The sequence below is a fragment of the Ranitomeya variabilis genome, chromosome 3 (genome assembly GCF_051348905.1).
Source record: "Ranitomeya variabilis isolate aRanVar5 chromosome 3, aRanVar5.hap1, whole genome shotgun sequence".
NCBI lineage: Eukaryota > Metazoa > Chordata > Amphibia > Anura > Dendrobatidae > Ranitomeya > Ranitomeya variabilis.
The window spans coordinates 69,315,080-69,436,975 of NC_135234.1; the positions used below are offsets into that span (position 1 = coordinate 69,315,080).

General features: G+C 45.1%; 1 protein-coding gene across 2 annotated transcripts; it reads left to right on the forward strand.

Annotated features, from left to right (window-relative positions):
* Nucleotides 1–40,024: 40,024 nt before the first annotated feature.
* Nucleotides 40,025–109,202, forward strand: ARL6 (ARF like GTPase 6). Of its 2 annotated transcripts, none has more exons than XM_077294110.1 (8): nucleotides 40,025–40,439; nucleotides 44,006–44,144; nucleotides 54,539–54,600; nucleotides 58,777–58,845; nucleotides 65,552–65,646; nucleotides 86,297–86,426; nucleotides 91,405–91,460; nucleotides 109,069–109,202. In XM_077294110.1, the coding sequence occupies exons 2-8, from the start codon at nucleotides 44,022–44,024 to the stop codon at nucleotides 109,092–109,094; spliced, it is 561 nt and encodes a 186-aa protein (XP_077150225.1). In that variant the 5' UTR covers nucleotides 40,025–40,439; nucleotides 44,006–44,021; the 3' UTR covers nucleotides 109,095–109,202. The 2 variants fall into 2 exon arrangements, with proteins under 2 accessions (XP_077150225.1, XP_077150224.1); XM_077294109.1 differs by lacking the exon at nucleotides 40,025–40,439 and adding an exon at nucleotides 40,593–40,756.
* The last annotated feature ends 12,694 nt before the right edge of the window (nucleotides 109,203–121,896 follow it).

Sequence of the window (121,896 nt, forward strand, 5' to 3'; positions counted from 1 at the left end):
AAAAAGAACATAGAAAACCACCTTGTGTTGCTCAATAGTAGTCATCTGGGTGGTGCTACAGTGTGGACTAATCATAGTAGCTCTCTATTAGCACACCAAGCACTCTTAAGGTACCTTCACACGAAACGACGCTGCAGCGATAGCGACAACGATGCTGATCGCTGCAGCGTCGCTGTTTGATCGCTGGAGAGCTGTCACACAGACAGCTCTCCAGCGACCAACGATGCCGAGGTCCCCGGGTAACCAGGGTAAACATCGGGTTGCTAAGCGCAGGGCCGCGCTTAGTAACCTGATGTTTACCCTGGTTACCAGCGTAAAATGTAAAAAAAACAAACAGTACATACTTACATTCGCGTCCCCCGGCGTCCGCTTCCTGCACTGACTGAGTGCCCTGCGCTTAGTAACCCGATGTTTACCCTGGTTACCAGCGTAAAATGTAAAAAAAAAAAACAGTACATACTTACATTCGCGTCCCCCGGCGTCCGCTTCCTGCACTGACTGACTGACTGAGCGCCGGCAGTAGCAGGGCACAGCGGTGACGTCACCGTTGTGCTGTGCTTTCACTTTCACTTTGCGGCGCTCAGTCAGTGTGGGAAGCAGACGGTGGGGGATGCGAAGGTGAGTATGTACTGTTTGGTTTTTTTTACATTTTACACTGGTAACCAGGGTAAACATCGGGTTACTAAGCGCGGCCCTGCGCTTAGTAACCCGATGTTTACCCTGGTTACCAGTGTAAAACATCGCTGGTATCGTTGCTTTTGCTGTCAAACACAACGATACACGGCGATCGGACGACCAAATAAAGTTCTGAACTTTATTCAGCGACCAGCGACATCACAGCAGGATCCTGATCGCTGCTGCGTGTCAAACTAAACAATATCGCTAGCCAGGATGCTGCAACGTCACGGATCGCTAGCGATATTGTTACAAAGTCGTTTCGTGTGAAGGTACCTTTAGTCTGCTTTAATTGATGTGCAGCTTGGCACAGCTGGTGCTGACATGAAAAACACAATAGGACGTCAAACAATGCAGAAGTAGGAGTGTTAATAGCAAGGGGATCAAGACTTGTTCAGTTGTAAAGTGCCCAAGCGAGGTAGTCCTGGTGAGCTGTTTGTCATGATAGGACTGGCGAGTAGACTGGGACCAGGGGCACCTTTCCTGGCCCTAAGACTAGGGGGCGCCCTATTTCACCCTGCTCCCCGGGATACCTCAAATGGCGAGGATGTCGGGGCCTCCGCCTTTGCCCTGTCTCCTAGCTGCAGCCCTGTGATAATCCCTTTCTCCCCCGCAGGGGAAGAGAGGCGCTACCTGTACCGCAGTACACCAACCCAATAGACAGGGGACCAAAGACAAGGGTAAAAGAAAACTCCACTCACACAAATATACTCGCACTAATTACAGAGGTATTCACCAGGGTGTGAAGGATGGGGAAAAAAAATAAGGCAGTTAAGGATGAGGAATTTCCAAGCGAACAAACCAAGCAACAGTCGCATAATAAACTCCTCCAGCTTCTCCCTCTCTAGATCTTTTAAGCCCTGTCTGCTATTGTTCCTTATATCTGCAGATATATATTTGGGGGCAGAGGGTATTTGAAACATTTTCAGACAGTGCGCTGCCAGTGATATGGGAACTACAGAGTCCAGGAAAATAAAAATGCCATTTTCTCCTAATAAGATATCAGTTGGGACCAGCTGGCAGGATCTGGTCAACTGAGGCAGAGGATATATAGTAAGACCACCACTACAATCCCTTAAATTCAATGTGGTCCCCTTTCCCTACTAATGTCCAGTCTTCTAATTTATAAGATATACTCCCTATCTCCTTCTGACATAGAATCACAGAATGTTAGAGTTGGAAGGGACTTTCAGGGTCATCATGTCCAACCACCTGCTCAGTGCAGGATTCATTAAACCATCTCAGACAGATGTCTGTCCCCATCTCTTTTACCCATGTTCTCTTGCAGCTTTTCTTGTGGGTTTACATTTATCTGATATATAGCATAATCAACATCTTGGAGACATCATCTGATTGATTGCACAAAAAAATTCAATAGCACATCATTTTTTTACCCCAGACATTACACTAATACCTACTGTGGTGGTCTATACGTCCACTTATTCTTCGTTCTGGCGTTATAACATATGAAACATTATAGAGGTTGGCAATAAGTCTTTAATTTTCCTGCAGCACCACCACAAGGATAATTAAGTATTACACATCGCTCATAAAAAAACAATTGGGTTTCTGTTTAATACATGACAAGACAGAGATGTTCTTTGGAAACACAAGACATGGAGATCCCGATCAGAGAACTCCCTCTATTAAAGAAGTTCTTCTTCTCATACTGCATATTTGGCCCCATAAAGTAATAAAGCTTATACTCACCTCCCGTGCTGGCGCCTTTCCCATGGTTCCCACACTCGGTCTCCCAGGGCTCTCGTGCTCCCAATCAGCACTGGTGTCACTGTCCCCAACTCCTGTCGAATTGAACATGAAGCGGTCAACCCTTTCTCATTCCTTACGTTTGGCCACCTAAAAATAAAAACACCTATACTCATCCCCGATCCTTGGGCAGTTCCAGCGGTGGTGGCCTTCGCATTCCGTGGGTTCACGTGAGATTGTTATGTCACATGAGGCTTGCCCCCAATCAGCAATGCTGTCACTCGCCCTACCTTTGGACCAATCGATCAATAAGAAGTCAGAGAGCAGCCGCAGCCCTGGCTTCCTGTTTATATTCAATACGTCCGAAGGCGAGGATATTGATTGGGAGCAGGGCTCATGTAATGTAACAACGAAGGTGCAAACAGTGCTGGAACGGTGTCGGCACCGGAGGGGAGTACAGGTGCTTTTATTTTAATGAGGAATGAGAAGTGGTTGTCCTAGTAGTGGACAACCAATTTAACCCACAATTCTCAAATAGGGTACTGTGTATGAAAATAGGATTTCTAAAGTGACAACTCCTTGATTTTTACTTATATATCACTCTATATGTCTTTTTCATGTATTTTCAAAAATTAATGATGTCGGTACAAACTCTGTCCTGCTTCTCTGTACTGAAGTTAAATATTTCTCTAAAACAAACCCAAACTGTTCTAATTAAGAATCAGATCATGGGCTCCTGTTCATTTGTAGAGAGAACTGACGAAGCATAAACGGTATATAAAGCGTTGACCATATGCTTTTGTTGTTTTGATACCCCGAAGGCAAGAACAGACCTAGTTTCCAAACAAAGGATCGCTATCATATGTCAGCTTGTATCTAAAGAAGTGAGATTTTCAAGGTGTGACTATAAATATACATCTCACAGCTGCTAGACTGCCAGAGACAGAGAACGCAAGTTGTACTGAAAGAAGAAGACAGAGAAATCTGTGTATCGCATAAAAGATCAAGAAAATCATTTGTAGAGACTTAGCAGGAGCACAACGAATTACCGATTCCGGATACTGCAGGGTCCTATGGGGGATCTTATAAAAGATCACCTAGAGGTATGAAGTATTAATCAATATATAGAGATATCTTCATATAGGACGTCATTGCTATCTTTCCAAAATTTATGAAGAAATGTCCCAGCATTCATGTATTATGCTGAAACAAAACTCTGGATAATTCCATCATTCGGCAATACAATAATGTATAGCGATTTCCAGCAGCACGCATTTCCGTCTGTCTTGAGACTTTAATGACAGCTAATCACAATGTGTCACAATCTTTAAGCATAATAATTGAGAGTGGGGTTATTTCTTCAGGAACACAATGCTGGGGACACTGTGTGGATGATGTAGGTGGATCGCCCCCTCGTAGGGCAGTGGGGTACTCGGTACCGGGTCCTTCGGTTCTCAAGGGGGATGTCATGGTGGCTGACCCGGTCTGTGGCCCTAGGGACGTCCGTTCAAAATGGGGGAAATGTTCGTGACGCCACCTGTGGTATTCGGTCAGGGTGACCGACGCTGCTTAGGGGTACGCTGGGGTGATGTTATGGCAGCTAGATGGTGTACCTTCCCACAGGTGAAGTATGTCCCCAGGGCTTTCCAGAGTGTAGACGGTGGATGTTGTGAGGCGCAGTGAAGAACGAGGACACAAGGTTGCAGTCTCTTTACCTTTACTGAAGACTTCAGCGCCCACAGTCCAAAGCACCAGATCACAGGGCAGGCAGAGTCCGGCTGGTCTGAAGGCAAATCCAGAGTCCCCTTATCCAGGTGGAAATCAGTAGCCTTCCTCTAGCGCCTGGGTGTTGTAGTACCTTCCTGCTGAGCTTCTCGGTAAGGTCTGCACTAGGGTTCAGCGACTTTGACTTTTTTAGGGTCGAGTCATGTTTCACGAAACCTGACTTTTTGAAAAGTCGAGTCGGGCGAAATCGGCCGATTACTGCGAAAAGTCGAGGATTGGCCGGAACATGAAACCCTATGCACGTCAATTGGGTATTTCTCTCTCTCTCTCTCTCTCTCCCCCTCCGTCCCAGCACAGAAACTCTCGTGTTACACATTGCAAATCCCTACTGCGCACAAGCGATAAAATGATGATAGCCGTGCACGCCCCTAACCCCTATGTCATCACTCTGCCCACACTCCTTCATTGGCTGAAAAAATGGCGCTAAACGCGTCATACGAAACGCGACTTTGGCGCCAAGATCGCGTACCGCATGGCCGACCCCACACAGGGATCAGGTCGGGTTTCATGAGACGCCGACTTTGCCAAAAGTTGGCGACTTATGAAAATGAACGATCCGTTTTGCTCAACCCTAGTCCTCACAACTGATGTTGGTGTTCTAGATGTTATGTCTCTCTCTCTGTCCCCCAGATGGATAGGAACAAACCCGTATGCCTGATGGCCTGAGGCATTTTACAGGGACTCGAGCACGCCCCGGCCCCCACAAGTTGCCACCGTGCCTCCTGGGTATAGGTCGGGCAGGTAACGTGGAATTAGCCGGTCTTTGGAGCAAGGCATGGAGACGATTGCTCCCTCGGTGTTCCGGCTACCGGATTCTGCACCTCAGGAGGCAGCCTGTGTAGGGCAGAACTCCTTCTGGTTTCCTCTCCTTTTGCTATGACTTCGTTTCTCACCCTCTACAATACAATTCACTGTTCTTGTCTCTTTCTTAGGATGCTGCCACACATGGGGCAGGCGCAGCTCCGTGTCCTTCTGTCTAGGCCTCTGACAGGATCCCTGACAGGCCACCCTGTCGGCAACTGCTAGATGTTCCTCTTTCCTCTCTGTCTGCCTGACAGGTACTGCCTGGGTGAAGCCCAGCCAACATCTGCCTAACTTCCTATCCAGACCACGAGTTTTACCTAATTGTGAAAAGTGCCCTAATAAATATTAGCATAGCTCCCCCTGGTGGACTGGAGTGTGAAGTGTGTTGTGTGGTTTGTGATACCTGGTAAAGAGATCTCCTTTATTGCCTTCGGACGTAACATCACTCCCCCTTGTGGAAGAATGACATTACTGCAACGACCAGGACCCTGGGGCGCTGCATAGGGAAGGACTCATCATCTGGTCGAAGCAAGAAGGAGGACGGTACCGCCAGAAGAAGGGAGGCACTGGACCAAGACCAGTGACACCCCTCAGACCGGACCAGACCGCCCCGCAGGTAAGTATAATAAAAGGTCTTTTTATTGTCTTGCAGGTCGGGTCGGGGGCTTATCTACAGCATTGCAGAATGCTGTTTATCAGGCCTGAAAGGTGGTGACCGTATCTCATATTGGTCAAACCTGGTGACAGATTAGCTTTAAAAAATTCTGTCAAACCTAAAAATTCTATTGTTTTATCGGAATAGGAAAAAGTGAATTTCAAATTGACATCATTCATATTTAGATATTTAATGAAATTTGGAATGGCCACCATGTCTCCTCTCCATATAATGAGAATGTCATCAACATAGCTGCCATACCACATCAACTGATCACCGAAAGGGTTAATGTCAGAGTAAATGTGACATTTTTTCCCACCAGGAAACAAATAAAATAGCTAGAGGGACAGTGATAACTTAGACCCCATTGGGGCTCCCTCTGTCTGCAAAAAAATATTATTTATTAAAAAAAAAAAAAAATTATGTGTTAATAGATAATCTACTGCCATCACAATAAAATATTTTCAATGATCATTATATGTACTGAAATTGTTTAAATTATATTCTGTTGCCTTCATTGTAAGGTGATGAGGAATACACAAGTACAAATTTATTACATCACAGCGGTAATAAAAACACATTCTTTATCCCATTGTGATTCATGGTTCTCCACACAGTTGTTGTGCCTTTTATAAAGCTAGGAGTTATTTGTACTAATAACTTAAGGTGTTCACATACCCAGGAGCTCCATCCTTCATTAAGGGATCCAATCCTTGCTATAATGGGTCACAATGGTTGAGGGAATATTTTTTTTTTTCATTTTAGGCAATCCATGAAAAATCAATGTTACTGGATGCAATGGTACAATTAATAATTTTTCTTTTTTACTAAAAATATTAAATTTGACTCTTCTATCAAATGTTCAAGAGTTTTTTTAAAAACATTTCTGTTGGATTTTCACGGAACACAGCAAAATACTTCCGGGACATAGTGCGCCGGCGCATGTGCACTAATGCTTTTCAGCTTTGCCCGCAGTTGGGCAAAGCATACTGCGCGTGCGCAAGGCAAGATTGCCTTGCGCAGGCGTGTTCTACGGAGGAAAGCGAATCAACTTCAAGCCAATATTGCGGCCAGCGTGCGGCCAGCGGGAAAGGAAGGGGTGAATAAAACACCCGAAAACACCGCCCATCGGACCGAAAAAAGGTCCGGCCAAATTCAGGTGACAGGTTCCCTTTAACCCAATTAATATGTTAGAAGCCATTAGGGTTGAAGCACTGCTGGCTTGAAGATACTTCATTAACGATTGCCGATTGGAGTTGGGACAAGGTGAGCAGATATTCGACTGCTTTTGAAAGATCTGCAACTAATCTACTACACTTAGGTAACACCTGATTTTATATTCCTGCATCAGATATTTTCTGCAATATAAGAAGCTAAAATCTCAGTAAAATTTGCAGCAAAAATCATCAATTTTGTGCATTTTTTTTGAAGGTATGAATTTCATTGTATATTTTCTGTGCTGCAGTTTTCTTGTGGACATATTCTTATTAGGTGGCAACAATTCTACAACTCTGCTCCTATTCAGGCACTGTGATAAGAAATGTAACTCGGTTCCATGAAAGACAAAATCTAAGATAGAAACAAAATGAGCATATACCTTGCTGAAAGTACTGTAAGTAAAAAGCAATAGTGCATGTAAATAACTTAGTAAAGACTGATTTTGAAAAAAATAGTGTAGGAAGATGGACCAGAATAGTGGTCCCTCTTGTGTGTCCGGGCCAGAACTGTTGGGACTGTCACCATTGTTGCCGGGGGAAGCACTTTCTGACCGGAGTAGACCTTTGCACCTGACTGTTGGGGGCAGGTGTGATATAAAAGAGACTAAACGCGCGGGAATGTGGCTTTTGGCGGGTACCCAGTGTGTGCTACAGGAGAATGTTGACTCCCTCTTCGCTGACCAACGCCAACTGAGAGGCCCGCTTTGCAGCGTTCCATCCCCCGCGCATACAGACTGTGCATTCCCAGAGACTAACTCCCCGTTGTCTTCTGACCCTTACAGCACTAACCGATCTGTGTATTTGACATCTGCTGATTCTCTTCGTAACGCTGATCTGGCATTGCACGTGGTTCGCAGCGGTGAGGCTGCGGCCTCCATTCCAGGACTTTGTACATCCTTAGCTGTGCAGTAGACCGTTCCCCATTCAGCACCTTGCTCCAGGACCACAAGACCGCGTGAAAGAAGACCAAGATACTTTGCCGCTGTACACAGACAGTGCTTCACTTTTCTCCAGGATCGGCTCAGAGACTTCTCGCGCCACCAATGGCGCCATCGTGGGATTTTCCAGCCACCATCGTCCAGGAACCAGAGACTGATAAGTTAACCTGTTATTTGACCCGTTGTAGTTACTTTATTGCCGCATACACATTGTGGGCCTGTATATTTACACCCCAATACTCCCTGCGTGGAGTATTACTGTTGAGATAAATATATATAGAAAACCCGTTAACTCTTGCTCTGCCTCCTGCTCGTCACTGCATCCAGCATTCCTGCTAGAACCTTACAATAGCCTAAACATCATCCCACCATGACAAGGTGTACCCCATTTAGGACGGTCCTAATCTCTAATATTAAAATCTCACCTAGTGTCGGCCAACCTCAATTTTCAGCTGTGAATTTTACTGTGGATTTTCTGCCCAGTGGAACATTTTGGAGGATATACCATTATAACGTGGCAGATTTCGACAACTTTGCTCCTGTCCAGGCAATGTGCAGAGAAATGCAACTCAGTTCCATGCAAGTAGCTTCAGTAATTCAGTAATTTTTCTTTTGTATGCACTATATTTTCTTTTGAAAAAGAAAAGGAAAATCCAGTCCTGTTGAGCCGGTCTCCAATTTTTTCTATTTTCCTTGATGTGAGGCCAGGGCGAGGCCGGTGTCTGAGCCCCAGGTGGATGAGCATAGAGCAACTGGGTGAGCTGGAATCAAGTTTCTATAAGTAGCTTCAGTGCCTGGGCTCCTATGGCGCTTCACATAAAAATAGAAATCGAGTGGAGTTAGAAGTAGTGAGGAGTAGTGATGAGCGAGTGTGCTTGTTACTTGAGATTTCCGAGCGTGCTTGGGTGTTCTCCGAGTATCTTGAGCGTGCTCGTAGATTATGTTTGTGTCCCCGCAGCTGCATGATTAGCGGCTGTTAGACAGCCTGAATACATGTGGGGATTCCCTACCAAACAGGCAATCTCTGCATGTGTTCAGGTTGTCTAACAGCCGCAAATCATGCAGCTGCGGGGACACAAACATAATCTACAAGCACGCTCAAGATACTCGGAGAACACCCGAGCACGCTCGGAAATTTCGAATAACAAGCACACTCGCTCATCACTAGTGAGGAGCCATTTGCGACCGATCCAGCATGAAGAGTCGACTCCTGTTATGATCTGGTGGCCTAAGAGCAGCATGAGACGTACTCTGGAGAAGATGGTACCTGTACTGACCGCAGACCCTGAACTTAACACCGCAACTAGAAGTAGCCGTGGAATGTACCTAGCGCTCCCTGGACATCTCGACACAGCCGGAGGACTAATTACCCCTAGAGATAGAAAAGGGAAAACTATCTTGCCTCAGAGAAAATTCCCAAAGGATAGGCAGCCCCCCACAAATATTGACTGTGAGAGGAGAGGGAAAAAACATACACAGACTGAAATCAGAATTTAGCAAAGGAGGCCACTTCTAGCTAAATAGAAAGGATAGGACAGAGTACTATGCGGTCAGTATTAAAACCCTAGAAAAATATCCACCACAGAAAATACAAAAACTCCACAGCTAACTAAAGATATGGAGGGTATATCTGCATCTCCAGAGATACCAGCTTGGCTAAACAAATCCTTATACAGACCAAGCTGGACAAGACAAAAAAAACATAGAAAAAAACTGAACAATAAGGCCACAGAATGGACAGCAAAAAATCAAGGCCAGAACTTATCTTTGTTGAAAAGAACTGCAAAGCAGGAGAGACCAGGCAGAGATGTGAATCCTCCAGGAACAATTGACAACTGGCACTGGCTAAAGGGTGAAGCAAGACTAAATAGCCCAGTCAGATTTGCAGAAAGTGAACACACCTGATAAATGCTGCGATTCAGAGACAGCAGCGCTACCACTTACAACCACCAGAGGGAGCCCAAGAGCAGAATTCACAACAGTACCCCCCCCTTGAGGAGGGGTCACCGAACCCTCACCAGAGCCCCCAGGCCAATCTGGACGAGCCAAATGAAAGGCACGAACCAAATCATCAGCATGAACATCGGAGGCAACAACCCAAGAATTATCCTCCTGGCCATAACCCTTCCACTTGACAAGATACTGAAGCTTCCGCCTCGAAAAACGAGAATCCAAAATCTTCTCAACCACATACTCCAACTCCCCATCAATCAACACCGGGGCAGGAGGATCAACAGAGGGAACAACGGGCACAACATATTTCCGCAACAAAGATCTATGAAAAACATTATGGATGGAAAAAGAGGCTGGAAGGGCCAAACGAAAAGACACTGGATTGATAATCTCAGAAATCCTATAAGGGCCAATAAACCGAGGCTTAAACTTAGGGGAAGAAACCTTCATAGGGACATGACGGGAAGACAACCAGACCAAATCCCCAACCCGAAGCCGGGAACCAACACACCGACGACGGTTAGCAAAACGCTGAGCCCCCTCCTGAGACAACACCAAATTGTCAACAACATGAGCCCAAATTTGCTGCAACCTGTCAACCACAGAGTCCACCCCAGGACAATCAGAAGGCTCAACCTGCCCCGAAGAAAAACGAGGATGAAAACCAGAGTTACAAAAGAAGGGTGAAACCAAGGTAGCAGAACTAGCCCGATTATTAAGGGCAAACTCGGCCAATGGCAAGAAAGCCACCCAATCATCCTGATCAGCAGACACAAAGCATCTCAAATAAGTTTCCAAAGTCTGATTAGTTCGCTCGGTTTGGCCATTTGTCTGAGGATGAAATGCGGAAGAAAAAGACAAATCAATGCCCAGCCTAGCACAAAAGGCCCGCCAAAACCTAGAAACAAACTGGGAACCTCTATCGGACACAATATTCTCCGGAATGCCATGCAAACGAACCGCATGCTGAAAAAACAACGGAACCAAATCAGAAGAGGAAGGCAACTTAGGCAAAGGTACCAAATGAACCATCTTAGAAAACCGGTCACAAACCACCCAGATAACTGACATCCTCTGGGAAACCGGAAGATCCGAAATAAAATCCATAGAAATATGCGTCCAAGGCCTCTCAGGGACCGGCAAAGGCAAAAGCAACCCACTAGCGCGGGAACAGCAAGGCTTGGCCCGCGCACAAGTCCCACAGGACTGCACAAAAGAACGCACATCCCGTGACAAAGAAGGCCACCAAAAGGACCTACCAACCAAATCTCTGGTACCAAAAATCCCCGGATGACCAGCTAACACAGAACAATGAACCTCCGAAATCACTTTACTAGTCCATCTGTCAGGAACAAACAATTTCCCCACTGGACAGCGGTCAGGTTTATCAGCCTGAAATTCCTGAAGAACCCGTCGTAAATCAGGGGAGATGGCAGAAAGAATCACTCCTTCCTTCAGAATACCGACAGGCTCAAGGACCCCAGGAGAATCAGGCAAAAAGCTCCTAGAGAGGGCATCAGCCTTAACATTCTTAGAACCCGGAAGATACGAGACCACAAAATCAAAACGGGAGAAATACAGGGACCATCGGGCATGTCTAGGATTCAGCCGTTTGGCAGACTCGAGAAAAATCAGATTCTTATGATCGGTCAAGACCACAATACGGTGCTTGGCCCCCTCAAGCCAATGTCGCCACTCCTCAAATGCCCACTTCATAGCCAACAACTCACGATTGCCGACATCATAATTGCGTTCCGCAGGCGAAAACTTTCGAGAAAAGAAGGCACACGGTTTCATCAAGGAACCATCAGAATTTCTCTGAGACAAAACGGCCCCCTGCCCCAATCTCAGAAGCGTCAACCTCAACCTGAAAAGGAAGAGAAACATCCGGCTGACGCAACACAGGGGCAGAAGTAAATCGGCTTTTAAGCTCCTGAAAGGCAGAAACAGCCGCAGAGGACCAATTCATCACATCAGCGCCTTTCTTCGTCAAATCGGTCAAGGGTTTAACCACACTGGAGAAGTTGGCAATGAAACGGCGATAAAAATTAGCAAAGCCCAAAAATTTCTGAAGACTCTTCACGGATGTGGGCTGGATCCAATCATGAATGGCCTGAACCTTAACCGGATCCATTTCTATAGATGAGGGAGAAAAAATGAAGCCCAAAAAAGAAATCTTCTGTACTCCAAAGAGGCACTTAGACCCCTTCACAAACAAGGCATTATCACGAAGGATCTGAAATACCATCCTGACTTGTTTCACATGAGACTCCCAATCATCTGAAAAAATCAAAATATCATCCAAATATACAATCATGAATTTATCAAGATAATTCCGAAATATATCATGCATGAAGGACTGAAACACAGATGGAGCATTAGAGAGTCCGAATGGCATCACAAGGTATTCAAAATGGCCTTCGGGCGTATTAAACGCAGTTTTCCATTCGTCACCCTGTTTAATACGAACAAGATTATATGCCCCTCGAAGGTCAATCTTAGTAAACCAACTAGCCCCCTTAATCCTAGCAAACAGATCAGAAAGCAAAGGCAAAGGGTATTGGAATTTGACCGTGATCTTATTCAAGAGGCGATAATCAATACAGGGTCTCAAGGAGCCATCTTTTTTGGCAACAAAAAAAAACCTGCTCCCAATGGTGAAGAAGATGGCCGAATATGCCCCTTCTCCAAGGACTCCTTAACATAGCTCCGCATGGCGGTATGTTCTGGCACAGACAGGTTGAAAAGTCGGCCCTTAGGGAACTTACAGCCTGGAATCAAGTCAATAGCACAATCACAGTCCCTATGCGGTGGAAGGGAACTGGACTTGGCCTCATCGAATACATCCTGGAAATCTGACAAAAACTCAGGAATTTCAGAAGAGGGGGAGGAGGCAATTGACATCAAAGGAACGTCACCATGAACCCCCTGACAACCCCAACTAGTCACAGACATAGATTTCCAATCTAATACCGGATTATGCACCTGTAACCATGGGAAACCCAGCACAATAGCATCATGCAAATTATGCAACACCAGAAAACGACAATCTTCCTGATGGGCTGGCGCCATGCACATGGTCAGCTGTGTCCAAAACTGAGGTTCATTTTAGCCAACGGTGTAGCATCAATGCCCCTCAAAGGAATAGGACTCTGCAAAGGCTGCAAGGGGAAATCACAACGTCTGGCAAATTCTAAGTCCATTAAAGAAGTTGTCCACTACTATAACCTTTTTTTTTTTTTTTTTCATAAATCTTGCTATTATGGGCCACTGAAAACATCTACTGTGTTTATTTTAGCAATATTACCTTTTATCATGCTGTAGCAGCACATCTTTAGTGCTGGATTCAGCTCTCATGGGGTTAATCGACAACTTCCTTTCTCCTGAGTTACTGTGCTCTAATACTACAATTTCCATGATGCATTGCACTGCTACTAAGCACGAACCTACCACACCCACTCCAAAACACACCCCAACCCCTCCCTCCTCTCCCTCCTCTAGCTTCAAAAAGATTTGTGATGTCATTTCTGTCCAACCTCCTCTTTTACATTTGTCCAACCCACACTCCATTACACACATATAGAGGGATAGATAGATAGATAGATAGATAGATAGATAGATAGATAGATAGATAGATAGATAGATAGATAGATAGATAGATAGATATGGGATAGACAGACAGACAGATAGATAGATAGATAGATAGATAGATAGATAGATAGATAGATACAGATATATCTATGTCAATTTCCATAGATATGTCCATATCCATGTTTCTAAACCCCTTCACCCCCTGGAGCTTTTTTGTTTTCGTTTATCGCTCCCCTTCTTTCCAGAGCCATAATTTTTCCGTCAATATGGCCATGTGAGGGCTTATCTTTTGCGGGACAAGTTCTACTTTTGAACGACACCATTGGTTTTACCATGTCGTGTAGCAGAAAATGTGAAAAAAATTCAAAGTGCAATGAAATGGCAAAAAAGTGCAATCCCACACTTGTTTTTTGCTTGGCTTTTTGGCTAGGTTCACTAAATGCTAAGGCTGTGTGCACCCGTTGCGGATCTGATTGCCGATCCGCAGCGTTTTTTGCCGCACTGAATTGCATCAAATCCGCAGTGTAGTGCACAACCAATGTAAGTCTATGGGAGCCGCAGACTTGTTGTGCACATGCTGCGGAAAAAGCCGCACCAAAACCACACCAAGAACTGCATCAAAACTGCACCAAAAACTGTATCAAAACCGCACCAAAACTGCAAAACTGCACCAGGTTTTGATGCAGTTTTTGGTGCAGTTTTGATGCAGTTTTTGGTGCAGTTTTGATGCTTTTTTTGGTGCGGTTTATGCGCGGTTTTAATGCCGTTTTTGGAAATAAGTAAATAAACGGAAAATGTGCATGATTTGAATGGAAACATGCATGAAAAAACGGATTCCAAGGCCGGATGCATCATTTCACTGCTCAGTTTCATACGTTTTTTTGCCGGATCCGTCGCTGTGCGTTTTTTCGCCGGACAGAAAAAACATTCCTCTGTATGTGTTTTCCATCCGGCGGAAACAGCTTTTTTGACGGATCCGGCAAAAAACGGATGAAACTCTATGAGAAAAAAACGGATCCGACGGTAAAAAATGGATCCGTTTTTTTCAAAACTCGCCAGATTGTGCCTCACGGCAAAAACCTGATGTGTGAAAGCACCCAAATATATGGATAGATACATCTATGTATCTATAGATATATCTATAGATAAATATATCTATAGATAGATATATCCATAGATATATAATAGAAAGGCCGATGTTTCTATAAGGCTACTTTCACACTTGCGTTTTCCGCAATCCGTCTTTTTGGGAAAAAAACGGATCCTGCAAATGTGGTCGCAGGATGCGTTTTTTACTCATAGACGTGTATTAGTGAAGGATCGCGACGGATGGCCACACGTCGCGTCCATCGTGCAACGGATGCGTCGTGTTTTGGCGGACCGTTGGCACGTCCGTCGCGTCTGCCATTTTCTACCGCGCATGCGCGGCCAAAACTCCGCCCCCTCCTCCCCGGACTTCAGAATGGGCAGCGGATGCGTTGAAAAACTGGATCCGCTGCCCACGATGTGCACAAATTTCACAACGTGCGTCGGTACGTCGGCCCAACGCATAGTGATGGACCCGTGCCGACGCAAGTGTGAAACAGGCCTTAATGAGCGTTTAATAAAAAACTGAAAAAAACGGCGTGGGCTCCCGCGCAATTTTCTGCGCAAGAGGGGGAAAGCCGACGGCCGGGGGCCAATATTTGTAGCCTGCTATGAATATCAGCCCGCAGCTGTCTGCGTAGCCTATACTGGCTATTAAAATAGGGGGACCCCCCCAAAAAAATGACGTGGGGTCCCCCTATATTTTATAGCCAGAAACGCTATGCAGACAGCTGCGGGCTGATATTCATAGCCTAGAGAGGGGCCATGGATATTGGTCCCCCCCCTGCTACAAATACCAGTCCGCAGCCACCCCAGAAATGGCGCATCTGTAAGATGCGCCAATTCCGGCACTGAGGCTGGTTTCACACTTGCGTTTTTGGACGCTGCGTTTTAGCGCTAAAAAACGCATGCGTTTTTTCCCTATACTTAACATTAAATACGCATGCGTTTTTTCGCATGCGTTTTGACGCGTTTTCGGCAACGCATGCGTTTTTGTACGCGCGCGTTCATTTGCAGAAATGCAACCTGTAGTAATTTTTAGCGGCTTTTTTTGCCGCAAAAAAACGCATGCGTTTATTTGCGGCAAAAAAATGCATTGCTGTCTATGTAAACGCATGCGTTTTTAAGCACAATGCATTTGTTTGCGTTAAAAACGCATGCGTTTTTATAGAAAAAAACAGAAAAAAACACTGAAACACCACCCACCACCATCAGGGTGATAAAGGGATCCAAACCCTAACCCTACCCCTAACCTCACCCCTAACCGTTTAATGAACATTTTCTGACAGTCATAGTGCCACGATATTTCAGTGCCACGTATTTCAGTGCCACATATATAAGTGCCACGTATATAAGTGCCATGTATGTAAGTGCCACGTGCCACGTATATAAGTGCCATTTATATATAAGGGAACTTTCTCATACAGCATGCCATAAAGTGAGACTAGGGACTATTTTCTCACAGGGGCGTAGGAATACATTGTGGGGAATACATTGTGGAAGGATACCTTCCTCCCCTCATTGTGTTCCTGGTGCCCCTGGTGAGTGGTTGCGTCAGCTGATGCTCCTGCTCTCCACGGGAGATCGTCGTGGGACACTCGTTTTAATTGGATTTCTGCGGATCAGGGAGTATAGTGTCTGTTTATTATTTTAATATTTTTTACAGATGACAATGGCTTCGGGGATCAAAGTGACAAGTGATGGTGAGTATGTACTCTATGTTTTATGTACTGTATGTCTATATGTATGTACTGTATGTAATGTATGTATGTATGTACTGTATGTATGTACTGTATGCGCATGCCGTCGCATGCCGCATGTCGTCGCATGGTGCATGTCGTCGCATGGCGCATGTCGTCGTATGGCGCATGTCGTCGCATGCAGCATGTTGTCGCATGGCGCATGTCGTCGCATGCAGCATGTCGTCGCATGGCGCATATCGTCACATGCAGCGTGTCGTCGCATGGCGCATGTCGTCGCATGCAGCATGTCGTCGCATGGCGCATGTCCTGTATGTGTTCTATGTATGTATGTACTGTATATGTGGTTTTTTTTTCTTTTTTTTTTTTTTACATTCAACACATTAGCCGGATGATGGGACTACTACTGTCCCATCATTGGCTAATGTGTCACTCACTGTCACTGTAGCAGGCAGAGCCCGATGGGACTTGTAGTCCCATCGGACATGCCTGCACACAGAGACAACGCCGCCGCCACCACCGCACAGCCACCTTCAGCACCGGCCGCAGCCGCCGCCACGGCACCGGCCGCCGCGGCGGGGCCGGCCGTCGACGCACCAGCGGCCGCCGCCAGGGCACCGGCCGCCGACGCACCAGCCGCCGCGGGATCGGTCACAGCCACGGGATCAGCCGCCGCCGCAGCACATCTCAGCAAGCAGATCCCAGCACCAGACACCTGCAGTGCACAGCCCCGCCCGCCCCCAGCACAGCACAGTCCCGCCCGCCCCCAGCACAGCACAGTCCCGCCCACAGCCCAGTCACTCTATGAGTGACTGCTGACTGTGCGGCTGGGACACGCCTGTTACTGACGTCACGTCAATTTCCAGAGTCTGGAAATTGACGTGACGTCAGCGGAAATTAGCGGTGGCTGCAGCCTGGGGGTCACGTGACCCGGACTCAGCCACCAGCATAGCGCCGCTCACAGGGGAAAAAGGCAACGCAAGGTATTTACACAATTCATCAGGGGCCCCGGGGGGATACATTGGGGGGATAATTGAAAGTAGTGGACAACCCCTTTAAGTTTAGAGCGGCGCCTGAATCCACAAATGCCATGACAGAAAATGACGATAATGAGCAGATCAGGGTCACAGATAACAGAAATTTAGGTTGTACAGTACTGATGGTAACAGAACTAGCGATTCTCTTGGTACGCTTAGGGCAATCAGAAATAACATGAGCAGAATCGCCGCAGTAAAAACACAACCTATTCTGACATCTGAATCCTTGTCGTTCAGCTCTAGACACCATCCTATCACACTGCATAGGCTCAGGACTCCGCTCAGAAGACAATGCCATAGTGTGCACAACTCTGCGCTCGCGCAAGCGCCAATCAATCTGAATGGCCAGAGACATAGAATCACTCAGACCAGCAGGCGTGGGGAACCCCACCATAACATCTTTAATGGATTCAGAAAGACCCTTTCTGAAGATTGCCGCCAAGGCATCCTCATTCCATTTAGTCAGTGCAGACCATTTTCTAAACTTCTGGCAATATGATTCTGCCGCTTCTTGACCCTGAGACAGGGCCAACAAGGTCTTCTCAGCATGATCCACTGAATTAGGTTCATCATACAATAACCCTAGCGCCTGAAAAAAGGTGTCTACATTAAGCAATGCCGGATTCCCAGGTTCCAGGGCAAATGCCCAATCCTGGGGGTCACCACGCAGCAGAGATATAACAATTTTAACCTGCTGGATGGGATCACCAGAGGAACGGGGTTTCAGAGCAAAAAACAGTTTACAGTTATTTTTAAAGCTCAGAAATTTGGACCTATCCCCAAAAAACAAATCAGGAGTTGGAATTCTAGGCTCTAAAACCAGAGTCTGAACGATATAATCGGAAATACCCTGTACTCTAGCAGCAAGTTGATCCACACGAGAAGCCAATCCCTGAACATCCATACCAGCGCCGAACTCCTGAGCCACCCAGAGGTAAAGAGGGAAGAAAAAAAACCACAACAGACTACAGAAAAAAAATGGCTCAGCACTTTCCTTCCCTTCTTCTGAGATGCGGTTAACTCATTGTTGGCCAGTTGTACTGTTATGATCTGGTGGCCTAAGAGCAGCATGAGACGTACTCTGGAGAAGGTGGTACCTGTACTGACCGCAGACCCTGAACTTAACACCGCAACTAGAAGTATCCGTGGAATGTACCTAGCGCTCCCTGGACATCTCGACACAGCCGGAGGACTAATTACCCCTAGAGATAGAAAAGGGAAAACTATCTTGCCTCAGAGAAAATTCCCAAAGGATAGGCAGCCCCCCACAAATATTGACTGTGATAGGAGAGGGAAAAAACATACACAGACTGAAATCAGAATTTAGCAAAGGAGGCCACTTCTAGCTAAATAGAAAGGATAGGATAGAGTACTATGCGGTCAGTATTAAAACCCTAGATAATATCCACCACAGAAAATACAAAAACTCCACAGCTAACTAAAGATATGGAGGGTATATCTGCATCTCCAGAGATACCAGCTTGGCTAAACAAATGCTTATACAGACCAAGCTGGACAAGACAAAAAAAACATAGAAAAAAACTGAACAATAAGGCCACAGAATGGACAGCAAAAAATCAAGGCCAGAACTTATCTTTGTTGAAAAGAACTGCAAAGCAGGAGAGACCAGGCAGAGATGTGAATCCTCCAGGAACAATTGACAACTGGCACTGGCTAAAGGGTGAAGCAAGACTAAATAGCCCAGTCAGATTTGCAGAAAGTGAACACACCTGATAAATGCTGCGATTCAGAGACAGCAGCACTACCACTTACAACCACCGGAGGGAGCCCAAGAGCAGAATTCACAACAGACTCCCTTCAATGAATGATTGAAGCCAGCACCCCAATGAGAGTCACTTGCAGTCTCTGAATGGCTCTCATTGGGGGTAATATCAACATGTTTGGATGCTGAGAAAAATGAAAAAATGCCCACCCGGCCCTGGAAATACTCTGTTATTGGCTGGCTGTAAGTGGATGGTGTTTCATCGGCATCAGACTACATTGATTTTGCCATACATATGTGTTCACTTGTGTTTGAACATGTATTAAATAGGGATCTGTTTAGGATCCGAGAGAACCAGCTCTTTTTGACGAGCGGAGACAAATGAGCCAGACTTCTCATCACTAGTTGGCAGTGGTGGTCTCTACCCTGAGTGTTCTGCAAGAGGTCTCAAATTCCAGCAGTATATCCTCACTATACAGTATACAGTCGGAATGCCCCTTTAAGTAAAAAGGACCAAAAATGAACATAAAGAAGAAATTGGATGGAAGCTGCGCAGAGTGTGAAATCCATATGTGATTATTTTAGCCGGCTTTCCATTTTTTTGCACTGGTACCAAGTTTAACAAACACTTTTCACAGTTGGTTTAGCTGATGAAGTGCTGCCAATTTCCATTCTTTGTAAGTGAGTGGTACAAAATGCTTTACTCAAATCACTTCAGCCACAATTGTCTCTATTTTCTCTGTTTGAACCTTATGGTTTAGTATGACGCAGCAGAACAGTTGACTTTGTTTTGTGGTTATTAGCTGCTTCGCGTGCTTCATAAGCAGCGCCATCGATGTATTATCATCTCCTCATTGTGTGGCTATTTGGAAATTACCTTTCTCTGACTTTCCTATTCATTTTAAAGGAAAATAAAAACACTTTTGCATACAGTATGCCATTTTATAGAATAGAAAAACGGAATAAGTGATCCGCTGCATCTGTTATGGACATGGAAGCAGAGGGGTGCAAATAATTGTGGGTTTCATTTTTAGAACAGAAAAAAAGTCTTGCTTGCATTAAAAACAGGTCCCTTATTAACCACTTGTGCCCCTCTACTTCCATAAATGATGTAATAGATCACTTATTCTGCTTGTTTGTAAACGGAACATGCAAATGGACATGTGAAAAAGTGTAAATGGCAGATCACTGTGGGCCAGGCATAAAACCCTAAAAAACCCAATAGGTTCAGCAGAGAAGTGAGCTGTGTAATGTTCTCAAGTGAAATAAGAGGGGGTTATGTACAGTAAAATGATTAAAGGTGTTGTCCACTTCCCCCCCAAATATTTTTAAATGTTCTTAATAAATATACAACTCACTAATATACTGGTGTTAAGAAAGGTGCCCTCCCGGCAGCTTGTGTTGAACATTAGAGAGAGTCAGAAAGGCGAGTCCCTGGTGGCTTCATACTGCCTACTGCAGGTCTCAGGGACCGACCTGTCACTCCAGGTGAGCGGGAGGGAAGAAGATGCTGGGGATCTTCCTGTGTGACCAGTTTCTCATGCGCCTTGATCCCTAGCGGCTTTTAGTGTACTGTATTTTTCGTATTATAAGACTCTCCGGATTATAAGACGCACCCCAAATTTTGAGAAGAAAAATAAGAAAAAAATATTTTTTAATAAAATGGTGGTGCTTGTTATAATCCTTGCATCTTATTGCTTACCAGGGATTGTGGCTGCGGTGAAGCGGGGTCCCAAGGCTGAAATCTCATCTCTCGAGATCTTGATCCCGAGATCACCATCTGCGCATGCGCCGACCCCGGCAGCGGCCATATTCCCGGAGACCACAGCACATGGAACCGTGGAAGTGCTGGGGCTCTGGCCTGCCGCAAAATGGAGATACCCGGACACCCCCTCATCCCAGCCTGCAGCCTGCACCCACGAACTCGGCAAGGCATGTTCGCTTTCTAAGACGCACCCCCATTTTCCCCCCAAGTTTGGGGGAAAAAAAGTGCGTCTTACAAAGAGAAAAAGTATGTTTTTTCTCTGAACTAAAGCTACATTTCATAACGAGTCAAACATACCTGGGTAACATCATGCAGAGAGATAGGGCACCATGTATCAGCGGTCAGGATGCCTTTAAGGCCGGGGTCACACTTGCGAGTGCAATACGAGAAACTCGCACGAGTCTCTCGCATCAACACCCGCCACTGTTGCCGGCACTCGGGACCGGAGCATTTAGCTCCATAGAAATACATGCAGCCCCTCACTCCGGTCCCGAGTGCCGGCGGCAGTGCCGGGTATTGACCCCGGCCTTATAGAAATAAATGAGTAAGTTCCGTATTTATGTTTTCTGTATAGCAGCAATCGGAGTCAGTGCAGCTTGCTGCTGTTAGAGGCAGGTGCTCGCTCTGTACCATGACCTGTAAATGACCAAACCCCCCAACTTTCGAGGAACAGAAAAGCTACGTTCACACATGTGAGGGCTTGCTTTTTGCGGGCCGAGTTGTACTTTTTAACGACACCATTGGTTTTAGCATGTCATGTACTAGAAAACGGGAAAAAAATTCCAAGTGCGGTGAAATTGCAAACAAAATGCAATCCCACACTTGTCTTTTGTTTGGCTTTTTTGCTAGGTTCACTAAATGCTGAAACTGACCTGCCATTATGATTCTCCAGGTCATTACGAGTTTATAGACACCAAACAGGTCTAGGTTCTCTTTTATCTAAGTGGTGAAAAAAAATTCCAAGTACTTTATAGATGACGTCTCTGGGGTCATTCTCTTTCATCTTGTCCAGACTCCAAGAGTTTTTTCATCCACAGCCTATCTCTGTAGACTGCCATCTTCTCCGGTCTTCTGCAGCACATCCCCACACGACGCCCTTACAGATAGCAGTGTCATTATAATGCTCTCCAATAAAAAAATATCTGCCCTACGCTGAGCCCCTGAATAAATAATTGCCCCTCAATATATTTCCTGCACAAAATATGACCCCACGCTGCCCTGTTATGGTACTGGGCCCCCTCTTCACACTGTTCTCTCACACTGAGTCCCCCCTATAGGGCCCAATCTCTAAACCGTGCCCCTAATCACACTCCCCCATCTTGGTATACTATCCCCTCCTGGCTGTGCCCTTACACTGTTCCCCTATGCTACACCCCCCACATTACTCAGTCTATATTCTGTGCCTACTCTCACTTTTTCCCCATACTGTCTCCTTGCACTATTCCCCTCAATAGTTTCCACACACGTTTCCTCCTCCCTCCTCATATATACCCTCTCACTTTCCATACTGCCTCCTCACAAATCCCTCCGATTCCCCATACTGTGTTTGCACCCATTCCATCACCCTCGCTCTCCATACTGTGTCCACATACATTTTCCCCTCGCTCTTTATACTGTATCTGCACCCATCCCCCTATACATGCCCTGATCTTATGCATTCCTCCTCAAATTTCTTCAAATTTCTCCCGTTTCCCATATTGTGTTTGCACCTGACACTTCCTTGCTCTCCAAACTTGTCTTCAAATCATCCCCTATTACACGAAAACTCACTCAGCCCCGTTAAACTAAATACCCCCATCACAGTAAATCTCCTTCAGCCCAGTTACAGTAAATCTCCCCCACATACAGTAAATACCTCCCCACACACAGCAAATACCCCCCACACCCAGTAAATACACACACACACAGTAAATTCACTTACCCCCAGTAAACGCCCCTTTAATGAAATACTCCTTTGTTACACGCATGTACAATTGATCCCTGGGAGCCGGCATGCTGCAGCTTCTCTGTGCCGGCTGTCAGTTTGAGAGCCGGCTCAGAGAACTGCTGACTCCCAGTCTGGAGGTCAACAGAATGCAACCACCGGGGGAGACACTTCAGACCGCCGCAGACTGCGCCCCCCTGCAAACTGCACCCGTGGCACATGCCCGGGCTGCCTCATCCTAGATACACCTCTGGCTGGTGGGACGTCATCTGTGCATCATACTCTTCTCTAGTTGGGACCCATGGATTTATTTCCTGTTCATTTATTCACATTCAGATCTGCCAGAACTTTCTCATCTTTATGTAGCGTCACTACATGACATTTGACATCGTTGCAAAAATACTGTGTTTTTTGTTTTTTGCAGGATCCGTACCAAACTACACAATAACAATCTTCTCCGCCGTATTAAATGCGTTTTTGGTGCAGATGTGAAGCCGCATTTTTATGGTGTTTTTTATAGTACAGAAAAGCTTTGATTCTGGGCTTAAAAAAGTATCTGCAGTTTTTTACATGAATTCTTTTTAGGCTCCACATAGACGAGAAGAGAAAAAAAACACCAAAACCAAATAGTTCAGCAGCGTCTTTGGACCACAGGGGGCGCAGTTCTCATGAAATGACATCTTTACCTGGACGGTGAAATACGGGAGAATTTTTTTGCATAAAAGCAGCAGAAAATGCACAGCATTTACCTTACATGTGAACATGGTCTAAATTACCATGTAAAGTGGATGTGATTCCACCAAATCTCTGCCCTCTGTGGTCTAAAGACGCTGCTGAACTCTGCAGTTTGGGTGCTTTTGTTCTCTATCTTCTTGCAGATGCAATTTTAAGCACAAAATCAAAACTTTTCTGTACTATTAACCCCTTAGTGACTGAGACCATTTTGACCATAATAACCAAGCAAAATTATACAATTCTGACCACTGTCACTTTATGAGGTTGTAGCTCTGGAACGCTTCAATGGATTCCACTGATTCTGAGAATGTTTTTTCACGGCATATTGTACTTTATGATAGTCCTAACATTTCTTTGATATGACTTTAAGGCTGTGTGCACACGTTTTGGTGAAAATGCTTAAAAAACGCTTACAAAACGCTTCCCATTGTTTTTAATGGAATTCCGCATTGTTGTGCCCATGCTGAGCTTTTTTCCGCGATTTTGCTGCTATATAATTTTATTCGAACGCTCCGGAAGAAAACGGGCAAGAAACGCGCAAAAGACAAGAAAAAAGCGAGCGGATTCCTGCGAAAGGAGTCTGGTGTTACTCAGGAAAATTCTGCATACTTTCTGCAACGTGGGCACATAGCCTGACTCTTCTAATTTCCTAACAAGTTTAGCAGTTTTCAAACTTTTAAATTTTGTGCCCTTATATCAGAGAGTGGTGTCACTGTTGTGTCCCACGAATGGGAACAACCTGTAATATATATTTCTCTGTGTTAGTTTTTTCCTCCAATCAGCAAAATTCCCTGTTGTTGTTAGACAGAATTAGATTGTGTGAGGATTGTCCCTATGTCCCTCCCGCAGTTGGGCTCTGTGTTAGGCTACTTTCACACTAGCGTTGTTTGCTGTACGTCGCAATGCGTCGTTTAGGAGAAAAAACGCATCCTGCAAAGTTGTCCGCAGGATGCGTTTTTTCCCCATAGATTTACATTAGCGACGCATTGCGACGTATGGCCACAAGTCGTGCGACGGTTGCGTCGTGTTGTGGCGGACCATCGGCATACATGTAACTTTTTTTGTGCGTCATGTCCGCCATTTTCGACCACGCATGCACGACCGAAACTCGTCCCCCTTCTCCCCGGACCTTACAATGGGGCAGCGGAAGCGTCATAACACTGCTTCCGCTGCCCACGTCGGGCATCACTTTCACAATGCGCGTTGGCACATCGGGTCGACGCTAGTGTGAAAGAAGCCTTAGGCCGGAGTCACACTTAACGTTTTTCACGGCTGAGAATCGCACCAATGTTCTCCGTATGGTGATCCGTATGTAATCCGTTTGCAATGCGATGATGCGAGTTCCTCGCATCTATGTATCCGCATGGCATCCGTATGACGTGTATTTCTCAATGCTTTTCCCCATTGAATTTAATGGCTCAATGGGCTGAAATGAGGAAAATGCTTGCGTATTTCTCACAAGTCACACTGATGGTCCATGTGTTCTCCGTTTTTTTCTCGCACCCATAGACTTGCATTGGTGAGTCTCGGCCGAGATACGATGCAAATGCTGCGACTTTACAGGCACGTATAATACGGCTGAGAAAAAAACGGATGATGGGAGCTGCCCCATAGATTAACATTGTGCCGATTTATTCTAGCATAGCACTCGTCCGTATTCCTCTCCAGTGTGACTCCGGCCTTAGGTTGCTCCTCCCTTCTTCCTCAGTTTAGTCTACAGCAGCCATTACTCAAGACGCATGTGTACTGCCCTGTACAGATTACTCCTTTTTACCTACTGTTTATTGTAACTCCCTAATACAAGATTTTGGGAGCAAACAGCATCGTTCTCCTGGTCTTTCTACAGTTGCAGTGCCGGTGGAGTTAAACTGTCTGCAGACGCCTGGTGGTGTAAGTACGAGTTACACAATTATCTAAAAAGTTGATAAACAACATTTAAGTTAATAAATAACATTTCCCACATGTCTACTTTAAATCAGCTCAATTTTGGACTCATAATTTTTTTTTGTTAGGAAGTTAGAAGGGTTAAAAGTTAACCAGCGATTTCTCATTTTTATAACAAAATTTACAAAACCATTTTTTTAAGGGACCACCTCACATTTGAAGTGACTTTGAGTGGCCTATATGACAGAAAATACCCAAGAGTGACACCATTCTAAGAACTGCACCCCTCAAGGTGCTCAAAACCACATTCAAAAAGTTTATTAACCCTTCAGGTGCTTCACAAGAACTTAAGCAATGTGGAAGGAAAAAAATTATATTCAAGTTTTTTCACAAAAAATATATTTGGACCCAAACTTTTTTATTTCCACAAGGGTAACAGGAAAAAATGGACCACAAAGCGAGTTGTGCAATTTCTCCTGAGTACACTGATACCTTATATGTGGGGGAAATCTACTGTTTGGGTGCACGCCAGGGCTTGGATGGGAAGGAGGGCCATTTGACTTTTTGAATGCAATATTGTCTGGAACCGGGCACAGACGCCATGTCAAGTTTGGAGAGCCCCTGATGTGCCTAAACAGTGGAAAACCCCCACAAGTGACACCATTTTGGAAACAACACCCCTCAAGGATTTCATCCAGAAGTATGGTGAGTATTTTGAACCCACAGGTACGACACAGAATTTGATAACATTAGGTCATCATATTGAATGTGCCATCATTAGTGTTGAGCGCAAGTACTCGCTACTCTACTTTGTATCAGGTACTCGGTTTAGTATCGAATCTCGCGGGTGCTTGAGTGACATGCTCGATTCCCTGACCCGCATGTTTCTCAGTTGTTAGACTCGCAAAAAAAGTGCAGGGATCCGCGCTACTCCGTGCACACCAGAGCAGCGTCGGACTGGAGCACCTTGGGCCCACCAGAGAAAATCATTCTTGGGGCCCACTATGTAGCTACATAGAAATAAATACAAGACCACCAATTGTGCGATATAACACGCTAATATCAGGGCATAACATAAGGTAGTACACGTTTTAATGATAAAGCAGGGGTTGGAGCCCACATTTTGGTTCAAACTCAATGATAAATGTCTCCTGGTGTTTATTAACCACTGCACCAATGTGTTATAGCACCAGTGTAGAGGAGGGGATTTTATGACATCTCATCTACACTCTGAGAAAATCCACGGCGGTAGTAGTAAGCGCAGCAATATCTGCACAATGTCTGGATATTTCCGCTGTTAATTTGCTGTTTGATTTCTGCAGCAAATACATTATGTGAATGCCCCCTCCTCTAGTGTTGGGGGTCCTAGGTCACTTATTTATGACATTGGAGTAATATCGAAAGAGCTTTCCCTCACATCCCCCATACACTTTTTACAGAAATCTCTCTGCCGCCTATAAGGCCATAGCGTTTTTTGAAGGGCCTCATTTTGTTAGTAGCAGGGAAAGAAACGTTTTAGTTTCGGTGATACAGGGGGAGAGGGGATCAATCAGGGGTGATACAGAGGGAGGTGGCACTGCCAGTGGTGATACAGGGGGGAGGGGACACAGTCAATCATGGGTGATACAGGGGGAGCTGGCACAGTCGGTGATACAGGGGGAGGTGGTGCAGTTGGTGACACAGGGGGAGGTGGCGCGGTCAGGGTGATACAGGGGGAGCTGGTGCAGTCAGGGTGATACAGGGGGAGCTGGCGCAGTCAGGGTGACACAGGGGGAGGTGGCGCGGTCAGGGTGATACAGGGGGAGGTGGTGCAGTTGGTGACACAGGGGGAGGTGGCGCGGTCAGGGTGATACAGGGGGAGCTTGGGCAGTCAGGGTGATACAGGGGGAGCTGGCGCAGTCAGGGTGACACAGGGGGAGGTGGTGCAGTCAGGGTGATACAGGTGGAGCTGGCGCAGTCAGGGTGATACAGGTGGAGGTGGCGCAGTCAGGGTGATACAGGGGGAGGTGGTGCAGTCGGTGATATAGGGGGAGGTGGCACAGTCAGCGTGATACAGGGGGAGGTGGTGCAGTCGGTGATATAGGGGGAGGTGGCACAGTCAGCGTGATACAGGGGGAGGTGGTGCAGTCAGGGTGATACAGGGGGAGGTGGTGCAGTCGGTGATACAGGGGGAGGTGGTGCAGTCGGTGATAAAGGGTGAGGGGACACAGTCAATCATGAGTGATACAGAGGGAAGTGGCGCAGTCGGTGATACAGTGGAGGTGGCGCAGTCGGTCATACAGGGGGAGGTGGCGCAGTCGGTGATACAGGGGGAGGTGGTGCAGTCGGTGATACAGGGGGAGGTGGCGCAGTCAGTGTGATATAGGAGGAGGTGGCGCAGTCGGTGATACAGGGGGAGGTGGCACAGTCGGTCATACAGGGGGAGGTGGCGCAGTCGGTGATATAGGGGGAGGTGGCACAGTCAGCGTGATACAGGGGGAGGTGGCACATTCAGGGTGATATAGAGGGAGGGGGTGCAGTCAGTCAGGAGTGAAAGGAGAGATGAGGTAATGGGGGCCCTCATTTATCCCTAAGTGACTTAGTACCTCCTCCTCTATCACCCGAGACTTATGGCCCCCCATTTACACTTACTTTTAGGCTGGCAGGGGGGCCCTTCTTCAAACTTTGCAGGTGTAGCACGGAGTCCTCTATCTCCCTCTGCTGCTTACACTGTGGGGGAGGGGAGCGCACGTTCTGGATGATTATTACCTGAGTTGTGCGGTACGGCCGGGGAGATGAGGACACAAACAAAGCTTACACTGATTGGCTGTGCTGTGGCCAATCAGTGTTACCTTAAACCTTATCAAGAGCTGCTCCACTCTCCCGCAGAGAGTCCGACAATTATGTCATATGTTGCCAAGGCAAAAATGATGTCATAATAGGATGCCTGATGCCATAACAGGTTGCCATGGCGATGATGTTATAATGGTTGTCATGGCGACAATGATGTCATAATAGGTTGACATGGTAACAATGATGTCATAATGGGTTGCCATGGCGATAGCGATGCCATAATGGGCTGTCACGGTGATGATATCATAATGGTTGCCATGGGAATGATTATGTCATAATAGGTTGCCATGCTGATGTCATAATGGTTGCCATGGTGACGATTATGTCATAATGGGTTGCCACGGCAACTATGATGTCATAATAAGTTGCTATGGCGATGTTGATGTTATAATGGTTGCCATAGTAACGGTGGTGTAATAATTGTTGCCATGGTGACAATGCTGTCGTAATAAGTTACCACAGCGACAATGATGTCATAAATAGGTTGCCATGGTGATGATGATGTCATAATAGGTTGCCATGGTGATGATGATGTCATAATGGGTTGCCACGCAGACAAGGATACCATAATAGGTTGCCATGGCAACAATAATGCCATAATAGGTCGCAATTGCGATATAATGGTTGGCATGGTGACCATGAAGTCATAATAGGTGCCATAGTGACAATGATGTCTTAATGGGTTGCCATGGCAACAATAATGCCATAGTAAGTTGCCATGATGATGTCATTATCGTTGCCATGGCGACTGTGATGTAATTATGGTTGCCATGGCAACAAAGATGTCATAATAGGTTGCCATGGTGACAATGATACCATAATAGGTTGCCATGGCAATGATGATGTCATAATGGTTGCCATGGTGATGATGATGTGAAAATGGGTTGTCATGGCTACAATATTGTCATAATGGTTTACATCGCAACAAAGATGTCATAATAGGCTGACATGGCGACAATGATGCCATAACAGGTTGCCATAGTGACGATGGTGTCAGATTTGTTGCCATGGCGCCAATGATGTCTCAATGGTTGCCATGGCGACAATGATGTCATAATGGTTGTCATGGGGACTATGATGTCATAATGGTTGCCATGGCGATAATGTCATAATAGCTTGCCAAGGCGACAATAAAGCCATAATAGGTTGCTATGGCGACAATGATGTCGTAATAGGTTCACAAGGCAACGATGATGTCATAATTTTTGCCATGGTGACTATGATGTTATAATGGTTGCCATTGCGACAATGTCATAATAGGTTGCCATGGCAAAATGATGTCATAATAGGTTGCCATGGTGACAATGATGTCATAATGGGTTGCCATGGTGACAATGATGCCATAATGACTTGACATGGCGATTGTCATAACGGTTGCCATGACAACGATGATGTCATAATAGGTTGCCATGCTGACGATGATGTCATAATAGGTTGCCATGCTGACGATGATGTCATAATGGATTGCCATGCAGACAATACCATAATAGGTTGCCATGGCAACAATAATGTCATAATAGGTTGCGATTGCGATGAGGATGTCATAATGGTTGTCATGGTGACCATGAAGTCATAATGGTTGCCATTGTGACAATGATGTCATAATGAGTTGCCATGGCCACAGTAATGCCATAATAGGTTGCCATGGCGACTCTGATGTAATAATAGGTTGCCATGGTGACTCTGATGTAATAATAGGTTGCCATGATGATAATACCATAATAGATTCCCATGGCAACAATGATGTCATAATAGGTTGCCATGGTGACAATGATACCATAATAGGTTGCCATGGTGACGATGTCGTAATGGGTTTTCATTGCTACAATTGTCATAATGAGTTGTCATGGCTACAATGAAGTCACAATGGTTGCCATTGCAATAAAGATGTCATAATAGGTTGCCATGGCAACAACATCATAACAGGTTGCCATGCTGACAATGATACCATAATAGGTTGCCATGGCGGCGATGTCATAATGATTGCCATGGCGACAATGATGTCATATGTTGCCATGGCGAAAATGATGTCATAATAGGTTGTCTGATGCGATAACAGGTTGCTATAGCGACGATAGTATCAGATTAGTTGCCATGGTGATGATTATATAATGGGTTGCCATGGCGACAATGATGCCATAATAGGTTCCCAAGGCAACGATGATGTCATAATGAATGCTATACTGGTTGCCATGGCGACAACGATGTCATAATAGGTTGACATGGTGACAATAATGTCATAATGGGTTGCCATGGCGACGATGCCATAATGGGTTGCCATGGTGATTATTAACATCAAAGATCAAGGTGCAAAAAGACCACAAAAGAGTATAATCCTAAAATTCAAATCTTTATTTATAAAGTACAGAATCAAAAAATAATTAAAATAAGAAGAACTGGACACCACTCATCCAGGGACAGGATGCCACCAGCACATCAATTATCCTTTTAACAACATTTTTTGCAACATTTCTACCAGCAATGAAGGTCAGTGCAGTCCATAATAGTCCTATATACTCTTAACTACATAAGTAGTTTAAATCTATCAGTACTGACCTATATATTAGCAGCGATCTTAGACCAAATAGAGGTAAAGTGCTTAGTGCATAAGAACTGGTCCAAAGTAAATCGCTAAAACCCACAATAGTAGTATAGCAGAGAAATGCGATATACTTACAAAATATAAACAGGCAATGTGTCGGCAGCAAGCCTTCCCCGCCGCCCCAACGCACGTTTCGTCAAGACTTCCTCAGGAGGCGTGCGTTAGGGAGGGGGTCTTGGCTATTTATGTATAGTCTGGCCAATGAAAAGACTGTAATTAAAGAGGTGAAGCGCAGTCGCAAGAACGATCCTATAATAGCGCATGCGCCACCTCCATGACATCCACAGGGATCTTCATACGAGCGGCTGTGGAACGCAAACACAAGCGGCCGTCAAGGAGACGGCGCGTGCACAATGCGTGCCCGGCGCCACCCACACAAAGAACCGGAGTCAACAGGTCAACAGAGGCCGCGCAAGCGCACCAGGATCCAGATGATAAGACACATTAAATCAAAATAGCAACAATCAGTGTACAACACAATAAACAGTGATTATGTAAGACAAATACAATTAAACTAATAATGTGCCTTAAGTGGAAATAAATAATTTATCTCCCGAACAATTATATTACATAAGAAAATATATACCATACATTGTATAGATAAAACATGTCAATGTGCACTGTGATATGTAGCAAAGCAAATATACATATAATTTAAACAAATAAGTAGACAAGTGACTTGATCGACCATAATTATGCAGTATTATTGCAGTATTCAATACATAAAATAACAAGTGATAATGAACCATAAAGTGACAAGGTGAATATATATTTTTTACACATTATTTGACTCAATGTGAAATCTATATGCAATGAAAAATATCTAAACGGATCTCTAGAAAAATGGTGGCTAAATAGTGTCCTGGAGGCGTCATGTCCAAAATTACATCATTCATTAGAAGGCTATAGAAATAGGAGAAATCCAATCTCAAGTCGATAGTGACGTGCACTGATGGTGAATCGTTGGAGAATTTCAACATCAATCGGAGGACAACTTTTGCAAGAGATTTCCGCCAAGGATTAGTGGACTGCACAGGATATACGCCTCACCAGGCATAATCATACTGCAAGGCCCAGACTGAAAAATTAAAAAACAAATAAGCAAGCAACGAATAAATGACATAACATAAACAAGGTAATATTAAAAATTAAAAGAAACCAAGTACCCACCCCCCATACTAAAAAACGTGTAAGATGTCCTATAAAAAAGACCCAAAGCCGAAACTTTCATTAAGACCCAATGGGGTGACTGTATTAAGCCGATAAATCCAGCGGCTCTTCACCTTAGCCAAAGCTTTAAATAGATCTCCACCCTGTGGGTCCAATGACACCTGATCAATTGCTTTAATTTTTAATTTATTCGCATTACACTCACGGTATTGTAAAAAAAAGCCGAGGGAGAGTCTTTAGAGAATCCACATCCTTCGCCGTTTTAGCCTTTTCTATATCACGTACATGTTCTCTTGTTCTTATTTTTAATTCACGGGTGGTCATCCCTATATAAATTTTGTTACATGGACATTGAGCGTAGTCGATCACCCCTTTAGAGGCACAAGTAAGTTGATGACGAATGTTAAAAGAATGATTTCTTTGAGAATTGCTGACTTCTTTACTCTTAACATGATTCTGACAGCCCTTACAAAAAGTACATGGAAAAAAGCCATATATTGGTTCACTCGCATCATTTGACTTTTTACAAATTGGAGAATAGCGACTACGGACCAATAAGTCACGAAGGTTATCTGATCTTTTAGCAGTGATCAGTGGCCTATCTGGAAGAACATTTTTCAAAATTGAATCAGACCGTAGTATACCCCAATGTTTAGTTATTATTTCAGTAAATGATTTCCATTGACAACTGTAGGGAGTAGTCAACCTCACCTGTGCATCCTCATCTTTTTGGGTGAAGTCTGATAAAGTAAATCATTACGGGATACTAGGCAGGCTCTTTTATAACCCCGACGAATTTGTCTGTGACTTTATCCTTGTCCTCTAAAGCGGCAATAAAGGTCCTGTGCCTGGTTTTGAAATTTTTCCTCGTTGGAACAAATTCGCTTAATCCGCAGATGTTGCCCAATGGGACTCCCATCAATAGTGGATTGACGGTGTGATGAGCTTGCGTGCTGTAGTGTGTTTGTTGCTGTGGGTTTCCGGTAGGTTGATTGGTTTCAATCAAACCCTGAGGGGAAGGGACAATACCAGATGCTTTCATGTCCTCAAGGGTTCGGCCATGCCCGCTTTCGAATCAGTGCAGCCGTTAGAGGGAGGGGGCCCTTCTGATTCTGGTTGGAATACCTCCAACTAAAATCCTTCCTCTCGTCTCCAGAGGGCGCAGGCTCATACTCCTCCCTTCCAACGCCGTTTGAAAAGCTTTTCCTGTTGGGGTCGCCGCCTGCACATGCTGTCTCCTTAATATATGCTCTTTTGAACCAAAATACCAAAGACAAGTTCCCCAAGTATGTGGAGAGGTGGAGGGTGTTATGACCCCAATGGCAGAGGGTCTCAGAAGTAATTACCAAGTCTGCAAACACAAAAAACCAGCTCATAGGGCAGTGGTAACTGGGCTGACCATATATCTAATCCTAGCACCACAAATAGCAGCAGCCGGGGAACGTGCCTACGTTGGTTCTAGACGTCTCGCGCCAGCCGGAGAACTAACTAACCCTAGAAGGGAAAAGATAGACCTTTCTTGCCTCCAGAGAAAAGACCCCAAAAGTTGGATACAAGCCCCCAACAAATAATAACGGTGAGGTAAGGAGAAAAGACAAACGTAAGAATGAACTAGATATTTAGCAAAGAGAGGCCCACTGACTAATAGCAGAATATAGTAAGATGTCTTATATGGTCAGCAAAAACCCTATCAAAATTTCCACGCTGGATATTCAAGAACCCCCGAACCGTCTAACGGCCCGGGGGGAGAACACCAGCCCCCTAGAGCTTCCAGCAGAATCACATTTAGTACAAGCTGGACAAAAATTAAGAGCAAAGCAAATAACCAAAAAACAAGGAAGCAGGACTTAGCTTAATTTTGCAAGATCCAAGACCAGCAGACAGGAGCAAACAGAAAGGATCTGATTACAACGATGCCAGGCACTGGACTGAGAAACCAGGAAGTTTATATAGCAACACCCCTGGACTAACTACCCAGGTGGGTGCCAAACTGAGGAAAGACAATCCCAGAGTCATATCACTAGTGACCACAAGAGGGAGCCAAAAAAGTCTAATTCACAACAGGAGGGGTGAGTTGGGAGTTGCTATATCGGAGGCGGAGTGGAGGAGGGCATTCGTATATTCAATAAATTCTCTATTGCCTGTGCCGCACAGGAAAAGAATTACAAAATTCTCACCAGGTGGTATCGCTGTCCTGATGTCTTACACGCCGCTTTTCCCTCTGTCTCTGATAGGTGCTGGCGTTGTGGAGTAGAGAGAGGTACCATGCTACACATTTGGTGGGGATGTAAGCTTATTAAGCCATTTTGGGATTCTGTCTTTTCCGCTTATCAAGCCATTAGTGGTCATTTGGTGGCCAACTCCCCCCAGGTGGCTTTATTATCTATCCTCCCGGGCTCGTTTCGCTTCCAGAAAAAGGGGCTCCTAAGATTCTGCTTAACTGCTGCGCGCACTGTGATCCCGAGACATTGGAGATCCTCCCAATCTCCTAATGTGTCTGAATGGGTCAAGGAGATGACCAGCCTTCAAAGTATGGAGGAATTGTCCGCTGAGGTTAACGGTTCAATGGAGAAATATCTGCAGGTTTGGAGTCCTTGGATTTTGTATATGGACTCTCAGGACTTTCAATCCCTCTTTTTTAAGCCATAAGGAAGATAGATTGAACAATACGGGTTAGATGGACGTCATTATAAGGGTGCAAGTTGCCCCCTTCTATATCAGACTCCATGGTTCCTCCCCCTCCCCCCTTTTTTCTTCCTCTCCTCCCCCCTTTTTTCTTCCTCTCTCCTCCCCCTTATTCCTCTTCTTAGTCTCATTCTTTCCGTTCGTGTTTATACCATTATTACTTGGAGTGACCTAGCTCCTCTTGTTTGGGTCGATCTCTTTCAGAGGATACCTCATATGTATCACCAAAGGTCATACAGTCTCCCTGGATAGGGGATACCTACATCCGCCATGGATTTTTTTTTTCTTTTCAGATCTTGTTGGACTTGATTGAAAATGATTTTGACCTGAATGTTATACTTATTATATTTCGGGACTTGCTGGTTACAGGTCTTGATATACAGTTGTATGAGATTTCTTTTCGTACTCAATACTTTTTATGTTGTTGAATCCTTTGTTCCTTGTTTGTTTTGATGTTCTTTTCAATAAAAACCAGATTAAACATAAACCCTGAGGGGAAACGCAGACATCCAGGTCTAAAAAATTAACTCGTAGGCCATGGGAGAAGGTCTATTTGATGTTGATATCATTACTGTTGAGTTTGGTCATGAATTCATACAGTTGTTCAATTGTTCCTTCCCAAATGAAGAACACATCATCAATATATCGAATCCAGTGGTGCACCTTGTCAAGGTGCTCCACTGGATTGCTAAGGAAGATGTTCCTCTCCCAGGCCCCCAAGAATAAATTAGCATAGGACGGAGCACAGTCGGCCCCCATAGCGGTCCCCTGAAGCTGGAGGTAAGTCTGATTATGAAAAATAAAACAGTTGTGTGTCAAAACAAACTGAAGAAGTTATAAAATAAATTCAACCAAGGATTTGTCCATATCCCCAGCCCCAAGGAACCAGGAGACCGCCCTAAGTCTGTCCTCATGCCTAATTGACGTGTACAGGCTTTCTATGTCAGCCGTTACAAGAATCATATTCTCCTATACGTGTAGACCTTCAAAGCTGCGCAATGCTGCCGTAGTGTCTTTAATGAACGACGGAAGTGTGTTCACTAATGGCTTGAGATAAAAATCAATTACTTGGCAGGCTAATTCACAAATCCCTTCATTTCCTGAGACTATGGGTCCCCCTGGTGGATTTGAAGGGTCTTTGTGGATCTTTGGAATGAGATAAAAAGTGGGCATCCTAGGGTTAGAGTGATTGTATCCATCAATTTTTTAGGAATAGTACCCATCTCAAAGGCTTGAGTCACAATTTCAACTAGCTCTTATTTATAATCAATAAGGGGGTTGTGGAACAATTTTTTGTAGCATGCTTTATCTGAAAGCATTTTATGGGCTTGCTTCTCATATAAATGATTCGGCTATATAACTACGTTACCCCCCTTATCAGCCTGCTTTTCATTGTTACATCTGTGCATTTTTGTATTTCTCTAATAGCCATGTCTTCATTTTTATTTCTCCCACGGAATTTGCTAGAGCAAAGTTGTTCAATGTCACTAGAAACCATTCTAACAAACACATCAACTGCAGGACACGTACTCAAAGCAGGACATTTTTTTGACTTGTTAAAAAGATGAGTTGGAAAATTACTCACTGGAGTCACATCCTGTTCATCCAACAGGGATTCCAAAATGGCAACAGCCTGTTGTTCCTCAACCAAATCAAACTGACAACAAGAGGTAGATCTCTCATGATATCTTGTCACTTGTCTACCTATTTGTTTAAATTATACAGTATGTATATTTGGTTTATTACATATCACAGTGCACATTGACATGTTTTATCTATACAATGTATGGTATATATTTTCTTATGTAATATATAATTGTCTAAGGGCCACTTCCGTCTCTCTGTCCTTCTGCCTGTCACGGATATTCATTGGTCGCGGCCTCTGTCATGGAAATCCAAGTCGCTGATTGGTCGCGGCAAAACGGCCACGATCAATCAGCGACGGGCACAGTCTGGTGGCAAAATGGCCGCTCCTTACTCCCCGCACTCAGTGCCCAGCGCCCGCTCCATACTCCCCTCCAGTCATCGCTCACACAGGGTTAATGGCAGCGGTAACAGACCGCGTTATGACGCGGGTAACGCACTCAGTTATCGCTGCTATTAACCCTGTGTGTCCCCAACTTTTTACTATTGATGCTGCCTATGCAGCATCAATAGTGAAAAAATGTAATGTTAAAAATAATAAACAAAAAACCTGCTATACTCACACTCCGTAGTCCGCCGAGCCGCACGCGGCTGCCGCCATCTTCCGTTCCCAGAGATGCATTGCGAAATTACCCAGAAGACTTAGCGGTCTCGTGACACCGCTAAGTCTTCTGGGTAATTTCGCAATGCATCCTGGGAACGTAAGATGGCGGCAGCCGCGCGCGCATCGCCAGAGCTTTGGTGGATCCAGGTGGGTGAGTATATCACTATTTTTTATTTTAATTATTTTTTTAACAGTGATATGGTGCCCACACTGCTAAATACTGTGTGGGCTGTGTGATATACTGCGGGGGCTGTGCTATATACTACATGGGCAGTGTGATATACTGCGTGGGCTGTGTGATATACTGCGGGGGCTGTACTATATACTACATGGGCAGTGTGATATACTGTGTGGGCTGTGTGATATACTGCGAGGGCTGTGCAATATACTACATGGGCCGTCTGATATACTGCATGGGTTGTGTGATATACTACATGGGCAGTGTTATATACTGTGGGGGCTGTGCTATATACTACATGGGCAGTGTTATATACTGCGTGGGCTGTTATATACGGCGTGGGCTGTGCTATATACTATGTGCCGTGTTATATACTGCGTGGCCTGTGTTATATACTGCGTGGCCTGTGTTATATACTACGTCGCCTGTGTTATATACTGCGTGGGCTGTGTTATATAGTATGTGGGCTGTGTTATGTACTGCGTGGCCTGTATTAATGCATCGGGTATTCTAGAATATGTATGTATAAAGCAGCCACATAGTATATAGCACAGGCCACGTACTATTTGTCTGCTATGTGCTACATGCCTCCTATATACTACGTGGCCTGTGCTATATACTATGTGGCTGCTATATACATACATACATACAGTACATATTCTAGAATACCCGATGCGTTAGAATCGGGCCACCATCTAGTGTAATATAATTGTTCGGGAGATAAATTATTTATTTCCACTTAAGGCACATTATTAGTTTAATTGTATTTGTCTTACATAATCACTGTTTATTGTGTTGTACACTGATTGTTGCTATTTTGATTTAATGTGTCTTATCATCTGGATCCCGGTGCGCTTGCGCGGCCTCTGTTGATCTGTTGACTCCGGTTCTTTGTGTGGGTGGCACCGGGCACGCATTGTGCACGCGCCGTCTCCTTGACGGCCGCTTGTGTTTGCGTTCCACAGCCGCTCGTATGAAGATCCCTGTGGATGTCATGGAGGTGGCGCATGCGCTATTATAGGATCGTTCTTGCGACTGCGCTTCACCTCTTTAATTACAGCCTTTTCATTGGCCAGACTATACATAAATAGCCAAGACCCCCTCCCTAACGCACGCCTCCTGAGGAAGTCTTGACGAAACGTGCGTTGGGGCGGCGGGGACGGCTTGCTACCGACACATTGCCTGTTTATATTTTGTAAGTATATCGCATTTCTCTGCTATACTACTATTGTGGGTTTTAGCGATTTACTTTGGACCAGTTCTTATGCACTAAGCACTTTACCTCTATTTGGTCTAAGATCGCTGCTAATATATAGGTCAGTACTGATAGATTTAAACTACTTATGTAGTTAAGAGTATATAGGACTATTATGGACTGCACTGACCTTCATTGCTGGTAGAAATGTTGCAAAAAATGTTGTTAAAAGGATAATTGATTTGCTGGTGGCATCCTGTCCCTGGATGAGTGGTGTCCAGCCCTCATAGCAGCATCCTCACTACGGCAGATCCGACCTCACAGGAGCCTCCTCACTACAACAGCTCCGCCCTCACAGGAGCCTCCTCACTACGGCAGCTCCGCCCTCACAGGACCCTCCTCACTACGGCAGCTCCGCCCTCACAGGAGCCTCCTCACTACAACAGCTCCGCCCTCACAGGAGCCTCCTCACTACGGCAGCTCCGCCCTCACAGGAGCCTCCTCACTACGGCAGCTCCGCCCTCACAGGAGCCTCCTCACTACAGCAGCTCCGCCCTCATAGCAGCATCCTCACTACGGCAGATCCGCCCTCATAGCAGCATCCTCACTACGGCAGATCCGACCTCACAGGAGCCTCCTCACTACGGCAGCGCTGCCCTCACAGGAGCCTCCTCACTACGGCAGCTCCGCCCTCACGGGAGCCTCCTCACTACGGCAGATCCGCCCTCACAGGAGCCTTCACACTATGGTAGCTCCGCCCTCACAGGAGCCTTCTCACTACAGCAGCTCCGCCCTCACAGGAGCCTCCTCACTACAGCAGCTCCGACCTCACAGGAGCCTCCTCACTACAGCAGCTCCGCACTTACAGGAGACTCCTCACTACGGCAGCTCAGCCCTCACAGGAGCCTTCTCACTACAGCAGCTCCGCCCTCACAGGAGCCTCCTCACTACAGCAGCTCCGCACTTACAGGAGACTCCTCACTACGGCAGCTCAGCCCTCACAGGAGCCTTCTCACTACAGCAGCTCCGACCTCACAGGAGCCTCCTCACTACAGCAGCTCCGACCTCACAGGAGCCTCCTCACTACAGCAGCTCCGACCTTACAGGAGCCTCCTCACTACGGCAGCTCAGCCCTCACAGGAGCCTTCTCACTACAGCAGCTCCGCCCTCACAGGAGCCTCCTCACTACGGCAGCTCCGCCCTCACAGGACCCTTCTCACTACAACAGCTCCGCCCTCACAGGAGCCTCCTCACTACGGCAGCTCCGCCCTTACAGGAGCCTCCTCACTACAGCAGCTCCGCACTTACAGGAGACTCCTCACTACGGCAGCTCCGCCCTTACAGGAGCCTCCTCACTACGGCAGCTCCTCCCTCACAAGAGCCTCCTCACTACGTCAGCTCCGCCCTCACAGGAGCCTCCTCACTACGGCAGCTCCGCCCTCACAGGAGCCTCCTCACTACGGCAGCTCCGACCTCACAGGAGCCTCCTCACTACAACAGCTCCGCCCACACAGGAGCCTCATCACTACGGCAGCTCCACCCTCACAGGAGCCTCCTCACTACGGCAGCTCCGCCCTCACAGGAGCCTCCTCACTACGGCAGCTCCGCCCTCACAGGAGCCTCCTCACTACGGCAGCTCCGCCCTCACAGGAGCCTCCTCACTACGGCAGCTCCGCCCTCACAGGAGCCTCCTCACTACGGCAGCTCCGCCCTCACAGGAGCCTCCTCACTACGGCAGCTCCGCCCTCACAGGAGCCTCCTCACTACGTCAGCTCCGCCCTCACAGGAGCCTCCTCACTATGGCAGCTCCGCCCTCACAGGAGCCTCCTCACTACAGCAGCTCCGCCCTCACAGGAGCCTCCTCACTACAGCAGCTCCGCCCTCACAGGAGCCTCCTCACTACAGCAGCTCCGCCCTCACAGGAGCCTCCTCACTACGGCAGCTCCGCCCTCACAGGAGCCTCCTCACTACGGCAGCTCCGCCCTCACAGGAGCCTCCACTCTAGACGTAGCCATTCCTCCACCTTCACAGGATCAGCGGGGAGCCCGCCTCCTCCCACACATGTGACCGATCACATGATCGTGACGTCATGAAAGGTCCTTTTGCTCACCAGCGCCTGGCCTTGCGGGGACTGAGCAGCCGGTGACCAGGACAAAGACGTGACCAGATGAGAGCGGCGCTGCCATTGGATGGATGTGAAACGACCAGCGATTTGGCTGCGCACAGAGTGGGCGTGGCGTTGAGCAGTAAAGTGTTTGCCTGGTTACCATAGAATCCGCCGCTTCCGGTTGATAATTCGGTGTCCGTGCGGTCATCAGGTTCAGGGATTAAACACCCGGATTTCTGTCAGGTACGTGACGTCGGTGGCCGTGCAGTAAGTGTTGTGCCCGTCCCCCTCTGTCCTGTGTATGGTACTTACAACACCCCCTTATATGTTCAGTAATGGAACGCTCTAATGACCGCCACATACAAAGTGTGCAGTGTGTGCCGACACATCCGGGGATCCTCTCCCCAAATAATCCCGTGTAGTGTGACGCCCCCTCCACTGTCACCAGCAATAGGAGAAGCTTCAGCCCTGGAAATGATGAGACCGGCCGCTGCTTGTCCAGCCGGGGATGATTGGGCAGGCTGGTTGCTAGGGACACACTGCTTAGTAACCACAGACTTGTAAGTGGTGTTTACAGGGGGCTCTGCCATAGTAGCCAAGGATTGCTGTGCGGAAGGACACTTATCAGGATGGGCGATGAGGGGCTGATGACTGGGGGTCTTCTCACTGGGACCCCACCAATCCACAGAACGGGCGTCTGGCTCATTTGAATGGAGCCATAATCACTAGAGTTGGTGTCAGTTTAATTGCAAGTCCCATTCCAGCGACCACAACAGTGATCTGTGGACGGGAGAGGGGCTACTGGCCGGCCAATCACACTGATCTGTGGACGGGAGAGGGGCTACTGGCCGGCCAATCATACTGATCTGTGGCCGGGAGAGGGGGTACTGGCCAGCCAATCACAGTGATCTGTGGACGGGAGAGGGGCTACTGACCGGCCAATCACACTGATCTGTGGACGGGAGAGGGGCTACTGGCCGGCCAATCATACTGATCTGTGGCCGGGAGAGGGCGTACTGGCTGGCTAATCACACTGATTTGTGGACAGGAGAGGGGCTACTGGCCGGGCCAATCACAGTGATCTGTGGACGGGAGAGGGCTACTGGCCGGCCAATCACAGTGATCTGTGGACAGGAGAGGGGCTACTGGCCGGCCAATCACAGTGATCTGTGGACGGGAGAGGGGCTACTGGCCGGACCAATCACAGTGATCTGTGGACAGGAGAGGGGCTACTGGCCGGCCAATCACAGTGATCTGTGGACGGGAGAGGGCTACTTGCCGGCCAATTACAGTGATCTGTGGACGGGAGAGGGGCTACTGGCCGGCCAATCATACTGATCTGTGGCCGGGAGAGGGGGTACTGGCCAGCCAATCACAGTGATCTGTGGACGGGAGAGGGGCTACTGACCGGCCAATCACACTGATCTGTGGACGGGAGAGGGGCTACTGGCCGGCCAATCATACTGATCTGTGGCCGGGAGAGGGCGTACTGGCTGGCTAATCACACTGATTTGTGGACAGGAGAGGGGCTACTGGCCGGGCCAATCACAGTGATCTGTGGACGGGAGAGGGCTACTGGCCGGCCAATCACAGTGATCTGTGGACAGGAGAGGGGCTACTGGCCGGCCAATCACAGTGATCTGTGGACGGGAGAGGGGCTACTGGCCGGACCAATCACAGTGATCTGTGGACAGGAGAGGGGCTACTGGCCGGCCAATCACAGTGATCTGTGGACGGGAGAGGGCTACTTGCCGGCCAATTACAGTGATCTGTGGACGGGAGAGGGGCTACTGGCCGGCCAATCATACTGATCTGTGGACGGGAGAGGGCTACTGGCCGGCCAATCACAGTGATCTGTGGACAGGAGAGGGGCTACTGGCCGGCCAATCACACTGATCTGTGGACGGGAGAGGGCTACTGGCCGGCCAATCACAGTGATCTGTGGACGGGAGAGGGCTACTGGCCGGGCCAATCACAGTGATCTGTGGACGGGAGAGGGCTACTGGCCGGCCAATCACAGTGAACTGTGGACGGGAGAGGGGCTACTGGCCGGCCAATCACAGTGATCTGTGGACGGGAGAGGGCTACTGGCCGGCCAATCCCAGTGATCTGTGGACGGGAGAGGGCTACTGGCCGGCCAATCACAGTGATCTGTGGACAGGAGAGGGGCTACTGGCCGGCCAATCACAGTGATCTGTGGACAGGAGAGGGGCTACTGGCCGGCCAATCACAGTGAACTGTGGACGGGATAGGGGCTACTGGCCGGGCCAATCACAGTGATCTGTGGACGGGAGAGGGGCTACCGGCCGGGCCAATCAATGCGTGGCCTCAGTACTCAGACATGCCACCACTGCTCCAGTCATTGTCTGTGGGGCTGACTGCGGAGCCGAGGGCAGCTCTTTAGGAGTTTGGGACTCTCAGTGGAAACTATCATTACCGCCTGAGTCTTTTCCTGCTTTCCCATTAATGCCATTTCTGATCACTTGGCAGTATATAAAGTGACAGCGTTTGGTGCCCTTCTGATACTGCCCGGTGTGGTGCTGTGCCCCCTTTCCTTCTGCGCCCCGGTTCTGCAGGGATCTTCAACGCTGCCCAATTCAAGTTAATAGAGCCTGATGTAGTTTGGGAGCTACTTCGCAGGGGGAAAAATTGGAAGGGGAGGCAGTACGACAAAGGTTGTATACCTTTATTCTCAGGATCAGCGGGATTTTTCAAAGGTAAGACCCCCACGATTATAGAATAATGGCATCAATATGCCATTATTTTGTGATCAGGGACAATCTCTAAAAATGCTCCATTAGAGGGCTGTTTCCAAAAGGAAAAGTTAGGATCGGGGAATACTTATTAATCCCTAGGGCGTCAGACTGCTTGGACCCCCGGTATTCTGAACGTCTTGGTTCTAGAACTGTACGAATGGGTTGAATGGACTATAGGTGCTTGTGCTTCAGTGTCGGCGTGGTGCCAGAAATAAAGGAGAAATGTGCTACGGTTACTCTGGCAATCCCACCGACAATGAATGGGGCAGAGGTTGAGCATTCATATCTCCACTCTTTTCAAGATGGCGCTGCAGAATCACATTTTCGGAATCACCAAGTGCCCCAATGGATAGATCCCCAGCGATCAGCAAGTTATCTCCTATCCCCTGGTTAGGGCGGTGGCGGGATAACTCTTTAATAAACAGCTATTGTCGCATACGTGGCATGTGCTGTATTTAATAAGATTTATCGCACTTTAATAAAGTGCAGAAAAGGGGTTATCTGTAAAATATGCCAAATGTATTACTATGTACTGATGATCGATCAATGCAATCTGATGTAGACACCCAAGAAGGTCCATACACGATCACTTCCTGCAGCCTTAGGACCCCCTAGCCACTGATTTGCTGGGGCTGTACAGCATCAGACCCCTCTGATCTGACATTCATGATTTATTCTAAGTATAAGTTCACAATATCTTAATTCCAGACTTTCCTTTATTGGTGTGCGCCATTTTTTGGCTCCAATATATATCTAAAAGTAAAGCGACCTAAAGGTGCTGTAAAGTTAGACCGAATGTCTCGAGCTTCACCAAATGTATCATCCAGCCTAAGCCCCTGTGATAAATTCGTCGTGTAGTTGTGTCCGTCTGTTGTGTGGTTCTCCCGCTGGGTCGCCCCGGCACACCCTCCTGTCAGTCGTCATTAGAGGCTCTAGGTCTTTATCATAAGAGGCTTATGCTGAGCGCAGCTGTCATGGCCGTGTCACTCGCTTCATGTGCTCAGTCTGATGTTCTGCCGCAATGGTCTTTATTGTGTAATTTCTTCATGTCAGGTTCATTGTGAGGAGCATGGGTTTGTTTGACCGGCTGGCGGGCTGGTTGGGCCTGAAGAAGAAGGAAGTTCACGTCTTGTGTCTGGGGTTGGATAACAGCGGTAAGACCACCATTATCAACAAGCTGAAGCCGGCCAATGTAAGTCCCGTCCTCGCAGCGATCTGTCTATGGTAGTATAGTAACAGTAATATATACGTGTCTGCAGTATTATACTCTGAGATTGGCTTTAATTGCTAATTTTTTTATTCACTATTTCAACGTGTTTTCTTAATATGTGCAAATAATATTTTTTCTCTGCCAGGACATTCATGAAATGTGGCATTACACTGTACATTGTGCCTGTAGTATCATCGGGCGCCTTTTGTTATATTAGTCTGTGGCACAGAGGTCTCTGCTTCACCAAATCCTACTTCTTACCAGGATCCCTTGATAATAAGATGAATACAAAGGGGCCGATTCATCAAAGTATTTTTTTTGCCAGAAAACTGTCCTAAAAGCTTTGAAAAGTCACAAGATTTTGTGCAATGTGGAGTTAAGCAAAAATGTTGCCACTTTTGGTGTCTTTTTCTTTTTTTTGCCAATTTGACACAGCTATGCCGAAATGGTTGGATGTGCCACGACCACCCGTCCAATGAATCAAAAATGACGCCACTTTGTATCCCAAATGCTTCACCAGTTCCTGATACGGAGGCACACTCCACTTTGAAGAGATCCCCAAACTCCTTCAGGTCCATGAGCCTCTTAATGAATTTGGCCCCTTCTATTAAAGCGAGACTGGCGTATTGTGATTAGGCTACTTTCACACTAGCGTCGGGCTCGGCCTGTCGCTGTGCGTCGGGCCGACGTTCCCGACGCTAGCGTTGTCTCCGCCGCACAACGGGGGCAGCGGATGCATTTTTCCAGCGCATCCGCTGCCCCATTGTGAGGTGGGGGCGGAGTTCCGGCCGCGCATGCGTGGTCGGAAAAAGCGGACCGTCGTGAGCAAAAAACGTTACAAGTAGCGTTTTTTGCTCCCGACGGTCCGCCACTGCACGACGCATCTGTCGCACTACGGGTGTGGCAATCCGTCACAATGCGTCGCTTAATGTAAATCAATGGTGAAAAAACGCATCCTGCAAACACTTTTGCAGGATGCGTTTTTTCGGCAAAACGACGCATTGTGACGGAATGCAGTTAACGCTAGTGTGAAAGTAGCCTTAACCAGTCTTGATGAATCGACCCCCAAAGTGTCCACATTGCTGAGACCCCCAGTGATCAGTTGTTTTGTGTGGAAATTTTGCATGACGTTTTTCAAAGACGTTGTCCACTCTTTTTTATATTAATCCTCTACCTTTAGGATAGGTCATCATATCAGATCAGTGGGGTCGCGACATCTGACACCGCCGTCGATTAGCTGTTCCCGCTGCTAGCAGTGGCCAGATGTGCTCAGTTGCAGAGCTGCACAACACAGGTCCGCCAACTACATAGTGGCCGCTGCCGGGTACTGCAGGTCATCCTTACCGAGTAAATAGGGGTGATCTGCAGTACCATAACCGTACAGTTGGCTGCGCTCTACAACTGATCACGTCTGATTGGTGTTAGGAACAGTTAATGGGAGGGCATGTCAGGTGTCGTACTCCAACCGATCTGCCATGATGACCTATTTTAGGGGCACAGTCAGACCCCCATATAAACAGGAGCACAGTGCACAGACTGGTTGCATCTCTCTCGACCCGAGTGTGGCGGCTCCATAGAAATATATGAAGCTGTCACGCTTGGGTCAGGACTGCCGCCGGCCTCTCTGTGCATTGCAGTCCAATGTATATGGCTATCTAGCTGTACCCTAAGGATAGGCCATCGATGTAAAAGTAATGGACGTTCTCTTTCATGTCCTCACAGTGCCACCATAGAGAAATTTAAAGGGTTTTCCAGGACGTCTCTCCTGACACCACCATCAGGAAGTAGTCCTTCATATTATTGGTAGGGACAGGAACACACAAGAGGTTAGAAGCCTCCTCCCTCTACCACCCACCAGTGTTTTTCCTCAGGGACAGATACATAGGAGGTGCGCTCGTGGTGCAGAAGATGTTACCGGTCAGTAGAGCAGGAGCTCCTGACTGCCGGACATAAGTGGGTTGGGAGTGTTGGGGGGTCCATATCTCTCTCTCTCCTTCCTCCCGCAACATGGTCCGGTTGTCGACACCTCGCTGAACGAGAGGTCCCTCAGCCTGCCAGTAGAGCCAGAGCTTCTGGATTGAGCCACTTCCCCGTCAGGGGGCTCTCGGCTTACGTGGTCTATCCCTGGTTGAGTGGCAGGAGTATACAGCCGAAGACACCGGCATGCAGAGAGCATTTCCGGTTACAGGGGGATAATGCATAAGCCTCTAGTGCCCGGTGTGCATTCCACACTTCCGGCCTTTGAAAAAAATAACGCCAAGATCCATCTAATTAAAAGGAAGGTGCTTTTTGACTATTCAGATGCAAGACAGGTGCGATGGTACTATTTATTGCACCTACAAGGGGGAGGCTGAGTTACTAGTGCAGTGAGACAGCCAGCAATGGACGGACTAAACCCTGGCCCTTCTCATACCTCTACTGAATCCCTGGGACGAGTGAGTGATATTGAAGTTCCATCACTTACTGAGGTTTTTATCCATCTGGTATCTATACTATATTATACATGCCTTTATCTGTTTAGGAGAGGGATGTTCCTAAAAGATCTAAGTTCTAAGATCTGTTTCTAAGACGAAAGGGATAAAATGTGCCACATGCAACATGAAACTTCCTGACACATATGGGAAACAATTATGTCCAGAATGTATTGCTAAAGTGGTAAAGGAAGAACATTCCTCCTGCATGACTGATATGAGGGCCATGATAAGGGAAGAAGTTCAAAATTCTGTTACGGGGCTAGCTTCCCCTCAGTCCTCCCAGGCTGCATCTAGGCAAGAAAGGCCACCATGAGATATGGAGTCGAGTCCAGAGGAGGACGAATTATCATATGCTGACCCTGAACAGGAGGAAGGTGAAGGGTTAACCTCCCCAAAAAAACATACCAGAAAATTAAAGCCTTACCAACACCAAGTCAGATTACAAATGCACTAGCAAGATGCAGCAGACCCCCATGATAAAGGCAGGGGCAGCACAGGTGCAAAATACTGAAAATAGCCACTCACAAACTGACCAAAAACTGCACACAAATGAGGCTTGCGTAGGACACCAGTCACACAGGTACGTGTGATGCACAGTGTCTGGCTTACAGCCTGTTAATGACGCCCGTAATATTATGTCAGGTGGGCTGTCCAACACTATATGAGTGCACCCCACAAGGACAGATGCTCCAGTTCACCCAACCAACACTAAAGGGCCTGACTGCATCCTACAAAAAATGGAAAAAAGTGCATTACAACATGAAAATAATGTACAAGATAAATACATTACATGAGGTATTGATCAATATTTTGGCCAAAATACAGAAGCTCGCAACCCACGTCAAGGCTCCTCACACTTGCAAGTTCTAACACTAAATTTAAAAACAGCTCACCAAAGGACATAAATTAAAAAAACACACCAGAAAAAGAAACAGCTTTACCAACATCGTTGGTCTACAAATGCATGGTTAACCCCAACCTTGCCTGAGGATAAAAAGAAATACTTTTTCTCTTGGGAAGATGCTGATGCGCTTTATCAGGCATTGAGGAACATGATGAAAGTTGAGGAGACTCACCAATCTCCCTCAATACAGGAGGAGATGTTGGAGATGTTAAGGTCCCGAAGGAATAGAGTATTTCCTATCAATAGCATATAAGGGCTATGATCTTAGAGGAATGGGAAGACGTAGAAAAGAGACTGAATTATCCCAAGGAGATTCATTCGAGACAGAGAAGATAAAATTATGGGAAGAAGTCTCAAACAACGACATTCCCATAGCCAGAGTTGCCAGAAAGACATCTATTCCTTTTGAGCATTAATCATGCTTGAGTGATCCTATGGACAGGAAGGCAGATGGGCTCGTCAAGAGAACTTGGGTAATTTCAGCATCAATTAGTAACATAGCTGCTACCTCTGTAGCAAGATCCATGAACCTATGAATAGAGGAGCTAGAGGGTCATCTTAGAAAAAAGATGTCCAGAGATGAGATACTGGAATCTGTTTCCTTACTCAAAATGGCAATGGGACACCTCTGCGTAATCAATCCGATTAGCCGCGAGGAATGGAGTGCTCTCTAATACTGTAAGACGAGCTATATGGCTTAAGACGTGGTCGGGGACAGCCACTCAAAATCAAGCTGTGTTTCCAGTCTCTTTTCCGCTCTCTGAGTATTTGGCCCAGTATTGGATGACATACTAAAGAGAGCCTCAGACGAGAAAAAGGGTTTACAGAGGAGAAAAAACAAAGAGGATATCGTGTTTTCGGAGGACAGGAGGATATTATACAGGTAATGGGAAAACTGGTAGATTGAGTTACCACACAGGGGGCAGAGGAACAACTAACACAGATATACAGTGACTCCAAAGAAGTGGGGGAAAGACTCCAATCCTTTCACAAGGCCTGGACAAAAGTATCCCAGAATCCATGGATACTTCAAAAGTTATCAGAATGGTACCGGATAGAGTTTATGCAGAGCCCTCAAGGGAGATTCGATCTCATGTCACAGTCCCTGCAGGTCTACAGAACGCTGCCAAGGGACGTAAAAAAGTTGGCGGATTAAGGAGTAGTAATACCAGTACCAGAAGCAGAATAGTTTCTCAGATACTACTCAAATCTGTTCTCAATAAAGAAACCCACAGGACGACTTTCATACATTTATAAATGCAAAATCCCTAAACAAGTGGATTGTATACACAAAATTCAAAATGGAATCAATAAGATCAATGATTCCTCTAATCAGGAAAGATATGGTAATGTGTACACTAGATCTCAAAGAAGCCTATTACCATGCACCAATTCATCCTCGCTCTCAAAAATATCTGAGATTCGCAGTAAAAGTTTGGGAAGTGATTCAGCATTACCAATTCCGTTGTTTTCCGCTTGGTTTCTCCTCCGCATTTTCACCAAACTAGGGGCTTTCTTGAGTGGAGAAGGGATAATAATCGCTCAGTACCTGGACGATTTCCTGTTAATAGCAGAATCACCCCAACAGCTGAGAATCAATTTAGCGTCAACCATCTTAGCCCTGAAGAACCTAGGATGGTCATAAATTGGAAAAAAAACTGATCTCATCCCAGGGAAGCAAAATATTTTTTACGAGTTCTCTTGGGTTCTGGAACATCTTCCTCCGGCATCAAGGTGGTCGGAGTCATCACCATCTTCAGGCTTTAGCCGAAAAAAGATTTTCCATTGCGCAAAAAAAAACATCCTTTCGGTATCAGTAATACACCTAAAGGGATCTCAAAATCTGCTTGCAGACTTTCTCAGCTGGAAAGAAGTTCAACAATCAAAATGGGAACTGAACTGGGAGAAATTCCATGGCAGGGGTATTCCTCAACTAGACTTGTTTGCCCCAAGGAAAATGCAGAAGCTCTAAAGAAGTTTTCACTATATCAAAAGGACAACCCAACAGGAATAGACGCCTTGTCCCAGATATGGAACATGGACCTGGCATATGCCTTTCCACCCTATCCTCTAATTCTAGCAATACTGAGGAAAATCCAGGAGGATCGTGCCATGGTAATGGTGATACTACCATTTTGGCCCAAGAAAAGCTGGTTTCGCCTGTTAAAGAAGATCCATTGCATTCCAATGTGAAGTTCCTGCAATTATCTGCCTGGATGCTGAGGACTTTTAAACTTCATGATATCCACTATCCAGAGAAGTAGGAAGCCGGTGGCATTGGCAAAATACGTGAAGATCTGGAAGAAGTTTTGCGCACAAATACCAGGTAACAAGGGTGGATATCAAGTCCTATTATTCCAAAAATATTAGAGTTTTTCCAATCGGGGTTTGATAAAGTCCTAAGACCCAGCACGTAGAAGGTACAAATCTCATCTAGGAGTGCCTTCCTGGATTATCTGTTAGCAAGCCCTGGATTGAGTGATTTATTAAGGCCACAGGTAGGATTAGACCCACAGTTAAGAAATTTGTTCCTCCATTGGACCTGATTGTAGTGTTGAACAGCCTTTGTAGACCACCATATGAACCTCTGGAAGACTTGGACATAAAATCTCCCTCTCCTTGAAAAACAACCTTTCTGGTTGCCTTAGCTACTGCAAGATGGATAGGGGAGATACTGGCCTTGTTCATCAAGGATCCATATCTAAGGGTCTTAGAGGGCTGCATTATATTAAGATTAGACCCAGCCTTCTTACCTAAAGTGGTAACGATATTCCATGTGAGCCAAGAAATTGTCTTGCTTTCTTTTTGCCAAAACCATAAAGATAGTCAAGAACTTGTGTTTCATTCCGTAGATGTCAGAAGAACAGTACTCCAATACCTGGAGGCCACAAAGTCGGTGGATAGATTCCAATCTGTTCATTCAGTTTGCAGGGTAGAATAAGGGAAAGAAGACATCAAAAGTGACCTTGGCCCCATGGATTTAGTCGGTAATCAGTCTGACCTATTGGGCAGAAGGAAAAGCTCCCTCAGACAACATCAGAGCCCATTCAACTAGAGCAGTATCTACATCATGGGCAGAACGAGCTGGGGTCTCGGTGGGCCAAATCTGCAATGCAGCAACGTGGATAAGACTTCACACCTTTGGCAGACATTTATAAGCTGGACATCTTATCACGCCAAAAGTATACCTTTTGGAAGGAAAGACCTCCAAGCAGTGGTCCTGCCCTGAATGTATTCTCCTGATGGTACTGTCAGGAGCAACGTTCTGGAAAGTGGGAATCGGTCCTATTGGTATTTGGGTTTCCAGGAGTCAATCATGGCAGCTCCTATTACCTTAAATTTCCCGTCTCCTATGTGAAGGTAGTGTATGTAGAAGGAATCTCAATAAAATAGAATTGCCTCCATCCTGGTGTGGTACTTGGAAAATCACTGGTAGGTGGTAGAGGAAGGGGCCTTTTAACCTCTTGTGTGTTCCTGTCCCTGGTGCTGTCACAATGGACTCGTGGAAACCCAGTTACCAGTAGGACTAATTCCTACTATTCCCATCATTTGCAGTTATCACTTGATCTCAGAATAGACACCTAGTAGTTTGGTGAGGGTCCGAGCACAGAGACCTCCATGGTTCCAGAGAATAGGTTTCTGGTGTGCCCTGAAGGAATCAAACCGTGTCTGAGCCGGTGTGCCAGCGCTGCCTTTGTTCTCCGTGCGGCAGTCAGATTTTCACCGGTGTTCCTGTTTATGAGTGAACTGTGTGGCTTGTGTTGAGTGTGTTAGTTGTGTGAGGTTTTTGCCAAGTGAATAAGCGGCACTTATCTGATGTGTGTGACGTGTGTCCTATGTGTGAGTGGAGTGTGTGTGGTCCATGCATGCAATGGGTAAGTCCACCGCATGTCTCACCCCAAGTCGGCAGCGAATGGTGTTAAGTCCATGTGGATTGTAGTGCAGCTTTTACACCTGTGCCATTGAAATTGGTGGCAGTCCCTGGCATTCCTCCAATGGACTGATAATGCTGTAGATTTCAGAATCCGTCTTGTTCATTTTTCCAGACTGCGTACACTTTATGTCTGCAGCATGTGGATAAGATTTGTACAATCTCATGTACTGCAATCTGCTGCAGGTAAAATCCACAGCAAATCCAAAATAGGTGAATGTGTGATGGAATACCTCCAAAGTGTACACACTGCAGCCCTTCCCATCCTAGAGGCCTGATTATATATGATGGCAGCAAAAACCTCCGTGAGACAGAGAGGAGAAGCAGCAGACGTAAAGCATCTCTGCCCCGCAGTAGATTTATGTGATCACATCCCGGGCAGCCCAGTGTAAGATCTAGCGGGTGTGTAAATCCATTTCTTACATCTAAATAACTCAGAAGAAGCTATTAAATGCCTAGAATCCTTTTATTTAATGTAATTGCTTTATACACATCCACTTGCTGTTCAATTTATAATCAGATGTTTAATTTCTATTTTATTTTAATGTATTTATTTTTTATTTTAGCAAATGTTATTAATTATCTCTGATACATTTATCATATCCTCAGATTATACCATAATTGTAAAGCTGGTGTGACCGATGTCAGCGGAGAGGTGGTCAGAAATCTTTCCTTTTAGATGTGAATTCTGACCCCCTCCCCACTGCCTGCGGTGGGCTACGTGCCTCGTCCTCCGGGGGGATGCCGCTCCTGTTGGTAAATCTGCTTCTGCTCTACAGTGGCACATCCATGTACAAGATAGGAATACTCCTTTAATAAAAGGGATTCTATTAATTAATTTATTCTCATTCACCAAGTGCCACATTGCGCTGCTCACTATAGGTTGTGTGTAGCACAGGCAATGATGACCAGAGGGGTCCAGGGTAGGAAGCCCCCTGCATTCACTCCAGGACTTGTATATTGGTGACCTATTATTAGGATATTTCAGCAATATCAGATTAGTGCAGTAATATCCAATTAGTGGGGGTCTGGCACCCCCGCCATAAGTATTACACCATGTGTAGAGCCAGTACTGCTCTCTAGTGGCCGTTCTCAGGTACTGCAGCTCAGCTCTTGTTGAAGCTTATCAATAGAAAGGTCCTGGACAATCCCTGTAATACTGAGATCTTTGTGCACGGTGCTGTCCAAAGTAGGCAGAAGCTGCGAGTAAGGAGCGCGCCAGTAACGTTCATCAGTACTGGTGTAAAGGACCGATGGGGTGTAGAGCCCTTTGGCCATTTCCACTTTTGGGGACCATAGCGCTAATCGACAGCTCTGTGACACCCCTCTAGTGCACCCACTTTACCATTAGTGAAATATTGCCCAGAGTTTTACCTTAAAGATCCCTTGCAGGATCACATCGGGGGCGTCGGAAGCTGAGAAACTTGTCCTGATGCATTAAAGCAATTTAATAGCCGAAATGTCGGCGCGCAAAGTAATGAAATCTGCTTAAAGTTATCAGGGCATAGAAGTAAAGCGGAGTGTGCTGTGCTAATGTCGGTGCTGGCATGGCGGTGCGCTCTGCTGACGAGCCCTCCCGGGACCGGGGACATGAGACTGTGTGCTGGCTTCTCCGTACAAGTCACCTCTGCCCAGCGCCTGTGACGAGACGCAGACATTTCCTGATTGTGTTTTCCCATGGGAGACAGACAGTAAAATAAAGTTTCTCGTTTTCCCATTTTAATGCCCTAATTTCCCAGCAGTGTCTCTAATTACTCTGTAAGCAAACGGTAATAAGAGCGAACAAAGGAAAAACAAAGTTGCAGCAATTTGGAGTAGTGAACTCCGGAAGGTGCCTCCTGTACATTCACTCAAAGGGGTGTTCGGGGTCTAACTTTCTCTCTAATTACAGTTTCCATAAACTTTCCTAACTTCATTTTTTAATCCTCTGAATCGGCAGACGTCAGGTTAACCCTTGTTATCTTTTGTTCTGCATTTATGTAGATCATGTGCCATACATGTAACACTTCCTTTCCCAATGTATCTAGTATCGTGTACATGGACCATCTCTTGTGGGGTTTCTCAACAGCACATTCTCGGTGAAAGCGGACTATGCATGCGCAGTTATCCAAATAACATGTACACGACATGTATGGTTCATAGGGGTAACGTCTCACCTTGTGTAGAGAGACATGAAGGCCATGCAATGCAGTGCTGAGAAATGAAGCATGCCAATTGCCTTTTCAGAGAGGGATTGAACTCTAGCGCCACCTATTGGAAGTAGCAATCCTGAAAGTCAATATCCACCCTTTTAAAAATGATCTCATACAGCCAAATCCAATCTCTTGCTTTGCACTGAGGAGGGGTAAACATCCTGAAACACGTGTCTGCAAATAGAGCTTCTACTTTAGCTTTTAGCCTAAGGGCTCATACTCACTTGCGAGAAACTCGGATGAGTCTCGCATGTTAATACCCGGCACTCAGATTGGAGCGTGCGGCCACATAGAAATACATGCAGCCGCACGTTCCGCTCCTGAGTGCCGGCAGCAGCGCCGGGTATTGACCTGTGAGACTCATCCGAGTTTCTCACAGGTGAGTATGAGCCCTAAGGCTCATTAGAGGGTCGACATTGACATGTAGGATCACTACTTCCAATCGGAGTCCAGGTCTTCTACTGCTCTGAAGTGGCAGTTTGCAGATGTATGGTTCATGCGCCATTACTAGCTGTATCATTGGAGGTGTACTACTTTTTGTTCCAAAACTGTGGCTGGATTTACGGGCACAGACCACATTAAAGTTGATCTTAACTTTGTTGTTGTGATAAATGGGGTTATAGGAGCTCAGAAAAAGACGTATAAAGCAGCTACAATCTTCCCCACAAGAAGAAGCTTACTGATGGCCGCTCGTTCTGCAGCAAGTAATGTTCAGGAACACCAAGAGCCTGTGAAAGCCGAATGATGTGACCTTTGTAATGAAGCCAAGTTGTTACATTATTTTAGCCCAAGATGCATACCTGTCATACCTTTCCCTGTTGTGTACACCTTGCACTGGCACTTCTCTCTGATTTTACATTTTCCTTGTATTTCAGGCTCAGACACAAGATATCGTCCCAACTATTGGTTTCAGCATAGAGAAGTTCAAGACCTCCAGGTACTGTTCCAAGCAGTCCCCCGTGTCCCTGTCACTGATGAGGTTTCTGAAGCACAGTCATTTAGAGATGGACGGTTCTCGAGATCTAGTGTCCACTTCTTCCAGACTAAGATCTGTGCAGAGCAGGAGAAGTTCACACCTGTCTAATGGGTTTAGTAACATGGAGGTAAAGTGCATACATAATGCATTGGGATAATCCATGTTTTTTTATATTTACCTCTATAAGAGATTAATTATTTTATGTCATTACATTAATAAGAGCGATGTAAAGCTTTATTTTTCCTATGGTGATTGGATTCCTACCGAGGGGTTTCACCATAGTTTATGGTTGGTTGATCTTTTTTTGCAAAATGTCCAATGCAGAAACCCCTTTTAGAGTTGTTTCTTCATATGAGACAACCCCTTTTAGATTGGAGCTTGACAGTAAACCAATGCCGAGGGAAGCAGCAGTCACAGTACATGACCGCTGCAGCCAATTAGTTGACACTGATTGGGTGCAGTAGCCACCTGACCTCCCCTTCGGGTGACACGAGAAGTAGCACCTATGAATATAAGGGCTTTGGTAGGTTACTGTATGGTTGTCTTTGTTTTTTAAACCCACTTGAGGCCCTTTGTAAAATAATAAAAAAATATAAAGGCCCACTTGTTTAAAGCCGATCTGTCGCCAGATGTCACGTTTTCAGACTGTATAGATTTAGTAGACTTGATGAGGCTGGTGTAGTTTAGCTAGTGCTGAACGTATAAAATTCTCAAAATAAGATCAGACGGGAAAACTTTTATAGTGCTACATTCATGTCTGTGCTGCTGTCACCAGGTGCAGCCTTTGTTGCAGGTGATGCCGGGTGTCAATGCAGCAGTTTGGTTTGATTTCTGGGGCTTGTAGTGCCATCCAGTCAGGGAGTCTAGGAGTTAACTCCTGAACTTGGTCATCTAATTAACTTCCTGCGAGCTTTGCCTGGGATGGCACTATTTAAAGGGAGCCTGTCAGCAGTTTTGGCCGATATAAGATACGGCCATGGCCTTTCAGGGCTTATCTACAGCATTCGATAATGTTGTAGATAAGACCCCTATCCGACCTGCAAGTGAAGAAAATTAAACGTAACCTGTCACCCCCAAAATCGAAGGTGAGCTAAGCCCACCAGCATCAGGGGCTTATCTATAGCATTCTGTAATGCTGTAGATAAGCCCCCGATGTTACCTGAAAGAGGAGAAAAAGAGGTTAGATTATACTCACCCAGGGGCGGTCCCACTGCGGTCCGGTCTGATAGGGGTCACGGTCCGGTCCGGCGCCTCCTATCTTCATGCGATGATGTCCTCTTCTTGTCTTCACGCTCCGGCGTCCTTATCTGTCCTGTTGAGGGCAGAGCAAAGTCCTGCAGTGTGCAGGCGCTGGGCCTCTCTGACCTTTCCTGGTGCCTGCGCACTGCAGTACTTTGCTCTGCCCTCAACAGGACAGATAAGGACGCCTGCGCAGGAGCGCGATGCCGGGGAGCGTTGACGCAACAGGAGGGCGGCATCGCAAAAAAAAATGATGGGAGGACCCGGACATGCGACACCCATCGGACCGGACCGCCCCCAAGCACCCCTCACTCCTGTTCCCCTGCCACTGCCCCGCTGTTTTGTTCTTTTTGCTGACCTCAGCTCGTGTTCTGACTCTTCCGCTGCATGATGATTCTGTTCCAATTCCTGGTATTGTCTCCGTTTTCTGACCGTCCTCTGACCGCCTTTGTCACCCATCAGCAGCCGCTCCGCAGACCCTACCCAGGGGCCCCTGTGTAAGTCCAGATCACTGTATAAAGGCCAGGACATCCTCTAGGAGCTGCTCGATGGAGTAGTGTGCACAAAGCCTACCGATGGACGTACTATTGAGCGCTGACCATGTTCACTGAAAGAAGGTTACACAGCCATTGTGACTGCAATTTTACCCAAAAGCGCACACCAGCCTCATCACTATTAACCTCTTATTAATATCTTATGCATTTCGTATTGTGAAATCCAGGGACTGATCCCAATTGAAAAACAATATGAAGGTTCACACAGATTCCTGCCTTTTCTGTGTTAATGATCAGCCCAAGACAGAAGATTTGTTCTCTTTTCTCTATGGTTATTGGATACTTGGTTCCTCTGACATCAAGTTTCAAATTTTAGAGTTGCTAATAGTTGTAAAATAAATAAATAAAAAAAATCCAAAGTTGCTGTGTAGCCTTAAATGGTTGCCCATTACTGGACACCCCTTTATTTATTGGTATAGAGAGGTGAAAAATAAAAGTGAATTGATTCCTCCTGGATCAGTGCTATGCCCCCTCCCCCCACTGGTTTGCTGGAATAATCCATCAGGGTCATCATATCAGCGCTGCAGCCAACCACCGGCTACTGATCGGCTGCAGCATGCACATTTTGAGAAACTACCAGTATATATTTTTCTTGTGATTAGATGTTTGGAGTCTTGTTTTGTTTGCAGTGCCGTAAGGATCCAAAAACCAAAATCCGTCAAAACCGCTGCGGATCCGCAGCAAAAACCGCAAAGTGTGAACATAGCCTAAAAGGCCCATATCTAGGAAACCGTATGGCGGATTTAAAAAAAAAAAAAAAAAAGAAATATTCAACACACTGGTCTCTTTTGACCTTGGGACAGATTCTCCTTAAAGGGGTATTCCCATCTCGAAGGTCCACTCTCAATATTTAGTAGGTGTAATAATAATATTAGAAAATGCCTCCATTTAGAAATGTAGTCTAGTTCTTCGGATTCTCTATGTCACTTACCCCATGTACAGGGCATTGCAGTAACTTAGGTACCAACTATGCATTGGGATAGGATCTTGGACATGGGAATACCCCTTCAAAAATTGAAAAGCTTTATTTTTGTTAATTCTAGAGATTTTGCAGTCTAGAGAAACAGAACCCGGACATGTCTGAGTAACATCACTGAAATGTGCAACGCAAATTGACCTGCATGTTAAAGAGGATTTCTCTATGCGGCTGCAGATTGCTGAATCCTGGCAGTGTGCAATGTTCATACTGTCAGGATCAGCTCTCTTTCCAGCTCAAGTGGTCGTCATGTGACCCGTATGCAATTTATGTTACTGGAGGTCACGTGCCGACTATCCACTTTTCCTGCTTTTCTCAATTAACTTGTGAGAGGGACGGGACAGAAGCTCATCCGCACATGAACATAATTATGCAAATTACATGACAACCGCTCGAGCTGTCCAGATAGCTGAATCCTGACAGTGTGACTATTGCGCACAGGCAGGATTCAGCAATCTGCATTCATATAGCAGAAAATTGAGCTCAAGCCCTAAAAATCCCTCTAATTTTTCCTGGAGATTTCAATACAAGTTGCATTCTGTGCTGTGCTAAGTGTGACATGTGCCGAAACGAATAGACTGTCGAGTTTCACATGAAAGTTTTTTTTTTTTTCTGTCCATTTTGAGAGTTTAATGGAACCAGCAAATGTAATGCTCCAGATTCTCAACTAGCTCAAAGGAAGGTCAGGTTTATAGGTTCTCTAATCAGCCAAACTGTTTTCAGCTGTGCTAACATACTTGCACAAGGGTTTTCAAGGGTATTCTAACCATCCATTAGCCTTCTTACACAGTTAGCAAACACAAAGTACCATAAAAACACTGGAGTGATGGTTGTTGGAAATGGGCCTCTATACAGCTATGAAGATATTGCATTACAAACCAGACGTTTGCAGCTAGAATAGTCATTTACCACATTAACAATGTAGAGAGTGTATTTCTGAATCATTTACTGTTAGCTTCATTGGAAAAAACTGTGCTTATTCAAAAATAAGGACATTTCTGAGTGACCCTAAACTTTGGAACGGTAGTGAATACACTTATATATGTGTGTGTGATATATTCAAGCTAAATCATGCAGGCACTCACATAGCAGACTCTCCAGGAAACTGATGGGCTGCAGATGCTCCCCTGATGTACAGGAATTGGTGGTCTGGGCTGTATAGGATACACACATATAAGTACGGTATATATCACCGCGGGGAATGAGCTGACGTGCAGGTGGCGGCCCCCCGCACCATAAATCAGTGGTCGGTTATGGGATGACAATAGTGTATAATGCTGTAATGTTTTCTATCCTGTATGACCTTGTCTGTAGTGCCGTACTGATAATATATACGATCTACTAACTCTCTGCTATATTTTTCTCTAGCTTGTCATTCACAGTTTTTGACATGTCTGGACAAGGAAGGTATAGGAATCTCTGGGAGCACTATTACAAGTAAGTGATCTATAGCATTGCTGTGAAAATAAACATTTCAAATAAAAATATAACCTATACATTGTAAGTTGCCATTGTGGGGATGGTGGCCTGAAAGGGAACCTGTCAAGAAACACTACTTACAGATGTAGGGGTAATCTGCAGGTAAGGAGTGTTATACCCTGTGCAGCTGGAGGTGCGGTTCCAAGAAGAAAATGAAGCTATGTTCTCCCTGCAGCCGCTCTCTTGCAGTATTTGGGACGGTGCAGGGAGCGATTACAGTCACCGCTCATTATACAGTGGTGCTGTACTGGCTCCCAGGAAATGGACCACACCACTTGTCAAATGTGTTAGAAGGTATGTCTAAAACGCGCAAGCTGGTGCAAGCCAGGAAATAAACGTGCCTTGGGCTATATGCACACAATGTCTTTATACGCCTTTTTTTTTTCCCCATGCTAAGCCGCTTTAGTAGAACACTGGCGGTCTTTTCCCGAGGCGATTTCGCTGGTGTATCTTACTCTAGTCTGTTAAAGGGAATCTGCCGCCAGGTTTTTGCCACCTAATCTGAGAGCAGCATAATCTAGACACAGAGACCAGGATTCCAGCGATGTGTAACTTACTGGGCTTCTTGCTGTAATTTTGATAATCTTGTGCTGATAAAAGTGATTTCATCACTAGAGGACTAGTAAACCTGCTGCCATGTAGTCCTCCTTGTTCATGAGCTCTGTATAACCCCGCCTCTTTGCCCATGTATAGAGAAAGCTGCCAGTCAGTGATATGGGCGGGGTTATACAGAGCTCAGCAGTCAGAGAACTGGTAGATCTTCAGCAGATAAAAAAAAAAATGATTTTATCAAAATGACAGAAAGCAGCTCAGTAAGTGACACATTGCTGGAATCAGGGGCTCTGCTGCTACATTATACTGCTCTCAGATTGGGTAGAAAAAAACCTGGTGACAGATTCCCTTTAAGTATAGAGGACAGGACGTTGCCCGTACAGTACAGTGATGGGGCCAGTAATGGACCAGGTCCTGCGAATCTTTCACACCAACGCTAATCCTAGCCCAGAAAGCATTCTGTCCAGTGTCGTACCAGCATCCCACACTCCTTCATGTACCTGCTGACCCCTGTGTGATACCATTTATAGCTGAAATCCCATTCTTCTACAGATTCAACAATTGGTGGTAATTTCATGAAAGCTTTTAGTCCCAGTCCAGTCTTGTCCAGATCTAGCGGTCCGTTCTGTTCTTTCCTCTGTGAAGCCTTCCACCTTTCCTGTGATGCCCAGACGAGTGTTAGAACTTCTCACATCACTATCTACAGAAGTGTCAAAATCCAAAACATCCCAGTGTACGAATGTGATTTACATCTATCAACGAAGGCTTGAAAAGGCCGAGCTTCTCCACGGCGGGATCTCTGTGACAGGAACTGTCTCTAAAACCATAAAAATGTCTCCTCAGATGTAACGGATCTGAAGGTTAAACTATTTCCTCTGCCTTATTTTACTATACTCATAAATGTCACAGTAAGAAACAATAGTTAACGTAAACTATGGAAGATGTACAGACCTCATTATGGTTCTTTGTGAAGGCGTTTGCCAACTTTGCCCATTTAACAGAGTATTAATGGGGAGTTATAACGGTGGTCTGTTGCTACAGGTATACATTTAGGGGGTGGTCTCACAATGGACATTTATCACCTATCCACAAGATGGTCCAGCGCAGAATATGTGACCGCATACAAAGCTGGGTTTAAGAGAAAATCTGCTTTATTCCAAAATGCAGCATCTCTGCTCTCCATAAGCCATTGTAATGCTAGATAAAAGCTGACCGGCAGCCAGAACATCACAGCAATAGTTATTGACTTAACTACTGTAAAGTTTGTATCAGAATTTGGAGGAGTAAACTTATAGTATCCCCCCAGTGACTATATATATATATATATATATATATATATATATATATATATATATATATATATATATACATACACACACACACACACACACACACACACACACACACACACACACACACACACACACACACACACTAGTACACTTCACAGTTGGGGTCATGTGACCCCATGGAAATGACATGGCTTTATGTTACCTGAAGGTCACAAGAAGGTCCCTTCCTGTGGAGAACTTTAGTGGCAAAGTTTTATCACAATTACTGATGATGACTAGACAGGTCCTGATTTGATGCAGGTGATCACAGCTCAGCTCCCTGATTATATACGTTTATTAGCTAAGGGTACCGTCACACATTGAAATTTTCATCGCTGCGACGGCACGATCCGTGACGTCGCAGCGATCGAATGAATATCGCTCCAGCGTCGTAGACTGCGGTCACACGTTGCAATCACGGCGCTGGAGCGATGCCGAAGTCCCCGGGTAACCAGGGTAAACATCGGGTAACTAAGCGCAGGGCCGCGCTTAGTAACCCGATGTTTACCCTGGTTACCAGCGTAAACGTAAAAAAACAAACAGTACATACTCACCCGTCGGTGTCCTTCAGGTCCCTTGCCGTCTGCTTCCTGCTCTGAGTGCAGCCGTACAGTGAGAGCAGAGCGCAGCACCGCTGTGATCTGCTCTCACTTTCCGGCCGGCACTCAGAGCAGGAAGCAGACTGCAAGGGACCTGAAGGACACCGACGGGTGAGTATGTACGGTTTGTTTTTTTACGTTTACGCTTGTAACCAGGGTAAACATCGGGTTACTAAGCGCGGCCCTGCGCTTAGTTACCCGATGTTTACCCTGGTTACAAGCGAAGACATCGCTGGATCGCTGTCACACACAACGATCCAGCGATGTCAGCGGGTGATCAAGCGACGAAAGAAAGTTCCATACGATCTGCTACGACGTACGATTCTCAGCAGGGTGTCTGATCGCTGCTGCGTGTCAGACACAGCGATATCGTAACGATATCGCTAGAACGTCACGAATCGTAACGTCGTAGCGATGGAAATTTCAATGTGTGACGGTACCCTTACTCAGTAGAATACAGAGAGCAGGAAAATCACACTCTCCCCACAGCAGGCACAGATTATATTAGCTCTACTTGTCTGTGACATTGTGCTGATGAATCAAAGCCGGGCATAGAGGAGTGAAAACTAGGGAACAAGATGGGGCTGAATTTTGACTGCACAATTATAAGTACATCATGTGCAAAAGAAGAGAAGTGCAGTGTGATAAACAATAAGGTGAAGCTGCAGAAATGGGGGAAATAAAGTTGTCTCAGCTGCTTCTTTAAAAAAAAAAAAAAAAAAAAAACACTCCTGGCTGTTTTCTTTTGTTTTATTTCGCCGATGTAGTGCTATCATTAATACATGTTTCTGTCCCTAGTAAAATGGTTTTCAGTCAGCATCTTCTGTTCTTCCTGGTGCCACCATGGTCCATTTATGCCATCTTGTGACTGTAGCTACTGACTGACCTGAGGTCAGAGGTTTCAGTCACAAGCTGTCAGTGTAAGGCTTTGGTGTGGTCTTGTCCTGGCTCTCATAGACTTACAGTGATAAGTGACCTCCAGCTCACCCAACAAGCACTGGAGCCATCCGGCAGGTCACAACTAGCAGAAGATGACATCCGGCAGGTCACAACTAGCAGAAGATGACATCCGGCAGGTCACAACTAGCAGAAGATGACATCCGGCAGGTCACAACTAGCAGAAGATGACATCCGGCAGGTTACACCTAGCAGAAGATGACATCCGGCAGGTCACAACTAGCAGAAGATGACATCCGGCAGGTCACAACTAGCAGAAGATGACATCCGGCAGGTCACAACTAGCAGAAGATGACATCCGGCAGGTTACAACTAGCAGAAGATGGCATCCGGCAGGTTACAACTAGCAGAAGATGACATCCGGCAGGTCACAACTAGCAGAAGATGACATCCGGCAGGTTACAACTAGCAGAAGATGACATCCGGCAGGTCACAACTAGCAGAAGATGACATCCGGCAGGTCACAACTAGCAGAAGAAGACATCCGGCAGGTCACAACTAGCAGAAGATGACATCCGGCAGGTCACAACTAGCAGAAGATGGCATCCGGCAGGTTACAACTAGCAGAAGATGACATCCGGCAGGTCACAACTAGCAGAAGATGACATCCGGCAGGTCACAACTAGCAGAAGATGACTGGAGCGGCGCTGAGAACAGAAGACAACGGCGACTGTTAAGTATTTTACTAGTCAGGGGACAGACATTAGTGATACCACTACAGCAGTGAATAAAAAAATAAATCGCCAGAGTGGTTCTTTGGTCTGTTCACATTGTCCCATGTAATCATTCCTGCAATCAGCCTCTGAATGAATGAAACTGGTAATTGGATTTTTTTATGTAGTCATTAAAAATCATCGCTGTCAGCAGCACATCAGCCCTATGGGGGTAGAACAAGCCAGTTAACAAACAGGGTCCGACAGGCTTGGATATAGTGGATTAGCGCTGGTTTCTGGCCGAAATCTGCCCCTCTAAGTGCTCCTTTAGGCTGTGTGCACATGTTCCAGATTTGTCGCGTTTTTTTCGCTATAAAAACGCAATAAAACCGCGAAAAAAAACCGCATCCATTAAGCATCCTATTAATAGAATTCAATCAGCAATTTTTGTGCACATGTTGCGTTTTTTTTCCTCGAAAAAAAAAAAACGCATCGCTGGAAAAAACGCAGCATGTTCATTCATTTTGCAGATTTTTTGCGGATTTCTCGCTATTTAATGCATTGGAAAAAATCCGCAAAAAAAAATGCATGCGGATTTCCTGCAGAGAAAGTCTGGTTTTGTTCAGGAAATTTCTGCAAAGAATCCGGACGTGTGCACATAGCCTTAGAGTACGGTAATTGTCTTTCTAGGCACCCTCTGTTTCCTGCAAGTTTAGTAAATACAACCCCCTGAAGATTTATACATTAGCATGAACTTTTGGGACTTATATTAAGAATACTGGATTAAAGGGGACTGCCTCGTCAAGAAAGCTTGTAGTGACAAGCAGCTGCACAATTTACCTGTTATTAAAAAATCCTCTGTTCCGTTCATAGTTTATAGTTTTCCAGCCACCTGTTTGTGCAGGGGCCTGCAGCTGACCCTCCTCACATTGATCGAGCCGTCCTCTAGTGAGTGACCGGGAACACCCTGCACACAGGAAACAGTCTGTGGAAGGGACACCGCGTTCCAACTTCTTTATACTCCAGAGACCTGACCCCCTGTGATCAATAACTTATAGAATTTCTTATTAATATGCTGTGATCAGCATAAATGAGTATACCCCTTTTGAAAAATACAAGGACCAGTTCCAAAATTTTGACGAGGCTGAGTTTCATGGACCCTTTTTTAACCCAGAACATGAATGTCAAGTTACTAATATAACTTTCATTACAAAATCTTCAGTTTTACTTACATTTAGTTGATGCAAAAAATGAGAACACCCCACTTCAAAAACTGCTACATCTAGTATTTTGTATGACCACCATGATTTTTAAGCACCAAGTCTTCTAGTCATGGAATGAACAAGATGGCAACATATTACATCTTTTTCCATTCTTCAAGAATGACCCCTTTTAGAGCCCAGATCGAGAGTGATGACAACTTGTCTATTCAGAATTCCCCAATACCTCAATTCAGTTTGGTTCAGATTAGGAGACACTTGGTCACTGAATCACTTTCACCCCATCCTTCTTCAGAAGTGCAACAATGGCCTTAGATGTGTATTTTGGATGTTTGTCTTGTTGGAAAAGAGCACATCTACCAAGGGCATGGAGTGATGGGAGCATCTTCTCTTTCGTTATAAAGGAGGACATCTGTGATTTATGATGCCATCAAGTAAATGCACCACCCCCACTGACACCAGCAGCACTCATACAACCCTACATAAGGACACTGCCTCCTCCATGTTTCCCTGTAGGCGCCATGCATTTTGAAAAATAAATTTAGAAAAATATGCATGGTGCCTACAGTGAAATATGATGGAGGCAGTCCTTGTGTAGGGTTTTATGATTGCTGCTGGTGTCGGGGAGGGGGTATACATTTCATTGATGGCATCATAAATTCACATGTCCTGCTCTATGTTGAAAGAGAAGATGGGCTGTGCCTGGTATTGCAGCTAAGTTCCAACTGAAGTGAATGCGGCTGGCTTACAATACCACAGACAATTGTGATTTGCTGTTTTTGAGACTAAAGGTTTTTCTAATCTACAGCCCCCTTCCTTACAGGGATTTTATAAAAAGCCATATTGATAACTATTACCAAAGTGAGGTGCATTGTACAATTACAGATTAGTCCATTTCATCTTAGAATCTGCTTTTCACGGTTTCTGGTAGTAACCATTAGCAAACCTACAATAATTGTGAATACAAAGCAGAAAATAAGAAATTTGTCTTTAAAAAAAATGTGAATACAGTTTATAGCTATTAAATTTACATCTAAATAGTTTAATAAACCAAACCACATAGGAGAAGACAAAAGCCAGAACATTGGCAAGAAGGCAGTGCGTATAACATTTTAGGATAGGTGCAAGGTATCTCAAATAGTAGACACGGGGGTCAGACTGGGGGTCAGTAAGGGGTCAAGATGGAGCAGCCACAGCTTAATCTAGTAATGTAGAGGCGCTAATATAATAAGACTTTGGCCTAAGCTGGATAATGGGAGTGATACAAGTAAGACCTGCTTGTTCCCTACCTGTTCTTTCCATGAATTCTCTCCTTGACACTAAATCTTGTTTCCCGTCTTTCCATGTTGCAGAGAAGGCCAGGCTATTATTTTTGTCATTGACAGCAGTGACAAGCTCAGAATGGTGGTGGCTAAAGAAGAACTTGAGACCCTTTTAAATCACGCAGGTAAGATTGTGCTGCGTCCCCCCTCCCTCGCCGCTTTCTTCTCATCAGACACTTTGCAGGAACTCGTCTTGTCAGCGCTGCTGAAGAGCACTCAGCACAGATGATGGATGTCAGCAGATCAGATACCTAAAGTCTTTCTTGACTGATTTTAATCTCGGTCTCTTCGCCTGTGACTGCAGCACAATCCGGCTCCGAACGAGAGCAGCCAAAGTCATGATGTATCCGATGCATCGATGGAGGCTGCTGTCCGAGCCCCGCGTCACTCTGTAGAGAGCAGAATAGGAGAATTGTATGCGACAGCTGAAAATCCGGGTGGAAAATATATAAAATAGACTAAAAAATGGCTCGCATGGAGAATGGGTGGAATCACCAGATGTGGATAGAATCCCATCATCCTCTAACTTATACTATATATTCACTAATATAAAAATGGGCCACTTATAAGAGAAACTTATTAAAAGAAATGATGTAGTACTCCACTACAATAAATCAAACAGAACAGCAGAAGACGTGTTCATCGCAGAAAGATATACAGGAAATCTGCAGATCATAGAAAATTAAGCAACTGTCACCTGTAGTATAATCAATTAATACACATAATAAGCGCAAAATAATATATGGTAGAACATTAGTCACTGGAATAGAGAGTATAGTAACCAAGACTAAGAATGCACGAAGCAGAGACGTAATGTAAGCAGTGTATGTGTAATCACAGAGCAACTCGCTCAGGGACGATGCATCTGTCAGTAGCATGTGTATATGAGTGTATGTGTATATATATATATATATATATATATATACAGTACAGACCAAAAGTTTGGACACACCTTCTCATTTAAAGATTTTTCTGTAATTTCATGACTATGAAAATTGTAAATTCACACTGAAGGCATCAAAACTATGAATGAACTATGAATATACATGTAGAATTATATACTTGACAAAAAAGTGTGAAACAACTGAAAATAAGTCTTATATTTTAGGTTCTTCAAAGTAGCCACCTCTTGCTTTGATGACTGTTTTGCACACTCTTGGCATTCTCTTGATGAGCTTCAAGAGGTAGTCAACGGAAATGGTTTTCACTTCACAGGTGTGCCCTGTCAGGTTTAATAAGTGGGATTTCTTGCCTTATAAATGGTGTAAGGACCATCAGTTGTGTTGTGCAGAAGTCTGGTGGATACACAGCTGATAGTCCTACTGAATAGACTGTTAGAATTTGTATTATGGCAAGAAAAAAGCAGCTAAGTAAAGAAAAACGAGTGGCCATCATTACTTTAAGAAATGAAGGTCAGTCAGTCCGAAAAATTGGGCAAACTTTGAAAATGTCCCCAAGTGCAGTGGCAAAAACCATCAAGCGCTACAAAGAAACTGGCTCACATGAGGACCGCCCCAGGAAAGGAAGACCAAGAGTCACCTCTGCTTCTGAGGATAAGTTTCTCCGAGTCACCAGCCTCAGAAATCGCAGGTTAACAGCAGCTCAGATTAGAGACCAGGTCAATGCCACACAGAGTTCTAGCAGCAGACACATCTCTACAACAACTGTTAAGAGGAGACTTTGTGCAGCAGGCCTTCATGGTAAAATAGCTGCTAGGAAACCACTGCTAAGGACGAAGATACTTGTTTGGGCTAAAGGACACAAGGAATGGACATTAGACCAGTGGAAATCTGTGCTTTGGTCTGATGAGTCCAAATTTGAGATCTTTGGTTCCAACTACCGTGTCTTTGTGCGAAGCAGAAAAGATGAACAGATGGGCTCTACATGCCTGGTTCCCACCGTGAAGCATGGAGGAGGAGGTGTGATGGTGTGGGGGTGCTTTGCTGGTGACACTGTTGGGGACTTATTCAAAATTGAAGGCATACTGAACCAGCATGGCTACCACAGCATCTTGCAGCGGCATGCTATTCCATGCGGTTTGCGTTTAGTTGGACCATCATTTATTTTTCAACAGGACACTGACCCCAAACACACCTTCAGGCCTTGTAAGGGCTATTTGACCAAGAAGGAGAGTGATAGGGTGCTACGCCAGGTGACCTGGCCTACACAGTCACCAGACCTGAACCCAATCGAGATGGTTTGGGGTGAGCTGGACCGCAGAGTGAAGGCAAAAGGGCCAACAAGTGCTAAGCATCTCTGGGTACTCCTTCAAGATTGTTGAAGACCATTTCCAGTGACTACCTCTTGAAGCTCATCAAGAGAATGCCAAGAGTGTGCAAAGCAGTCTTCAAAACAAAAGGTGGCTACTTTGAAGAACCTAGAATATAAGACATATTTTCAGTTGTTTCACACTTTTTTGTTAAGTATATAATTCCACATGTGTTAATTCATAGTTTTGATGCCTTCAGTGAGAATGTACAATTTTCATAGTCATGAAAATACAGATAAATCTTTAAATGAGAAGATGTGTCCAAACTTTTGGTCTATACTGTATATATATATATATGGATAGATAGATAGATTTTGAAAGTTTTATTTTGTGCGATTAAAGCGTACTGATGTGTTTTTAGACATTTTATGGCTGGCTGTAATATCTGTACATTACTCTGTTTACATTTGTAGTATCTAGTGCACCTTTCGGCAATTAAAATATCAATTGATTTTTGGGCTGCCCTTTTATCTCAAAACCCGATTTCCCACGTCCATGAGTTCGGCTAGTACTTATACGCTCCCTGGGGTTGGTTTCTGACCCGATTTAAGCTTGGTAACAGACTGGGCTTATATCTAACGAGGAACTGGTGGCAGCATACCGTTCTGTTGTTATTGGGGGATCCTGGCAGTGACGGATTGGAGGTTTATATATATATATATATATATATATATATACAGTGGGGCAAAAAAGTATTTAGTCAGTCAGCAATAGTGCAAGTTCCACCACTTAAAAAGATGAGAGGCGTCTGTAATTTACATCATAGGTAGACCTCAACTATGGGAGACAAACTGAGAAAAAAAATCCGGAAAATCACATTGTCTGTTTTTTTAACATTTTATTTGCATATTATGGTGGAAAATAAGTATTTGGTCAGAAACAAACCATCAAGATTTCTGGCTCTCACAGACCTGTAACTTCTTCTTTAAGAGTCCCCTCTTTCCTCCCCTCATTACCTGTAGTAATGGCACCTGTTTAAACTTGTTATCAGTATAAAAAGACACCTGTGCACACCCTCAAACAGTCTGACTCCAAACTCCACTATGGTGAAGACCAAAGAGCTGTCAAAGGACACCAGAAGCAAAATTGTAGCCCTGCACCAGGCTGGGAAGACTGAATCAGCAATAGCCAACCAGCTTTGAGTGAAGAAATCAACAGTGGGAGCAATAATTAGAAAATGGAAGACATTCAAGACCACTGATAATCTCCCTCGATCTGGGGCTCCACGCAAAATCCCACCCCGTGGGGTCAGAATGATCACAAGAACGGTGAGCAAAAATCCCAGAACCACGCGGGGGGACCTAGTGAATGAACTGCAGAGAGCTGGGACCAATGTAACAGGCCTACCATAAGTAACACACTACGCCACCATGGACTCAGATCCTGCAGTGCCAGACGTGTCCCACTGCTTAAGCCAGTACATGTCCGGGCCCGTCTGAAGTTTGCTAGAGAGCATTTGGATGATCCAGAGGAGTTTTGTGAGAATGTCCTATGGTCTGATAAAACCAAACTGGAACTGTTTGGTAGAAACACAACTTGTCGTGTTTGGAGGAAAAAGAATACTGAGTTGCATCCATCAAACACCATACCTACTGTAAAGCATGGTGGTGGAAACATCATGCTTTGGGGCTGTTTCTCTGCAAAGGGGCCAGGACGACTGATCCGGGTACATGAAAGAATGAATGGGGCCATGTATCGTGAGATTTTGAGTGCAAACCTCCTTCCATCAGCAAGGGCATTGAAGATGAAACGTGGCTGGGTCTTTCAACATGACAATGATCCAATGCACACCACCAGGGCAACGAAGGAGTGGCTTCGTAAGAAGCATTTCAAAGTCCTGGAGTGGCCTAGCCAGTCTCCAGATCTCAACCCTATAGAAAACCTTTGGAGGGAGTTGAAAGTCCGTGTTGCCAAGCGAAAAGCCAAAAACATCACTGCTCTAGAGGAGATCTGCATGGAGGAATGGGCCAACATACCAACAACAGTGTGTGGCAACCTTGTGAAGACTTACAGAAAACGTTTGACCTCTGTCATTGCCAGCAAAGGATATATTACAAAGTATTGAGATGAAATTTTGTTTCTGACCAAATACTTATTTTCCACCATAATATGCAAATAAAATGTTAAAAAAACAGACAATGTGATTTTCTGGATTTTTTTTTCTCAGTTTGTCTCCCATAGTTGAGGTCTACCTATGATGTAAATTACAGACGCCTCTCATCTTTTTAAGTGGTGGAACTTGCACTATTGCTGACTGACTAAATACTTTTTTGCCCCACTGTATATGTGTGTGTGTGTATTTATATATATATATTCCCAGCCTGGGACTGGGGATATATATACCACCCTCGCTGCAGAGTGCCTCAATAACCAGTTTGTGACATGGCAGCTTCTCCGGCGACTAGTTATCCTAGGTGCAGTTCCCTGACTGACCTGAGGGTAAGGGGGGTGCCAGAGAGCTGTGACTGTGTAAGGTCCCTCATCGATTGGTGACGACGGGGGATATCTGTAACCCCTGGCTTTCCTCTCGTGTGTGTTTTCCTTACAAGTGGGCAGTCTGGTGGCTCAGTGGTTAGCACTGCAGCCTTGCAGCCCTGGAATCCTGGGTTCAAATACCACCAAGGACAACATCTGCAAGGAGTTTGTATGTTCTCCCCGTGTTTGCGTGGGTTTCCTCCGGGTTCTCCGGTTTCCTCCCACACTCCAAAAACATACTGATAGGGAATTTAGATTGTGAGCCCCATCGGGGACAGTGATGATAATGTCTGTAAAGCGCTGCGGAATATGTTGGCGCTATATAAATAAAGAGATTATTATTATTATAGCTTATTTCAGTGAGTGCAAAGATTCTTAGCAGTGACAGTGTATAAGACAGTAATAGGGTGAGTTATACTTGATATGGGACGAAGCTTGTCAAGACCATTTTGCTAATGAAATTAGCAGCATGGCAGGTTTCCTTTAAAGAAAAATACCTGTTAAGCCACATATCGGGCATAATTCACCCCAATTCTTGGCTATTTTACTGTTAGGCCGAGATGACACATGAGCGAGATACGTCCGAGTCTCGCATTGTAATCCCCGGCCCTGCCGCCTGCACTCCGGAGCGGAGTGTACGGTTCCATGTATTGCTATGTGGCCACACGCTCCGCTCCGGAGTGCAGGCGGCAGGGCCGGGGATTACAATGCGAGACTCGGACGTATCTCGCTCATGTGTGATCCCGGCCTTACTGTTCAGAATCTCTGCACTCACTGAAAAACTATCACAAATGTAAATGGAGTAGCAGTTAATCATTAATTTTTTTTTTGTGGGAGTTTAACGGCCGTAGGTTCTATCTTGGGCCACAGCGACTTGATGGATGAACGATCTGTAGGAAGTTCGATTTTGTGCAAGTCTAGAAAGGTCCATCAGGGTCTTCTCCGCCGTTATCTTGGTAGTATCAAGCCTTCGTGTTGTTGGTCTTCCTCTTCGCCTTGTTCCTTCTATTCTTCCAACCATGATTCCAACCGTCTTTCTCCAGTGACTGCCCTGATAGCTGAGAAAAGTGCTGTGTATTGTGACAAACTTCAGACAACACATTGTATAATCACAAAAACAATCTGATATTATCTACTGCCTGAAATAATCTGACATTGACACCTTACAGCACTGTTAGACTGTCTTGTGAATCTAAGAGCCGCATTTCTTTGCACTTGTTGTTTTTTGCATCTGTTTATTTATTGTTTTTACTCGCTGCCATTTTATAGATATTTTGATCACACTTTCAATAAATTAAGAGAATAATTAAAAAACAATACAAATTTGCATAGACTAATAGAGAAAATTATGAAAAACATGTTCCACTTGTATACGTTACATGGTCAAAAGCCACTCAATTTGCAACTAAAGTGTGTAATGTGGCTGTGCAGCTCGCCCCCATTACTAACCCCATAGTCATAGTGTATAAAAACACAGACACCCAGAATAAAATCCTTTAATTGAAATGACACAGACTCCTTTTATAAATCTTAATTAAACCATACTTAAGACATCGACAATTCCAATGACGCCATTGTCCCCGCAAGAGAGTTAAAATAACAAACAACAATATTCCTCACCTGTCTACTGAGGAGATGATAATCCATTTGTCCCATGAAGGGTCCAGCTCTGCTACATCTAGATGGAAGGCTGTATGGTTGCATGATGCGACTATACAGCCTGTCATCGAGCAGGGACACTGAGCAGCGTCTGCTACCGATGCCCAGTGTCTCGCGGTAGACTCGTATGACCTGATTGACGTCACCGTGAGCGTGAGAAACTTCTCACTCACTTCACCTAACTGACATCAGCGCGAGCACCATGGGAACATTTCTAACTGTGCTCGTGCTGACGTCAGTTAGGTGATATTAATAGCCTGGGAAGCTCCATGGGTATTACCAAGGGGGGTACCCTTGTTTATAGGGTTTATAGGGTACCCTTGTTTATACCCAGGCTATAAACATCTGTCCTCAGCCATCAGCTTTCCCACTGCTGGATATGAAAATTACGCAAGAACCCACGCCATTTTTTTTCAGAAAAATAATCTTTTATTAAGTAAATACATGTCCAGTAATTTGCCCACACACTGTACTAATTGTATTGGTCACACACATCTATATATCAAACTATTCTATATGTATTTACTGTATGTAATCCATTTCTTCTATCCTGTTGGCTCCTGCTGTGATATTACTGTACGCGGCTGCTAAATTGCCGGCTTTTCAAAAGAGATCGGTTTGTAAAAATCGGACAGCACTCGAATGGTCACAGTGCTGTGCAATTTTTTTTCTCACATCCATTGACTTGCATTCGCAATTTTCATCTGAGATACGTGGCAAATCGCAGCATGGAAAAAAAAACGCAGATGATATGTAACCCATTTTATAACATTGGTCAGAGTGCAATCCAGATTTTTATTTTTTTTTATTTTTTTTTAATTGGATAGCACTCGTCTGTTTTTCTCGCAAATGAGTCTGAGCCCTAACCGTTTAATAATAAAATTCCAAATTCTGCTTCCTGACTCAGTAACTGTAATATGTCCCTAAAAAACACATGACATGTGAACGGTAACCCGTTTGTGATCCATTTTTGCGCACCCATTGACCCATAATGTGTGAGTCTGATCCGATATACAGATTACACGCAGACCATCAGCTCTGTGTCATTCCATATTGTGTGATTGCACCTGTTGCATAAATACATTATACAAGTATTTTTGTCTTTTTTATGTTTTTCAGGTGTTTTAGGTGTTGGTTGATGGTCTTCAGGCAATCATATATTTTTCATATACTGCAGTGCTAGATAGGGGATAATGAGTAATCTGCATTACAAACGATCCATATTTCACAGCAGAAGAGTGACGACCCGCGCACGGCTTTACTGCTCCCGCCTTGTGCGGCAGCGGCTCTGTGTGATCCGTGGCGGCTGCAGTATGAATATATGTATAGCACATACCCATGAGCAAAGCTTTCACAGCAGTTGCAGAGTCTAGGGACGCTCGGTGACTTTTCCTATTTAGCGTTTTGCTATACAACAAAAACCAGAAATAAATAGGCCGCTCCGGTGACAGGATAATTAAAGAGCGCTTTTAGTATGTGTTCACACAGCCTTTTATTCCTCGTTACTGTAGTTTGATGGTTTTCTATAGCTGCTTATGAAGCATTTAATGACGTTGTTGCTTAGTGAATAGTTTTTATGACTTCTTCTGGTGCGTCCTAGACAAGACCCAGGGGCCTGGTAGCCAGAGTGTCCATAAAATAACAGCTGGCACCTAGATGTGGGGAGTCATTTCTGCTGATACCCATGGATACATATCTCCTCTGGCTCCATAAACCTCCTATATTATCACCATTTTATTCACCTCCTTTGGAGTAATGGTAGTTTGTTCATCTCTTTACTATTACTATGTCTGATTTTTATTAGCGCCAGAAGTTTATTTGAAGGACTGACTCGACTGTCACCAAAATACTCATTTTTTTGTTTATTTTTTTTTTATATATATATATTTCGGCCAAATGTTTTAGATTCCTATGATAAATCCATATACTTGGTACAGCTTCATACGTGAGACTACCATCATTTATAGACAATAATTTTGGCTATCTCATACATAAATTTGACTTGTAACTATTTAGCATATGATTAGTTATGCAGATTCTTGTCACGTCACTGCTGTGGTAGATCAGCTCACTTGGCTGCACATGGAGGTAGACAAAGGAACACCGTCTCTTTAAATCTTCTGTTGGTTTGTTATACATGTGGCATAAACCAACACGAAATTAAAATAAACACAGCCCTTAGGGAGAAACTAGAAAGCAAACCAAAATGATATATAATCTTTTTATCTGTGGGGATCATAACCACTCACTGATTCCGTTTTTCCTTCTCGGGACACAAAACACTGGAGTTCCTCGCTCCAGCCCTTCTGAATACTGAATGCCTCTGGAGGCCAACTATTGATGAGGTAGGCAACCTCCCACACACTCTATGGTTGTCCACAAAAACCCAGCCCGTAAAATGGCTGATTAACCCCTCTCATCACAGTGTGCTGAAGGAAATTTCTGGGTTTCAAATCACTGAAGCTAGTAGCCTCAGTGAAACGTATCTCCCCTTCAGAACTTGCTCAATGACTTTGTCACACTGCATTGTTATGCTCCTAAAAATCTAAATTTTCATTTTTATTATTTTGTAAATCCACCTTTTGTCTTTCAACACTGCCTGAATCCTTCTGGACATGGTCTCGGTTCAGATTCACGCATGACTCCACCTAAATCTGTTCCCAGGTCTCTTCTGCACGTTCCCAAAGTTGGTGCATATTGGTCGACTCACTTGGGTATGTATAGTTTTTTTTCTTCAACTCTACCCAAATGTGTTCGACTTGGGGACTGTGGGGGTTATTCCAGCACCTCTACTTCATTGTCATTGAAATATTTCTTCGCCAGTCTTGACGTATGCTTCGGGTCGTTGTCCTGTTGGAACGCTATGTCATTCTTTTCATACCCATGGTACTGGAGTGTACGAAGTCTCGTCTCTTGTAGGATACTCGCATATAGCTCAGCATTGAGACCACCATCGATCCTAGTCAACACCTTTTGGCTGTGAAACAACCCCATATCATCTGACTTCCTCCACCGAACTTTACAGTTCTTTCAATTTTTTGATCCGTTAGTCGCTGTTTCTCTTGTTTCTTCCAGACCCATTTTCACCCATCAGAGCTTAGTGTATTGACTTTCGTCTCATCACTCCAAAACACCCGCTTCCAATCTTCTACTCTCCACTTTTTGTTATTTTTTGGCAAACTCAAGCCAGCACTTTTTATGACAATATTGAAATCGAGACTTTTTTCGGCCCACAGTTCCAGATATCTGTAACTTGCGTTGCACGATTCTTGCATGGACATCTGTGATTTAACTATTACTAAGCTTATGGGCCACCTCCACTGCCGTGTTTGTCGCGCCAGAACTGATAGACCTTGGGAAGATCTGACTTGTTGACGTCCGCCTCTTGGCTTTTGGATGGATGGACTTCATTTTGTGTTTTTCCAATTGTTGTGGCACTCACATGATGCAGATTGGCAATTTTCTTGGCCGAGAGACTGCTATCGATGAGCTGGATGATGCTATTTATCTTTTCTTCATTGCTGCTCCTCGATTCGAACCAGACTTTTCCCTTGGGAATCAATCTAATAGCACACTGAGCTATTCGTGAATTTGAGAACAGGTTGTAATTTGTAGTATACAGGAAAAAGATTTTTCCACCATCAGGAGCAAAACAGTAACAATGCAGTGACCTGACGAGAATCTGTATCACTAATCATATGCTAAGTAGTTGCAAGATTTATGTATGAGATAGCCAAGAGGATTGTCTATGATGATTGTCTCATGATCCAAGCCATAGTGGATTGTGAGATATGGAGCCTGAAAGTCAAAAGTTCAAAACATTGCTACCCTTTTGCTTATCACTGTATTTGCATAATGTGAAGGCTATTTTTTAATTACCGTAGATCCATAGATTATGACCCTTCTGTTTCTGAGTCACAGTGGCTGCTCAGAATCATTTCTAACCCTTTTGGTTCTGGTTAAGTAGTGGCCGTCTCTGATGAAGGCCTATGGATAGGCATATAGTTGGAGGAGGAAAATACCAGCAACCACAAAAATAAAAAATGTAGGGATATATCTAAAACGTCACATAAAGTCTATTAACATCAGGGAAGACAAGTTAAAAATACTTAAAGAAAAAAAAAAGTGGGGATGAAGACACCGGGTCTACACGTTACGAGCTGTCCTGGCAAAGTGTGTCCAAAAGTGATGAAGATTATATACTTTCAATGCCGACTATTGTTAGTATCAATAGCAATAAATCACTTGGCACTCAGAAGTTTTATGCAAGATGAAAATGAATATTTTGTTTATTTTGTGCATCCAGTCCAAATGTTTAAACGTTTTCGGTCTAATCACAAGACCTTCATCAGAAACACTTTTGATGTACTGGAAGCCAAAAAGACAGCAAACTCTGTGGGCCCAGAAAGCCAGCAAAAAATAACCGGAAAGGTGTGCCTTTATGGTCCTGGAGAAGTAGGAGATACACGCCGTAACAGGGCGACTAGGTCGCAAGGGAAGTGGCGCTGATGCTGCTAAGTATGTGGCGCTGGGTGGCAGGGGTTGCTGTTAATCCCGGGACCGCTGATATTGTTAGTATCAAAACATCGCCCTGATGCTTTTCGAGAAGGTGTCTAGATAATCCTGAGTCTAATTTTCAAGGTATTAGGAATGGCATAATGCACATGTTCCTCTATATAGTGGCATTTGTCCATTCTAAAATAAAAAAGGTGTTCAATACATGTTCTTTTTGCTGTATAACTCTGCGGAGATTAGCATAATCTGCTAACGCTTTTATGTGGTCTGACGTATACCGAAAGAAAAGTTTCCTAAGTTCCACCCTTTGGACCTCCTGGATATTGCTGAGCTACTGGATGCTGCATATTGGCGCACTTTATAACTATACATCGGTTCTCCAGACCTGCAGACACTTCATGTTTCGCCATATGGCTTTCATATACCTTCATACTGCGTTATTATGGAAAAATTGATTTTTTATTTTCCTGCTGGATTCAGAATGCAACAGAAAAAAAACCTGTATGCCACCATATAAATTGAGAGGGATATGGAGGTTCATTATTGCCATAAAGGTTGCACGGAGATGTAATATGGTCATGTGCATAAGTTCTTAGACTTATTCAGAGACAGAATTAAAAAAAAAAAAAAAACTGGCACAAAAATATAGAAAAATTCTGAAAGGCCTCTCAAAAAGTAAAGAAAAAATATAATTGGAAGTGCGACTGCAAGGAGAATATGGAGTTATATCCTCACTACAGCCGCTCACTCCCTGCACCGTGACTGACAGCCTGTTCTGCACACATACGCTGCGATACAGGATGTCAGTCATGTAACAGGGGCAGTGATAACTCACTGTGTAGTCCGCGCCGTCACCGCCCCAGTAACAGGAAGTCAGCGGCTGCAGGGAGAATATAACTTTTATTTTCTCCCAGTAGCTGCACCTCTAATTCGATGCCTGCACATGTTTAAAATGGTATTTGCCTGCAGATTACCGCTGTCTACGGGTAAATAAAGATTTTTTTGCTGATAGGTTCCCTTTTAATGGCATTTTTCTTGAATAGTAAGAAACCACTGCCGCCCAAACACCCGGCTTCCTGAATGCACTCCTAATTGACATTTCGGACTAGCAGTATCATTGTGCCACAGCCTCAAACATTTGCTCTCCGATTGTGCAAGCTGAGGCAACTTTACCTGTGCAGCATGGGAGGAGCGCAGGGGCACAGAATCTGGCCAACTTTAGAGCAGCACTTATGTCTTCTATTGCAGAGAGCTTGTCAGCGCTGTGTTCCTTGTCTAGGACAGGGGTGAGAATCGACAGGCCCATGGGCTATTTACAGCCCGCAATAACTTTATCCGGCTCCCGGGCAGATTTCGGGGACCACAGTGCTTGGGCCGGCAGCTGTGTTTTGATGGCTGCTGGCCCTTTCGTCACTTCTTGCTTTGCGAGCACACACATGCAGTGTTCACTACTGCACCCTGGCGTGAGTGCAGTGACACCAGTGCCGGCGTCAAGACTTATTTTGTGAGCAATTTGTATGGCCCCCGAAGAATGCTATGAAAATCCAAATGGCCCTGGCAGAAAAAAGGTTCCCCACCCCTGGTCTAGGACATCAGGCACCATTGTTGGACCGTAGAGGTGCCGGTAACCTAAGTATTGAGCAAGTAACATGCAGAATTAATAATCCCACCGTTCTTGAGAGTGGGGTGTTATTTTTTTTATTTTTTTTGTGAGACCACACCCTTGCTCTAAATGGGAAATTCCTGTCCTGCAAAAAAAAATGTAGTTCCCGGGATCGGTGTATGAGTGATACTCTCACTTTATAAGCTGCACTACCTCGTGATATTAGCAATAAGGGATCATGCAGACGTCCGTAGATCTCTGATTACGGGCGGCCATGCACAGACTGACCGCGTGTCTCCAACAGGAGCGTGATGGCGTCGTATATTTCTATAGCATGTGTGTTTGTTACATCAAGCAATGTGACTGCTTCTGGGCGGCTAAATTGGCACCGGACATATTGATCAATTGCATCCTGTTGGACTGCGTTTATGGAACAGTGGGAGCCCTTTAAATGCAGAAGCCAAAAGAAATCATTTGCTTCCATGGCGTTTTCTTGGCTAAAATTGGCGCCTGTGATCTGGAAAGAATTTAGTTTCCTCTTCCAGATGTTTTATGATGCAGGTTGGCTCATCGTAGAGATCCGCATTACTCTGGCTTCTACGTTAATGGTCCAGTTAAAGTTTTCCACTGCACTAAAACGTGATGTGCTGCTCCCCCTCCAGTACACATTTTACACATACACTCACCGGCCACTTTATTAGGTACACCTGTCCAACTTCTTGTTAACACTTAATTTCTAATCAGCCAATCACATGGCGGCAACTCAGTGCATTTAGGCATGTAGACATGGTCAAGACAATCTCCTGCAGTTCAAACCGAGCATCAGTATGGGGAAGAAAGGTGATTTGAGTGCCTTTGAACGTGGCATGGTTGTTGGTGCCAGAAGGGCTGGTCTGAGTATTTCAGAAACTGCTGATCTACTGGGATTTTCACGCACAACCATCTCTAGGGTTTACAGAGAATGGTCCGAAAAAGAAAAAAAATCCAGTGAGCGGCAGTTCTGTGGGCGGAAATGCCTTGTTGATGCCAGAGGTCAGAGGAGAATGGGCAGACTGGTTCAAGCTGATAGAAAGGCAACAGTGACTCAAATCGCCACCCGTTACAACCAAGGTAGGCCTAAGAGCATCTCTGAACGCACAGTGCGTCGAACTTTGAGGCAGATGGGCTACAGCAGCAGAAGACCACACCGGGTACCACTCCTTTCAGCTAAGAACAGGAAACTGAGGCTACAATTTGTACAAGCTCATCGAAATTGGACAGTAGAAGATTGGAAAAACGTTGCTTGGTCTGATGATTCGGATGGTAGGGACAGAATTTGGCGTAAACAACATGAAAGCATGGATCCATCCTGCCTTGTATGGAGCATCTTTGGGATGTGCAGCCGACAAATCTGCGGCAACTGTGTGATGCCATCATGTCAATATGGACCAAAATCTCTGAGGAATGCTTCCAGCACCTTGTTGAATCTATGCCACGAAGAATTGAGGCAGTTCTGAAGGCAAAAGGGGTCCAACCCGTTACTAGCATGGTGTACCTAATAAAGTGGCCGGTGAGTGTATATATATTATAATATAATATAAAAACCCTCTGCTTTACTCCTCCTCCCTGGGTCCACCGCTGCTTCCTGGTGTCTGCGTTTCTGAAATCACATTGTCTGCAGCGCCGTCAATCAGTGAGAAGAGGTTACGGTAATAGTCTCCAAAGTTTAAAAAAAATTTTAGCTATGTTTTTCTCTGTTTGCCCCAAATCTTCAATTTCATGAATTCACACGAATTGAGTTACATGATTTTAAAGGAGTCTTCTGGTTTTGGAAAACTCCTGTCTGCCAGCTGAAATTTGTTTAAAAAAAACAAAGTTCTTTACTCGCCCTCCCCTGGTCTGGCGCTGCTCCCGATGTTTATTATTGTCTGCAGTGCTATTGCCACGTGACCATCGCTGCAGCCTATAACTGAGCTCAGCGGCCCTGCCGAGGATGAGGGCACCAGCCGATTGGCTGCATTGCTGTCAAAATGAAGTCAGCGCTGCAGACAATAGCAGGTTCCAGGAGCGGCAGTGTAGACTCCATGCTGGACCTGGGGAGAATGAGTAAAGTTCTTTAAAAAAAAAAAAAAAAAAAATGACTGCAACTCTAGGATGATTTTTCCAAAATGAGATAACCCCTTTAAGGTAAATCCACTTTACTCTTCCACATTGTGAATCCATTATACTGGGGACATGGCGTTATACAGATGTGAATATGTGCTTGCTGTGTTGCTCACAGACCTGCTCCATGTAGAAAACGCTCATTGCTGACATTAGTGTCATGGCTTATTTAGCTCCTTTGTTACCCTATCTGTTGTCAGCAGAGCATACAACTATGGGCGTTTGATTTCTATCCAAATGGCAGCCGATTAGCCAATAAGTCCATGCTGTGCCTTTACCACCGGTGGGGAGTTTAGTATGCAGAAACAAGCAGCTCCGCATACTCTACCCCCTCCATCCCCCCATGTTTTGGATGATTATTATCTACGACGTTGCTGTCTATCAAACCCCATTATTTTGTATAGTGTCATGTCAGGACTTCTTTAATTCCATCCTCTCTGTCGTTCTCATTTTTCCCTCCATTTCATTCCTGCATCGGTGCCCCGTGTCCTCCCTCGCCGGGAGCGGTGACTGCAGGTCACCCTCCTAATGGTCATCGGTGGATGAAAACTTGAAACATCAAGTAAATTGTTTCTGTCAGCCGCTTTGATGTTAAAATCTCGATCTAAGACCCTCATCTTCCCTGGCAGCAAAATCAAAGAGCTGATATTTCCCATCCTCAAGCTTAATTTTGTTGTTTTTTCCCCTTCTGTTTGTGTCTGTTCTATGCTGTCCCCAATTTGTCTCAGTTCATATCTCCGAAGTATCTTTTATTGCAGACTTTTTATATGACATCAGTAGCCTGACACGGTCTTAGAAAATTGCTGTGAATCCGCTCGCTCTACTTCTACACTTTATGCCGCTCGTGCTCTTTGCTCTATATAATGCACAGACTATCAGCTCTGACACTGAGATTTACTCACCGTCTGTCCTTTTATATTGGAATAATCAAATAGAAAGAAGGGGTTCATTTATAAACACTAAATGGCCAATAGTACGTGGACACCCCCTCTATTTAGTGGTGTAGGGATTCACGCTTTCTGGTGGGCATTAGGTAGTGTTCACACAGGCAAAGTGGTTTGGTCCAGACATGCAGTTTTATTTCTTTCATAAAACGCCAAGGGATTAAAAACCAAAACAGCTACTTCTGGGCACAAAGGTATAACGGCAACTAACCAGTTCATTCAGCAGGCACATATACGAGTAGGGTGGGCTCACCCGAACAGATTAGTACTTTCTCCCGGAGCAAACTTTACACACAGGAGAGGTACGGTCCTACCAGTCTCGGTATCACCTTCAGCCTGAGTTCTAGCGCAAAACTGAAGCATGCACAGTTCACACTGAACAGGTTTCAACTTCCACATGTTACTCTGCAGCTCCAACACACAGACTGCTCAGCTTTCCTAACTGACCCATGCAGTCTCCATTCAGAGAGAGACCTTGGCTTGTCTCTCTCCCTGTTACAGATCACATTTGGCTGGTTGCTCTCCATCTTCAACACACTGTACTCAACATCCAGCAGACTGACGTAGGGTGAACACATTTTCTGGTTCTTGCTCAAAGCTAACCAGTTGTGCTAAGACTTAACCCAGTCCTACCTGGCTTTGCTACAGTGGGTACGACCCTTTCTATGACATATTTTGTATGCATCCATTTCCATGTGGAAATTTTAACAGTCAATTGAGTCGTACTGAAAATTTCATTGAAGAGGAGGCCACCTTCTCATCACTTGAAGGTACACTATATGGACCAAGGAATCACGTCACCTCCACATTACACCGACAGGAGATTTTGTGCCCTACCATTCTAAATCCATAGGTATCAATATGGAGTTGGTCACCTCTTTGCAGCTATAACAGCTGCCACTTTTCGAAGGATTTCTACAAGATTTTGGAGATGTTTGTCCATTCATTCAGAATTTGTGAGGTTGGACACGGATGTTGGATGAGTGGGCCGGGCTCTCAATCTCCGATCATCCCTAAGGTGATGGATGGGGTTTAATTTAGGGATCTGTATGGCCACTAATTTTTTTTCCACACCAAACTCGCACTACCATGTCTTTATAGACCTTGCATTGTGCACTGTGGTTACAGTCAGACTGGAACAGAGCGAGGCCTTTCCTATACTGTTACCACAAAGCTGGAATCTACAATTGTCCAAAATGTCTGGAACAAAAGAGCCAAGGACAACCCCTGAAAAAACAAGCCCTCTTCCACTAAACTTTAGAGTTGGCACGGTACAGTCAGGAGGGTAACGCTATCAAAGAGAAGTGTGATCCTGCTCCAACGTCCAGTGGTGACTGCTTTACACCACTCCATCAGACATTTGACTTTTGGGTTATCAGGAGTTGTATGCCAAAATCATCAGTATTAAAACAATAAAAGACCTGACAAATTTCAGTTGGTGGATAATGAATCTATAATATATGAAAGTTTAATTGTAATCATTACATTATGGTAAATAATGAAATTTAACACTATATGCTAATTTTTTGAGAAGGACCTGTATAAGACAGTAGACACAACTGCAGACATATAAGTTATAATATTTTAATAGTCGCTGGGGACTAGTCAGACAGGCGGGTGCCTGGTGGCTTCTCCCCACCCACTGCCCTTGAGTGACAGGTCACTCCTAATCTTAGCGTGCGGGGACAGATCAGTCACTCCAGGGCAGCAGGTGGGGAGAAGCTGCCGGGTTACCCGCCTGTCTGACTAGTTTCCAAAGCGCCAATGTTTTTTTCTGAACGCTGCAGCCTTTCGGAGTCAAAACATATATGTCTAGAATCGTGTAGCCACTGTCTCATATTTGCTGCCCGTGGATCGGGCATCATGTAACGGCTGTTAGGTTCACTTTAATGAAAAACCTGAATTTAATATTTAAGGCTGGATTTGGACATCTTGTGTTTTCTGGTCTGTATAATGGACCTCTATGCATGGACAACCTGGGGGTCTCCTAACCCAAACGCAACAGCCTTTTATATGCCAATGAGGCTGTCCAGGACCTGCCACCGTCCTGGCATAGCGGTTTGTATTCGGACAACATAACAGCGATGTGTGAAAACGGCCTAATACTAATGTCCCTGTAGTGTCGTTCTGTCTTTTCTGAGTTTCTCCTGGTAACTTTATTTGCTGTGGATTTACATGCGGAAAATCAGCAGCAGAATACAGTTCCAGCTAAGTAGATAGGATTCTTCATTTTCATCTCGCAGGAGATCTTTTCTATTTGTGCAGAATTAAACGCAGATGTCTCGCTTTGTATTTAATACATCTAATATCTTGGATTGGAAATACAAATCCGGAGCAATGTTCTTCATTGGAAAAGAGAAAATGGACAAGGTTTTGGGTTTGTTTGTTTTTTCCATAGAACAAAATGGTAACTTTTGTGAATGTTTTACATTTTTTTGCCTACGTTCCTTAGCTCAGTTTTCTGGGTTTACTGTACAGCTGTTGTGCTTCGTTACATATCATTGGGATGAATCTTGACTTTAAGTAAAGCAAGCCATGCTCCAAATCTAGCGGAAAGTGTGGGTTTTCATCACCAGGTCCAATTGACAGGTGAGAAGCCAAAGAGTCTTAGAAGTTCTCCTCATACTTTTTTACATTTTTGGTGGCCATAGAAGTTATACATTTCTGAAATTAAATTTCAGGAGGCTTTCCCAAGAAAGCATATTTTTTCCCTTATCTATGGTAAATGTCTGATCACTGGTACCCCACCGCTAAGACCCCCACCAGTCATTAGAACCGGGGTCCTGGGATCTCTGCCTACAGTTAAGAGGGGCTCTGAAATGAAGCGGTGGTCAGACATGTGCCATTCAATGCCCAAGGGACTGTTAGGGCCTTAGACTTTTAATAATAATGATCTTGGAGGTTCCAGAGGCGAGACCCCCTACCCCTCTCGGAGTGATCGCACGTCACATGGATGAGTGACAAATGTCCATTATGGAAAACCTCCTTAAAATACCAAGATCAGCTTAAAAAAAAGTTTAGTAACCTCACCGACTATACCGAGCCTACTGCGGCCATAGCAGCTTCTCGTGACACATCCGGATTGTTGTACAATGTCCTCACTTCTTTTTATAACTTGTTTGAAAGTTTTTAATCTTGGCTTACTTTACATTACTGACATCATTTATCAGTTTTAGTTGCTGGTAATGTTCCTGCCGGGTGTTTTGTAGAGTCAGGTCGGCGTCCTGCTCGCGGTGACTCTTGGCGCTCGTGGCACACATTGCCAAGGCAACAGCTCTTATACTGTGTCGTGTCGGTCCTTTGTAATCTTGCCGAATGTTCGTTACTCATTGTGACCCGTCTAAAGCTGTGAGACGCTTGAGGAGCGAGATGACACCAAAAGTCCTGGACATCTGTCGGCTCGCAGGGTTAAAGAGCCTCTGTCTACCAAATGGTTTTGTACGGTACTAGACCATTTATACTCCTAGATTAAATAGTTTTTCTTTATATAAAATTTATATTTTGATCCTGCTGAATTTATATTTTAGCCAAACGGTACCTTGTGAATATTTCTAAGGAGGTCCCTCCGTACCCCTACCCCTCTAAAGTACAACCTCTAGCATCTTCTTGTGCACACTGACCACTCGCAGCCTTATTTCCCGATTTATCCCTGATAGCGAAGTCTGTGGATTAATGAATGAGCCAAGCACTGCCTGTATGATTTCTAACCTGCCCCATGTCCATACACGTTCATTCGGCGGACCGCTACCTCTGCTGATTCCCTCTTACACTTGTGGATTTCAGCTCCACCATGTCAGATTTTTGCTGCATCTGTGAAAGGTGAAGTGTGCACAAAATCAAAACCTTTTTGCAACTGAATCGCTCCATGGGAACACACCTTTTAGGCTAAATTTGGTGCAGACTTTTACTTAGAAAAGTCACAAATGATGCTCAACAAAAAGGAGCAAGAGACTCGGAATGATGTTAATGACCTGGCTGCTACACTTTCTTTTTTTTATCGTAGTTGATGCCCTTCTAATGTTTACCACTTGCATTCTTTCTGCATGTAAAAGTTCAGTTCTGCATTGCGAATCTTCTGTAAAAAAGTATATAAACCTATATTAAGATTCTGCAGCTTTCCACTAATGTGCTATGAAGAAGCAATAATGACCCATGTGCCTGGCTTTTCCTACTCATTAGTGCATCGGTCACTTTCTGCTGCCGCTGTCAGCATGTGATCTGTGCGCTGTGGAAGCTGACATTCCCTGTGTGTGTGATGACTTGCCGGATCTGGAGCTTTATCCTGATGCTGCCAACTGGGAAAAGAAAACCTTTTATTCCATTTTATACCGCCTGTGACATGTGCTGGATTTTCACATTGTCTCAGTAAATACTCATATTTCTCTAGAAACATTGAAGTTACTGAGTTTTTTTATGTGGCTTCTTGGTTTGATTTTGTGTGTGGAGTATGTGGGGGGGGGGGGTTTGTTTCTTTTGTTTTCTGTAGGAGAAACTCCTTTAAAACTGAATTGTTGCTTCATTTGTCACATGGAAGAAAACACCTGGAAAAAACAGCACTTCTTAGACTATAGGTATCCTTTCACAAAATAAGTAATAGGGCACTTACTCACAGAGTATTTGAAGGGGGTAAAAGGATATAAAAAAAAAAAGGGGTATTATCGTCAGGAAAAAGGATCAATTTACGGCTATGTGCACGCAGAGATTTTGGAGCAGAAACTGAGTGGAAACTTTCTAAAGTTTCTACTTTGAATACTCAGCAGAAAGACTCTTTGTTCTCATACTGGAAGGGTATGTACAGGCTGAGTCTTTGTGCTGAATTTTTGGAGCAGAAACTGAATGTTTTTGAGGAGATTTGGAAGAGGATTTGGCGAATCTCTGCTCCAAAAACCCATCAGAAAGCAAATAGAATCAGTGTGTACATACCACAAACTCTTCAAAACTGCTTGAGAGAGCAAAACAACTCCTTCAGCAACTCCCTAAATAAGCAGTTTCCACTCGAAACTGTTTTTTGACTGCATGAAGCCTCCTGAGTCCGCACATGGTCTTACTGTGCCGACATGACTGCCTCACATCTGCTGCCGCCTCTGATGCTCCTTCGCGTCCACACAACTTGCATCCTGGTTCTAATTTCCTTTTAAATAACGCTTTTTTTTCCCTCCATTCCCCAGACATTAAGCACAGACGGATACCAATTTTGTTTTTCGCTAACAAAATGGACCTTCGAGACTCCCTGTCATCGGTGAAGGTCTCGCAGTTGCTGTGTTTAGAGAACATCAAGGACAAGCCATGGCATATCTGGTAATGGTTCTATTATTGAGAGGCGCTTGTGTGGGCACGGGAGAGGGCTGTTTGTCTGCTAGAAGAGCCTATAAACCGCGGGACGGGGGTCCCGGGGCTGCACATCGGAGGAACGCTGAGCACAAATCATTACGGGAACACTTCACACTGTGGTTGGAGAGCTCTCCCCGGGATTTGTTTCCTTTTTGGGCCTATTATGTATTACATGTTCTATCTAATATTGGTCCACAAATCTGTAGAGGGGTGGGGGGAATAGCCGTAAATCTGCCGGGCATTATTGGAGGTCCGGCGCAGCCCCTGACACCACCCGCAGGCGTCTGTGCCACGTAGGCCCCCCAGGCAAGAGAATGACAGATTGTTAAGTTTCATCCAAAAAACATGGTTATTTTTATTTTATTTCCATTTTTTTGTCCATTTTTTTTACATCCGTGTGTTGTCCGTATGAGATCCATTTTCATACATCTACACTAAATAATGTATATGATCAAATACAATTTCCTAGGTTAATGGAAATGTTTCCGGAAATATCGGATGAAACTCTGATAATCTTTTTTTTCTTTTTTGTAAAGCACCCATAGACTCGAATCTCTCTCCCGAGACTTGTAAGAAAGTAGTGCATGCTGCTATTTTTTATTTTTTTATTATTTTAGTTTTTTATCTCCTATTCTGTTGGACAAAGGGCTGTTCAGGTGAACATTTTTTTTTCCTATGGTGATACCATAACGTAGATCAGCACGCTGTCCTATTACACATCAGACCGCACACATCCAATTTATACGCTCGTCTGTATGAGCACTTAAGGCTCAGCAAAAATTTTCTTATCTGTTCCCAAAAAAAGTAAAGCCTCTGCCATCCATTCCAATGTTAAAAACGGACTGTGCACAGATGGCGCCCGTGTGTTGTCCGCGATTGTAATGGACCCACAGATTTGTATCAGTGATTTTGATCTGTGATGTTTTTTTGGTTTGAACACCACCATAGACTATAATGGCCATTTGTGAAAAATGGGCGTCTTCATGAGTCCTAGGGCTACATTCACACCTGTGTTCAGGCATTCCGGTTATTTGGGTTGTTTTTTTTAGAAAAACAGAAATAATGTCCCAAACAAATCTGTTGCAAAACTGGTATAAACGGAAGTAGAAGACCTCGTTGATTATTGTGGGGTTCCTCTTGGTTCTGTTATAGGTCTGGTTTTGGATATAAAAAAAAAAACTAAAACATTTTATTCATACATTTTTGTCTCGTTCTAAAAACTGACTCCAAAAGAAACCAGATGGATCCATAATAATCAATGTGACCCTTTTACTTCTGTCTGTATCAGTTAAGCAGCAGATTTGTTTAGGACATGAATTCCATTTTTCTGTTCCAAAAAAACCGGAATGTCCGTATGCAAATGTGAAGATCTCCACAGATCTACAGCTGAAAGTAACAGAGCCTCCTCCATCCGTCTTCACCAAGGGTCCAGGTTTTGGTATCAATCACTTTTGCTCCAGTTTCCCCATGAGCACCCTTCCTGCTCCGTCGCCTGTCGTTCAGGGTCTTCAGACTTCCGTGGCTTGGTTGTGTCCACCCATCTGTGAGCTCCTGATTGTAGATCCCTACTGTCCTTCTGCGAAACAAGAGCTTATTATTAGGGCCAACTACCTAGGATTTACCACATTGGCCTGAAATGTGCAGGTCCACTATGGCCGCCCCGTCTTTTCAAGTGTTAACTGTTCTGTCATTTGATATTAATAACCAAAACGTCCATTTTCAATAAATCATCGGTGTAATTGGGACTTGGGACTTGAGTTTCATGGCCTGAGTAATGTGTGTCCTGAGGAAAGAATTGGCCAACAAAGTTTGTGAAGATTGTGAAAACTCTTTTATTGCTGTTCAGACTGTAAAGAAGTAATCAGGAGGAAAGATACGGCGTAATACAATGTCTGTCCGCTCAACCTGTGCCTTATAAATGATGATGCACCGGGGCACAGTTTTTTGGAAGTGAAATAATTACGTTTCTTAGGAAATGATGGATGAACCGCAATGTTTCCTTAATGCACATAGGTGGATTTTATTGTGTAGAAATGTGCTTTCCGCAGATGTCTATCCTGGAGCATTGCTCCGCTTTCTCATCTTCACCACGGTCTTATGTTTAGGGGTCTGTGCACATCAGTAGTGAATCTACACTAAGCAAAAATCAAAGGGTGAAATCTGCAGTGGCATCCGAAGCATACACTTACATGTTGTACCTTTACTGTTATACACAGCAGAAGATGCTTTACATTCCTGCTCCATGGGAATATACCCTTTAAGGGACTCTGTCAGCACAGAATGACTGTACAAACCAAGCACAGGAGCTCAGTGCACCCTTGGTGTGGCCAAACCTTTAAATGCACCTTCCCACTTACTGTGCTGCTGTCTTCAGTATCTCATATATCAGAAAAGCATCTTTCATTTACTTATATACTGTGATTTCCTCCTTGCCTATTGTCTGTTTTTGCTCCCCTCCCTGAGATTGTATATACTTTCTCCCCTACCCACATCGTGAGCATCTGTGTACAACCCTCTTCCTGCTGATAGTGTTGTAAATGAGAGTAGAGACATGGGACACAACTGTGAAAGAACTCTTACACATTTGTAACATTTTTGCAGATTGCTCAGCTAGATAAGTCACTCACAGACACTGCAGCAGCAAAATGGCAGATTATTTTCAATGGAAACTGTTTTCATATTGTGCTTAACTCTGTGTTTAAGAAGCAAAAGAACAATAAAACCGTGTGTATATGGCCTTTAGACACTTCTGGTTTGGTTAAACTGGAGCAAAAGTTTAAAATGTGAATGGGTTTTGCATGGCTATCTACGTCATGTTGCATTAATTCATGATTGGTGTTTTGGGGGTTTTCTATAATTAGGCCAAGAATAGATGATAAGTGTTGGATCGCTGGGACCCGACCAAGCACAAGACCAGCAGTCCCCTATTTGTACTGAATCTGCGGGACTGGCAGCAATAGCACAAGGCTTTCTCCTTTACCCCCACAGATTGTGAACGCAGTGGTAGTTTGAGCACTGCTCCATAGAAATGAGGGGCACACAGCGGCAATTCCCGAGGAGAGGGGATCCTTGTAATCCAATACTTATATATAGGTTTTTCCAATAAGTTTTGATTAGGCGATAACTCTTTAAAATCAAGGGGACGCTAAGGTATTCAAAGTGCTATGGTGATTCTTCCACTCAGGAGACATCATATCCTTTGCTGATGATGTCAGTGTGACATTTTCACCGCTGCTAAATCTATGTGACATAATCAGAACTCCTATGTAAGGGGTCTACATTAAACACCAGTCCAAACATGTTCCAGCTCCTGCTTGGTAAACAGCAGGGGTATTCTGAAGATACTCTCTGCACCCTGGGGCAGTGCTCGGGGGGAAAACGTGCCAGGAGCGAGCGGTGCCACTGCTAAAATGTAGCAGACTACATGAATATTGAGCCTTATCTGTTATCGTCAGGGTTATCTAATGTCTCCATCACACTTACATCCATAACGAGGAGGCGTCAGGGTTGTCTAATGTCCCAATCCCATTTGCATCCATAACTTGGAGGTGTCGGAGTTGTCTAATGCCCCCATCTCAGTTACATCAATAACGTGAAGGCGTCAGGGTTATCTAATGTCCCCATCACATGTACATCCATAACTTGGAGGCGTCGGGGTTGTCTAATGTCCCCATCACATGTACATCCATAACTTGGAGGCGTCGGGGTTGTCTAATGTCCCATCACATGTACATCCATAACTTGGAGGCATCGGGGTTGTCTAATGTCCCATCACATGTACATCCATAACTTGGAGGCATCGGGGTTGTCTAATGTCCCATCACATGTACATCCATAACTTGGAGGTGTCGGGGTTATCTAATGTCTCCATCACATGTACATCCAGAACTTGGAGGCGTCGGGGTTGTCTAATGTCCCATCACATGTACATCCATAACTTGGAGGCGTCAGGGTTGTCTAATGTCTCCATCACATGTACATCCATAACTTGGAGGTGTCAGGGTTATCTAATGTCCCCATCACATGTACATCCAGAACTTGGAGGCATCGGGGTTATCTAATGTCTCCATCACATGTACATCCATAACTTGGAGGCGTCAGGGTTGTCTAATGTCTCCATCACATGTACATCCATAACTTGGAGGTGTCAGGGTTATCTAATGTCCCCATCACATGTACATCCATAACTTGGAGGCATCGGGGTTATCTAATGTCCCCATCACATGTACATCCATAACTTGGAGGCATCGGGGTTGTCTAATGTCCCATCACATGTACATCCATAACTTGGAGGCATCGGGGTTGTCTAATGTCCCATCACATGTACATCCATAACTTGGAGGCATCGGGGTTGTCTAATGTCCCATCACATGTACATCCATAACTTGGAGGCATCGGGGTTATCTAATGTCCCATCACATGTACATCCATAACTTGGAGGTGTCGGGGTTATCTAATGTCCCCATCACATGTACATCCATAACTTGGAGGTGTCGGGGTTATCTAATGTCTCCATCACATGTACATCCAGAACTTGGAGGCGTCGGGGTTGTCTAATGTCCCATCACATGTACATCCATAACTTGGAGGCATCGGGGTTGTCTAATGTCCCATCACATGTACATCCATAACTTGGAGGTGTCGGGGTTATCTAATGTCTCCATCACATGTACATCCAGAACTTGGAGGCATCGGGGTTGTCTAATGTCCCATCACATGTACATCCATAACTTGGAGGCATCGGGGTTGTCTAATGTCCCATCACATGTACATCCATAACTTGGAGGCATCGGGGTTATCTAATGTCCCCATCACATGTACATCCATAACTTGGAGGCGTCGGGGTTATCTAATGTCCCCATCAGAATACATGGCCCTTGAATAGATAAGTGATGTATATGTTACATAGTGCAGCCTATGTGAACTGTTCTCCTGTGTCTTCCAGTGCGAGTGATGGACTGAAGGGCGAGGGTCTCCAGGAGGGGGTGGACTGGCTGCAGGGTAAGTGACGGTATTTGGGTTAATCACCGCGGCTTTTTTGTTGTTGTTTTTGTCGCCTTCATTTACGTCTGCCATTCTTTCATATTATTATTATTTCCATTTCTCCTGCTATCAGACCAAATCACACAGTGAGTACATCAGCATTTCATTGGCTTATTCTGTTTTTGTTTTTATTGCCTCCAATCTCCTTTTTTTCTATAGTCCTAAATATTTCTATTTCTGTGTTCTTGTCATTGGCTGCGGCACATCACACATTATTTGGGGCTGTGTGTGTCCCCTGTGTGTCTATATGTAATACACACTGGATATATGTTATTTTTGGACTCGTCTCGGTATTCTTCGGCTTAATAATAGAAGCAGGTCAGCTCTCTCTGCATTTACACTGCTTAAATTAAATCTCACAATAAGAATTAGCCATGAATTATTCCCCCTCTCATCTTGGCAGTAATTCCCACTCTTGTGCGTGAAGCCGCTGGCGGTTGCGATGGCGGGGCTGCGCTGTCACTCATAGACTGCACTCATGAGCTGTCACTCATACAGCTTCTGGGGAAGCCAAGAACGTGACCGTATAAGCTCCGGGCCTGTAAGCCGGCTCGCCATTTACAGGCCGCAACTACAGCAAGGATTCGAAAGGCTCTCGTCATGGAACCTGAGCAAGAACAGTGTATTGGGCCCTTGCTCCATAATTGCTCCCAATGGAGCCCCCTTATAATTATATCCACCAGGAATTGTGAGCTATGAAATTCATTAATACCTTGGATGTAAAGGAAGCTGCTTTTTGAGCCCCCGTCCCCCCAGTGTAGTTGCACAGGTGTTACAAATTGCATATCCACTCCTGCATTCCCAGTAGGGGGACGATTTTTGTGGCTCCCATTAAAGCTATGTATAATGTAGAGGACGCGACCCTGATTCCAGTGATGTATAACTTTACTGGTTTTTAGATCTACTGGTTCTCTGACTGCTGAGCTCTGAATAATCCTGTGCACAACCCGGATTGACACCTTTCTTTATAAATAGGACCTTTCACCACATTGTATGTGCTAAACTAGCCACATCAGGATTAAGTATCTGGCGATCTGAATAAAACATTTTTTATTTCTCATTTCCATGATAATAGCTTGTAAACTAAGGAGGCGGATAGCAGAGATTCTTCAATGGGGGTGTTTACTTTTTTTCCCCTGTAAAGCCCCCGTCACACTAAGCGAGGTCGCTAGCGAGATCGCTGCTGAGTCACAAGTTTTGTGACGCAACAGCGACCTCAGTAGCGATCTCGCTATGTGTGACACGTAGCAGCGATCAGGCCCCTGCTGTGAGATCGCTGGTCGTGTCGGAATGGCCTGGACCTTTTTTTGATCATTGAGGTCCCGCTGGGTAGCACACATCGCTGTGTTTGACACCTTACCAACGACCTCGTTGACTACAACGTCACACAGGACGTCCCTCATCGAGGTCTGAATCGTCATAATAGCTGCTATGTGACAGGGTCACAACGACCAACGACATCGTTGTACAGGTCGCTACAGGTCGCCGCATCGGTGCTGCGTCGTTGGGAAGATCTCACTGTTTGACATCTCACCAGCGACCACATAGCGACGCAGCAACGATCCCTGACAGGTCGTATCGTTGTCGGGATCGCTCTAGCGTCGCTAAGTGAGACGGGGCCTTAAGACATTGCCTTATCTTATAGAAGAGTTGTTGTGCAATAAAAAAATAAATAAACTTCCCTCAGAGTCAGAAAAATCTTTTTCTGTGTAATATGGTAAGACACTTGTCTAACCAGGACACACAGATCACACTGCCGGCTATTACTGTGCAGGGGAAAGAGAGCATACACCGTTCTACATCTATCCCGGGCCGAAAGGCATTACTCCCTGATACTTGGGATAGATGTAGAGCACTATGTGTGACAAGCACTGATCACACCCTAATGCTCTCATTTCACAGCGCTGTCTTACAGTGAGATAAGAGCTGTAGTGTGTGATCCGTGCTTGTCACATGCACATCTCTGCATTTATCCTGGGCATCGAGGCATTACTCCCCGATACTTGGGATAGATGTAGAGCGCCATATGTGACAAGCACTGATCACAAGCTAAAGCTCTCATTTTACAGCACTATCTTACCGTGAGATAAGAGCTGTAGGGCGTGATCCGTGCTTTTCACATGCACAGCTCTGCATTTATCCCGGGCTTCGAGGCATTACTCCCCCGGTACTTGGGATAGATGTAGAGCGCCATATGTGACAAGCACTGATCACACCCTAAAGCTCTCATTTTACAGCATTATCTTACAGTGAGATAAGAGCTGTAGTGCGTGATTCGTGCTTGTCACGTACAAGGCTCTGCATTTATCCTGGGCATCCAGGCATTACTCCCTGATACTTGGGATAAATGTAGAGCGCCATATGTGACAAACACTGATTGCACCCTAAAGCTCTCATTTCACAGCGCTGTCTTACAGTGAGATAAGAGCTGTAGTGCGTGATCCATGCTTGTCACGTACACCGCTCTGCATTTATCCTGGGCATCCAGGCATTACTCCCTGTTACTTGGAATAGATGTAGATCGCCATATTTGACAAGCACTGATCGCACCCTAAAGCTCTAATTTCACAGCACTATCTTACAGTGAGATAAGAGCTGTAATGCGCGATCCATGCTTGTCACATGCACAGCTCTGCATTTATCCTGGGCATCGAGGCATTACTCCCTGATACTTGGGATAGATGTAGAGTGCCATATGTGACAAGCACTGATCGCACCCTAAAGCTCTCATTTCACAGCGCTGTCTTACAGTGAGATAAGAGCTGTAATGTGCGATCAGTGCTTGTCACATGCACAGCTCTGAATCTATCTGAGGTACTGGTGCGTTATTCCCCAATGCCTGATATAGATGCAGAGCACTGTCTGTGATGACACACAGCTCTCCGCTACTCTCTCTTCAGTCGTTTCTGGCAGTGAGATCTGTGTGATCTGGTTAGACAGTCTCGCCATATCACATAGAGAAAGTTGGTGCTGACTGTCTCTCGTGTTCTTTTTCCCCTGCAGGACGCCTTCTGTTTATGATTGGGCAACATCATACACAGGGAAAAGTAAACACCCCCCAAGGGAAGAATCTCTGCTAACATCCCCTTAGTTATAGCGGAAATAAGCATATTAACCTTTTATAACCCAATATATCGATGGAGATCAGAAATTTAAAATGTTTTTTTGTTTGTTTTTTTTTTTCACATCTTCAGCCACTTCATCATGCTATAAAATGTGGCAGCGGGTCCTCTTTATAATATCATGTCCATATGACTTAGGGGGATTCTCTCCTCATATTCACGTCAATGGCAAGGACTGTGTACTAACAAACCTGCAGCGGTCTCCATACAATGTGCTGCTATTAAATAGGAGATCGCATGTGATGATCACAATGTTTTATTACTGTTTAATTTGGCGTATAATGCAAGTGTTGTAACTAGCACAAGATTAATGGAATAGAAGAATAATATCAGTGTTTTGGATGTAATAATTGTGTTTCGCCTCCATCCCTGCACTTTGTATGGATGACTGTTGGTTGTGATGTTCCTCCAGCAGTGCAGACATTGGCCACTAGATGTCAGGGTTGATTTACGGTGTGTGGTGACCGTGTGTGCACCGCAGGGCTGCGCCGTCCCGCACTATCACACTTCTGGACAGTGCGTCTTTCCTCAGCAGTGCTATACACAGAGGAACTGACGCCTTTTATTTAAGCATGATGTCCGGGGAAAACTAGAGCATTGCCCATCCTAATCATGCTGGAATGACAGTAGAGACTGACACATAAGGATAGAGAGAGCTGGGGAGGAAGGTTGCTCCTTTTTTTTTTGTATTCCTTGGTAGTTGCTATGGCTGCAATTTAATTAAAAAAAAAAGGGGGGGGGGGGTTTCTCATATGGACAACAGCATTCAGACGGCCCCTAGGGAAGTTGTCATGGCTAATGTTACATTGGTTTTCTTACATGGATGCCCCTTGGAGGGGGTAACGCCTCTCTGTGACGCTGTTTGTGGAGCCTCTAACATGCAGCAGTTCTCAGGCAAACCCAGCCCAAGCATCTTTTACAGGGACCCTCAATTTGAATGTCTACATGTAATACCACACTTTACCTGTAGTGGCCACTGCTGGAGAACTGAGTGGCCTGCGGGAACTCTTCTTGGCTAAATCCGCTACTTGATCATCTGACCACTATTGCATATTAAAAAGGGGCGCTTTAGATGCCTAAAATTCAGCCCACCCGTAATATCTTCCACAGGATTATTAACGAACCAACACACCGTCCGCACGTCTGTCCTTACCCTAATGCTCGTCTGTTAAGACGAATACTTGAATATTGGAGGTGACAATGTGCTGTTAAAAGGTTGGAGAACTCCCAATTTTTGTTCAAGAGTATTAAATAGAATCTGTAACCAGGATCTTGCCACCTAGACTGAAGATCCTGATTGCAGCGATGTGTCACTTACTGGGCTGCTTGCTGTAGTTTTTATAAAATCACTGTTTTATTCTATGGAGATTATCACTAGAGGACTAGTAAACCTGCCGCCATATGGATCTGAGCTCCGTATAACCCCCTCCCCTCCACCACCGCCTCTGATTGGCATCTTTCTGTGTACACAGCCAATCAGTGGTGTGGGCGGGGTTATACAGGGCTCCGCATTCAGAGAACTGCTACATCTGCAGCAGAGAAAACAGGGATTTTATCAAAACTGCTGCACCAACTAAAGTAAATGCCATGTCACTGGAATTGGGGTCTCCGCCCCTACATCATGCTGCTCTTAGATAGGGTAACAAAAGCCTGGTGACAGATGCCTTTAATTAAAGGGTAATCCCATCTTTATTGGTGGGGGTCATTGATCCTAAGAATGGATGAACATAGGACATGAGCGGGGTCTCCCGGACCCTCGGATCAGTGTGTATGACTCAGTGACACTACGGGTCAGTGTGCTGTCCGAGGACATAATGGCCAGCACCAGGACGTGTGTCTGCAGCCTGTGGGATGGGACAGGTCAGTAGTGATCCCTGCTGGCAGTGATTAGCCATGTTGGTGGTTCCATAAATCCCTACCCTATTACACCTGACCGGGGCCGGGCTTAGGTCACAAACCCTTCTGCTAGAGTTGAGGATTTTTTGTTTTGATCCCCAGAGTTCCCAGATCCTTTATAAAAGGAAATCCCTGCATCATTACACATCGTTCCCCCAAATATACGATCTGTCCACTACGTCCTGATGATGATCTATGAGAAAATGTCACCTCTGAAGGAGACATTTGTGATTATTCCTGCCAAGGTAGTGTGTGGGGGTCCTGAGAACATCCTGCTAATGTCTAATCAGGAACAATATGGCCAAAAGCAATGAAGTAAAATAACAAAAGCGCCATGTCCCTGATTCTTCCTCACTTCTCCCTGCATTGGTCACCTGCCGCCTACATACGAGACTGTTGCAGCCAATCACAGACCTCAGAAATCTGCTAATCGTCTCCGTAATCACCGCCAGTGATTGGCTGCAGTGGTCACCATCTCTGTAATCACCGCTAGTGACTGGCTGCAGTGGTCACATTAATGGACTGCACGTGGCGGCTGCAGACACTAAATTGAAGAAATCCAGGAGCCACTGGAGGGACAGAATGTAAGAGAAAGCCGGATCGGGTAGTAAGTTATGGGTGTTTGGTGTTTTATGGCAATATCTGCCTTCAAGCAACTTTGTTTTCTCACTTTATCTAAAACCTTTATTTTCCTAATGCCTTTGTTATCTAAGTGTTGTTACATTTCCACCTAAATCTCTCCTCCCCCTCTGATCCAACATGCTGCAGTCTGAGTTGGGCTGTTTCCGTGCTCATCTAAGGGGACCGTCACACAGTGCCATTTTCATCGTTACGACCGCACGATTCGTGACGTTGCAGCGTCGTATAATTATCGCTCCAGCGTCGTATACTGCGGTCACACGTTGCAATACACGGCGCTGGAGCGATAATTTCATGACGTATTTGCGATGTAGAAGCTGTTGGTTACTGTGCGCACATCGTATACAACCTGTGTCACACAATGCAATCATGCCGCCACAGCGGGACACTAGACGACGAAAGAAAGTTTCAAACGATCTGCTACGACGTACGATTCTCAGCGGGGATCCGGATCGCAGTAGCGTGTCAGACACAGCGATATCGTAAATGCATCGCTGGAAAGTCACGAATCGTGCCGTCGTAGCGATGAAAATGGCACTGTGTGACGGTACCCTTAGACCGGTCCTCAGCGTTAGACACTATTGACTACTACTGATCTTCTCATCCCTTAACCTTTTCCTGAATTTTATCATCTCGCACTAACTAAATTATGTCTTTATGGGATCAAATAACTAAAAATTGGCATGTGCATATATGTATTCCACCCTTTTGCGATGAAGCCCCTAAAAATTTCTAGGGCAGCAATTACCTTCATAAGTCACGTGCTTAGTGAAAGGACGTCCACCTGTGTGCAATCTAAGTGTCACATGTCTGTCAGTATATACACTTTACCTTTTCTGAAAGGCCACAGAGGCTGCAACACCATTAACAAGAGGCGCCACTAACCAAACAACACTATGAAGACCAAGGAGATCTCCAAACAAGTCAGAGACAAAGATGTTGAGAAGTACAAGTCAGGGTTGGGTTATAAAAAAAAATAAAATAAATACATTTAAAAAAAATATTCCAATCTTTGATGATCCCCCATGGAAGAAGGTGCTGTGGTCAGATGAGACCAAAATGTAACTTTTTGGCCACCAAGGTAAACGCAATGTCTGGCACCAAACCAACACAGCTCATCACCCTAAGAACACCAACCTTACAGTGAAACATGGTGGTGGCAGTATTATGGTGTGGGGATGTTTTATGGCCGTAGGGATGGGGAAATGGTCCAAGTCAAGGGGAAGACTGATGGTGTGAAATACAGGGATATTCTTGGGCATAACTTGTTTGTCCGTCGGTGATTTGAGACTTAGACGGAGGTTCACCTTCCAAAAAGACAATGACCCAAAGCATACTACTAAAACAACATTCGAGTGGATTAAGGGTAAACATTTAAATGTTTTGGAGTGGCCTAGTCAAATCCCCTTTAATCCAATTGAAAATCTGTGGTCACATTTGAAGATTGCTTTTCACCAAAGGAAACCATCTAACTTGCTGGAGCAGTTTTGCCTTGTGGAATGGGCAAAAATCCCAGTGCTAAGATGTGGAAAGCTCATAGAGACTTATCCAAAGCAACTTGCAGCTGTAATTGCCACAAAAGGAGGCTCTACAAAGTACTGACTTTTCCACTGAAGTTTTCAGTAATTTTGTCTTATTTGCTGTTTACTTCACAATGTAAAGAAAACCAAATGTTCACAGTTCTTTACATGAACTGATGCAAATCCTCAAAAACAGTGAAATTCCAGGTTGTGAGGTAGCAAAACCTGAAAAAATGCCAAAGGAGTTCATACTTTCGCAAGCCAATGTATACCTTCAGCCTGGGACAACTCGGTCTCACAGCTCCCAGTGCCTCTTTTATATGGACGACACTTAATTCTACCTCATTGATTCTCTGTCCAGAAGAAGAGCGGCGATCTTCCTTTTCCTCCTCCCACTTTCTACAACTTATAGCCAAAGCTGAACTCATCGGGTTTCCCTCTTCCTACTCGATCCACCTACCAGACATATCAATCACGGCTAATGACACTTCCCCCGTCTAATAAGTCCATAGTCAGGGTGCAGCCTTTGATTCTTCAAGACACACGTCCAAGCCCTCAACAATTCCTGTTGCCTCCACCTTTTTTTCGGATCCCGTTTTGGCGACTGCCAGGCGAATGTTACCACCTGACTTCATTATGCCAACTGTAAAGTTTGGTGGATGAGGGATTATGCTATGAGGTTGTTGTTTTTTGGGGGAGGGTTAGCCTAGGTTTCCTAGTCCCAGTGAAGGGAAATCTTGATGCTTCATGTTACCATTTTGGACAATTCTATGCTTCCAGCTTTGTGGGAGCAGTTTGGTGAAGGCCTTTTTCTGCCACAGTGCACAAAGCAAGGTCCATAAAGACATAAGTTGGGGGTGCTTGGTGTGGAAGAACTTGACCGGTCACACAAAGCCCTGACCTAAACCCCACAGACCACCATTAGGACGAAGCAGAGTAGAAACTGGGAGCCCATTCCTCTCCTCCAACATCCGTGTCTGATCTCACCAATGCTCTTCTGAATCGATGGTCAAAAATTATCACAGACACCTTCACAACACCTTCACAATCTTGTAGAAGATCGTGAGCAGTTCTAGCTGCAGAGGAAGGACCAATGCCATGTTAATGTGGAAGACCATGAAAGCTCCTGCAGATGTCCTCATACTGGTGTCCATATAGTGAGTATACAGCCACATCTTCCATGTTACAGCCGTTCGCCATGCTAGCTGCAGATAATTACAGCCACGTCATTACCCATAAAACATTTATGGGGCAGATTGGGAACTCGGCTGTTTAATACCACTTCTTTGTAGTCTGTATGTTATCGCAGACTCGCCATCACGACGGCATTTACTGGACGTGAGCATTTAATGATCCGTCTCCAGTGTCCGGACATTACAACCACTTTGCTTTTTTTATAAGGGTCGCGACGTCCAGGTTTGTGTGCGGCCATGATCTGTAAAATGCCTCTTGTAAATGTCTGATCTTCAGTAAAGTAATGAAGAGGATTTCTATTAATGAGATTATTGGTGGGAAAATCGTATAGATCCTTGTACTCTCGCTGATTCAATCCAAGCAGAATGTGACACATTTGGTCAGACATGGAAAATAAAGCGGCATAAGAAGAGCTTAACATTGACGCTCCTGTTCCAGTCAGGACAAGACCCCCATATTTCTGCTTCAGACGAGGCATTCTCAGATAAAAATGGTCATATTGAAGCGCCATGGAATAAATGGCATAATAATAATAATAATAATAATATTGGATTTATCACTGACATTATTTTTTATACCATGTGTCAGGTTATCAGATTTGGAGCTAGATAATTGCATTTAATTTTATAATTCAAAGCTCTCCCCTAACCCGAGAACTGGACTTTGCAGATCCCCATCTTTACTGAATCAGTCCTGCACGTGCTCAACCTCTGCTGCATTCATTGGCTATGGCACTGTAGGAAGTAGCAGAGCTCTGTACTCTGCGGCAGTCCTAAAGACAATTAAGCTATCGTAGAGCATGCACACCTCTGCTCCATTCATTGGCTATGGCACTGTAGGAAGTAGCTGAGTGCTTTACTCTTCAGCAGTCCTAGAGACAATGAAGCTAATGTAGAGCATGCACACCTCTGCTCCATTCATTGGCTATGGCACTATAGGAAGTAGCTGAGTGCTGTACTCTGTAGCCGTCCTAAAGACAATGAAGCTATCGTAGAGCCTGCACACCTCTGCTCCTTTCATTGGCTATGGCACTGTAGGAAGTAGCTGAGTGCTGTACTCTGCGGCAGTCCTAAAGACAATGAAGCTAATGTAGAGAATGCACACCTCTGCTCCATTCATTCACCATGGCACTGTAGGAAGTAGCTGAGTGCTGTACTCTGCAGCAGTCCTAAAGACAATGAAGCTATCGTAAAGCATGCACACCTCTGCTCCATTCATTCACCATGGCACTATAGGAAGTAGCTGAGTGCTGTACTCTGCGGCAGTCCTAAAGACAATGAAGCTAATGTAGAGAATGCACACCTCTGCTCCATTCATTCACCATGGCACTGTAGGAAGTAGCTGAGTGCTGTACTCTGTAGCCGTCCTAAAGATAATGAAGCTAATTTAGAGCATGCACACCTCTGCTCCATTCATTCACCATGGCACTATAGGAAGTAGCTGAGTGCTGTACTCTGTAGCCGTCCTAAAGACAATGAAGCTATCGTAGAGCATGCACACCTCTGCTCCATTCATTGGCTATGGCACTGTAAGAAGTAGCTGAGTGCTGTACTCTGGGTAAAGCCAAAAAAGAGAGAAGTACAAAAACTAAAATAAAATTAAGAATATTTAATTAAATGGACCATAATTATGGCAGGTAAGGCTACTTTCACACTTCCGTTGGTACAGGGCCGTTGCAAACTGTCGGCCCGACGTACCGACGGACGTTGTGCTAAATTTAGCACAACGTGGGCAGCGGATGCAGTTTTACAACGCATCCGCTGCCCATTGTGATGAGCGGGGAGGAGGGGGCGGAGTTTTGGCTGCGCATGCGCTGTCGAAAATGGCGGACACGTCATACAAAAAAAGTTACATTGAACTTTTTTTTGTGCGTTGCGTCCGCCAAAACACGACGGATGCGACATGTGTCCATCCGTCGAGATCCGTCGCTAATACAAGTCTATGGGCAAAAAACGCATCCTGCAAGCACATTTGCACGATCCGTTTTTTGCCCATAACGACGGATTGCGACGGAGGAAAAAAGACGGAAGTGTGAAAGTAGCCTAAGACAAACTTACACAATCAAAACAGTAAAAATTCAATGCCCATTGTAAACAAAAGGCTAAAGTGCTAATGCAAAGGGTGAAGTTAGATGACTATGCTGCAACAAATATGATGTGACCCGTGTATTCAGTCACCCAAAATAAAAGGAAAGTTCATAAAGTGACAAATATCTGTATAATAATGGTAAAGAGCCGCAATGCCAGAAATCATAGAGGGGATAATATTAATGCGGAGGTGGCAAATAATGTGCAAAATTATTGTGATCTAAAAATCACAATGGATGTAGTGCTACACATGAAAGATTTTATCTATACATTAATAAAGTATTCTTAACTTTATTCGGGTTTTTGTACTTCCCTCTTTTTTTGGCTCGATGCAATTTTTTGGAAGTCTCCCAATCCATAACTATGGGGTTATACTCTACGACAGTCCTAAAGACAATGAAGCTAATGTAGAGCATGCACACCCCTGCTCTATTCAATCCTTTACACTGAAGTTTAGTGCCGACTATAATAGGATGCCACCATTGTAACAAGTCACTTCTAGAAACGAGATGCTTTAAATACCCAATATGATATTTCCAGAAGTCCTACCATTTAGAGGGAATCTGTCACCAGTAGGGATGAGCAGACCCATGGAAGTTTGGGTTCTGTTACCCAACCCGAACTTTATTCCAAACTTCAGTTCGGGGACTAGAACTTGTACTCAAACTTGAACCCAAACCCCATTGAAAACAATGGAGACCTGAACTTTTGATGTGAAAAATTCTCTCTTTTTCTCTCATCTCTCTCTCCTCTCCTCTCTCTTCTCTCTCTCCTCTCAATTCAATTCAAATGAGCTTTACTGGCAGGACTAAGTACACGTTAGCATTGCCAAAGCATATGGTAAAAATACGGGGGTGGGGGAAGGAGGCATATAGAGATCCAGGATATATCAGACTCCATTTAGAGGATAGGGGATGTTGCCAGGGTGGGGTATAGGAGTCCATGACATATCAGGCTCTTTAGTCGGGGGATAGGGATATGTCCAGTGTTGGGGTACAGGAGTCCATGACATACAGTTGTGGCCAAAAGTATTGACACCCCTGCAATTCTGTCAGATAATACTCAGTTTCTTCCTGAAAATGATTCCAAACACATTCTTTGGTATTATTATCTTCATTTAATTTGTTTTAAATGAAAAAACACAAAAAGAATTGTCCTAAAGCCAAATTGGATATAATTCCACACCAAACATAAAAAAGGGGGTTGGCAAAAGTATTGGCACTGTTCGGAAAATCATGTGATGCTTCTCTAATTAGTGTAATTAACAGCACCTGTAACATACCTGTGGCACCTAACAGGTGTTGGCAGTAACTAAGGGTACCGTCACATTAAGCGACGCTGCAGCGATAGCGACAGCAATGCCGATCGCTGCAGCGTCGCTGTGTGGTCGCTGGAGAGCTGTCACACAGACCGCTCTCCAGCGACCAGCGATGCCGAGGTCCCCGGGTAACCAGGGTAAACATCGGGTTGCTAAGCGCAGGGCCGCGCTTAGTAACCCGATGTTTACCCTGGTTACCAGCGTAAAAGTTAAAAAAACAAACAGTACATGCTCACCTGCGCGTCCCCCAGCCTCTGCATCCTGACGCTGACTGAGCTCCGGCCCTAACAGCAGAGCGGTGACGTCACCGCTGTTGCTTTCACTTTCAGTTTAGGGCCGGCGCTTTAGTGTCAGGAAGCAGAGGCTGGGGGACGCGCAGGTGAGTATGTACTGTTTGTTTTTTTAACTTTTACGCTGGTAACCAGGGTAAACATCGGGTTACTAAGCGCGGCCCTGCGCTTAGTAACCCGATGTTTACCCTGGTTACCAGTGTAAAATATCGCTGGTATCGTCGCTTTTGCTGTCAAACACGGCGATACACGGCGACCTAGCGACCAAATAATGTGCAGACCTTCTAGCAGCGACCAGCAATTTCACAGCGGGATCCAGATCGCTGCTGCGTGTCAAATACAGCGATATCGCCATCCAGGTCGCTGCAACGTCACGGATTGCTGGCGATATCGCCTAGTGTGACGGTACCTTAAATCACACTTGCAGCCAGTTGACATGGATTAAAGTTGACTCAACCTGTGTCCTTGTGTGTACCACATTGAGCATGGAGAAAAGAAAGAAGACCAAAGAACTGTCTGAGGACTTGAGAAACCAAATTGTGAGGAAGCATGAGCAATCTCAAGGCTACAAGTCCATCTCCAAAGACCTAAATGTTCCTGTATCTACCATGCGCAGTGTCATCAAGAAGTTTAAAGCCCACGGCACTATGGCTAACGTCCCTAGATGTGGACAGAAAAGAAAAATTGACAAGAGATTTCAACGCAAGATTGTGCGGATGTTGGATAAAGAACCTCCACTAACATCCAAATAAGTTCAAGCTGCCCTGCAGTCCGAGGGTACAACATTGTCAACCCGTACTACCCATCGGTGTCTGAATGAAAAGGGACTGCATGGTAGGAGACCCAGGAATACCCCACTTCTTACCCCGAGACATAAAAAAGCCAGGCTGGAGTTTGCCAAAACTTACCTGAAAAAGCCTAAAAAATTTGGAAGAATGTTCTCTGGTCAGATGAGACAAAAGTAGAGCTTTTTGGCCAAAGGCATCAACATAGAGTTTACAGGAGAAAAAAAGAGGCATTCAAAGAAAAGAACACGGTCCCTACAGTCAAACATGGCGGAGGTTCTCTGATGTTTTGGGGTTGCTTTGCTGCCTCTGGCACTGGGCTGCTTGACCGTGTGCATGGCATTATGAAGTCTGAAGACTACCAACAAATTTTGCAGCATTATTTAGGTCCCAGTGTGAGAAAGCTGGGTCTCCTTCAGAGGTCATGGGTCTTCCAGCAGGACAATGACCCAAAACACACGTCAAAAAGCACTAGAAAATGGTTTGAGAGAAAGCACTGGAGACTTCTAAGGTGGCCAGCAATGAGTCCAGGCCTGAATCCCATAGAACACCTGTGGAGAGATCTAAAAATGGCAGTTTGGAGAAGGCACCCTTCAAATATCAGGGACCTGGAGCAGTTTGCCAAAGAAGAATGGTCTAAAATTCCAGCAGAGCATTGTAAGAAACTCATTGATGGTTACCGGAAGCGGTTGGTCGCAGTTATTTTGGCTAAAGGTTGTGCAACCAAGTATTAGGCTGAGGGTGCCAATACTTTTGTCTGGCCCATTTTTGGAGTTTTATGTGAAATGATCAATGTTTTGCTTTTTGCTTCATTCTCTTTTGTGTTTTTTCATTTAAGACAAATTAAATGAAGATAATAATACCAAAGAATTTGTGTTTGCAATCATTTTCAGGAAGAAACTGAGTATTATCTGGATTGCAGGGGTGTCAATACTTTTGGCCACAACTGTATCAGGCTCCTCTTAGTCTGTGGCAGGCACTGACATATTCCGCTGCTACGGCCACTGCACTTTCCTCTTCCCCCAGTATTATTGGCAGTTTCTCTTCCTCCTCCATGGAGGTGAAGTCTGGGAGGAGATCAGACAGTCTCTTGAAGTGACTAGTGTTGAGCATTCCGATACCGCAAGTATCGGGTATCGGCCGATACTTGCGGGTATCGGAATTCCGATACCGAGATCCGATACTTTTGTGGTATCGGGTATCGGTATCGAAACAACATTAATGTGTAAAAGAAAGAATTAAAATAAAAAATATTGCTATACTCACCTCTCCGACGCAGCCTGGACCTCACCGAGGGAACCGGCAGTGTTCTTTGCTTAAAATGCGCGCGTTTACTTCCTTCCGTGACGTCACGGCTTGTGATTGGTCGCGTGCCGCCCATGTGGCCGCGACGCGACCAATCACAGCAAGCCGTGACGTAATTTTCAGGTCCTCAATGCCTAATTCTAGGCATTCAGGATTTTAAAATTACGTTCCGGCTTGTGATTGGTCACGTCGCGGTCACATGGGCGACGCGACCAATCACAAGCCGTGACGTCACGGGAGGCAGGAAACGCGCGCATTTTAAAATTACGTCACGGCTTGTGATTGGTTGCGTGCCGCCCATGTGACCGCGACGCGACCAATCACAGCAAGCCGTGACGTAATTTCAGGTCCTGTATGCCTAATTATGCATTCAGGACCTGAAATTACGTCACGGCTTGCTGTGATTGGTCGCGTCGCGGCCACATGGGCGGCACGCGACCAATCACAAGCCGTGACGTCACGGAAGGAAGTAAACGCGCGCATTTTAAGCAAAGAACGCTGCCGGTTCCCTCGGTGAGGTCCAGGCTGCGTCGGAGAGGTGAGTATAGCAATATTTTTTATTTTAATTCTTTATTTTACACATTAATATGGATCCCAGGGCCTGAAGGAGAGTTTCCTGTCCTTCAGACCCTGGGAACCATCAGGAATACCGTCCGATACTTGAGTCCCATTGACTTGTATTGGTATCGGGTATCGGTATCGGATTAGATCCGATACTTTGCCGGTATCGGCCGATACTTTCCGATACCGATACTTTCAAGTATCGGACGGTATCGCTCAACACTAGAAGTGAGTGTCCCTCACTGCGGAGTATTTGGGGCACCTCAGCAGGAAGTGGGCCTCATCCTCCACGGCCTCCTGGGGGCAATGCTGGCAGAGTCTGCTCTCTCGGGGCTTGTAGTTCTGTCGGTGCCACCCGGATTCGATGAGTAGGCTGTGGGCGCTCAGTCTGTATCGGCTCAGGATCTGTGGCTCTTTGGGGTTTTCTAGTTTCTCTAGATATGGGGCCAGTTTGTACTCTCTCTGTAGATTCTGATATATCGTCAGTTTCTTGGATTTGTTTATGTCGTTCCTCCAGATGCTGAGATATTCCTCTTTGACTTTGTGTACCATCTTCTGGATTTCACCTTTTGTCAGGCCATGTAGGTTGATGGCTTGGTCAGACTGGCTTTGGGTACTTTGTGTTCGGAGGCTTCCTGGTGTAGGAAGGCTTTGTGATGGTAGGAGCTGGGATTGCTACTTTGTAGATGAGCCTTGAATGACAGTGCCTTCTTCTTTATTGCGATGTGTAGTGGGAATCTGCCCAGCTCTGCTCGGCAGGTGCTATTTGATGTGCTCCGATGGACTTGGAGAAGATGCTTGCAGAACTCTAGGTGGAATATTTCTGTCGGCCCAGCGTCCCACTTTGACCAGTTTGGGTATGAGACTGGGCCCCAGACCTCACTACCGTACAGAAGGATTGGGACAATGATAGAGTCAAAGATTTTTAGCCAGACGGCTACTGGTGCCTTGAGATGGTACAGATGCCTTCTGATGGCATAGAAGGCTTTGGATGCCTTGTCTTTTAGTAACTCTATGGCTTGCTTGAAGGTCCCTGACTGGCTGAGTTCTAGGCCCAGGTAGGTGTACCTGTTGGTTTCTGTAAGTGGACGGTTGTCTATCATAAAGGTAGGATGGCCAGTGGGTTTCTGCTTTCTTTTCTGGAACACCATGATATTAGTTTTTTTCTCATTGATTGGCAGTGCCCATGTGCTGCTGAAGGTCTGTAGGATTTTCAGATGATCTTGGAGGCCTTTCTCAGTTGGTGATAACAGCACGAGGTCATCTGCATACAGCAGAAATTTCACCTGGGTGTCATAGAGGGTGAGTCCTGGTGCTGAGGAGGACTCTAGGGCCACTGCCAGCTCATTGATGTAGATGTTAAAGAGCGTTGGACTGAGGCTGCAGCCCTGTCTCACTCCTCGGCTCTGTTGAAATAGGCCGTCCTCCTTCCGTTGACCTTCACACTGCAACTGTTCTCAGTGTAGGAGCTTCGGATGATGTCATATGTTTTGCCTCCTACTCCGCTCCCCAGCAGTTTTAGGAATAGTCCTGGGTGCCACACTGAGTCGAAGGCCTTCTTGAAGTCCACAAAACAAGCGTATATCTTTCCGTTCTTTGTATTGTGGACGTGGCTCTTGATGAGGCTGTGCAGAGTGTAGATGTGGTCAGTGGTGCGGTGGTTCGGCATGAACCCTGCTTGGCTCTTGCTGAGGACGTTGTGCTCGGTGAGGAAGGTGAGGATCCTCTTGTTCAGGATGTAGTTGAAGAGTTTACCCAGGTTGCTGCTGACACATATCCCTCGGTAGTTTGCTGGGTCGTACTTGTCCCCATTTTTGTGTATAGGGGTTATGAGGCCTTGGTTCCAATTTTTGGGGAAGCAGCCGGCCTGCAGTACAATATTAAATAGTTTTGTTATCGCAGCCTGGATGTCTGGAGGGCTGTATTTCAGCATTCCTGGGAGGATCCCATCTGGACCGCTGGCTTTTTTACCTTTTATCTGTGTAATCCTTTATGTTATTTCTGTCAGTGTGATTGGTGTATCCAGAGGATATTGGAAATCTTTGAACTTTTCCTCCATATCTCCATATTTTTTCACAAGCTCTTTTTGTGCCAGGTTCAGGTCTTCGCTTGGGATGTCATTGTAAAAGTCCTTGAAGTACTGGAGCCAGATGTTGCCGCTCTCTTCTCTCCCCTCTCTCTCCCCTCTTCTCTCTCCTCTCCTCTCTCTCCCCTCTTCTCTCTCCTCTCCTCTCTCTTCTCTCCTCTCTCTTCTCTCTCTCCTCTCTCTCTCCTCTCTATCCTCTCTCTCTCATTTCTCTCTCCTCTCTCGCTTTAGCTCTCTGTCTTCTCTCTCATCTCTCTCTCGCCGTAACTCTGAACACTGCAGCAAACTTCCGGGAGAAGTCCGTGTCCAGCAGTGCACACAGAAATCTGCCAATCAGTGGTCTGGGTGGGTTACGCAGAGCTCAGAATTCAGACACTTTCTAGATCTGCAACAGAGAAAGCAGTGATTTTATTAAAACTACAGCAAGTAGCTTAGTAAGTGACACATCGCTGGAATCTGGGTCTCTGCCTCTACATTATTCAGCTGTCAGATGGGAGTAGCAAGAACCTTGCGACAGATTCGCTCTCTATACCTGTTACCTCTGTAAGAATCAGTTGACGGACCTCCTGCCGAAGTGCAGTTTTTATTCAGGACCTGCTGAGCACAATTAGGGGAAGGAGCCCATTCACAGTAAATATTGCAATATATACGGTATATATCTGCTGTCTATCGGAGCCACACAATATAAAGACGAGCCCGCCTGCTTAAGATTTGCTCCTGTTTCCTTTCTTGTCTCCATTTTTACCATGTTTTTTATTTACAGATCAAATACAAGCAATGAAAACATAAGAAGATGAGCGACTTTGGCCCATCGCGGTCGGCACACGTGGACCCGAGAAGTGCGATCAGTCCTTCTAGTTTACCTGGTTGAATAAAGCTCATCCATGTTATTTAGCACCTCAGGTTTTGTCATTGGAAAATCGTGCAATGTTACAATAGGAAATACTAAATAATAGGAATATTTAGGGTAAGTCCAGACGAGGCGAAAGCCGCGTCAGAAAGTCTGCAGCGTGGAAGGAGCGGTGCAAACTCCTCGTGTATCGTACGGTCACAAATCCGCCACGTCTGGACCCGGCCTTAATTTTGTCAACATATTATGTGCTCTGTTAAAATGGGAAAATGTCACTTGTCTGACCTGTAAATACGATCTATGTAAGGGGGCAACATTAACTATTTAATTTATTCACCTTTGTTTTATTACTGACGTGCTGTAAGATATCAGGACAGGTTTTGTATTGTAGAATCGCCTGAGCTTTCCTGTAAGCAATATCACCAATGGATGACCCTGGAATCATTTTTATGTCACACAAAAAATAAACCTATTTATTCAAATATACTTATGGCTGATGCATTATACTATGATTTTTTATCAGGTTTATAGAGGTTTGAGTTCTGTTTCTTTTGATAAATCCCCTTCTCTTGCTTATTCACAGCACCGGAAAGGCTGAGGAGGCAAGGTTTACAGCAGGGCCCCCGAAGACCAGAGTTATATGTCAGGGGGCCGCCAACACTCGCACCGTTTTCAGCTGAATGTACATTCTCAGATGCGCAGTCCGCTGAAATGTATCGTGGCAGAGGGAGTCACTGGCTCTCTGCACCACTGCACAGGGAGTCACCAGCTCTCTGCATCGCGGCACAGGGAATCACCGGCTCTCTGCACCCGCAGCACAGGGAGTCACTGGCTTTCTGCACCCGTGGCACAGGGAGTCACCGGCTTTCTGCACCCGTGGCACAGGGAGTCACCGGCTCTCTGCACCGCAGCACAGGGAGTCACCGTCTCTCTGCACCACTGCACAGGGAGTCACCGGCTTTCTGCACCCGCGGCACAGGGAGTCACCGGCTCTCTGCACCGCGGCACAGGGAGTCACCGGCTCTCTGCACCGCGGCACAGGGAGTCACCGGCTTTGTGCAACCGCGGCACAGGGAGTAACCGGCTCATTGCACCGCAGCACAGAGAGTCACTGGCTCACTGCACCACTGCACAGGGAGTCACCGTCTCTCTGCACCTCGGCACAGGGAGTCACCGGCTCTCTGCACCACTGCACAGGGAGTCACCGACTCTCTGCATCGCAGCACAGGGAGTCACAGGCTCTCTGCACAGGGAGTCACCGGCTCTCTGCACCGCAGCACAGGGAGTCACCGGCTCTCTGCACCGCGGCATGTGGAGTCACCGGCTCACTGCACCGCAGCACAGGGAGTCACCGGCTCTCTGCACCGCAGCACAGGGAGTCACCGGCTCTCTGCACCGCAGCACAGGGAGTCACTGGCTCTCTGCACCTCGGCATAGGGAGTCACCGGCTCTCTGCATTACTGCACAGGGAGTCACCGACTCTCTGCATCACTGCACAGGGAGTCACCGGCTCTCTGCATTGCAGCACAGGGAGTCACCGGCTCATTGCACCGCAGCACAGGGAGTCACCGGCTCATTGTACCTCGGCACAGGGAGTCACCGGCTCATTGCACCTCGGCACAGGGAGTCACCGGCTCTCTGCATTGCAGCACAGGGAGTCACCGGCTCATTGCACCGCAGCACAGGCAGTCACCGGCTCATTGCACCTCGGCACAGGGAGTCACCGGCTCATTGCACCTCGGCACAGGGAGTCACCGGCTCTCTGCATCGCAGCACAGGGAGTCACCGGCTCTCTGCATTGCAGCACAGGGAGTCACCGGCTCTCTGCATCGCAGCACAGGGAGTTACCGGCTCTCTCCACTGCAGCACATGGAGTCACCGGCTCACTGCACCGCAGCACAGGGAGTCACCGGCTCTCTGCACCGCGGCACAGGGAGTCACCGGCTCTCTGCACCGCAGCACAGGGAGTCAACGGCTCATTGCACCGCAGCACAGGGAGTCACCGGCTCACTGCACCTCGGCACAGGAAGTCACTGGCTCTCTGCACCACTGCACAGGGAGTCACCGGCTCTCTGCACCCGCGGCACAGGGAGTCACCGGCTGTCTGCACCACAATCCCTATAAACCACTGGCCAGACACATGATATCACTGCCATGTGTCACCCTGCTCCCCTGCCTCGGCCATGAAGCAGGAGGACAGGTCAGAAGAATAGTTGCAGTATTTATTACAAGATGAGGGCTAGAATGACAAAGTAGTGGCCTAAACAGAGGACATTAGGAAAAGTTAAAGTTCCATATAGCGACTAAATAAAGAAGTTAAAAAGAAAAAAAAATCAACATAAAGTAAGAAAAAATAACGGAAAAATATTTTACCACTAAAATTGCTGTTTCATGTAAAAACAAAAGTACACGTTAGGCATCGCCACGTGCGGAATGACCCAAGATGTAAAACTGTACAATAACCCATACAATGAACACTGCAAAAAAAAATCATGTAAAAAATGTCATTTTTTCATTATACTGACACACAAAAAATGAAATCCTTCAAGGAATGCAGACTGTCAACTTTCTTCAACTCAAATTTCTTCTATATGCCACCCATTTTCCTGGCCCAGTTTGAGACCCCAGATTTTACCACTCCAATTCCCTTACCACAATGGCGGCCCATCTTGAAAGCATAAGGAATATATCTGATCATATCCGGCAGCAGGAGGCGAATGGTGGGTGCCAGGCAGGGCGACTATGAGAAATGTTTTGTCTCTTTTCAGTCCCGGGGTGAAGGGTCAGTTTAATAAATCTATTGCAATATTCATGTAGTTCAACAGGTTGGGGACATAACCAAATGATGCAATTCTTCACCAGTGTCCTATAAGATTAGCTGGTGGAATACTCCAATACATCACCAACTAACTATTGAGTAACTATGGACAATACTTTGTTAGATATTTATTACAAGTAGTCACATTAACTAAAGAGGAAACAAGTAGTGGAGGGAAACATTGTCTCAATGATATAAATCACAGTGCAATGTGGAAGTAACCTGTATAATACAGTATTCAGAACATGGACCCATGTAGTAATCGTGCTATAAAGTGCACTGATCACTGGGCCCTCCATACAATTAATAGGAATCAAAGTAGAGACGGGATATCTTGTAGCAACAAGTACGCAGTGAATATATCTCAATTAAAATCAAACTTAAAGGTAACCTGTAAACAGGATTTTGCTATGTGATCGAAGAATAACAATGTAGGGGCAAATACACTGATTTCTGTGGTGTGTCACTTACTGAACTGTGTGTCATTAAATAAAATCAGTGTTTTAATAATCAGGAGATTATCACTCCAGGACTAGGTGTCTTGTGCTTCCTAGTCCACTGCTCTGTGTAACCTCGCCCCCACCATACAGCTACCAATCAGTGGTGTGGGCGGGGTTATACAGAGCTCAGCATTCTGAGCTCTGCTTGATCTACAGCAGAAAAAAAACTGATTATATCAAAATGACAGCATTCAGCCAAGCAAGTGACAGATCACTGGACCTACATCACGCTGCTCTCTGATTACATAGCAAAAACCTGGCAACAGATTCCCTTTAAGTTTAGCACATTCAACTGATTATCACAGTGTGGAACGCAAGCAATATCGTCTAATGATCCAGATTAAACAGTATTATAAAGCAATAAATCTTTTGATAAGCATGAGGAGTTTTGGGAATTTGGGATATGTAAAAAAAACGAACACAATATGCTTGATAAATGTGGGCCTGTATCCTTGTTTCTCTAGCTAACAGCAAAATATATATAACTCTTCCTCTATTGCAAGAAGGGAATTCTCCCTCATTTCTTGTCACCTGCTCAAACCTCTGATGGAAGGTCTGAAATTTGTGACCAAATTGCTTGATATTTCCACTTTGTCACCTTTTGAATTACCGTAGGTGCTTGGTATCAGATGCTAAAGTCATGCAGGAAGGAAAGCAGTGGGCCGTGGTGGGTGCCACTTGTGGTTACTAGACCCCTCAGTGTCACGTGAGCACTCGTAGCTAGGTCATCTCATGATGTCGCTGGGGCTTGGTAATCACGAGGCACCCAGGATCCCGGCGTCCACACTGCCTTGCCCCAACTGTCACAGAACCGAGATGGACGCTCAGCTCTGTTTACTACACCTTTATGGAAATGTTAGTTCTAAACGCTGACCACTGGCGGGGCTGGACTACAGCATCAGTCGTTTAATTTCTACAACCCAAAAGCAGGACACAACTGCTGCAGGACTCGGACACTGCAATGTTTAGATACTTACAGGAGTCATCTGTTCTAAGTACTCATTTTAAATGCTCTAATTTTTCACCACCCGCTCACCCAGTTTACCACCCAGAAACAAGACCTGGAGGAGTTGTAAAGAAAAGTGATGCATGCTCCCGCTCTCTAGATTCAAAGTCTAGGGCACAGGTGAAGATAATGCCACGTTCAGCTCATCATAACTGTCAGACAACTTGTGGAGCTACAGGTAACAATCGAAACCATTACTCTGTTCAACACCTCCTGGATGTCATCTCTTCCTTTCTATCTGTGAGGCCCTTGCAATCAATCCCACAGCAATCTTTAACAGTTATCACCTATCCAACTGATAGGATAATTTGTTTAAACCCGAATGGACAGCTAGGTCACATGCTGGCTATTGTACTCTATAGAGGGAGGAGGAGAAAAAAGCGCAGTGAAAGATAGTGTTGCTAGCAGGGCTGGGAGAAGGTATTTTGGTGCCCTAGGCTCATGAAGCCATTGGATCCCTCCACCCCAAAGGAATGGGTCAGAGACTAAGGTAACAGGACCACTAATGCACCTCCTGATGACATTCTCATAATGAATACCAAGCCAAAACCATCATCAGTACATAATTAGAGCACCAGAAACATCAATAGTACATGAATATGGCACCAGAAACATCAGTAAATAAATAGGTCACCAGAACCACTATTAGTACATGAATACATCACCAGAACCACCATTAGTACATTAAATCATCACTAGTTTAGTACATTAAATCATCACTAGATCCACCATCAGTACATGAATACATCAACAGACCCATCATCAGTAGATGACTACGTCACCAGAGCTACCATCAGTAAAATACATCACTGGAAACTCCTTTAGTACATGAATGCCTCACCAGAACCACCATAAGTACATGAATACATGACCAGAACCAAAAATACTTGAATTCAAGAGACCTGCTTAGTACAACGAACAATTGTAATTTGACCATACCGGAACCACAGTACTAATGAAAGTTAGTATCACAAATATATGTTTACATCCAGGCTCCTTATGGGTGACCTCTGGCGTCGTCTCTTTCTTTTCATCTCCATCTTGTCTAGATGCCATGATAACTCTTCACATCCATAGCTAGTCTCTGCAGACTTCCCTCTTCTCTGGTCTTTTGTAGCACCTCCCCACAGTGTCCTTAAATATGAGTGTTATTAAAATGCCCTCTGGATAAAAATCTGTTCATATTATTACCTAAATAAGTCTCCTATGTTATATGACCTCCACAATGTCGACCATTCTCAGCTATAACCGCCACATCATCTGCCCTTATGAACAACAGTCTGTACAGACCACAATCCCCGTACTGTCCATGGATTTCATGACCCGGAATCAATAGACTAGGCATATAAGAGGCTGTTAACTGGAGGTCAGAGGACCCACACTACCAGTCCAGACGTATTAGTGTGTACTCGGACAGTGAATGTTGGACATGTGAAAACTTCTTTAGTAACAGCAGCAGGAAGGAAAGAGTTGCATGGATCTGTAGTGGAGAGGGGAGAAAGCATCTTGGAAGGAAAATAGGCTATGGAAAAGAAGCAACGCACATAAAAAAACAGCATTGGAGTTATGCTGATACATGAAATGAAGTGAAGACACCTGTCCCATGAATACACACAGACCTCACATCCAGCCTATATTGCAGAGAGAGGCACTCCCACAAGGGAAAGATCTAAAATTTGGATCAGGCTGCTAAAATGAATGAAAAAAAAAGAGGATTGCAGACTGAAACTTAGTGCAATTTTATTAAATAGAGGTTAAATACATACAGTATGTAAAAATCATATTTTTTGTGTCAAAAGTGTCCAAAGACTTAGTATCACTCCAATAAAAATGAAAGGAAACAGTTGCGTGACTCTAAGGCTGTGTGCACACGTTGGCGATTTTTCGCGTTTATTTCGCGTTTTTATAGCATACATTATGCATCCCATCATTTAGAATGCATTCTGCAATTTTTGTGCACATTTGGTAAAAAACGCAGCATGTTCATTAATTTTGCGGATTTCCCACTATATTGCATTGGGAACCTCCAGAAAAATCCGAAAAAAAAATGCACGAAAAACGCGAGAAAAAAAACGCATGCGGATTTCTTGCAGAAAATGTCCAGTTTTGCTCAGGAAATTTCTGCAAGAAATCCTGAACGTGTGCACATAGCCTTAGTCTCAATTTGCAGATTCTGGTCACTATAAAGCTTGAAGACGGAATATATCTGAATGTGGAAAAGTGTAAATGCCTGATCTATTATACTCTGCAGTAATGTGACTTCCCTGAGTCATTTTGCTCGGGCTATTATGCAGGGCTGACTGCTTTAAAAGCAGCATGTCTATGTAGCTTCATGGTTTAAACATGAGCACTTCATTTTTTCCATTTACCAGGGAGCTGTTTGGTGTATGAGGACATCAATAATGCACATTTTTCAAGCGGTTTGTTATGGAAGAGAATATGGAAATGAGTTAAACATTTTGTTTTAATGGCTAAAAATATTAGTGATTGGTTTTTAATGTTTAGCAAGCAATTTTCGGAGGCAAACTCAAAATGTTTTCTGAACAATTTTTTTTAGAATGGGTCAAACATTTCCATTCTAAGGCAGAACTGAGAACATGAGTGCTTTCACCTGTTTGATGTGCAGCGCTCACTTCTCCAGCAGGAGTGTTACGTCCCGTCTACCGATTCCTGTCTAGAAGCGTGCTGGACTGGCCGGTGCCCCTGCTTGATGTGCAGGAGGTGTAACGTCCTATCTACCGATACCTGTCTAGAAGAATGCTGGACTGGCCGGTGCCCCTGTTTGATGTGCAGGAGGTGTAACGTCCTATCTACCGATACCTGTCTAGAAGAATGCTGGACTGGCCGGTGCCCCTGTTTCATGTGCAACGCTCACTTCTCCAGCAGGAGGTGTAACGTTCCATCTACCGATACCTGTCTAGAAGCGTGCTGGACTGGCCGGTGCCCCTGTTTGATGTGCAGGAGGTGTAACGTCCCGTCTACCAATACCTGTCTAGAAGAATGCTGGACTGGCCGGTGCCCGTTTGATGTGCAGCGCTCAATTCTCCAGCAGGAGGTGTAATGTCCCATCTACCAATACCTGTCTAGAAGCGTGCTGGACTGGCCAGTGCCCGTTTGATGTGCAGCGCTCAATTCTCCAGCTGGAGGTGTAATGTCCCATCTACCAATACCTGTCTAGAAGCATGCTGGACTGGCCGGTGCCCGTTTGATGTGCAGCGCTCAATTCTCCAGCAGGAGGTGTAATGTCCCATCTACCAATACCTGTCTAGAAGCGTGCTGGACTGGCCAGTGCCCGTTTGATGTGCAGCGCTCAATTCTCCAGCTGGAGGTGTAATGTCCCATCTACCAATACCTGTCTAGAAGCATGCTGGACTGGCCGGTGCCCCTGTTTTATGAAGAGGACAGCCATGCTAAACTTACAAATCACGCAAGCATCCCGGAAGGTATCAGTAGATATGACGGCAGCAGCCCTGCTCACTTCCAGATCTGGAGCCAAAATACCTCTTTACATCTGTATCCCAAGAGGAACCCACTAAGGCTTGAGGTGTAACTTGAGGTTGCAGGGTATATGCGTAACTTGACCATGAGACAGGACTGGCGTCTAGGCTGAATTGTACCTGCCATTACTGGATCTGCACCCCCATAGCTACACTCCTATGTCTGTTCTCTTGGTGTTTCTTAATATCCTAGACAATATGATGAGAATCAAACTTATGGCTGACACTGGCAACCAACTGTATGTGGTAGGGTTGTCTCCATGGGTTTTCATTGTGGTCACTGCATTAAATGCCCTTTCTTCTTATCGCTGTCCTCCACAAAGGTCTCCGCAATGTTTCAGCTCCCCACATATTCTCCTTCATCTTTGCTTATCCCCTCACATTTTACAATCTAAGATGGACATTCTCCATAATTCGTAACGCCTAATCCCATCTCAAAGACTTTTCTTGTAATGCAATAGTTTTCTGGAACACACTAAATCAGATCCCAATACCCAAAGTTATAGGAATTCCTTAAAAAAAAAACAAACAGATTTTCAGGCAGGCCTGTCACATTCTAAATTCTGACTTTTCCTTTACGCCCCCATCACTGACCTTTCCAACTGCATTTTTCGGCAGACTCTGCCCCCACAATCTTTGCACCCTTGGGTTAGCACTACACGGTGATGTGTCACGTGACACTGAAATTGCAGAAACAGATTGCAACAATGGAGGTTATGATTTCCTATATTGTTGTATAGCAACTGTGACACGGAGTCACAAATACGTTGGATCTTCTGTCGGGGATTGCAAGTCATGCGCGACACACTTGCCATAGACTTTAATGCAAGTCTCACCTGACTTTTCTGTAACTTGGCCGTTTTATTTACAGCAGAAACAGAACTCTAAAATATTCGCACAACAATAATTTGTACAAATGTTTTTGTTGCATTATTCTTCAGAAAATTGCTGCCATATGACATGTTGACGCATAGCCTTAGGCCCATTACTAGTGATGAGCGAGTGTACTCGTTGCTCGGGTGACCTCCGAGTATTTATGACTGCTCGGAGACTTAGTTTTTCATCGTGGCAGCTTTCTCCTCTTACAGTAATAGCTCTCTAGAGTGGGGCTCTCACTCCCCTTGTTGTTTAATACTTTGCCCTTTAATTTGATATCGTCCATACATGTATGTACTAAAGAGAATCTGTATAAGCTGGCTACATGGGCACGCAGGTCATAGAAAGTGGAATAAAATTATACCTTTAATATCTGTGATCCGATGTCTTAATCCAGAGAATTTCATGTTTTTGTTAATATGCAAATGAGCTATTAAGATCTATGGGCCGGGCGTAGATCTCCCCGAGAATCAGACTGTCAGCCATTACATGTCTCATGCTGGTAACGCCCAGCTCTGGAGGCAAATTCTTGGGGAGATCTACAGTACAGACCAAAAGTTTGGACACACCTTCTCATTTAAAGATTTTTCTGTATTTTCATGACTATGAAAATTGTACATTCACACTGAAGGCATCAAAACTATGAATTAACACATGTGTAATTATATACTTAACAAAAAAGTGTGAAACAACTGAAATTATGTCTTATATTCTAGGTTCTTCAAAGTAGCCACCTTTTGCTTTGATGACTGCTTTGCACACTCTTGGCATTCTCTTGATGAGCTTCAAGAGGTAGTCACCGGGAATGGTTTTCACTTCACAGGTGTGCCCTGTCAGGTTTAATAAGTGGGATTTCTTGCCTTATAAATGGTGTTGGGACCATCAGTTGTGTTGTGCAGAAGTCTGGTGGATACACAGCTGATAGTCCTACTGAATAGACTGTTAGAATTTGTATTATGGCAAGAAAAAAAGCAGCTAAGTAAAGAATTTACTGTAACTATTTACTATGTGGCACTGTCAGTCACAGTGCCACATAGTTCAGTCACGTTTACTGAACAAGTTCTGTCAGTCACAGTGCGACGTAGTTCACTCACGTTTAGTGAACACATTTAGTCAGTCACAGTGCCACATAGTTCAGTCACGTTTACTGAACAAGTTCTGTCAGTCACAGTGCCACATAGTTCAGTCACGTTTACTGAACAAGTTCTGTCAGTCACAGTGCCACATAGTTCAGTCACGTTTACTGAACAAGTTCTGTCAGTCACAGTGCCACATAGTTCAGTCACGTTTACTGAACAAGTTCTGTCAGTCACAGTGCCACATAGTTCAGTCACGTTTACTGAACAAGTTCTGTCAGTCACAGTGCCACATAGTTCAGTCACGTTTACTGAACAAGTTCTGTCAGTCACAGTGCCACATAGTTCAGTCATGTTTACTGAACAAGTTCTGTCAGTCACAGTGCGACGTAGTTCACTCACGTTTAGTGAACACATTCAGTCAGTCACAGTGCGACATAGTTTAGTCACGTTCACTGAACACGTTCTGTCAGTCAGAATATTCTAGAATACCCGATGCGTTAGAATCGGGCCACCATCTAGTAAGGATATATTTCAGCTGTGTGAAACTCAAATATGTGCTGGTGTCTCTCAATCAGGGAACAGGAAGCGCGACCAGAGTCTCTCTGCTTCAGAATGAAAGTGTACTAGAAAGGCCGGGGACACACACAACGTATAAACAAAACGGTCCGTTTTTCACGGACGAGAATCGCACAAATGTTTACAAAACAGTGATCCGTGTGCAGTGCGAGGATGCGATTTCCTCGCATCAAATGATCCTTTTGACATCCGTGTGACATCCGTATGGCATCCGCACTGCGATATTTTCTCGCAGGCTTGCAAAGCCGACATCTAATGGATTTATGTGCTCAAATGTTCGTTAAAACATATATACAGTATGTATATATATATATATATATATATATATATATATATATGTATACATACTGTATATATGTCATTGAGACACATATATATATATTCTGTATTTATATTTAATTCAGCGCGAGATATGTGAAAAGCCGGTAATTCAATTGCCGGCTTTTCAATTCTCCTTCCGAAACCCGATGTGATATGAGACATGGTTTACATACAGTAAACCATCTCATATCCCCTTTTTTTTGCATATTCCACACTACTAATGTTAGTAGTGTGTATGTGCAAAATTTGGGCGCTGTAGCTTGTAAAATAAAGGGTTAAATGGCGGAAAAAATTGGCGTGGGCTCCCGCGCAATTTTCTCCGCCAGAGTGGTAAAGCCAGTAACTGAGGGCAGATATTAATAGCCTAGAGAGGGTCCATGGTTATTGGCCCCCCATGGCTACAAACATCTGCCCCCAGCCACCCCAGAAAAGGCACATCTGGAAGATGCGCCTATTCTGGCACTTGGCCACTCTCTTCCCACTCCCGTGTAGCGGTGGGATATGGGGTAATGAAGGGTTAATGTCACCTTGCTATTGTAAGGTGACATTAAGCCAGATTAATAATGGAGAGGCGTCAATTATGACACCTATCCATTATTAATCCAATAGTACGAAATGGTTAAGAAAACACACACACATTATTACAAAGTATTTTAATTAAATAAAGACACAGGGTGTTGCAATATTTTATTAGACTCTTAATCCACCTGAAGACCCTTGTCACCTGAAACAAAGTTTCAAAAAAACAAACAACAATATTCCATACCTTCCGTCGTTCTGTCCAACGTTGTAAATCCATCTGAAAGGGTTAACTAATTTTACAAGCAGAAGCCTGTTAATGCAGCTGCCCCTGCCTGCAAAAACCCGGGGAATGAATGGAAAGCAGGGTGACCTGTAGTTACCTTGAGTTGCGGTGATGCGCCCTCTGCTGGATGTCCTCATGAACTGTAGCTTTGGAATTTTTCATCGCGACTCAAGGTAACTACAGGTCAGTCCCCTGCAATCCATTCACTCCCGGGGGTTTTACATGCACGAGCACTGCTTTAGTACAGCTCCTGGCTGTAAAATGATTTAACCCCTTCCGATGGATTTACTTTGTGGGACTTGACCTGAGCAACGGAAGGTATGAGATTTTGTTGTTTTTTTATTTTTCCTTTGTTACAGAACGAGGGTCTTCAGGTGGATTAAGAGTCTAATAAAATATTACAACACCCTGTGTCTTTATTTAATTAAAATACTTTGTAATAATGTGTGTGTTTTCTTAACCATTTCGTACTATTGGATTAATAATGGAAAGGTGTCATAATTGACGCCTCTCCATTATTAATCTGGCTTAATGTCACCTTACAATAGCAAGGTGACATTAACCCTTCATTACCCCATATCCCACCGCTACACGGGAGTGGGAAGAGAGAGGCCAAGTGCCAGAATAGGCGCATCTTCCAGATGTGCCTTTTCTGGGGTGGTTGGGGGCAGATATTTGTAGCCAGGGGGGGCCAATAACCATGGACCCTCTCTAGGGTATTAATATCTGCCCTCAGTCACTGGCTTTACCACTCTGGCGGAGAAAATTGCGTGGGAGCCCACGCCAATTTTTTTCCGCCATTTAACCCTTTATTTTACAAGCTACAGCGCCCAAATTTTGCACATACACACTACTAACATTAGTAGTGTGGAATATGCAAAAAAAAAAGGGATATGTGATGGTTTACTGTATGTAAACCATGTCTCATATCATGTCGGGTTTGGGAAGGAGAAATGAAAAGCCGGCAATTGAATTACCGGCTTTTCACTAACACCGGTGCGTATTTCTCGCAAGTCACACGCATGGTCCATGTGTAATCCGTATTTTTTCTCGCACCCATAGACTTGCATTGGCGAGTCTCGGCCGAGATACGCTGACAATCGCAGCATGCTGCGATTTTACTCGGATCCTGAATACGGCGGAGAAAATATCGGATGATGGGAGCTGCACCATAGATTAACATTGGGCCGAGTGCTATGCGATTTTTTATCGCATAGCACTCGTCCGTATTACGGTCTAGTGTGACCCCGGCCAAAAGAGGAG

Coding starts and splice junctions, on each gene's coding strand:
- ARL6 (XM_077294109.1), top strand. CDS start 40,671: ATGATGAGACCGGCCGCTGCTTGTCCAGCCGGGGATGATTGGGCAGGC. Junction 65,647..86,296: donor GACCCTTTTAAATCACGCAG/GTAAGATTGTGC, acceptor TCCATTCCCCAG/ACATTAAGCACAGACGGATA. Junction 91,461..109,068: donor GGGGGTGGACTGGCTGCAGG/GTAAGTGACGGT, acceptor TTTTATTTACAG/ATCAAATACAAGCAATGAAA.